General features: G+C 46.6%; 7 protein-coding genes and 1 long non-coding RNA gene across 13 annotated transcripts in view; 6 read left to right on the top strand and 2 right to left on the bottom strand.

Annotated features, from left to right (window-relative positions):
- The first annotated feature begins 4828 nt into the window (after nt 1-4828).
- Nucleotides 4829-21504, top strand: GLA (galactosidase alpha). Its single transcript, XM_063142065.1, has 7 exons — nt 4829-5034; nt 8010-8184; nt 10566-10743; nt 12210-12301; nt 13690-13851; nt 15140-15337; nt 19746-21504. Exons 1-7 carry the CDS (start codon nt 4829-4831, stop codon nt 20058-20060), a joined length of 1326 nt encoding a protein of 441 aa, XP_062998135.1. The 3' UTR covers nt 20061-21504.
- Nucleotides 21505-22364: 860 nt separating this feature from the next.
- Nucleotides 22365-27905, bottom strand: RPL36A (ribosomal protein L36a). The gene is made up of 5 exons (XM_063141807.1): nt 27791-27905; nt 26585-26690; nt 23771-23838; nt 23266-23388; nt 22365-22436 (listed from the first exon to the last, which is right to left on the bottom strand). The coding sequence occupies exons 1-5, from the start codon at nt 27791-27793 to the stop codon at nt 22416-22418; spliced, it is 321 nt and encodes a 106-aa protein (XP_062997877.1). The 5' UTR covers nt 27794-27905; the 3' UTR covers nt 22365-22415.
- Nucleotides 27906-35607: 7702 nt separating this feature from the next.
- Nucleotides 35608-56864, top strand: BTK (Bruton tyrosine kinase). 3 transcript variants are annotated; one of them, XM_063142004.1, is made up of 18 exons: nt 35608-35748; nt 37527-37628; nt 37711-37779; nt 38286-38367; nt 40138-40266; nt 41100-41164; nt 42808-42989; nt 44453-44515; nt 46260-46314; nt 46691-46773; nt 48516-48643; nt 49978-50055; nt 50256-50427; nt 51310-51526; nt 52870-52934; nt 53782-53900; nt 54256-54413; nt 56233-56864. In XM_063142004.1, exons 1-18 carry the CDS (start codon nt 35608-35610, stop codon nt 56302-56304), a joined length of 1980 nt encoding a protein of 659 aa, XP_062998074.1. In that variant the 3' UTR covers nt 56305-56864. The 3 variants fall into 3 exon arrangements, with proteins under 3 accessions (XP_062998074.1, XP_062998075.1, XP_062998076.1); XM_063142005.1 differs by having other exon boundaries at nt 49978-50052; XM_063142006.1 differs by lacking the exon at nt 49978-50055.
- A 6496-nt stretch (nt 56865-63360) lies between these two features.
- On the top strand, nt 63361-67480 carry TIMM8A (translocase of inner mitochondrial membrane 8A). The gene is made up of 2 exons (XM_063141971.1): nt 63361-63583; nt 66453-67480. The coding sequence occupies exons 1-2, from the start codon at nt 63452-63454 to the stop codon at nt 66612-66614; spliced, it is 294 nt and encodes a 97-aa protein (XP_062998041.1). The 5' UTR covers nt 63361-63451; the 3' UTR covers nt 66615-67480.
- A 548-nt stretch (nt 67481-68028) lies between these two features.
- LOC134409293 (uncharacterized) lies at nt 68029-72228 on the top strand. Its single transcript, XR_010026171.1, has 2 exons — nt 68029-68494; nt 71087-72228. It is a non-coding gene; the product is annotated as an uncharacterized LOC134409293 (long non-coding RNA).
- On the bottom strand, nt 69978-76776 carry LOC134409291 (magnesium transporter NIPA2-like). Its single transcript, XM_063141970.1, has 6 exons — nt 76722-76776; nt 74933-75088; nt 74719-74775; nt 73977-74067; nt 73683-73843; nt 69978-71672 (listed from the first exon to the last, which is right to left on the bottom strand). The coding sequence occupies exons 2-6, from the start codon at nt 75069-75071 to the stop codon at nt 71035-71037; spliced, it is 1086 nt and encodes a 361-aa protein (XP_062998040.1). The 5' UTR covers nt 75072-75088; nt 76722-76776; the 3' UTR covers nt 69978-71034.
- On the top strand, nt 76700-97893 carry TAF7L (TATA-box binding protein associated factor 7 like). Of its 4 annotated transcripts, none has more exons than XM_063141968.1 (13): nt 76700-76873; nt 84566-84634; nt 85518-85591; nt 86485-86563; nt 87645-87778; nt 89342-89468; nt 89801-89859; nt 92168-92240; nt 93704-93820; nt 94935-95126; nt 95260-95372; nt 96912-96971; nt 97353-97893. In XM_063141968.1, exons 2-13 carry the CDS (start codon nt 84622-84624, stop codon nt 97395-97397), a joined length of 1086 nt encoding a protein of 361 aa, XP_062998038.1. In that variant the 5' UTR covers nt 76700-76873; nt 84566-84621; the 3' UTR covers nt 97398-97893. The 4 variants fall into 4 exon arrangements, with proteins under 4 accessions (XP_062998038.1, XP_062998035.1, XP_062998039.1 ...); XM_063141965.1 differs by having other exon boundaries at nt 89801-89858; nt 92161-92240; XM_063141969.1 differs by having other exon boundaries at nt 76701-76873; nt 94938-95126.
- A 1320-nt stretch (nt 97894-99213) lies between these two features.
- LOC134409412 (ribosome-binding protein 1-like) overlaps nt 99214-101740 on the top strand; it is a 9683-nt gene continuing 7156 nt past the window's right edge. Inside the window, exons 1-3 of the mRNA XM_063142143.1 lie at nt 99214-99788; nt 100929-101108; nt 101355-101543. Of these exons, the coding sequence (XP_062998213.1) occupies nt 99693-99788; nt 100929-101108; nt 101355-101543 (465 nt within the window). The 5' untranslated portion in view covers nt 99214-99692. The remainder of the gene's footprint in view (nt 99789-100928; nt 101109-101354; nt 101544-101740) is intronic.

Consider the following 101740-nt stretch of genomic DNA (forward strand, 5'->3'; position numbering starts at 1 on the left):
CCCTCCTCTGAACACGCTCCAGCTTATCTGCATCCTTCTTGAATTGTGGAGCCCAGAACTGGATGCAATACTCTAGATGAGGCCTAACCAGGGCCGAATAGAGAGGAACCAGTACCTCACGTGATTTGGAAGCTATACTTCTATTAATGCAGCCCAAAATAGCATTTGCCTTTCTTGCAGCCATATCGCACTGTTGGCTCATATTCAGCTTGCGATCTACAACAGTTCCAAGATCCTTCTCGTTTGTAGTATTGCTGAGCCAAGTATCCCCCATCTTGTAACTGTGCCTTTGGGTTCTATTTCCTAAATGTAGAACTTGGCATTTAGTGATCAAGCTCTGGTGCACCTTTAGAAAATGATACATGGTGTTTTGAGGAAGTGGATGGATAGGTCGATTTATCTCCCCCTTCCTCTCTTGCAACACCAGTGTGGAATAATAATAATAATAATAATAATTCTTACCCACCTCTCCATTTTGATCGAGGCGGGGAACAACAGTAAATATAAAATACATAAAATTGAATTAAAACAGAATATGCATTGTTAAAACGTCCTAAAAACATTCTAAAAACATCCTAAAATTCCACTGGATAGGCCCGCCAGAAGAGATCAGTCTTGATAGCTTTCATGAATGCTAATATTTATTTATTTATTTATTACATTTTTATACCGCCCAATAGCTGAAGCTCTCTGGGCGGTTCACAAAAGTGAAAACCACGAAGAGTATAATAAAACAACCAACAATCTAAAAACACAAATACAAAATACAATATAAAAAGCAAAACCAGGATAAAACCAGACAGCAGGAATTGATACAGGTTAAAATATGGAATTAAAACAGCAAAGTTTAAATTTAAGTTAAATTAGGTGTTAAAATACTGAGAAAGGTCTTTAGCTGGCGATGAAAGGAGTACAGTGTAGGCGCCAGGCGGACCTCTCTGGGGAGCTCGTTCCACAGCTGGGGTGCCACAGCAGAGAACGCCCTCCTCCTAGTAGCCACCTGCCTCACTTCCTTTGGCAGGGGCTCACCACTCTAATAGTGGTTAGAGTGTTGATCTGGGGGCGATCTGGGTTCCCTAGCCTCGCTTTCTGAAACTCTTAATTACAGATACGTGGGATGAGACCTCAGAACTCCAGCATGCAAAGTACACGCTGCGCCTCTGCGCATGTGACTTACTACACCAAATGCCTCTTTCTTCCTCAGCAGTTCTCAAAGCAGCTGTCTGGTTTCCATTCATTCACCTTATAGGGCTGAGCTGCGTCATGCACTTCGAGGCCATTCTCTGAACCTGACGTGACTTGCCGGCAACGCCTGGTAAGCAGCCAGTAAATTGAGCAAGGTTTCCGTTACGATCTATGGCTTGTATCCAAAGTGAATCCAACTTAATTTATTTTATTTTTTCCATCTATATACCGCTCCATAGCCGAAGCTCTCTGGGCGGTTTACAAAGGTTAAAAGACTGAACATTAAAAATCAATATACAAAATTTTAAACCCTGAAAACAGCTAATATTGAAAACAACTTTTAAACACTCAGCCAGGCCAAAGCTAGTTCAGGAGTCAGTTAAAACTCAACATATACTGTTAAATGCCTTGGAGAAAAAGAAACGTTTTGACCTGGCGCCGAAAAGATAACAATGTTGGCATCAGGCGAGCCTCACAATCATTCCGTAACTGGGAAAGTTGTTTTTAAGCTTTTGATGGTTTTAAATTTTGTATACTTTTTACTGTTTTTAACTTTTGTAAACCACCCAGAGAGCTTCAGCTATGGGGCGGTATATAAATGTAAATAATAATAATAATAATAATAATAATAATAATAATAATAATAATAATAATATCCCACTCATTTCAATGGATCTACTCTAAATAGGGCTAATATTGGATACAATGCCTAAGAAGTTGCCCTAATTCTGGCTGGGGATGATAGGGAAGTAGTCCAAACCTTCTGGAGGCTGCTGGTTTGGGGGAGTATCACTGCAGGATATAACGAGGGGAGCTCACCTCCCAGGACTGCCCTAATTCTCAGCATCTTGTCTTGAAAGTCTGTCCCATGGATTTCTATGAAATGGACTCTTAAGCAACACACTGAGGATCAAGGTGTGCTGGGCAGAGTCTTACGTACGCAGCCAGATGGAAGAGGCTTCTGCCAAGAGAGAATCTGAAAACACCAATCGCCCACCATTTTTCCAAACAAAAATGCCCAAGGATGCTTGCACAGGATGTAAGGCTGGTGCAAGACTTCCGAAAGCAAAACAGTCTGCCTAAACCTGTGAAAGAGAGGCTGGGCTTGTATAAGGAATTAACAGGTACAAACGACCCTGCAGGGTGGGGTGGGAAGTTAAATCTGTGTATGCTGGGGTAAACAAGCTTTTTGGCTTGTGGGTACATTTGGCGATTTGCAAAACTGTCCTGGGCACCATCACAAAATGGCTGCCATAGGAGTCGTGGCAAAGGACAAGTCACCTGTCCGAAAAGCTTGAGTGTTATTAGCTTGAATCCTAAAATCTAGCTGCAGTAACAGATCTAGAGCACGTGATGTTTGCTTTTTCCAAATCATGCTCAAAAAACTGGAAGTGCAGTTTAGAGCTCAAACCACAATCTTTTTCGGGCTTGAGGGTTTGTAACAAAACAATAAATGCTGTTGCTAAAGCTGAGTTTTCTTCAAACTTGCCTGTGTTGTTTCCGTTTTAAGCAGGAAATCCACCTTGCACAAGCCACTGTAGAAAGAAGCTATATAAAAATAAATCCTAGAGGGGCAGCTGTGTTAGTCTGTTGCAGTAAAAACAAACATATGCCAGAGGGTGAACTCCTGTGAGTGAGTGTCCCTCCTCTGATGGAAAACTTTTGTCTGGAGACCGGGGAGGGGTGCAATTCCCTCTTCCCCGTGGCCTCCTGTGTACCCCAAAATCGACTCCAGAGAGTTGGGAGACGCTGCAAGGGGGAGGAGAGGAAGGAAAATGTCTGCGGTATGAGTGGCTGTCCGCTCACGCAACACTGAATGCAACCGTGTGAATTTCATGGCATTTTAAAGAGGAACACATTTATTGTGGCGCAAGCTTTTGTGGGACAGAGCCTTGGTTCGTTAGATACATAAAGGGGTCAACAAGATGTGGGGAAATATTTCAGCCAGGAAATAGGAAGGACCCCGGCTGCAAATGCTCTGTGAAATAAGCGATTTCTGGATTACGGCAGTCATGTAGCACCAGCTATGAACTCCGTTTAGGATAGAACGCAAAGAAGGTGAATCCAAAAAGTGATGGATCTAATTTACTGAGAGCTGAGCACCACTCACAGCCAGACCATGCTGTGATGACCACCGGCATCGATGCCTTTAAAAGCGGATTAGCTAAATTCGTGGAGTTTAAGCCTAGCCAAGGCAAAAGGCTGTGATAGATAACTTTTAATCCAGAGCATCTACCTCTGAATACCTGGTGCTCCGGACAATAAAACATGAAGATGTGAGTCATGCCATGCTATTGTCATCTTCCCAGAAGCAAGATCCGAGACGAGAGGGAACTTTCGCTCCCTGATCCAGCAGGGCTCTTGCACATTGTATTGATAACTTTGTAAGCAACTTTGCTTTCTTTTTAAAGCCAAGATATAAATCAGTAATGGTAATATGATGTATAATATTACACATTATGTATATTGCCTTTGTGTATACAGTCTCTTGTATGTTTTTACGGTTTTAAATTCTATACTAGAGGCATTCGAGGGGCAGCTAGACAACCATCTGTCAGGGATGCTTTAGGGTGGATTCATGCATTGAGCAGGGGGTTGGACTTGATGGCCTTCTAGGCCCCTTCCAACTCAACTATTCTGATTCTATATCGTTTTTAATGTTTTAATCTTTTGTAAATCGCCCAGAGAGCTTCAGCTATGGGGCGGTATAAAAATGTAATTAATAATAATAGTAATAATACTGGTTTGGATCCAGATTTAGTCATGACTACCTTGTCCTATTGATTTCAGTGGGTCTATTCAATGTAGGGTTAAATCTGGATCCATCTCCCTTACCAACCTGCCCGGTCACTGAGGTCATCCGAGGGCCTGCTCCTGGTGGTTCCACATAGACCCATCCTCCGATTGGAGTCCACCAGGGGCAGAGCCTTCAGCGTGGTGGCCCCCCTCCTGTGGAACTCCCTGCCTCTGGAGGTCAGGCAGGCTCCAACCTTGTACTCCTTTCGGCGCCTCCTGAAAACATCTTTATTCCAAGAAGTCTTTCTTTAATATGCATCCTTGGATTTCTTTTTCTTTTTCCCCCCTTTTTTTTTTTGCTTCTTTTAAATTTTGTTTTAACTGTTTTATTCTGTTTTTATTTTCATTTTATCTTGTCCATTTTTCAGTGGGGAGCGGTATATTCATATATTTTTTTAAAAAAATGATGTGTATTGAAGTTGGCAAAAAAAAAAAAAAAGTTTATTTACTACATTTTAAAATATGGCCCAATAGCTGGAGCGCTGCAACCAGTGGTGGTGCTGGTCCCTTGTGCCTGGGTTGCAGCAATGAAAAGGTTAACATTTCCCCCACCCCTCTTTGTTCCAGGGCGTGACGTCCTTTGGAACCTGTGTCACGTGACGCCCCGCCTATCACGGGAGAAACATCGCACCTTTTGGGGGTGTGTGTTTTTCTCTCCCACTCCCCTTTTGCCCCCGCCCGGCTTCCCAAGAAACGGATTGGTTCCCTCCCGCTGCTGAAGAGCTCAATCATTGGCCGAGCGGCGAGAGCGTGGCGCCGTGATTGGTTAAGACGCGCCGCCGTTTCTCCGGCAGGGCTTCGCGGAGCGGCCACTCCAAGTCAGAGAGAGACTCGGAGAGAGCCGGGGATGGCGGGTGGAGGAAGGCAGCGGAGCGGAGGACGGAGGGCGCCCCTGGCAGCGCTGCTGCTGCTGCTGCTGCTGCTAGCCCTGGTGGCCTGGCCGGCCGGCGGGCTGGACAACGGGCTGGCCCGGACGCCGCCCATGGGCTGGCTGCACTGGGAGCGCTTCCTCTGCCAGACCGACTGCGCCCAGGAGCCCCGCAACTGCATCAGGTAGGCGCGGCGGCTGCGCTGGAGGGTGCGGGGACAGCGAGGGGTGGCCGGGATGCGGCTCCTATTCCCACCCCTACCCCTCTTGTCTCTCGCATGAGCGCCCGCGGGGAAAATAGGGAAGGGAGTGGGCGGCGCTCTTCACACGCTCAGGGGCACGGTGGGAATGCGGGAGGGTCCTTAGCTTGGTGCGGTACAAGCTGTATTTTGAATGTAGGAGGTCCCTGGTCGGATCCCTGGCGTCTTCAGGTAGGGCTAGGAAGAGAAGCCTTCCTCACAGGGTTGTTGTGAGGATGAAATGGAGAGGAGGAAGAGGACGATGCAAGCCGCCTTGGTCGGGCTAGGGAAAGACGCCTACTTCACAGGGTTGTTGTCAGGAGGAAGACGGCGATGCAAGCCGTCTTGGTCGGGCTAGGGAAAGACGCCTACTTCACAGGGTTGTTGTGAGGAGGAAGACGGCGATGCAAGCCGTCTTGGTCGGGCTAGGAAAGACGCCTACTTCACAGGGTTGTTGTCAGGAGGAAGACGACGATGCAAGCCACCTTGGTCGGGCTAGGGAAAGACGCCTACTTCACAGGGTTGTTGTCAGGAGGAAGACGACGATGCAAGCCACCTTGGTTGGGCTAGGAAAGATGCCTACTTCACAGGGTTGTTGTCAGGAGGAAGACGATGATGCAAGCCACCTTGGTCGGGCTAGGAAAGATGCCTACTTCACAGGGTTGTTGTGAGGAGGAAGACGGCGATGCAAGCCGTCTTGGTCGGGCTAGGAAAGACGCCTACTTCACAGGGTTGTTGTCAGGAGGAAGACGATGATGCAAGCCACCTTGGTCGGGCTAGGGAAAGACGCCTACTTCACAGGCGTCTTTCCCTGGCAAAGACTGAATTGCTTGTTTTTCCTCCTAAACCTTCTCCTCATCTCCCATTCTCTCTTACTGTCAATAATGTTACGCTTACTCCAGTCAAGGAAGCTTGTAGTCTTGGCTTTATATTTGATTCCTCGCTCTCCTTTATTCCTCATATCGACACAGTAGCTAAATCCTGTCGTTTTTTCCTGTATAATATTGCCAGGATTCGATCATTTTTGTCTGTCTCTTCCGCCAAGACTCTTGTTCATGCATTGGTTATTTCTCGGTTGGACTACTGCAACCTTTTGCTCACTGGCCTTCCTTCTTCTCACATCAGTCCATTGGTTTCTGTTCACCACTCTGCTGCTAAGATCATCTTCTTGGCTCGCCGCTCTGACCATGTTACTCCACTTCTGAAATCTCTTCATTGGCTTCCAATTCACCTCAGAATCCAATACAAACTTCTCCTGTTGACCTACAAAGCTTTTCACGGTCTAGCTCCTTCCTCTCTCTCCTCTCTCATCCCACACTATTGCCCCGCTCGTGCTCTTCGCTCCTCTGATGCCATGTTTCTCGCCTGCCCAAGGGTCTCTACTTCCCTTGCTCGGCTTCGTCCATTTTCTTCTGCTGCCCCTTATGCCTGGAACGCTCTTCCAGAACATTTGAGAACTACAAGTTCAATCGCAGCTTTTAAAGCTCAGCTAAAAACTTTTCTTTTTCCTAAAGCTTTTAAAACCTGATTTTGTTCTGACTTTATACTGCTAGTTTTACCCTACCCTGTGCCTGTTTGGTGCATTCTCTTCCCCTCCTTATTGTTTTATTATGATTTTATTAGAATGTATGCCTATGCGGCAGGGTCTTGCTATTTACTGTTTTACTCTGTACAGCACCATGTACACTGATGGTGCTATATAAATAAATAATAATAATAATAAACAGGGTTGTTGTGAGGAGGAAGACGATGATGCAAGCCACCTTGGTTAGGCGAGGAAAGACGCCTACTTCACAGGGTTGTTGTGAGGAGGAAGACAACGATGCAAGCCACCTTGGTCGGGCTAGGAAAGATGCTTACTTCACAGGGTTGTTGTCAGGAGGAAGATGGCGATGCAAGCCGCCTTGGTCGGGCTAGGGAAAGACGCCTACTTCACAGGGTTGTTGTCAGGAGGAAGACGGCGATGCAAGCCGCCTTGGTCGGGCTAGGGAAAGACGCCTACTTCACAGGGTTGTTGTCAGGAGGAAGACGACGATGCAAGCCGCCTTGGTCGGGCTAGGGAAAGACGCCTACTTCACAGGGTTGTTGTCAGGAGGAGGACGGCGATGCAAGCCGCCTTGGTCGGGCTAGGGAAAGACGCCTACTTCACAGGGTTGTTGCCAGGAGGAAGACGGCGATGCAAGCTGCCTTGGTCGGGCTAGGGAAAGACGCCTACTTCACAGGGTTGTTGTCAGGAGGAAGACGGCGATGCAAGCTGCCTTGGTCGGGCTAGGGAAAGACGCCTACTTCACAGGGTTGTTGTCAGGAGGAAGACAACGATGCAAGCCGCCTTGGTCGGGCTAGGGAAAGACGCCTACTTCACAACCGGGGTGCCACAGCGGAGAAAGCCCTCCTCCTAGTAGCCACCTGCCTCACTTCCTTTGGCAGGGGCACATGGAGAAGGGCTCCTGTAGATGATCTTAAGGTCCGGGCAGGTACATATGGGAGGAGGTGTTCCTTCAGATAGCCTGGCCCCAAACCGTTTAGGGCTTTAAATGTCAATACCAGCACTTTGAATCAGGCCCAGACCTGGACTGGCAGCCAATGAAGTTGTAAAAGGACTGGCGTAATGTGATCTTGCCGGCCAGTCCCTGTTAGTAAATGGGCTGCTCTGTTTTGTACCAGCTGAAGTTGCCAGACCGTTTTCAAAGGCAGCCCCACGTATAACGCATTGCAGTAATCCAAACGAGAGGTTATCAGAGCATGGATCACAGTAGCTAGGCTATCTCTGTCCAGATAAGGGCGTAGTTGGTATATCAGCCTAAGCTGATAAAAGGTGCTCTTTGCCACTGAGTTCTGGCGTGGGGCTGCTTCCTACGTCCCGTTCGCGTTCTAGTTTCTTGCTAGTCCCCAACCTTTTGCTGCTCTCCCTTCTTCCACAGTGAGCAGCTGTTCATGCAGATGGCAGATCTGATGGCGTCCGACGGATGGAGGGATGTTGGGTACCAGTATTTGTGCATTGATGACTGCTGGATGGCTCCCACCCGCGACAAGCAGGGCAGGCTTCAGCCAGACCCGGACCGTTTCCCCAGTGGGATCAGCAAGCTAGCGGACTACGTGAGCGGGCGCTTTCTCCCTTTTTCTCCCTGCAGCTGGGAAGAGAGAGCCAGTGTGGTGTAGTGGTTAAGGGTGTTGGGCTGGGACTTGGGAGATCCGGGTTCTAGTCCCTGCTTGGACCATGAAGCTGCCTGGGGGACTTTCGGCCAGTCCCTGACTCTCAGCCAAATCTACCTCACAGGGCTGTTGTGATCCTCCCCTTCTTCCTTTTACCCTCCCAAAATCCCCCTTGGAATCCTTGCAAGCGAAAAAAAAAGGGCAGGGTAGAAATACAATAATAAAAAAATACAAAAAGCGGAGAATAAATTTAAAGCATGCTGCTGATACCATGTTTTCACTGAAGGAGGCCGGACAGCTTTCCTGATATTCAGCAATTTCATAGTTTGTGCTGTCTCTATACCAGCCTTCCCCAACCTGGTGGTCTCTGGATATGTTGGACTCAACTCCCAGCATCCCCCAGCTAGCTGGGAGTTGTAGTTCAACACATTTAGAGGGCACCAGGTTGGGGAAGTCTGCTTTATATCCATATCCAGTCTGCTGATGACCTCCCCCCTGCGAGATATCTGGTGCCATCGGTGATTAAAAACGGCGCCTTCCCTGGTTTTTCCCAACTAGTAACTAGTCTTAATGTTATTGCGCTTTTTATACTAATAATGCATTGTTTTATGATTCATTGTGAACTGCATTTTTTTTAAAGTAATTTTTATTCTTTTCAAAACTTAAACATACATCAATACAATAACAGAAAAAACAACATAATATATAAATGTTGAATAAACTTAATAACTTTTCTAATTTAATGTGCTAACATAATCATACTTAACATAAAAGTGCACCCCCCACCCCACCCCGGGATCTACTCCTGTTTCCAGAATCTCCTTGTTACTTCTGGAGGTCTTTTCCCACTCCCCTTAGATAGAGCATATTCTAGGAACTGTTTCCATATTCCCTCAAAATCTTTCGTTTTTATCATTCCTCTTCTTATTTTTATATTACATGTTAATTTATCATTAATGGCAATATCCCATATCTCTTTATACCAGTCTTCAATATGATAATCTCCTTGAACCTTCCAGTTCCTGGATATGATTAACCTTGCTGCCGTCAGCAAATTCATTATCAATTCTTTTGTCTCTTTATTACAGTTTAAAATGGGAACTGCATTTTTAAAATGGGAAGCGGTGTGTAAATATTTAGGAATGCACAACTATAGGCCTGTAGAATTCCAACTGCTATCACCATCCGCCCTCTGTAAGAGTGATCATTCATAAGTACTGTTAAGACTTGCAATGCTGGAACAGGACAAAGGTCCAGCGTCCTCTTTCCCAAGAGCAGCTGGCGCTAGAATCTCAGAAGTAGGGCATGCAGAGAACATAGGAAGCTGAATCAGAAGGTTGCAACATCAAGCCCAGTATTGCCAGCACTGACTGGCAGCAAGGGCTCCCCAGGGTTTCAAGCAGGATTTTTTCCCTACCCCTACCTGCGAGGCCGGGATCGAACCTGGGACCTCCTGCATGCAAAGCAGGGGCTTAACCTGTGAGCCACAGCCCCTCCCTTCAACAGCTCTTCTCTAGCATCTGGTATTTAGAGGTAGACTACTCACTGGACCTGGAGGTTCCATTTATGTTCACTGAAGCCATTGAGGGGCTCCACGTCCCTTTCATAGAATCATAGAATAGTAGAGTTGGAAGGGGACTATAAGGCAATCGAGTCCAACCCCCTGCTCAATGCAGGAATCCACCCTAAAGCATCCCTGACAGACAGATGGTTGTCCAGCTGCATCTTGAAGGCCTCCAGTGTGGGAGAGCCTACAACCTCCCTAAGTAACTGGTTCCATTGTCTACTGCTCTAACAGGAAGTTTTTCCTGATGTCTAGCTGGAGTCTGGCTTCCTGTAACTTGAGCCTGTTATTCCGTGTCCTGCACTCTGGGAGGATCGAGAAGAGATCCTGGCCCTCCTCTGTGTGACAACCTTTTAAGTATTTGAAGAGTGCTATCATGTCTCCCCTCCATCTTCTCTTCTCCAGGCTAAACATGCCCAGTTCTTTCAGTCTCTCTTCATAGGGCTTTTTTTCCAGACCCCTGTTCATCCTGGTTGTCCTCTTCTGAACACGCTCCAGTTTGTCTGCATCCTTCTTGAATTGTGGAACCCAGAACTGGACGCAATACTCTAGATGAGGCCTAACCAGGGCCGAATAGAGAGGAACCAGTACCTCCCTCCTGTGTGAATCGCCTTTGTAGGGTAGCATCATTCCCTTTTTTTGCAGAGAGCTACCTTACTCCCTCCTCGGCCACCACTCCCCACCACTCCTAAACTAAGCAGGCCAAATCCCTTCCTCCTGTAATCTTGCTGCGTTTCGACTCTCGATTTCGTCCACCCAGGTCCATTCCAAAGGGCTGAAGCTGGGCATTTACGCAGATGCCGGGAACGAAACGTGCGCCGGTTTCCCGGGCAGTTACGGCTACTACGAACTAGACGCTGACACCTTTGCCGGCTGGGGCGTAGACCTGGTGAAATTTGACGGCTGCAATGTCGGCACGCTGGAGCTGCTGGCGGAAGGTACGGGTGCCGGAAGGGGTCTCGCCACGGAAGCCAAAGAGAAGCATTTAACTTGGGATGGAACTTAGGATTCACTTCACATAACTTACTTGACTGAAACGTGAGCAGCACAGAGAGCTTCAATGGGCACTACACGAACCACGTTGGTCCTGTCGTTTTCCCCAAACAAAACACACGAAGGCTGCAGTTGATAACAGCCAATTATAAGGAATGCCAACAGGCACACGGCTGCATAGCAATTTTAACAATTAAATTTAACAACCCTAATTGTTAAAATTGTTATGCAGTCGTGTGCCTGTTGACATTCCTTATAACTGGTTCTCCCCAAACAGCCTGTGCTCCTACTAGATTTTCTAAAGCAGCCTTTCCCTACCCTGGATTGCAATCCCAATCATCTCTAGCTATGCTGACTAGGAATGATATAATAATATAATAATAATTATATTTGTGTGGCGTAGTGGCTAAAGTGTTGGACTGGGAGTCAGGAGATCAGGGTTCTAGTCCCCACCTGGCCATGGAAGCCCACTGGGTGATGTTGGGCCAGTCACAAACTCTCAGCCAAACCCACCTCACAGGGTTGTTGTTGATTGATTGGTTGATTGATTGATTATGTTTATATACCGCCCCATAGCCGAAGCTCTCTTGTTGTGAGGATAAAATGGAGAGGAGGAGGTTTCTGTACGCCACCTTGGGTTCCTTGAAGGAAAAAAAGGCAGGATATAAATGCGATAATAAATAAATTTATTATTTGCATTTTTATACTGCCCAATAGCCGAAGCGCTTAATAATAAATTTACTTTTTACTTGCCTCTCCCTTTGGATCGAGATGAGGAACAGCAGTAGTACAACAATACAGTATAAATCAGATACATAAAATTAATTAAAAGAGCCTATAAAATCAATACAACATCAAAATAACGATCAACACATCTTAAACATTCTTGGTTTAACATTCATCTGTGTAGGCCTGCCGGAAGAGATTAGCCTTTACGTCTTAAAGTCAGAGAGAGTGTTAAGTTGACGAATCTCTTCCGGCAGGCCGTTCCACAGTCTGGGGGTGACGGAAGAAAAGGTCCTCTGGGTAACAGTTGTTAGCCTAATTTTGGCTGACTGAAGTAATTGTGTGGTATGGATTGTATGGGAGAAGGCGATCCCACAGGTCACCTGGACCCAAACCATTTAGGGCTTTAAAGGTAATAAGCAACACTTTGTAGTTCTAATTGGCAGCCAGTGGAGTGATTTTAATGTTAGGGTAATATGCTCACCCCTAGATGTACTGGTGACCAACCTGGCTGATATGAGCTGTAGCCCAACACAACTTGAGCCCCCCAGATTGAGTAAAGCTGATTTTAAGGAAATAAGCCCTATTTCTCATTTCTTGCATGCCCTGAGAAGATTCACTTCCTCTTGGAAGGGTGGGAGCATTTTTAACCTGCAATTCTAGGCGTTCTGTCCTTTGCCACCAGGTTATAAGAACATGTCTTGGGCTCTGAATAAAACCGGCAGAAGCATCGTATACTCCTGCGAGTGGCCGCTGTACCAGAGACCTCTGCAGAAGGTAAAAAGGGCCGCTGTGCAACTGCCTTGTTCTCCTTCTCGGACGTCATGCTTCCAGGACGCTCAAGGAGCTGTACAACTTTTAGACAGGCCTAAAAAGCAGAAGCAATTTTGTACTGGGTCTCGCTAAGGGCAGGGGAGGGGAATAGCGCTGGCGAGCATTAAGTTTGTGATTCCGAATTCGTTCAGATTGCTGAATGAACTTCCTAGTTCTTCTGGTTGCATCGTGAAATCCAATTGGCCCAGTCCTTTCTGACTCTGGACCAGTTGCAGGAATCACTCCATCGGAGAAGGATTTAGGTATGGTCATTGACAGCAATCTGAACTTGAGTCAGCAGTGCGGGATAGAGACTAGAAGGTCTAATGCAGTTCTGGGCTGCGTTAGAAGAAGCATTATATCAAAGACGTGTGAAGAGTTTATTCATTCTCTACTCCGCACTAGTGAGATCACACTTGGCGTATTGTGTATGATTCTGGGCACCACATTTCCAGAAGGACATTGACAGGTTAGAAGAGGTTCAGAGGAGCGCAACAAGGATGATACAGGGACATGAGGACAGGCTGAAGGAACTTGGGATGTTCAGTCTGGAGAAAAGAAGACTGAGGGGAGACATGCTAGCAGTGTTCAGGTACATAAAAGGATGCCACAGGGAAGACGCTCAAGAACTATTTTCCACGGGCACAGAAATTAGGACCCGAAATAATGGGTATAAGTTACAGCGACCTGGATTCCGATTAAATATAAGGAAAAACCTTCCTGACAGTAAGATCTGTACAACAGTGGAACAGTCTACCTATGGAGGTTGTGGGTTCTCCAACTCTGGAGGTTTTTAAGAAGAGGCTGGACAGCCACCTCTCATGGATGGTTGAATTGGTTTTTCCTGCACATTGCAGAGGGTTGATGATCCTCGTGGTCCATTCCAACTCCACAATTCTATGCTTCTGTGATTCTTTCCGCCAAAGAGCTGAACTCAGTTTCTGAAAAGCTCTTGCAGGCTGCATTCCGGTGGTGCGTGAGGCCAAAAATACAAAATATGCTGGCATATTGTAGCTTACAGCTCTTGCTGCCAGTAGCTAAGCCTTCGGAGAGGCACTTCAACCTTATAAAACGAGGATAACATTGCATGCTGGGGAACTACCAAATGATTGATGGTCAAGGGAAACTAGATGGGACCTGGGTAAGAGGGGATGGTCATCAGAGAAGCCCTGGAGGGCTGGACACAGTCCCCAGGTTGGATGGATTTAGCTCCTAGGCCAGAAGTTTCCCCCCACTGCGCTAGATTCTTTTGAACCCAGATTTGGGAGCCAACAGGGGCAGGAAATAGATGTTTTAAACAAAAGTTAAAATAAGCAAATCTTTGCTGCTTCTCTCTCTCTCCCCTTTGTCAGCCCAACTACACAGAGATCAAACAGTACTGTAATTACTGGAGGAATTATTTTGACATCACTGACGCCTGGACCAGCGTCAAGAACATCTTGGACTGGACCTCTTCTCACCAGGACAGTATTGTGGACATAGCCGGTCCAGGGGGATGGAACGACCCAGACATGGTGAGAGGACCTGTTCTCAGATCTCCCAACTCTCCTGGCAGCCCTGCAGAGCCCACAGACCCTCACAGCCTTGCCGAGAATAATTTAAATGCTAACAAAGTCAAACCCAATCCACTCCAAACTGTCTGTACTCATCAGCACCTGCTGAAGGGGGTGGGGAGGAGAGAGTCATTGCTCAGGTGTGTACCTTGTAGTGATTCCCAGGTGCGTTGTGTGTTCTAAATGTTCCAGGTGAAGATAGGATATTTGCATCCTTCGCGTTTATATAAAAAAACCCCAGTAGGCTGGTGATTGTCCCTGAAAGAGCTTGGGAACAGCTCAGACCTGGCAGGAACAAGGAGGATGTTTTAACATATGAACGGACTGGGAATTTGAGATGACGTGAGCCATTTTCTGGTGCAACGTGGCCAAGCAGTAAAATTTCCACCTGGCCACCCGTCTGGATGCCCTTAGATTAGCCTTCCCCAACTTGGTGCCCTCCAGATCTGTTGGACTGTGTCTCCCGTAATTTCGAGCCAGCACGGCCACACATCCAAGGGCCACGCTGGGTTGGGGGAGGCTGCCTTAGATGATTTCAGCGTGTTCAGCCAGTAGCCCTGTGTGTGTCTAACTGCAGGTTGAAGCCACAAAAGTGCTGGGAAGGAGAATTTAATAGCCTCATTTCATGGCCAGCAACCTAGGCTTTAACTAGACCTAAGGTTTATCCCGGGCCCATCCCTGCCTGCTCCTGGGATATCCTGTGTGTCATTTACATGAACAGGGATGACCGCGGATGATCCCGGGATAAACCTTAGCTCTAGCTAAGGCCTCTGTTTAACAGAACAGCAGCTTTGGAGGAAGGTGGTGTGAGGCAGGGCTAGCTCAGCCCTGAAATGGCTAGCAAGCCCAGCTGCCACAGTCCCTCCTCCCTCTTGTGCCTGATTTGGCAAGTGGGGCAGAGGACACCTAGGAGGTTGCCTTATAGCAGGCCGGACGAGTTTTCCATCTAACCCAGTACGACCTACTCTGACTGGCAGTCTCTCACAGAAATCCTCCTTGTCACATGTTTCCTTGCTCTTTTTAAGCGGAGAAACCGGGGATTGAACCTGGGACCTTCTGCGTGCAAAGCAGGTGCTCTGCCGCTGATCCACGGCCCCTTTTCCTCACCATAATGGTCGTAAGGAGCTCATTGGAATCAGCCACTGGATTTGACCCCAGGGCTGTTCTGCTGCCTAGTTCTATTTCATAAGACCAAATCCCAATACGCCAAGTTGTAACCTGCTCCAATCTAATCTTCTTCCTAAACCAGCTGGTGATCGGAGACTTTGGACTGAGCTGCGACCAGCAAGTGACGCAGATGGCGCTCTGGGCCATGATGGCGGCTCCGCTCCTCATGTCCAACGACTTGCGCCGGATTAGCCCGCGGGCCAAAGCCCTGCTCCAGAACAAGGAAGTGATAGCCATCAACCAAGATCCGTTGGGCAAGCAGGGATATCGAATTACCAAGGTGAGACTGTCTGCCGGAGGTGTGTGCAGAGGAAGCATCCTTCTGAAGCTTTGGAAACCCTAGCAAGGCAGGTTTAGGTACCCACCCACCCACCTTGATGTCCTTCACCCTTGCTACTTCAGTCAAGATGAAAAAAATATCTATCTTATTTATTTATTACATTTTTATACCGCCCAATAGCCGAAGCTCTCTGGGCGGTTCACAAAAATTAAAACCATAATAAAACAACCAACAGGTTAAAAGCACAAAGCCAAAATACAGTATAAAAAGCACAACCAGGATAAAAACCACACAGCAAAATTGATCTAAAATTAAAATACAGAGTTAAAACAGTAAAATTTAAATTTAAGTTAATATTAAGTGTTAAAATACTGAGAGAATAAAAAGGTCTTCAGCTGGCGACGAAAGGAGTACTGTGTAGGTGCCAGGCCGACCTCTCTGGGGAGCTCATTCCACCACCGGGGTGCCACAGCAATGTAAACATCAATAATAATAATAATAATAATAATAATAATAATAATTCTTACACCACCTCTCTATTTGGATTGAGGCGGGAAACAACAATAAGGATAAAATACATAAAACTGAATTAAAAACATAGTATACATTATTAAAACATCCTAAAAACATCCTAAAATTCCACTGGATCAAAAGTTGCCATATTGTTGTGTACCACCTTGATGGTCTTTTAACAGATAAGGCAGCATATAAATGGTAATAATAAATACTTCATTATGTATTGATTGTCATTTATATACTAGGAAAAGTGCAGAAAAGGGCAACTAAAATGATCGTGGGGCTGGAGCATCTCCCCTGTGAGGGGTTGTTTAGCTTGGAAAAAAGGAGGCTAAGGAGAGATGTGATGGAGATGTACAAAACCATGCATGGTGTGGAGAAAGGGGGGGGGGGGTAGGGAGACATTTTTCTCCCTCTCTCAAAATACTAGAACCCAATAGGGTCATCATCCCATGAAGGTGATTAGTGGTGGTGGGGGAATTCAGATAAAAGGAAAATCTTCTTCACACAGTGCAGAGTTAAACTATGAGATTCGCTACTACAACTCCCACACTAGAGGCATTCAAGAGGCAGCTGGACAACCATCTGTCAGGGATGCTTTAGGGTGAATTCCTGCATTGAGCAGGGGGTTGGACTCGGCCTTGTAGGCCCCTTCCAACTCTGCTATTCTATGACTCTATGTAGTGATGGCCACCAATTTGGATGGCTTTAAAAGGGGATTGGATAAATTCCTGGAGGAGAAGGCTATCAATGGCTACTAGTCCTAATGGCTATGTGCTACCTCCAGTATCCGAGGCAGTAAGCCTATATACACCACTTGCTTTGCAGTTCCAGGATTCCTATAACACTGTTGCACCTGTGTCCTGCTTATGGGTTCCTGGTCAACAGTTGGTTGGCTAGTATGTGAAAAGAGTTGGGAGATCTGGGTTCTAGTCCCCACTCAACCATGGAAACCCACTGCGTGACTTTGGGCCAGTCAGACTCTCAGCCCAGCCTACCTCACAGGGTTGTTGTTGTGAGGATAACATGGAGAGGAGGAGGATTATGTACACACCGCCTTGGGTTCCTTGGAGGAAAAAAGGTGGGATATAAATGCAATAAATAAACAAACAAACAGAGTGCTCAACTAGATGGGCCCTTGGTCTGACCCAGGAGGGCTCTTCTTACATTCTTATTCTTAGCCCACTTATTGATCCATTGAGCCCCCAGAATGTCACCTCCAGTCTGAACTTAGACTGGTTGCTTTAAGCAAGCAGTCTTTCTCTCAGCGTCAATCAATGTAGGTTGTTGAAATCAAGTTTCCCATTTTGCAACACGTGCGTTTCCTGAGCAAACTGGCCTACTACCTGGCTGGGGTAACAATTAAAACATACCTGTTTGCAATTAAATATAGAGCCTTTATGTAACACAGGGCATAAACTAACATTTAGCTTTGGCTTCAAGTAGCACGACACCTACGTGAAGGCGGAGACTGCAATCACACTAATATGGAAGGAATTCCCCTTAAAGTGGGACTTACTTCCGAGTGGACTTGCATAAATTCAAGTTCCAGTAAAGGGAGGTAGGCGTTTCCTCAGCTGCACTGAAGACAAAAATGGTGTCCGTCTGATTATCCATATAGGCTGGATAATCCTGGTAAACTACCATGCTGTGCCTTCTGGATTTTATTCTATTGCCTACAATGACTTGCTCTTCCCTGGCTCCAGAAGACCAGAAGTATAATGTCTCCCATGATTCTCTTTTACTCTTAAGAAATAGCCTTTAATGTTTCATGAGATGGTAATAATTCATTTTTAAGATACTTAGAACTATAGGTTTGAACAAGTATTGGTATTTACCAGTTTTTAAAATGAAATTTTTTTGGGGGGGGGAATGCTTCCTGTGTTTCTTTTAAAACAAAAATCAAAATTCTGATATATATATATATATATTTAAAGTTGTCCATTTTATCTACCCTAGTTTTAGCCTCCCAACCTACAACTTGGAAGATAATACTGACCTGCCTTAGAGGGCTGCTGTAACCATTACTGAGAATGTACTTTGAACCCTAAATAATTACTTACTCTGTATACATTCTGTGAAATGTTTGTGGTAAGATATGGAGGACAATTTAGGAAGTAAGACCAGCTGTAAAATGAGAGGCAGCTGGTTTGGAACCAGATCTTGATGAATTCAGTTCTATAACATAATAGTTCTCTGTTATGTTGAGGGTGGTATCCCTGATTTAAAATAAAGCATGGATAGTATTGTGTAGGGGGAAAGATATAGGTAGAGCAACTTCATTCAGTTCAGACTGTAGCTGCCAGATCTTGAATGGGAGCTGTCATTCTAGCCATAGAAGACCTGCTTTAAAAGTTGTGCACTGAACATCCAGTGGCTTTTTAGATTCCATTCCAAATGCTGCTCTTTAAAACAGGGGTAACTATAGTAAGGGAGGCAGTGGTGGTGAAAATGTGAACAAAAAGAAACCCAAAGGCGACCACCATAGAAACGAAATAAACCCAATGAATTAAATCGTCATTCAAAAATTATACACACTTGTTTTTACAAGAATAACTATTTACAATCCAATACTAATACAAGTCTACATCAACTATCACATCAGTGTAGCATTTCATTACATACCAATAGCATTCAATTGTACTTAACAATCATTTCAAATCAAATTTAAACAATTATTGCAGAAAATCCGACCCATAGACATCAAACACTTTCATCTAATCACATCATATATATATATATACTGTTGATGTGATTAGATGAAAGTGTTTGATGTCTATGGGTCGGATTTTCGGCAATGGTTGTTTAAATTTGATTTGAAATTATCTTTAAAACGGGTGCAGAACGTCAGGCCCGCAAGCCATATCCGGCCCCCCGGGATTCCCCATATGGCCCCGCCCCCTTCCCCCCAACTCCCAATCGTTTGCTTCCTTGTTTTTTGTGCAGTTTCTCCCCCACCCACCCCAATTCTAATAGGTCAAAGTGCCCCTCCTAGGGCTTAGTCACCGGGAGTAAGAGCTTTAACCTAAAATATGCTGGTGGTTTTATCCCTGCCCACCCCTGGAATGGAATTCAACCTTGACCTGAAAGAGATTTATTTATTACATTTTTATACCGCCCAATAGCCGAAGCTCTCTGGGCGGTTCACAAAAATTAAAACCACAGTAAAACACCCAACAATTACGAAATTCAACATTCTTCCTTTAAAACCCTAAAGGGCTGGGCATCAGCATAGTTCAACAAACCTGCTGGAAACAAGCTCTGCATTAAAGGCCGTCCTTTAATAGAATGTAAGCCCATGTGGCAGGGTGTTGCTGTTTTATTCTTTTACTATGTACAGCTTCGGGTCGACTCAGCCTTCCATCCTCCCGAGGTCGGTAAAATGAGTACCCAGTTAGCTGGGGGAAAGGTAATCACGGCCAGGGAAGGCAACAGCAAACCACCCCGTTATAAGGCCTGCCAAGAAAACGTCAATGAAAGCTGGCGTCCCTCCAAGAGTCAGTAATGACTCAGTGCTTGCACGAGAGGTTCCTTTCCTTTCCTTCCTATGTACAGCACCGTGTACATTGATGGTGCAATAATAATAATAAGGTGCCCCTGCTAACTGGGGTTAGATAACTGGGGAAAGGAGGTTGTTCATGACATACCATTCCCGAACAGATAAGGGCGACCCAACACCTTTATTTATTGTTATTTTATTAGATTTCTATACTGCCCATTATCTGAAGCTCTCACCTTTGTCAGACTGGTTTTACTACTGAGGCTTTTAGTAGTTTTAAATGCCTTTTATACCGTTGACTGCATCAATTGAAAGTGATCTTGTAATCAATATAAGAAGTGCTAAACCACCATTACGGCTCCTGCTCATGGCTGGTCCCATATTCTTTTCCAGGACGGCAACTTTGAGTTGTGGGAGAGACCTCTCTCCGGCGGAGCCTTTGCCATAGCCGTGTTGAACCGGCAGGACTTCGGCGGGCCACAGATGTTTGCCTTCTCTACTGCCTTCCTTGGGAGCGGCTTAGCTTGTAACCCCACCTGCTCCATCCAGCAGATCCTGCCCACCAGCAGGGATTTAGGCCTCCACTCTTGGGTTTCGTTCTTGAAGGTGGCAGTAAACCCCACCGGCACCGTGCTCCTGAAGACGGTGGTGATTGAGGAGAAACTGGTTATTAACAACGGGAGCAGTCACTCTCCGGATCCCCTATAACACTCTAGGCACTTTGCCGCAAGTCTTTTCAAGTAGAAGTGGAAGTTTCCTTCCCAAACAACCAGGAAAGATTGATGCAGCATCACCTTGGCTCCATGTTACATTAATCACCAGGAAACGTTATGAAGTAACAGCCTTTACCTCGTCCTCCAGTGTCTTCTAAATCTCTAAAAGCGGGACACAACCTTGCCTTTCTGGAAGAGCTTGATGAGCCTGTGACATATTCAGGATTGCCAAACACAATATTCTCGTGTTTTCTTCTATTACTACTGCTGCCTCTTGGGGCTACTTTGCAAGAGTAGTTGTATTTTTCTGTAAAAGGCAGTGGTGGATGTTTTCCCGAGATCTCCTCTAGGCCTTCATCTGTTCTTCTGTCTTGATATACTAGAGTCGTGCCTAGATGAGGGCTGTGCATTTGACTAAACTCCAGGATGTAACAATCCTGTAAGCCAGTTGGTTAACCAAAAATCTTGTGTAGTGCCTACTGAAATTCTCAGCAGGACTACTGGTAATCCCGAAGGAAGATTCTGTGGGTTTAATTGATCCCAAGAACTAGGAGAGAACTAGGCTTTGGATTATTTTAAGCAGAGCATCTATGACCCTAGTCCAGTTAATGGCTAGAGCTAGATTATTACTTTAAACCCTCGACCCATCTAAAACAAAGATGTCAGTAGATCAGTAATCCCAGGTGCCTGATAGCTTAGGGTCAAACTAAATGACAAGCCATTAACACAATTAGCTGTTACATGTGGGGTTTTTTTTAAAGTGAAATTGCAGGCATAAGAGGCCTATTCTGGATCAAGCTCTTGACATGGGGGTCTTTTAACTTTTTCCTCCTCCATGCTGATTTTCATTGGTAGGGGAGCTTCTAGTCCCAATGCAAATACACAGGCATGATGGCCTTAGCAGGGGGACAAAAGGCTAAAGATGCATACCTTTATGGCAGCATCCCAAACAAGATTGAACCCATGCCTGCCATTTAGATGGCATCGAGTTGTTTGGTCATTAGAGGCTGGAACTCTTTCCACCTTTCCTTAGTAGACATACACACTTTACAGAGAAGGGCATTTACCGCTGAAGCCTCTACTTTTCAATAATATACTTTGATTGCCAAAAAGTTTTTTTTAAAAAAAACTCACAATGCTTTCAGTGAATCTTTAGAGTCTACTTATGCCGTAAACTACCTGTATACATTGCTGGCAATGGACACTGGAATTTATGACCCACTCTGTAGTATTCTTAGGTTGTCGTATTCCAGTTGCTGCTGTTGACTGAAGGAAAGTGAAGATGGAAGGAACTACATTGTTTTGAACCACTGGCAAAGAAGGAGGAAACCAAAGTTTTGGTAACATTTCTTGAAAGTGAAGATGTGTTTCTAGCTGTTTAGTTTGTATACATTCCATAAGTGTTTGTAATGAATACAAGGGTATGAATCCCAAATCAATGCAGTTGTCTTCAAATGAGAAATACGGTGAAAAGAGCTGTATTATTTGGCTCTTGAGAAAATGATTATCTGGACACTCAGGGGTGTGCATAACAGGTTTTGGATAGCTATGGATCTCCTTGAACTTGGGTAGGGTGGGGGAATTCATAGAAGGGATTTGAACAAGTTAGAAAGAATTTTAAGCAGGGGGTTGGACTTGATGGCCTTGTAGGCCCCTTCCAACTCTACTATTCTATGATTTAGGGTTGCTTTACCTGTTTCCTAGTGAGTGGTTGCTGGTTCAGTTATATTCAGAGGTGTTCTTGAAATTACTTCTGTATAATCACAAACAGCTGGACACTAGCAATAAAAGCAGCCCTGGAGTAGTCTGCTGTCAGAAGATTGGATCCTGCTTCTGGGGACGGCTTCTTCAAAAATGAGTGTGGCGGTGGTGGGTGCGAGGAGAAAAGGGAACTGAAAGAAAAGCTAGAGGTAGGAAACGGATTCAAAATACTGAATAGAAACAAGGAGGTAAAAAGAGTGAGGGGGTGTAAGAGAGGTTTGGTCTTATGGCGGCTTACAGAGGAAGGTGGATGTTGTGAACCACTCAGAGCTTTGTCTATCGGGCAGCATATAAATGTCATAAATACAAGAGGTGAAGGAAGCTGGAGAAGGAATGGGCTCTCTTCAGCGTTCTGTATGGCCCTTATCAGTCATCAGTGGATTTTTTAAAAAAGACCCGGTGTTTTAGTATCCCTGACAAAACCCTTGCTCTGGTTTCAATCTGTTTTGTGAAAATGGACATGTATCAGATTAAGCTCAGACTCTCCCCGCCCCCTCTCCACCGCAGCAGCAAACAAAATGAATCTGCAACAGCTAAGTGTGTTGGTAGGATTTTAATGGTTTCCATGCCAAAGAACAAGGACGAATGTCTAGAACTGGATAACTTGTCCCTGTGGAAGAGAAGCAAAACACAGACTAAGTATGTGCTACAGCAGCAGAAAATGCATAACCTGTATTTCTCCCGCCCCCCCAAGTTTGCAAGAGGAGCTTCATCAGCTGAACTGAAATCACTCCGAGAAGGCTCAAGATACATATAAACAAGTGAATTGCATGAGTATCATGGGACTGTGAGAAATACATTTCTACAGAGTCTAGAATCCTCTTACTGAACTCACGGCACCCCTACAAAAAAATTAAAAGTGCGTGGTGGGGAAGTCTTTGGCATTTAGCTCCAGCACAGGGCAGCCATGGGCAAATTCACCCATGCTTTTCTTCTTCCAATGACTTGTTCCCATTTGTCTGCACCGAACCACTTTTGCTGGTCATCTGGGGCTCCAAATAAGCGTAACAGTTCCTATAGTCACTCAACACATCCACAACAGAGATGTTCTTTAAAGTAACACTAAAGCAGGGATGCCTCCAGAGACAGGGCTTGGTCTGCAAGCACGCACACCTGGAGGAATACCTGTTGATCTCTGCGCTGAGGTGCCAGCAGGGATTTTGGGTGGTGGTGGGACTTACCCAGCACTGGGAGAAGTAGTTCCTCCCACTGCCAGCCAAGTCCATACACACACACACACACACACACACACACACACACACACACACACACCAATGCGTTGGGGCTGCTTTGTACATGCTGCGCCGTCCTGCAACAGTGAGGACGTGATCCTGGTGAAACGCTCTGGCCACTACCTCGGTCACAGTGACCTCACTGGTGCTGTTGACTAAAGGATGGCCCGACTACTGCACGCAATATAGCTGAGCTCAGGCTCGTACCTTTCTCTTCTTGTCTCCTCCCAGTTCAAAGTGCTTGCACCGCTTAATGGCCAACATCCTCTTCGATCTGCAGTTGGGCTCCACACACTCCAGCCTCAGCACAATCTTCTTTGTGGTCTTTGCCTGGGATGCAAAGGAAAGGCTGTCACATGTCCCGATCCAGGCCAACCTCCACCAATGTCTGCCTTCCGCCCTCCTCGCAACTATTGCAGGCAGAAACAGTAGCGGAGAAGTGAAAGCTGTGAACTTTTTGAGGCAAGCACACAGGTTTAGACTTGCGTGACGGAGGAAAAGCTGTGGAGTTGCTTACAGGAAGCTTTTGGAAGTCCTTTCTCAACTTAGGGGTACGGTCAACAGTTAGACTCTCTGAGCCCCACAAGGAATGAAGATCGTGTTTGTCAGATCCTGACATTTTCATTCCTCAGACCAGCCTGCAACAAAATTTCCCCAAATCGCCTCTCAGCAGCAACACTCGGCTTTACGTCGCACTGCTGGGCAGGCTTACCTTTTTGCGAAAGATAGGCTTCGTCTGACCGCCATAACCGCTCTGTTTGCGATCGTATCGCCGCTTTCCTAAAGGGAACAAATTAAATCCTTCAGATATAAGCAGTCTACTTAAAACACACACCCTAGTCACGACGGGTGAACAGATGTGACCATCATTTGCCACGCAGTAGCTTTGTTATCTGCACTTGTTATAATGTGCAAGTGCGTTTTGCCAAACATTAATCTGCGTGGTAAAGGTTTGGGTCTTCACCATTTTGTAAGACTTCTCCACATTTTCCAAGTGGGTGGAACATCTCCCCAACTTAAAAAGAATTTATTGCTTAGTGTCCTTTAAGGAACAGCTTGTCTGCCTTGCTTTCCCCCCATGGTATTCCGGTTTCACAAACCAGATATTTTTCTACTTCATTGGCCATTTTGTTATTAATTTCCCTTTTTTGTTCTAGAGTGGATTAGGGTTTTTCTCTGTACCAAAAACTAAAATATTGTACAATAACGGTGTTGAATGGCTGTGTGTTTACATATATATTTAATCTTGATATTTTACATGTGAAGTGACCCGGCAGGAGGAGGTGGGGAGTGTTCGCTTATTTTATTTTTCTCTTTATGGGCTAATGCACACAGATGCCCCACTTAAAAACGTGCAAAATCCACTTGGAAAAATGCTTTTTAAAAACATAATGCACACATTTTGAAATAAATAATAATAATAATAACCCGCCTTTCCTTCTGGATCAAGGCGGGGAACAAAACCAAACACAATATAATACATAAAATTAATTAAAAGCGCATATAAAACCAATAAAATACTAAAATAATAATCACAACAACTTAACATTCTTAGGTTTAAAATTCATCTGGGTAGGCTTGCTGGAAGAAACTAGTCTTTACTAGTTTCACGGTCTAGCTCCTTCCTATCTCTCCTCTCTTACCTCACACTATTCTCCCGCTTGTGCTCTTCGCTCCTCTGATGCCATGTTTCTCACCTGCCCAAGGGTCTCTACTTCCCTTGCTCGGCTTCGTCCATTTTCTTCTGCTGCCCCTTACGCCTGGAACGCTCTTCCAGAACATCTGAGATCCACAAGTTCAATCGCAGCTTTTAAAGCTCAGCTAAAAACTTTTCTTTTTCCTAAAGCTTTTAAAACCTGATGTTGTTTGGACTCTATACTGTTAGTTTACTCTACCCAGTGCCTGTTTGCATTCTCTTCCCCTCCTTATTGCTTTACTATGATTTTATTAGGATGTAAGCCTATGCGGCAGGGTCTTGCTATTTACTGTTTTACTCTGTACAGCACCATGTACATTGATGGTGCTATATAAATAAATAATAATAATAATTTACGGCTGTCTTAAACTCCGAGAGCTTTAAGCTGATGAATCGCCTCTGGCAGGCCATTCCACAATCTGGGGGCGGCAGAAGAAAAGGTCCTCCGCGTAACAGTTGTCAGCCTAATTGTGGCTGTCTGGAATGAACCCTTCCCAGAGGACCTGAGTGTGCAGGGCAGATTGTATGGGAGAAGGCGATCCCTCCGGTAACCTGGACCAAACCATGTAGGGCTTTAAATGTAATAACCAACACTTTATATCTTGCCCGGAAACTAATTGGCAGCCAGTGAAGTGATTTTAAAGTTGGTGTAATATGGTCACCCCAAGGTGTACTGGTGACCAGCCTGGCTGCCATATTTTGAACAAGTTGAAGTGTCTGGACTAGGCACTAAAGTAGCCCTATGTAGAGTGCATTGCAGAAGTCGAGCCTCGAAGTTACCAGCGCGTGCACTATCATCTTCAGGTCTTCCGACTCTAGGCAGGGGCGCAGCTGGCGTATCAGCCGAAGCTGATAGTAGGCACTCCTGGACGTCGCCGCATCCATCTGGGCTGTGATTTAGAGCGATGGTTCCAGAAGCACCCCCAAGCTGCGAATGCAGTCTTTCAGGGGGAGTGTAACCCCATCCAGAACTGGCTGACACACCTCCAAACCCAGGTTGCAGCCTTTGACAGTAAGCACCTCCGTCTTGTCTGGATTCAGCTTCAGTTTTTCCTCATCCAGCCCATTACCACCTCTAAGCATTCATTCAGAGGAGACACACTATCCTTAGCTGACACTGTTGTTGAAGGCATAGAGAAATACATTTGGGTGTCATCAGCATAGTGATAGCACCCCGCCCCGTGCCTCCGGATGATCTCCCCCAGCGGTTTCATGTAGATGTTGAACAGCATTGGGGATAGGATGGCGCCTTGTGGTATGCCATACAACAACAACTTCTTTGAGGAGCAGCTATGCCCAAGCATCACCATCTGGAACCTACCCGAGAGGTAGGATCAGAACCAATGGAGCACAGAGCCCCCGACTCCCAATCCCCTCAGACGTTCCAGAACGATACCATGTTCCATGGTATCGAAAGCCGCTGAGAGATCCAAAAGCACCAAATGCAAACACCATTATCAATATGAATAAGTGTTTAAAGAGTATGAATGAAAGCAGGCATTTGGTTTCACAGAGGATCAGGAAGTAGTGACAAAACAGTGCAGCACTGAAAGGAGGGTAAAGAAGAACAGAAGACCTCAGTAATTAGTGTTGGAGCAACTATAACGTTAGAACTCTAAAGGGTAACCATGTTATTCTGCATACATTTAAGAAGTGGGCTAACCTCATATTTGGAGGAAGGTTCATACTCATCCCATGTTTCTTTAAATTAATGAGTTGTGTCAAAGAAACATTTTCCACTTAACCAACCCAATTGCTTGGCTAGTTTTTCTACCATCTTGCAGGTAACCTTGCTGTGATCCACAGAGAAGCAAAAGTTCTGTAACTTACCCTGAGCGTACAAAGATTCTTTGCCTTTCTTGTACTGGGTTACTTTGTGGGGCTGGTGCTTGCCACACTTCTTGCAGAAAGTCCTGCGGGTTTTGGGGACGTTCACCTGGAAAAGAATTTTTTAAATTATTTTTACTTATTACATTTTTATACCGCCCAATAGCAGAAGCTCTCCGGTCAGTTCACAAAAATTAAAACCATAATAAAACAACCAACAGTCTAAAAATACAAAATACAGTAAAGAAAAGCACAACCAGGATAAAACCAGGCAGCAAAAATTGATATAAGATTAAAATACAGAGTTAGAACAGTAAAAGAAGTGTTTTATAGCAGTAAAGATGTCTCCTTGGCCTTGCAGGCAAAAAATGTGCGTATAGCCTAGTTCCTCGGTGACCAGCATGCAGATGGGGTGGGAAATGTATCCCTCCTATCACAGGAAAGACTGCATGAGAAACAAAGCCTGCAGAAGGGCCCAGGTTCAATCCCAGGAAAAAAGGACCTCAAACAGCTAGCTGGGATAGATCCTTTGCCTGAACCAGCTGAAGGGTGCATAACAAATTCTGTCTTATAATCTCAAATTGCACATTCCGAAAGGAAAAGGCGACACAGAGGGCAAAGGAAAACGAGAAAACCCAGCAATTCTTAGAAGTTACAAAGCTCTCATAAGGACCAGCTGCTTGGAAGCTACACTGAGAACTTGGCCTAAATGGCCCCGTTCAGAAGACACTGTAAACCATGGCTTTAACCATGATGATTAAGCCAGAAAGCCAGGCCGTGTTCAGAAGACACTGTAAACCATGGCTTTAACTATGGTGGTTAAGCCAGAAAGCCTTCTTCACTGTGGTTAAAGCCATGGTTTAAGGTGTCTTCTGAACACGGCCTGGCTTTCTGGCTTAATCATCACGGTTAAAGCCATGGGTGTCTTCTGAATTGGCCCACTGTGGACAGCACCGCGGCCAGCGTCTCATTCATCGGGGGACCGATACAAAGAGCAAAAGAGGCCTAGTCGCCCTCTTCCCACCATACCCCGTCCCGGCCTTGCGAAGCTTGCCCGGCTTCGTTCGCTTCCATTGTCGCCACGACCCGGTAAGTACCCATCCAGACCCACACCGCCGTGTCGCCCGACCCTCGCCGCTTCTCTCAGCTCCACCTCGCGCCCCTGCTTTCAGCCCCCGCGGAGGATGGCTCCGGATTCCCCTAACTCACCATCTTGCCAACGTCGGCGGCACCCAAAGAAAGAGCCTCCGGCCTGTAAGCGGAAGTGAATAACACGCAAGCGCAGAAGAAAAAGGGAAGATGGTGGGGGCTAGAGCGTCGTTTTTGTGGCCATTCTAGAGTTCTTGGAGGAGGGGGAGGAGGGGAGAAATAGAGAGCCGCGCCCGCCACCTACTGGAAAGGAAAGGAAGTTGTGGCCAGGTGTGTTTAGCAGCCCGCAATCCTTTGCACGCGTGTCACTTGGGAACGACGAAGCCCCAGTGGACACGCTTGCTCCCAAGTAGATACGGGGAAGGCGCGAGTATGGCGTAAGAGGGCGAGTTTTGGCAAGCGCAGCTTTTGTTGCTACAGCTGCTGGAATATTTCCCCTTTTAGACGACTCTCAAAAGGTTCAGAAGCCATGGGGAAGGGGATACATGCAAACAAACAGAGGTCGTCGAAAAGGACTAGAGAAGGGGGGAAATCTTACAGCCAGATGACAGTAGACAAAGTGGCAAAACAAAAAACAACCACAATGGGTTGTGATTCCCCCCCCCTCGTTTTCTTCCTCCTGCCCCCACTTTTTAATTTAGCATTTTTTATCAGAAAGCAAACAGATCTTGAGCTCCTAAGTATAGTGCAGTGTTCAAAAAGAGGAAGCCTGTAACTCTGCAACTCAGGGGACTTTTCATTTGCAGATCACATGCAACACGAGACCCACCCTCGCAAGGGCTGTCTCTCAACCCTGGTCTTTTTCCAGCTACCTGATTTCCGCACTCTGCCTAAACCAAATAGCTACATGGTCGAGAAAGAGAGAGACAACACACACACACACAGACACCCCGCCGCCCTCCGGAGAACAATGCTACTTGGAAAAGATTCTTCTATGCTGGTGTTCATCTCAGATGTGCGGAGCAGGCTGTGGTTAAACAATGCGGAATGTACAATCTGCATACGCTCAGAGGCACCCTTCTTTATATATTACAAGGCCCTCAAAAACAGCGCAGGGCTTAAGCCTCTGCTCAAGTTGTGCCTTGCTCAAAGCCTTATTCCCCCCACAGCAGGGTTCATCTTAGATTTGCCCCCTTCTTCAAGCGGTTCTGCTTTATACCGGGAGACACTTTGGGCTCTTTTTGCACCATCATTATTCCATTTTTTTAAAAAAAATATATATTGGCCCAATCGGAACTGAGCAGAAGTAGCAAGTTCTTGAGCTTCACAGGACGCTTCAGCAGGCTGACGCTGCCCGATGAAGAATTCTGTGACATGCTTATATGAACCCACCTAAATTGGCCCAAGGAAAAGATGGTTGACTCACTCTGCATCTCTTCCTGTTTGTCTATCGTTCTGCTTTTCTGTCTGCCCACGGTTTCCCTGCATCCAAATCTCACTCTCCCAGTCCCTTCTCTCTTTCCCTGTCCCTCTGTAGACAAGACCGGCTGCCTTTTGCAAGGCACGGCTGCTTGGGCCCCCCTTCTGGAGGTAGGACCCCATTCTCTTGTCCTAGGAGTGAGGGTGGCATCATGGTTGAAAGGAAACTCATCAGTCAGTTTAGCCAGAAACTCAGAAAAGGGGAACTGAAAGGGTGGGGTTAGCTCCGGATGACAGTCTTTCGCTGCAGCTCAACGCAGCTCTTCGAACGGGTCTCCTGTGGCTGCCATAACCTACCCCCGCCATTCAAACATTATAAAGCCGTCCCATCTATGTGCTGGCGGTTCCAGAGTCCGAGGGCATCCCGAGGAAGCCTGTAACAGAAGCGCAGCGCCTGGGTGTGGAAACAGTGAAACCAGGGTTAACCAGTGAGTCTCTTTTCTTGTTCGTTTTCCGTCTGGGCCAACCCTAGAATTAACAGGGCCATTAAAGAAAAGGGGAAATGGAAGCAATGAAAAACGCGATTGTTTCTGAAATGGAGTGGTCATTCTTGGCGCTGGGGCCTTGGGGATGTGACAGTGCTAACAGTAGTGAATGGGTGCAATTAAATTCGAGGCCGGGCAAGGCCTCCCATCTGCTCTGCTCAGGAATGCTTCCTGACCTACGTCCTTGCTGCTTTCGGTGGCTTTCGGTACCCAAATCCTGGACGTTTCTCTGAGATTCTCAACCAGTGCACATGTGAGCACATGTGCAGCATTCCCAGAAAAACAGGTGGGACCCACAACAAAATGTTGCAGCGTGGTGTTCCGGTCAGCCATCATGCCCACCTCTAAGATATTCCATTCCCATCTCTCTCCCCCCCTCCCCCAAATCAGGCAGCATTTTATGGCTACGGAGTGTGCTCAATCCTTACTGGGCTGTTTTTTTTGGGGGGGGGTGTCCTCAAATTAGGTTTTTCTTCCCCCAAATGTTTTTTCTACTTCTGCAAACAGCCCACCCCACACACAAACCTGCCGCTTTCTCCCTCGTGTGTTGATGGTTCCATAAGCAAAAGCACGCACACCTTAGGCATCAGAAATAAAGGTAATGATAGTATCACAAGAAGAGAGTGCATAGAGGCTAGTCTTTGCTTCCGTCCATCTTTCTTTTTTATACCATTATCTTAAAAATATTTGACTTTCATAAAAAAAAAAAAAGTCACAGAAATCTGTTAAAACATAGAATCATAGAATCATAGAATAGCAGAGTTGGAAGGGGCCTACAAGGCCATCGAGTCCAACCCCCTGCTCAATGCAGGAATCCACCCTAAAGCATCCCTGACAGATGGTTGTCCAGCTGCCTCTTGAAGGCCTCTAGTGTGGGAGAGCCCACAACCTCCCTAGGTAACTGATTCCATTGTCGCACTGCTCTAACAGTCAGGAAGTTTTTCCTGATGTCCAGCCGGAATCTGGCTCCCTTTAACTTGAGCCCGTTATTCCGTGTCCTGCACTCTGGGAGGATCGAGAAGAGATCCTGGCCCTCCTCTGTGTGACAACCTTTTAAGTATTTGAAGAGTGCTATCATGTCTCCCCTCAATCTTCTCTTCTCCAGGCTAAACATGCCCAGTTCTTTCAGTCTCTCTTCATAGGGCTTTGTTTCTAGACCTCTGATCATCCTGGTTGCCCTCTTCTGAACACGCTCCAGCTTGTCTGCGTCCTTCTTGAATTGTGGAGCCCAGAACTGGACGCAATACTCTAGATGAGGCCTAACCAGGGCCGAATAGAGAGGAACCAGTACCTCACGTGATTTGGAAGCTATACTTCTATTAATGCAGCCCAAAATAGCATTGGCCTTTCTTGCAGCCATATCGCACTGTTGGCTCATATTCAGCATATTCAGCTCATACATCTTCTCTGTATGAATTTCTTCCAAAAATATGGAACATTATGATTATGGGTAAGATCATGGCTGGCATAGAAAGCAGAGTATGGGATTTACAGGCAATTAATGGAAGTCTTGCTGATTTTTGTTGTTGTTTATTCGTTCAGTCGCTTCCGACTCCTCGTGACTTCATGGACCAGCCCACGCCACAGCTTTCTGTTGGCCGTTGCCACCCCCAGCTCCCCCAAGGTCAAGTCTGTCACCTCCAGAATATCATCCATCCATCTTGCCCTTGGTCGGCCCCTCTTCCTTTTGCCTTCCGCTTTCCCTAGCATCAGCCTCTTCTCCAGGGTGTCCTGTCTTCTCATTCTGTGGCCAAAGTACTTCAGTTTTGCCTTTAATACCATTCCCTCAAGTGAGCAGTCTGGCTTTATTTCCTGGAGTATGGACTGGTTTGATCTTCTTGCAGTCCAAGGCACTCTCAGAATTTTCCTCCAACACCACAGTTCAAAAGCATCTATCTTCCTTCGCTCAGCTTTCCTTATGGTCCATCTCTCGCAGCCATAGGTTACTACGGGGAATACCATTGCTTTAACTATGCGGACCTTTGTTGTCAGTGTGGTGTCTCTGCTCTTAACTATTTAACTGTTTTTATTCCTTGGTGGAAGAGTAAATGCAAACGTACTTAAGATTTGTACGGCCCTTTCATGTCTTCAAAGTGTTTTATTTATTTATTACATTTTTATACTGCCCAATAGCCGAAGCTCTCTGGGCGGTTCACAAAAATTAAAACCACGAAGGGCATAATAAAACAACCAACGATCTAAAAACACAAATACAAAATACACTATAAAAAGCACAACCAGGATAAAACCACACAGCAGAAATTGATATAGGTTAAAATATGGAATTAAGACAGCAAAGTTTAAGTTTAAGTTAAATTAGGTGTTAAAATACTGAGAAAATAAAAAGGTCTTCAGCTGCATCATCTATTTATAATCCTTACAATGATTCCTGTAAGGTAAGGCACTGTTATTAACCCCGTATTCCAGATGGGGAGACTGAGACTGAGAGAGATTGCCTTGCCTTCCTAAGGAGTTTATGCAGAGGTGAGATTCGAATCAAGGACTTCCTGATTCGTGGCTCCCTTTCTTAACCACAGCGCTTCCCCACCTGTCATGTTAGTGCCAAATGGGGCAGCTGTGTTAGCTTGTAGTTTGAAAATCAAAAAGTGTCCGTGGCACCTTAAAGACTACAGTGTTTTATTACTCAGGCATGAGCTAAAACCACTTCGTCAGTTGCAGGAATGGACAGAAACATGATGACTGATCAGTTACAGGCAGATAGAAAGCAAACATTCCATTTCAATTTAAAGAGACATCTGCAGTAAAGGATTTAAATTGAAATGGAATGTTTCCTTTTTGTCTGCATTTAGTCCTTAAAGTGCCACACAGCCTTTTTGTTTTCATGTTAGACCAGAGGTGCAGAGGGGGGTACAACAACCTAAAAGCTTGTTCACGACTTTGTGACATTTTGCTTGGTCCTGTAATCAAGGTCTTATTACATACACCTAAACAAACAAAAACCAAAGAGAGCCATATCGGGCAACTGTGAATTTTGCCATTTGAAAACAAACAAATCATTCTTGCGCATTCAGCCTGAGGAAGAGTCCTGTGTAACTCCGAAGTTTGCACATTACATTCTGAATGTTGATGGGACCTAATGAAGGGCTTTCTTTCCTATTCGTGTGCTAGTGAGTTCCCTAATTCTAATACAGATGCCAACTGTGCAAACCTAGGGTGACCATATGAAAAGGAGGACAGGGCTCCTGTATCTTTAACAGTTGCATAGAAAAGGGAATTTGAGCAGGTGTCGTTTGTATATATGGAGAACCTGGTGAAATTCCCTCTTCATCACAACAGTTAAAGATGCAAGAGCTACTAGAGTGACCAGATTTAAAAGAGGGCCAGGCACCTGCAGCTTTACGTGTTGTGATGAAGAGGAAATTTCAGCAGGTTCTCCATATATACAAATGACACCTGCTGAAATGCCCTTTTCAATACAACTGTTAAAGATGCAGGAGCCCTGTCCTCCTTTTCATATGGTCACCCTAGCAAACCCTCTTGCTGAGATGAGCCTCATCTTATCTAAAAGGCCCACATTTCGTGCCGATGAGGATCCTTATCAAAACCTTAGAAAGATAAGACAGATACGTTGCGCTCTCTGAGCAGCTGATGTTCTCTCTTGCACGACTTCGGAGCCGGAACTGACTGCAGCATATGCAAGTGGCATCTTAGGCCCCAGTCATGGGTGGGGCGGGAGAGGCAGGGGAGAGGAATAAATTTCCCCTATTGCTGAATCCTCACCTTCCCTTAGAAAATAGAGGGATAGACATTGCCGGCCAAGGCATTTTGTGCCTTGAGGTGAAGAACAAGATGGTGCTTCTTCCATTCCATGTACAAAAGCCAACTGGAGTGGTAGATGAACGTCTTCAAAACTGGTGCCAGGATACCATCCTCTGTGGCACCTGGAGACAGCAGCCTAACGTAGAGGACACACAGCAGCCTACATGGCACACAGGTCTTTCCTTCAACTGTTGCTGCTGCCACCCAGCATCTGCCGCCTGAGGCAACTGCCTCACTCTGCCTAATGGTAGGGCCGTCCCTGGAGACAATCTGATGCAATGTAAGGAAAGTCTATATGTCCGTCTTTTGGCTTTGTATTCTGCTTTAGTTAGCAACAGAGAGAAGGAAAGAGTTATGAAAGATGCTGAAGCCATTCCACTTCCCTCACCTGTGGAAACTTAAGGACTAGATACTTAAGGACTAGATACTTAAAAACAACAATAACAGATTTTTCAAGATCCTGAATTCTGCAAACATTATGTATCTGCATGGTACAAATGCAAGATACAGAAGCCCTGGATACTCTGTATATTTCTGGCTGTGCACAGCAGGGATGAGTCAGGTGCACAGGTAGTTATTTGAACATAGTGCTTTGAAGCATACGAAGGACACTGAGATGTTCTCCATTGCCTGTCCCATCAAAAGGAAGGGGCAGCTCAAACACATCAAGATTTTGCTGGTTTCTGTAGGGTGACCAACTGTCAGGATTTCCCCGGATTTGTCCTGGTTTTTGTTCTTTCCATAGTGTCGGGGGATTTTCTATAATTTTCAATAATGTCCTGGAATGACACACCTTCCCCTTTAAGGCTGCCATTAGCATGGCAGGAGGGAATGACATGCTTTCTTGAGGCACATCATTCCCCCACCCCGAGCTCCAATTGAGGTCTTAAAGGGGAAAGTGGGTCATTCGTGGACATTATAGAAAAGGCCCCAATTGGAGTGGATGGTGGTGGTGCCGAATGAAATCCTTTCCCCTCCTCCACTCCAATCGGGTTCTTTAAGGTGGCGGGGGAATAACGTACTTTCTGCAGGACTCAGAAAGCTGCTTCCCCCCCCCCCCCACACACACACCAGGTGTCCTCTTTTTTGGTTTCCCAAATATGGTCACCCTAGTTTCTGGAATAAAGGATTTCAGCCAGAACCCATAGTAATACAGGGCATTTATACAGCTCCAGTTCCACTGGTTACCAGTGTGTTTCTGAGCCCAATTTAAAGTGCTGGTTTTGATCTTTAAAGCCTTAATAGTTTGGGACCAAAGTATCAAATTACACCGTTTATCCAATATCAGCCTGCCCTTTCTTTAAGGACAGCAACTCTCACTTGCCCACCTGTAAGGGCAGTTCGGTGGACAAATATATGAGAGATGGCCTTTTCTGCAGTGGCCCCACACTTCTAGAATAAGTTGCGTTGTGGGGTCTGTCAGACCCCATCATTGCAGGCTTTTATGAAGGCCCTGAAGACTTACTTGTGTTCTGTGGCCTTCCCCGATTATGTTTTACTGGACTGTTCTGGTTTACAGCTGCATATGTGTTGTAGGTTTTTAGCACTGTCTAACCTAAATGTTTCTCTTGATCATGTTTACAGGTTTAATTATATTTGTGCTGTTTTGCTACTGTAGCAGTCAACAAAATAGTTGTTCTAAGCCACCCTAGGAAATCTCCTCCTTCCCTCAAAGGCAGCCTAGAAATATTTAGCATCCTGAATATCTTCTGTTTTGAAAGCAAGCAAGCTTTGGGTATTTAACCCAGCAAATCACCTTCAGATATATACTTGTAAGTAAGTCTCACTGTTCAGTAGGGCTTACTCGCTCCGTAAGTGTGTTTATGACGGCAGAGACCTTAAATGTTGGCGCCAACATCGTTACCTTTTCAGCACCAGGTCAAGACTTTTCTCTTGTTCCAGGCATTTAACAGCATTTAAAAACATGTGCTAAGTTTTCTTTTTTAATGGATCCCAGAACAGCTGTTGTTTAAATGGGTACTGTTGTTTTATACTGTTTTTATATTTTTGATGGTTTTAAATTTTGTACACTTTTTAATGTTCACTGTTTTTAACTTTTGTAAACCGCTCAGAGAGCTTCGGCTATGGGGCGGTATATCAATTTAGTAAATAAATAAATCTCATTTTTGTTGGCAGCGGCAGACCAGCAAACACGCCGCGGAACAGGAGGAGGGGGAAGAAGAAGAGACAGGCATGTCGAACGTAATCTTGGAGAGCATCTTTCTCAAGCGCTCTCAGCAGAAGAAAAAGACGTCTCCCCTCAACTTCAAAAAGCGCCTCTTTGTGCTGATGCAGAGCAAACTCTCGTACTATGAGTACGACTTTGAGCGCGGGGTGAGTCCCAGAGGGGAGAGAGCAAGTGGAAGTGTGGGCTCCACACCAGAAGAGTGTGATGCTAGCTGGCTATAACACAGGAGTGGGCAACCTTCGGCCTCAGAGCTGCATACTGCCTTCATTTCAAAAGATTTGAGAGTGTGCCTTCTCCTTTTTCACCCTGCCTGGCTATTGGGTGGTCCTGCATGGGTCTGAGGCCTGTTTAGAGCTGGAGTGAGGAACACTGGCCCTCCTCACCTGGAGAGAGCTTCTCCGAAACTGAATTGAGCTCTCAGATGGAAAGAGGTTTCCAGTGGAGGCCGGCGGCTCCGATATCAGTGGGGTGGTAAATCTGCTCCGGGGTTCAGTCACAACCAGTCAGAAGTCTAAAGGAGCTCTCCAGGATTCTTAAGGATGACACGCTAAGCCACGGTGGTCAAACATTTGGAGCTAGACATATTTATTTATTTATTTATTTATTACATTTTTATACCGCCCAATAGCCGAAGCTCTCTGGGCGGTTCACAAAAATTAAAACCATAATAAAACAACCAACAGGTTAAAAGCACAATTACAAAATACAGTATAAAAAGCACAACCAGGATAAAACCACGCAGCGGAAATTGATATAAGATTAAAATACAGAGTTAGAACAGTAAAATTTAAATTTAAGTTAAAATTAAGTGTTAAAATACTGAGAGAATAAAAAAGTCTTCAGCTGGCGACGAAAGGAGTACAGTGTAGGCGCCAGGCGGACCTCTCTGGGGAGCTCATTCCACAACCGGGGTGCCACAGCGGAGAAAGCCCTCCTTCTAGTAGCCACCTGCCTCACTTCCTTTGGCAGGGGCTCACGGCTCATTATGTCATGTGAACCATTCCGAACCAGTTAAAACACTCTCTCTAACCATTTGCTGCAAAGGGATTAGCGGCCTAACTGTGGGTTAGCCGTCTGAACAGGCCCGTTTGTGGTGTGAGGTCACTAGCAGCTATTCATCTAATGGTGGATCAAAGCCAGGGTGTAAAGAAATGGTGGGCGGCTCGCGCCCTCCTTTGGGAGGAAAACCTCATTTTAAAACCTCGTCTTGCTGTTTTAAATTTTATACCCTTTTTAGCTGTGCATATTTATTGCTTTATATTGTTTGTATTTATCTGTACACCGCCTTGAGGTCCTTGTGATATAAGGCGGGATACAAACGGTTTAATAAATAAATAAATAAATAAATAAATAAATAAATAGATAGAGGAAAACCTCAGCTTTCTTAAACATAAGAACATAAGAAGAGCCCTGCTGGATCAGACTGAGGGTCCATCTAGTCCAGCACTTTGTTCACACAGTGGCCAAGCAGCTGTCAACCAGGGACCCACAAGCAGGACATGGTGCAACAGCACCCTCCCACCCATGTTCCCCAGCAACTAGTGTATTTCTCCCAATGCAAGTATATGGAGAAAATGAGACATCCAAAACTTGATTCAGAGGTCCGAATCTTGCTTTGGATTCTGTTCCGAAGAGAATTGGGGGAGGTCCGAATCAACCCGAAGTGAATCGGGCCTGATTTGGAAGGGGTGAATTGGGATCCGAAGTGAATCGGGGGCTCCATGCACAGTCCTAATATACAGGCTTATGGCCTCTTGCTGCTGCCGCACTCCTAACTATCCTTTGCGATGTGGCGGCAGCCATTCTGGTGGCGGCAGGGAGGGGTTCTGCCCTTGGTGGGTATGTTCCGTGGGAGGAGAATTGCCCCCACACCTGCCAAACTCATCCAGCCCTGATGTAACGCATTCCCGAATTCTCCTTGCAGCGCAAAGGAAGTAAGAAGGGCTCCGTGGATGTTGAGAAAATCACCTGCGTGGAGGTTGTGACTCCTGAGAACAACCCTCCTCTGGAACGGCAGGTCTTAGTGGTGAGACATTTCCCCATCTTCGTTCCAGACAGGATGTTCAGCTGCCGCAGGTGTACTAACCTCTCATCTCTTTCACACACAGCGGAAAGGAGAGGATTTAAACGAGACCGAGCAAATCTCCGTCATCGAGCGGTTCCCCTACCCTTTCCAGGTGAGCTCTCCTCACTCCTCCTGTCACAGACTGCTGGGTCAAATGGTCCAGGAGAAGGGGGCAGGGCTGGCCCAACGGTTTCAAATGAATAGATAGCGGATTTTGACTAAACATTTGGAATTATGTCCTGGGCCAAATCTACACCGAGCAGGATGTAATACTATGAAAGCGGTTTGAAAACGGTATATGGAATATGTCCTGGGCCCTAACAGTTGTTAATACTATAACAGTTATAAATCAGTAGTGTTGATCCTGCCCTGTTTTTACAAGCTGTCAGTAGTGGCATCACTTTCATTAGAGGTTTTTAATGAGAAGCTCTTAGAGCTGCGTTTGGCTGTCAGGTCTGAGGTACTTTCGAACCCTGTGATCTCGCTTAGCAGTTATATTTTCAAAGATCCTTGCAGGTAGTTTGCATGTAAAGACGAAAGAAATCCCCCTTCGGCATAGGGGTAAACTCTGTACACCTCCCATTAGTAGTACCCTTCTCCACTTGGTGTGCCTCCTAGGTGGTGTATGATGAAGGCCCCCTTTATATCTTCTCTCCAACGGAGGAGTTACGGAGCCGTTGGATTCACCAGCTGAAGAGTGGTGAGTCTCTGTGTGGTCTGAGCGTGTAATATTTGCGTAGGAACAGGACATGAGCTGACTAACAGCCTGGGGACATTCCACACTGCAACGTTTTCTGATCGCAGAAAAAGCACTTACTGTATATTTCCTTCACCTGTCGCTGGTTGCCATGAAAGTTGCTTTATTGAATGGCAGGATATAAATGTTTTGAACACAACAAAGAAACCAGCGATAACAACAAGGGCAATCTCTAACCGTGTGCTGCCCTTTTATGACACCGCAAATTTGCTGCCTTTGGCAACTGCTTCAGTCTGTCTCATGGTAGGGCCGGCCCTGGAAAGGGATGATCACATGTTGGTTTGTATCTATGGGACATATTAAAGATGGTTGGTGCAATTTGATGCTTGTTTACTCAGAAGTCTCAGCAAGTTTAATGGGGCTTACTCCCAAGGAAGTGTTTATATAAGCTGCTTTGTGAGCTGCCATGGAGATAATTTAGACTGCAAGGGGGAGTATAATAATAATAATAATAGTAATACTGCCATGAGCGAGAAAAAGATGATGATGATAATAATAATAATAATAATAATAATAATAATAATAATAATAGATTTCTCCTTAGTAAGGCATGAAATGTGTATAGGATTGCAGCCTTGCAGAACAATCCTATACATGTTTATTTTAAGCTTGCCACTGGTACAAGGAATGGTTTCTTATTTATATGACCTTATCAATTTTTTTATTATTATTTATTTATATAGCACCATCAATGTACATGGTGCTGTACAGAGTAAAACAATAAAATAGCAAAACCCTGCCGCATAGGCTTACATTCAAATGTTATTGCGTGTAGAGAGCCTATACGCCGATTCAACAAAGTTTACAGAGTTAAGCAGAAGAGTGTCCCTGCTTCAAATATTATTGGTGAGATTCACGCACTTTAACTGCAAAAAAGCATCTTTAATTTAATATATTACTAGGATGGTATAGTCTAATAAAGTCAGTGCTCTGATGTACATAATATGTCATCACCTCACAATGGCCATCTTTGCATGTCACTTTAAGACAGGAATCGGGGCTTATTCACTCCTACTTTGTACCTCATGTTTGCACAAATGGGTAAAGCAAAGCAAACGTGTAGAGCTTAGTATTACATCCAAACCCAGGATTATGGTATATTGCACCCTAACCAGCCAGGAGTCCTAAGCCAAACATAAACCCTAATTAAAAGCTGGTTTATGATCCTGGATTGTTTGGCTGTAATGAACCATAACCCTGAGTTCCACAATACGCCTGGTCTGTTTACCCTCTTCTACAAGCAATGCTTGTGCATGCTGTGGTTTAACAAACCAGGATTCCTGGCTTAATGTGACATGCAAACACAGCCAATGTGTTCCTTATTTTTAGAGCTCTTCAGATGGCAACTCTAATTTACTTGCAAGTAAAATCCACTGAGTTCAGTGGATCAAACTCCCAGAAGAGTATTCATAGAGCTACACTCCCCCCCTCCAACCTCGTGGTTCATGTGCCACAAAATTCTTTGCTTTCAGAGCTCAAATTTAGACAGCAGAGAAGTCATGAGTGGGCTGGTCAAGTTAGCATCATTTTAATCTGTTCAATCTGATTGTGCTGAATTGTATTGAATCGCTACTGAATAAGCTGGTCTATTGCTCCCCTTTCCAAAGATGGGAGGGGGCCGTAAATGAAATCGGTGTCCTGGGATGGGTAGGTTAGTTTTTATCGCGCCTGGCGCTGTACGAAATCACAACCCTTCGTTCCATCCTGTCGTAGTGATCTGCTACAACAGCAACCTGGTGCAGAAATATCACCCCTGCTTATGGACTGACGGACAGTACCTCTGTTGCTACCAGACCGCGAAAATGGCCATGGGCTGCCAGATCGTGGGAGGCAGGAGTCGAAGTAAGTGTCATGTCTAACCCTACTGCTCCTGTTTTGGGAGAAGATGTTTCAGGTAATCAATCAGAATCCGATTCAGAACTAGAAGACGCAGCACCAGACACCAGCCAGCCTGTACCAGTGGGGAGGAAGCTCTCACAGGCGATTCCCCAGCTGGGAGTCAGCCCTCTCCAGAGCTTATCTCCTCAAGGCCAAATCCTACACACTTGGTGGGAAGTGAGGTTTCTTCCGGAGGTGAGCGTCCCAACAAGCTAGCTGATGCTAGGGTCCGCCAGAAGCTCAAATGCATGGGGCGGAAGGAAGGCGTGAGAAAGTCAGTTTGATTATGCCAGAACCTGCCTCCGCACCAGGCGTTCTGAAGTTATGGGCGTTTGAGAAGTGGCTTCCTATTCTTCTTGAACAGACACTTGTCTTGCTTAAGTTTGCATAATTTTGGCTAAGGGGACGTTTCCAAGAGGTTAGACTCTCTTCAGGTAGAAGAGACATTTATTGCTTAATAAAAGCTTTGTGGATTGCTTAGCAAGCCTCGTCATTTGCCTCCCATCGAAAGTAAGAGCGTTCTGAGAAACACAACAGCAAGCAACCTTTACCTGTCTTCTCTTTACCTATCTTCACTCGCATCTCAACCCCCTGTTCTCCCATTTTCCGTGGGTAGCTCCTCTTCCCTAAACTCTCACCACCAGCCGCCATTCCAGCACCCTTGGTCTGATCCAGCAGGGCTCTTCCGATGTTCTTAAGGCACACTGAGAGCTTTTTTGGCTGAAGAGCGGGTTAAAAAAATATACTTTAAGTAAAGCACAGCAGTTCATACATGTCTGCCCTCTTTCCCTGTGTAGGTTTCAGAAGTGGCCGTTCTCTTAAGCCTGACAAGCCTCTACCCCCGACCCCAGAGGAGAACCAGGTAAGAACGGCAACAGTGTGAGGTCTGGGTTTTGGAGGTCTCTTGGGCACCTCAGTATTCCCCACTCCCTTAGTGAGCCCCGTCTATACGACAACAGGATCGCTCCTCATTAAATATAAACCCAAATTTTCATTGATTAGAATCTAGGTAAAGAGCGTCACACTGCAGCAGCTATTTATTTCCTGGATTTTTTTTTAATAGTGCAGTTATTAAATGTGCACGTGCACATTATGGCATTGTGGCATATACGATGCTATAGAGTGGAGCTGAACGAAGCTATAAATCTTATCTGCGGAGCTTCGCAGATTCATAGAAGAGGAAATGCGAGCGGGAAAAGGAACGAGGCAGCAGAGGAGGATGAGAGCGGGGGGCTGAACACGTCTCCTGTCTCTCGCTGCCCGTTCACCCCCCCTTTGTTTTCATTTTAAACGTTGTATCTGCACGTTCCCCATATAGGACGAAAAGCAAGTGGGGAACGGAACGAGGCAGCAGAGGAGGATGCAACACGTCTCCTGTCTCTCGCTGCCCGTTCACCCCCCCCCCCTTTGTTTTCATTTTAAATGTTGTATCTGCACGTTCCACATATAGGACGAAAAGCAAGTGGGGAACGGAACGAGGCAGCAGAGGAGGATGCAACACGTCTCCTGTCTCTCGCTGCCCGTTCACCCCCCCTTTGTTTTCATTTTAAACGTTGTATCTGCACGTTCCCCATATAGGACGAAAAGCAAGTGGGGAACGAAACGAGGCAGCAGAGGAGGATGCAACACGTCTCCTGTCTCTTGCTGCCTGTTCACCCCTCTTTGTTTTCATTTTAAACGTTGTATCTGCACGTTCCCCATATAGGACGAAAAGCAAGTGGGGAACGGAACGAGGCAGCAGAGGAGGATGCAACACGTCTCCTGTCTCTTGCTGCCCGTTCACCCCTCTTTGTTTTCATTTTAAAAGCTCCATCTTAATTCAACATCAAAACGGCGAGAAGGAACGAGGCAGCCAGAAGGCACGATAGGTGGGAAGCTGGGGTATCAGCTTTGCCCTACCCTCAAAGCTCCGCCCACATGTCAAAATACGATTTAACTCCCCCAAAGACATGTCACCATAACGTGGTGCAAACTCGGATGTGATGTAAAAGTCGTGGTAAATCGCGAATGCGAAGGTGCGCTTTATCGTGTTAAAAAACCCAGCGCTACAGCGAATGGATGCCTGCGTCATGTGTCCTGAAACTCGAATATGCACATTTAGGTCGGGGTGGGGGGGAAGAAACAAGCCGTATAGACAAGCCCTGAGTTTACGTTCTCACTGCCATGGTGACCAGCTGCTCTTCCTGTTCCTCATCCTTGCTACTGCTTGCTTGCTTGGCAGGCAGTGAGCAAGGAGGCAGTGGTACCTATTGCTTCTGCCTCTCACCCAAGCATTCCCTGGGCCAGAGTCAGAGGCAGGTGAAGAAGCAGGTTGCAATGGTGAAGAGGAGGAGGGACTCCAGGGGGCTTTGTCAGTGGGCCCCTTCTGGGGTTTGGACCCTTGGCAGGTGGCCAACCATGCCTAACCATGATGCCCTGATGTGTGGACTGATGTGGGGAGTGGTGGACGGGCATTACAAATGCCTCACAGTTTTCCTCCCCCCCTTCCTCTTGAACCTTCAAAAGATGATGAACACACCGTTGCCCCCTGAGCCGGCCCCCAGCAACCCGTCTAGGACGAGGAAGGTTGTGGCTCTTTACGACTACGCCCCAATGAACGAACACGACTTGCAGTTGCAGAAAGGCGAAGAGTACATTGTCCTGGAGCAGAGCAACGAGTCTTGGTGGAGGGCCCAAGACCTGAATGGGTAAGAGGCCCAACACGACGGATGGCAGAAAGGGCAGAGCGAAGGAAAGGGAGAGGAGCGCCTTTCCTTTTGAAGGGATTATTTCGTAATGATGCCTTCTGTTAGGAAGGCAGTTAGCAGAGGAAAAACTAAAAGGCAAAACAGAATGAGCATTTACCAGTCCCACCTGCAAGCAGAACACACCTTTTTCACAAATATTCTTGCATATACAATGCAGGAACCACGAAGAGTTTCAAAAGAGTTTGTTCAGTCCACTTCGTGTTCCATTACATCGACATGAGCAAGAGAGCAAACGCATCTTCTCCCACCAATGGAGGGGGTCAGAGAGAGGGAGGAAGGGGAGGAGCAAAAGGAAGAAACCACAGGAAACCACACTGAGATCTAAGGATAGCTGTGGTCAAAATTTCCATGAATTAACTGAGTGCCGCACAATAACCCTGTTCAGATGACACGCTAAGCCGCGGTGGTTAAGCATGTTGAGCTAAACGTGATGGTGTGAACCATTCCTAACCACAGTGTCTACATAACTATGGTTTAAACACACTCACTAACCATGTGCTGCAAAAGGGTTAGCAGTCTAGCCATGGCTTAGCGTGTTGTCTGAACTGGCCCTGAGTGTCCCTGTTTCCCATTTCTTCGTCTGCTGATGGCCCTCAGCTGCTACCAGATAACACTTGTAGGAGGGGGGACTCAAATGTCAGCTGGCCCCTTGCACGAGCTGGTGGAGTGGTCCTCATTTTTCCCTTTGCTGCAGCTTCCATAGACCCTAAAGTTAAACTTATTTAATAGTCATATCCTCTGCCTAATAGTGGACTATTATTCTGTGAGAGAGGGGTTAGGAACCTGCTGTAACAGCCCATTCTTCCCCCTTAACCGGACTATTATTTATTTATTTATTTATTTATTTAGCACATGGTGCTGTACAGACTAAAACAATAAAATTGCAAAACCCTGCCGCAGAGGCTTACATTCTAACAGAATCTTAATAAAACAATAAGAAGGGGAAGAGAATGCACCAACCAGGCAAAGGGGTAGAGTAAAACAAACAGTATAAAAGTAAGATCAAAATCAAGTACTGAAAGCTTTAGAAAAAAGAAAAGCTTTTAGCTGAGCTTTAAAAACAGTGATTGAACTTGTAATTCGCAAATGTTCTGCTGCTGTGAGTTAAAGGGCATAAAATCTCATCCTTCCTTATACTGGGGCGCAGGGACTTCTGTCGTTCGGGCCCTGCCTGTCCGTTCTGACCGATGGCGGCTCTCAGAGTCTCAGGCAGAGTTTTTTTCCATCTCCTCCTACCCGAATCTTTTAACGTCCGATGGCGGGGATTGAATCTGGGACCGTCCGCATGCGAAGGATGTTGTCTGCCACTGAGCTGAGGTCTCTTCCTCTTGCGTCCCTGTCAATTTCACAGGGAAGCCCTTTTGACATTGTTGGTTTTGTCTCCTTTTTCTTCCACCCGACAGGAAACAAGGTTACATTCCCAGCAACTACGTCACCGAAACGAGAGATTCTCTGGAGATATTTGAGTGAGTTTCCTCAGGACGGTGGGCCAGGAGGCAGAGATTAAATGTATTTTGAGGGAAACGTGGGATTATCAAGCCTTGTGTATTCACCATGAGGCATAAAGTGTGTGTGTGTGTGTATGTATGTGCGTGAATGAGTGAGTGACACTTTTGTAGAGAATCAGGCTCCATCACACCTATTTTTTTTTCCTTCTGATTTGTCTCCGCGTTTTTTACCTCTGTTTCATAAGTGCTGCAAAGGCTCCATCACACACGGTCCCTTTCACGTAGGTTTTTGCTAGTTTGCTCTTCCATTCCATTCCACCCCGCCCCTTCTCCTTCCTCCTCCAGTTCATTGGTTGTCGTACTCTGATGGGTGTGGGCTCTTTCCCCACCCCCCTCACTCTGGCTTTATTATCTAGAGATTACTTAAGGTTTCATCTTGGCTCCGTTTCTGCGGGCAATGAGTGCGGGGGGTGGTTGGAGCACTAAAAAGTCCATTCAACCGAATAATAAGTCCCTATGACGACCGTGCTGGAGGACGAGAACAGCCCACCCTCCCCTTTTGTCAGCAAGACTCCATTAGCACACGGCCCCAACAATGGAAAAAGCGAGAGGGGAAAATAATCCAGACTTTCCCCGCACCAAAATAAAACGCAACAAGGGTGGTGAAGGGGCGAGATGAATGCAGGACGGGGACGACGTCATGTGAGTACCGCGCTGCAAAACCACATACCAGGCATGGCGAGTGTGCAATAAATCGCTGGTGTGATGGAGATCTCAGTGGACTGTCCCTTCTGCTAAATCTTCTCTGCTGCAGATGCCTCCTTCCCAAGCAATTTTTAATCACATTTCCCTTCCAGTTAGGCTCTGGGAACAGAAACTTGGCTAGGGGAAAGGTGGCCACGGGGGACATCCGTTCTCAGCGGGGAGGAGTAGAATCAGTCCGTGCAGGGAGTAGTTAAACATCTAACCACCCCGCTTGCCAACTCTTCTCTTACTCTTCCCCCATATTTGCATTACTTTGGCAAATGTAAGTTTTGGAATGTATACTAACCAGGATAAAGGGCAGCTCCGCTAGTGTGGTGTAGTGGTTAGAGTGTCGGACTGGGACTCAGGAGATCTGGGTTCTGGTCCCCACTCAGCCATGGAAGCTCCCTGGGTGACTTTGAGCCAATCACTGACACTCAGCCTAACCTACCTCACAGGGTTGTTGTGAGGATAAAATAGAGAGGTGGAGGACCATGCAAAAACGCCTTGGTTTCCTTACAAGAGAAGGGGGGGGAAACTGGGATATGAATGTAATAAATAAATAATAACTGACTGGAGAACATTTAGGCTTTGTTTTAACTTTGCATCGCCAAAATACGTTCCCTAGAGTGGTGACTCTTTCCTACCCGGCAACAAGAGAGAGGGCCTTTTCTGTGGTGGCCCCCCCAATTGTGGAACAATCTCCCTGACGAGGCCCCCCTGGCACCAGGTCAAGACTTTTCTCTTCTTGCAGGCATTTAGCAATATGTGATTAGCCTGGGTTTGTTTTTGTATGTTTTTGTGGTTTTAAATTGTATGTTTTTGTGATTTTAAATTTTTGTATATTGTTTTTAAGTGTTTTTATCCTATGTAAACCGCCCAGAGAGCCTTGGCTATGGGGCGATATACAAATGATAATAATAATAATAATAATAATAATAATAATAATAATAATAATTAGTAATAATAATAATAAAATACCCAAGGCCTTCTTGCTAAGCATCATGTTGTATTTCAGGTGGTATTTGAAAAACATAACCAGAAGGCAAGCAGAACAGATGCTGAAGAAAGAGGTGAGTGTACAAGTGATCATTCCTTCCTTCCATTATGAGTTAATTCCTTCCAACTTATGATTTTTTGAAACAGCGCCTTTCTAAAAATCCTCCCAACTTCACTGATGGTCGAAGTTCCCTCAAGAACTAGAGTTGGCCTATGGAAGGCAGCCTCTGACAGCTGCTCCAAAATGGAATTCGGGTTTCAGGCTGAAAGAGGTTCTGCACCACTGTCCTACAGAAACAAAGACACGATGGGAATTGATCCATCCGGAGTCATCCCTAGGCATTCTGCACTTCTTCCTGGCTCCAGGGCTTCTGTTATATTAGAAACTCTTGCCTTCTTCCTCACCACCTAAAGCACGTGTCCGTGTTGCTTTCTATTCTCACATTTCAGGGCAAAGATGGTGGCTTCATTCTCCGAGATTCCACCAGCAAGACCGGAAAATATACGGTCTCTGTGTTCGCCAAGTCATCCGGGTAAGTGTGGTCCGCCGATGCAGAAATGGATGCGACGTTGCGCTAGTCCTCAGTAAAAGCCCCACCTGCAGAGCAAGCTGAGAGGATTTACGGGCCCCAGAACATAACTGCCCCCTCCCACGGCTGAAAAGTGAACAACGTTATTCATCTGATCCAGCCTGACCAGGTGCCACCTGCATATTTTGTGTCCTCGTCAGTTTATTATTAGGGCTGTGCACTGCTTCGGTTCTGGATATGAATCCCAGGCCAAAGCGGGGCATTTCGGGGTGAATCTGTCCGAATCCAAATCGACTCCTGATCGGTCCCAAGAAGGTCGGATCGAACCAAAGCGCTTCGGATTGCTTCGGACTGATCCGGATGATGGCAAGCTGCTGACCCCATCTGCCAAGCCGCGTGAGCGGCCGGGACTTACCAGAACCGTCCGCTGGCACCTGGCAGCTGCCTGACCTCTGTGTGAGCCACCATTTTTACAGAAGACGGAGGCTCTGTATTTTCACAGATCTAATATTGTGCACCACAGTGGCTGTAAAGGGCCATTTCTGGAAATGGCCTCCAGAACCTCCACTGCAGGAGGAATAGTTGAAAGAGGTGGCTATGTTTCATCTGGAGAAAATAAGATTTAAGGGGAGGCATGGTAGTTCTCTCAAAATATCTGAAGGGCTGTCATGGAGAAGGTGATGCGGATTTGTTCTCTATGACTCCAGCGTTCAGGATTAGAATCAATGGGTGGAAACCACATGCAAGCAGATTTTAGCTAAACAGCAGGAGAAACGTCCTAGTGGGAAGAGCTGTTTGAGAGTGGAACAAGACAGCTCTCTTTCACTGGAGGTATTTAAGCAGAACATAAGAAGAGAAATGCTGGATCAGACCAAGGGTCCATCTAGTCCAGCACTCTGTTCACACAGTGGCCAACCAGCCATCGTCCAGGGATGAACAAGCAGGACATGGTGCAACAGCACCCTCCTGCCCATGTTCCCCAGCAACTGGTGCACGCAGGCTTACTGCCTCAAATACTGGAGATAGCACACAACCATCAGGGCTAGTAGCCACTGATAGCCTTCGCCTCCAGGAATTTATCCAACCACCTTTTAAAGCCATCCAGATTGGTGGCCATCACTACATCTTGTGGTAGTGAGTTCCCTATGCGCTGCCAAGGATGCTGCAGTTGCTAGATTCCTACATTGAGCAAGGGGGCTGGACTAGCTCACCTCTGAGGTCCCTTCCAACTCTAGCATTCTATGCTGGATCTTCCTTCTGCCTCCCGCTGTCCAATGGAGTACCAGCGCCTTATGAAAATATCCCCTTCCCTCCTGCCCAACCCCGTCCCTTAGAGCTTCTCTACATGACTGATTTATTGCACGCTTGTGATTGAACACTCATGGGCATTTGTGGGTCGTTTATATGCCATTGTCAACCTCCAGGAGTCTCCTGTGTTTCCCCCCAGTAATCTCGCTTTTAAAAAATAGGAGATAACACAGTATTTAAAACAATCGCTGAATGTCCCCAGTGTGTAATGTCAGCATAGTGCTAAAATTCTGCCACTAGATGGCACGGTTTCATTGAACATAATAGCATTACCAAGAGGGGAAGTTTTCAATTCAAAATCCCCTAGTCGCTGTCTAAAGAAGCCCATCCTAAAGGAGCGGAAAGACTCCAGAAGAAGAAACCCTGGTAAGGATGCAGTGTTTTTTCCTTAATGTAGAGACAACCCTAGTATCACCGATGCACGATTGCTTTCACAGGGAACCCCACGGGACAGTTCGCCATTACGTTGTGTGTTCCACGCCCCAGAACCAGTATTTCTTGGCAGAGAAACACCTCTTCAGCACCATCCCAGAGCTCATCAACTATCATCAGCACAACTCAGCGGGTGAGGAGTAGCCTTTATGATTGTGAAAATAAGCTTAGAAGTATGTGAGTAGGGCTTGCTCTGGATTTGACCTTTTACCCTGCCCCCACCCCCGCAGGCAAAGTGCCCTCCGTTGGGCTGAGCTGCCCCATAACCAGAGCTGTGTTTTGCCACAGGTCCATGGCTTTCCTGATGGCAGTGTGCCCACCATTTTAATTTCCCACAATGCCTTGGGGCGATGCTACGTTGGGCCTTCCAGGGCATTGTGGGAAACTGAAGATGGTGGGCGTCTTCCCAGACCCAGCCTTCGCTGCCGGGTAAGCCTAAGAGGAAAGGCTGGACAGGAGGAAACCTAGGGAGCTGCCTAATACTGAGTCAGACCATGGGACCATCTAGCTTGGTATTGTCAGCACTGACTGGCAGCAACGGCTCTCCATTGTTTCAGGCAGAAATTTTTCCAGCCTTACCTGGAGATGCCAGGGGTCAAACTGGAGACCATCCCCATGCAAAGCATGCGCTCTACCTCTGAGCCACGGCCCCACAGACTGCTGGTAGGCATCAGCTGTCAGCCCAGCCAGGACACCTGGAGCCCAGCAGCTACCTAAGCATACTGGCTGCTGATGCTGGCATTTAAGCAGTGTCTCTTGAAGTCCTAGGATAGCCAAATACGATTTCCAGCGTTTGGGAACGGGGCTTTGATAAACCCGACATAGCTCCCACGAGCAGCTGAACCACAAGGAATGAAACGAAATATAAACCACTGCAGCACGAACTTGGCAAAATAATTTATTTATTTCTTCATTTATTTATTGCATTTCTATACCACTCAATAGCCGAAGCTCTCTGGGCGGTTCACAGAAATTAAGACCATTCAAAGTATAAAACCACAGTATAAAACCACAGTATAAAATACAATATAAAAGCACAACCAAGATAAAATCAGCAGCAATGCAAAAAATACAAATTTAAAAGAGCAAAGTTAAAATTAATTTATAGACTGTTAAAATACTGGGAGAATAAAAAGGTCTTCACCTGGCGTCTAAAAGAATATAGTGTAGGTGCCAGGCGAACCTCCTTAGGGAGCTCGTTCCACAGCTGGGGTGCCACAGCAGAGAAGGCCCTCCTCCTGGTAGCCACCTGCCTCACTTCCTTGGGCAGGGGCTCACGGTGCCCCTTTGCTCAGCGTGCACCATCATTTGCAGAGTTTGCAGTGGGCATCTTGGAGCTTGGGTAGTTTTCGCGCAGGGCACGCACAGCGCCACAGCTATGAACAGGGTTTACATGCATTGCATCAAAGACCAAGGCGTTATTACAAATGCAACTCCCAATAATGTAATTCTTTTGATGCACTCCAGGGCTTATATCCAGATTGAAGTACCCCGTGTCATCGCATCAAAAAACGGCTCCGTCCACAGCAGGACTTGGATACGGTAGTTGCTGAATGTCCTTCAATTTGAGATCTGAGAAGCCCCCCCCCCCCATACCGATTTCCCACAATGCCCCAGAGTGACGTTATGTTGGCTGCTCCAGGGCATTGTGGGAAATGGTGGATGGCTTGCCCTCTGTTACTTTCCTTTTAAATGACCCCCTTTCGTCGCTCCCTCCGATGGCTCACATCCATCCTTGGTTCTAGGAGCCTGGGAAATTGATCCAAAGGACCTGACATTCCTGAAGGAGCTGGGGACAGGGCAGTTTGGCGTAGTGAAGCACGGGAAGTGGAAAGGCCAGCACGACGTGGCCGTGAAAATGATCAAGGAAGGCTGCATGTCGGAAGATGCATTTATCGACGAAGCCAAAGTCATGATGTGAGTGGCAGTGAATGTCCCCCCCCCCTCTCTCTCTCTCTCTCTGTTTCTCTTTTTTCCACATTCAGATTTTCCAACTCTCATGCTATTTCCGTCCCGTGTCAGAAGACATTCGCAAATTTTGGCACACTGTTCTCAAAAATGATCTGAAGCTAAATTTTCGCCCATTTGCGCTGGGCACAATTCACTAGGCACAATTCTTCCCAGGATGGAGGTCCATGTTGTATAGCCGTTAATGATGCGGACAGGAACCTGTCCAGAATTTTTTTTAAAAAAGAGGGGGCAACCCTCATTCAGCACCACAAACATGGCTGAATACACAGGGATTCAAACCCAGATTTTAAAGAGAAAAGTACTTGAAGCCCTCTGGCTGGCTGGCTGAATCTGTCAGTTCTGGTTTCTTCCTTATCAAGGGTTTGATTGGTTGGGACCCATGGAGCTTCAGCCCTGGATCTATTTCCCGGTCTCTGGGGCCCTGATCTGTGACTTTCCCTCCCAGCACCTTACACACATGGAGAAAAAATTCAAGTATGCAAGAAAACTGGAGAGTCCAAATGCTTCTAAGCTCATTGGGACAGTTTGCATGATCAAACAGCCTACCGTGGCTTAAGCCACAGTGGCCTGTGGCATGGGTAAGTGGCCATTTTGAATACGGAAGCCACAACCACAGCTTGTCATGTCATCTGAACCTGGTTTGTTTTAGGGTTGTGCGAAGGCTGTTTAACCATTGTACAACCCACCCCTGCCAGGTTTGGACCACATGACAAGCCATATTCAAAAGCATGCCAGCACCCACCGCAACCCACCGTGGGTTATTTAAGCCGTGGTGAGCCCGGGTAATCATCTGAACCTGGTCATTCTGTTTCTCACTCTGCTTGTCAGGAACCTCTCCCATGGGAAGCTCGTGCAGCTGTTTGGAGTCTGCACCAAAGAGAGACCTATTATGATAGTCACGGAGTACCTGTCCAAAGGTTGTCTCTTGAACTACCTGCGGGACAGTCGGCGGTCTGTCCAAGCCAGTGAGCTTCTAGAGATGTGCAAGGATGTCTGTGAAGCTATGGAATACCTCGAATCCAAGCAGTTCCTGCACAGAGACCTGGTAGGTGATTGCTTTTTGCCTGTGTCTTGGCTCTCGCTGGCGCAGGGCGGCCGGTGTCTTTTGCTGCTCTGCTGCATTTCAAAAAAGCAGGGTGAACACACCCAAATCAGGGTTTCTAGGGTCAATGGCACGCTGCCAAGCAAGCTTCAACCCAGCCTGCCCTTTGTAGAAATTACTGATTGTTCACATATGTCAGACTAGGCAGATTTTCTTATGGTTTGAAGCAGGGTGCAGAATTTCAAATCTGCCCCTCCTGGGTCCCAATCCGGCCCTTCGGGGTTTCCCAGGAAGACATGCCCCTTCCCCTAGCTCCGCCCTCTTTCCTCTGCCCCACTGATCATTTGGTGATTTCCCATCGTTTTGTGCAGTTCCCCCCCCTTCAAAAATGTTGAAATGCCTCTTCTAAGGCTTAGTTACTCGCTTAAAGCTGTTGTAACCTGTTCTTTTGACTCCGCCCCTTCTGCCTCTGGCCACACCCACCATTGGAATGCAGCCCCCGAGAGCTACTCCCAGATGGAATTCGGCCCTTGGGCTGAGAGTGGTTCAACACCTCTGGTCTAGGGCCACGTGGCTGCCCAACTAAGTATCCGTTTTCCCTCTTTGTGGAAGAGCAGCCACGCATCAAGGCAGGGACGTGGGATGTTATTAATAAATTTGATCCATTCTGGAAGACAGAAAGCTGGAAGAAATATGAGCCATATATCTATTTTGAGAATGTATATATCACTCTTCCAAATATATATATATATATATATATATATATATATATATATATATATATATATGTTCAGGGTGGCTTACAAATCAAACAATACGAGTCAGTCCATTACATTTTAAAAGGACTGATAAAAAAAAAGCAGCATGTGTTGAAAGACCTGAGGAAATGAAAAGGTCCTTTACCTGGTAACCAAATGACATCAGAGTGGGCAGAAGGCAAGCCTCTCTTGGGAAGAGCATTCCACAGGTAGGGAGCCACCACTGAGAAGGCCCTGCTCCCTGTCACCACTGCATCCATTAATTCCAGTATTGCCTTTGCTGCTGCTGTGGTGCCGTGGGTGACAATGGAGGGGTTGGGGTAGGTGGTGTCCCATCAGGAGGCATTCAAGCCCTCAGTGACCAGGGATCTAGGGTGTTGGCTGAGGTGGTGGCCTCTGGGGCTTTCACTTCCCATGGCACCTGCCTGAGCTGGGATGCACAGTGAGATCCTGCCCCCTTTCATATTCGCAAGGAGGCCAGGTCTATTGCACGGGCAGATCCCGCCGGCCAGAAGGCAGAGTGAAGCTGTCCTTCTAGGCTGCCATTCCGTTCCTCTGAGACCTCCTTCTCTTACCCCTCTGCCACAGGCCGCTCGCAACTGTTTGGTCAGTGAACAAGGTGCTATCAAAGTCTCCGATTTTGGTCTCTCCAGGTCAGTTTGCGTGCTTAAGGGTGTGGAGGGAACTGGATTGCTCAGTTTTTCTCTCTCTATCTCTTGTTTATTTTTGTATCATTTCGCTGGTCTTCATTCCCTCTTTCGGACCACGATTCTTCCTTCTCTCACCTACTGCTTCCTTTGCAACCCTCTCTCATCATTTCACCCCCTTTCCTGCTCTTTTAGGCCACCTCTTTTCACCACGATCTATTCTAGGGCTGTGCCCTGGCAGGGGCAGGCACACCCACTGCAGAAGCCCTGAGTACAACTTCAAAATGCAAGTTCTTTTACCCTAGCTGCATTTAGGCTTTTCCAGCTTCTGCTTCCTCATGTTCTTGTCCTTTCTTTCTCTCTCTAGCTGGCTTTCTCTCTTTTTTATACCCTCTTCCCCCAAAACAGAAAGCACTGTTTGAACCTTGAAGAAATGAAACTACTCCTCTCAGGAATACCCCTTCCCAACAGAATAACCCCAGAGCCTCTAAGGCCTGGCTTTTTTACTTTGCCTCTTTAGGCCTCAAACCTTCACCACCACCACCCAAACAGGGCATGTTGGAGGCATAATAGAGGCAGCCTTGTATCCACTGGATCCGAAGCCTCTTGGTTTTCCCAAGAGGATGCAGGATTGGCTCCATCAATTTACACCCCACCCTATTGGTTTCATCGTTTTATGATACCCCAAAGACTAACACATTTATTATGGCATAAGCTTTCCTGGGTCACTCAGAACCCGCTTTGTTAGACCCATGAAGAAATGACTTTGCTGTGATAAATTATGCTTAGTCTTTTAGCTGCCATAAGATGCTGAACATCAAGGTAAACAAACACAACCAAAATCTGTCTACAGGTACGTCTTGGACGACGACTACATTAGCTCCATGGGATCCAAATTTCCGGTCCGGTGGTCTCCTCCAGAGGTTCTTCTGTACAGCAAGTTCAGCAGCAAGTCGGACATCTGGGCTTTCGGTGAGCTGAAAGCGTGCGGAGCCGATGTGCAACCCCGAGTGGCCAGAGAGGGTGTCCCTTCCATGCCAGTAGGCTGTGAGCACCCTATACAGAACAGGAGGAGCGCGAGGCGATCTTGGCTTCGCACTCCTCCCGCTCTCCTCCCAATCAGCATGAGGCGACCATGGAACGCCAAGACACCATTGCCCTAACCACTCTCCCGACACTATGTTCAAGAGCATCCCAGGAAGAGTGTAAGAGTCTCCCACAGCTTACAACGCAGGTAGAACTCGGAGGCAACCCAGAAGAAGGGGTTGAATCCTGTTACGGTACCAATCACTTGCGAGTCCCATGACGGTGTTTTCTTGACCAACAGGTGTCCTCATGTGGGAGGTTTATACCGTGGGGAAGATGCCCTATGAGAGGTTTAGCAACAGTGAGACGACCGATCATGTGACCAAAGGGCTGCGTCTCTATCGCCCCCACCTGGCCTCTGAGAGAGTCTACGCCATCATGTACAGCTGCTGGCATGAGGTAAGGCTTTCCCTAAACAGCCCTCAACTTCTGTCCCCACCTTGCGCAGGTGCCCATGGAAATCCAGGGCAGATTTCAGTCAGGATTCCAATGGAGACACCCAAGGTGCCACCAGCCTCCAGAAGCATCCGGTGAGAGGGCGCATCTCAAGATACTGGAAAATATAACTTTATTTTCCGTGAAGCCCTATCTTGAAAATAAAATTTCTAGTGTCTTGAGACATGTTCTCTCTCCGTTCATCTGTGATGGATGCTTTTCCAGTTTGTTTGTACCCATTATCTACTTTACAATGGACAGTCCTCCTTTTGAATGACTGTCAGAGGATACTCCTGTATTTCAGAGGTCTCCAACATGATGCCTGCGGGCACTTGAAGATATATTATTATTATTATTATTATTATTATTATTATTATTATTATTATTATTATTTTAAAATGCACATACATGGATTTGTATGAAATGCATACGACTTCCTAGCAATTCTACTGCAACAAAAGCAGACCAAATATCCAAACAAATATCCATTTGAAGGTGATGTCTATATGCCACTCTTTCAAATATTGAAACCATTGTAAGGTCCTCAATCCGATGCTTTACAGGAGATGAGTGTTTATCCTTCCAATGTTGTAATGCAAGTCTTTTAGCTGTCAAAAGGGTGCAGAGAATCCATTTACGCTGACTGTTTGTTAATTTCCATGAAGCAGGGAAATAATTTAAAAGAACACGTACATTAGTGAATACTAAAGGCTGCTCCAGTACAAAATTTATCCATATGATAAGTTGTTATCCGAAAAGAAACAACTACTGGACATTGCCAAAGCATCTGTTTAGAAGAATAGCTGTATTGCGCTGCCAGCAATTAGCCAAATTAGACGCAACAGCTAGGAGCCAAAGTGGCTATCCACTGATTAGGCATTTCGTGGTGGTTCCCACAGCACGGGTTTCAAATTCCCAAATGTGCTCACAGGTTCAAAAGGTTTGGGACCCCTGTTCTGTTTCAAGAACTGTCCAATCCAGGACCAGTTTAAATTATTAATTAATTAATTAATTACATTTCTATACCGCCCAATAGCCGAAGCTCTCTGGGCGGTTCACAAAATTTTAAAACCATGAAGAGCATGGTAAAACAACCAACAATCAAAAAAACACAATACAATTTGAAAAGCACAACCAGGATAAAACCACACAGCAGAAATTGATGTAGGTTAAAATAAGGAATTTAAACAGCAAAGTTTAAATTTAAGTTAAATTAGGTGTTGAAATACTGAGAAAATGAAAAGGTCTTCAGCTGGCGACGGAAGGAGTACAGTGTAGGCGCCAGGCGAACCTCTCTGGGGAGCTCGTTCTACAGCCGGGGTGCCACAACAGAGAAGGCCCTCCTCCTGGTAGCCACCTGCCTCACTTCCTTTGGCAGGGGCTCATGGAGAAGGATCCTTGTGGATGAACTTAAGGTCCGGGCAGGTACATATGGGAGGAGGCGTTCCTTCAAATAACCTGGCTCCAACCATTTATGGCTTTGAATGTTAGTACCAGACTTTGAAGATACAAGAATGATAAGAAAGGGCAGCCCAGGGCCCTTGAAATTGGCCCAGTGATTTGCTCAGGCAAACGTCACAGGGCTCCTAGTCGCAGGTTTTGTTTTGGCCCAGTCCATAAAAACCTCATCCATTCTTTCTCCCTTTTCTTTGGCCCACTCCATTGACCGATGCCTTATCTTTAAATATTTTACAAAAGGCTTCTTTTTTTAAACACCCCACCCCCATCTGCCACAACATGAATCCATGTCAGCTTTTCCTTCTCTTCTGTTGTTTTCCTCCAGAAAGCAGACGAGCGTCCCACCTTCCAAACCCTCCTCAGACAGATCACGGATTTAGCAAACGAAGACTCCTGAACTACATCAGTAGCCGATTGCTCGGTTGACAGCCTTTTGTCTCTGGCATGTTTCTATGTTTGCCAAAAAAATTCTGAACGGACATCGGATGCATGAATCTGCAAGGAGCACACCATGGCCAAAGTAACAGGATCCATCCCCCACCCCCAAATTACCAGATTCCCTTTTTCCTGCCTCCCTTTAAAAACTGGCTTGCATTGGAAGTCACCAAAGAGCCATCCTATGACGGCAAACACTGGCTTCATATCTTCCTCCTCAACTGAGTAAAACCTTTTCACCGCAGTGTCAAAATGCACGGACCTCTCCCTATAACTCGAAACGGCATGACGGGATTTAAACAACTTTTCATGGATGTAACAATGTACAATGAATGGAATAACAATGACGAGAAATGATACGAAAATGAAAGATATCTCATAAAAAGGAAATATAGTTGATGGCTTCACCGTTTTCCTGGCCCACCATCTATGGGTGTAGAACCTTTCTGCCCTACTTCTTATTTCTCACGTTCCCTGTGCTTCCTCCTGCCCAAAGGACAGATTTGTTTTTCATTTTATTGTATTGGTGGAATTTTTGCAATTACACTCGTGGACCCATGCATCTCTGCCCCCGCCCTGAATAAATTAGATTCAGTGTGTTGAAAAATAACCGCCACCCCCAGGAAACAGGAGGGGTGAAACTTAACACAGGAATGTAGGTCAAGAGCTGAAAATTGACATAGGTGGGGGAAACCGTGATGTTTTTTCAAAGGTGTTTGTCTCTGGATTGTATTTTCACGTCATGGCCCATTCTGACTGGTTGCTTATGCTTTTTATGATGTCATCAAGATGGCCGAAGCCATGCGACCATAAGAAGAGCCCTGCTGGATCAGACCAAGGCTCCATCTAGTCCAGCACTCTGTTCACACAGTGGTCAAACAGCTGTTGACCGGGGACCCACAAGCAGGACATAGTGCAACAGAACCCTCCCACCCATGTTCCCCAGCAACTGGTGTATACAGGCTTACTGCCTCTGTACTGGAGGTAGCACAGAGCCATCATGACTAGTAGCAATTGATAGCCACCTTCTCATTGTGACTGATCTTTTTCGAACTTTTCTTATTTAACCTGTAACATGTGAACCAAGCGTCCGATAATTTTTTTTTTAAAAAAACTGCATTGGAAAGCTAATGACTTCTCTTACAAATAACTAGTTGTAATAATGACCTTTTCTGTTACCATTTTCGTGGTATAATGGCTCACTGACAACTCCTTGATTGAGGCCAAGTCCCTTTGCTCTTCCTGGTGTTTGAGTAACTTTGTTGACTGTTTCCTCTGTTGTCTGGTTTACAGGAATTTGCCCAAAGAAGTACCTAGATCCCAACTGTACTGAAAATCAGCCTTGTACGAAATGCTCTTGTATGTCTGGGTGCTCAGTGGGCGGCCTGGCCATCTGGGCGTAATAGTATGGAAGATAGCATGCACAATTCAGTATCACAGGCAAAGCACCATGGGACCATTACATGGATGCATGTCAACTGAAGCATCCATTCACTTTTGTGTGGTGCTCTAATTGAGCCCAGCAGATTTTCTGCCACGCTGAGACAGAATGCCCGAAATACTGAAAGACTTTCATTTTTACATCTGGGGTCATTGAAGTAGTCCTCAAAAAGCTCCATCATCCTTGAACAGGATTGCTGACCAAGGACTTTCTGCAGTGAAGCTGTGCATTTGTCACGGCAGAAGTTGGTTATGCTGTCATCTGACCATGGATACATGCCTTTCAACCATGTACAAAACAAGAGAGGAACCCTAACTGTGTATAAGCGAAACCCATGGGACCTTTGAAAAGTGATACATGCTACAGACAAAGCTGTGCAAGTTATAACTGTATTAGCCAAAGAGCCAGATCATATCTTACATGTAATGTGCCATTGCTAATCTGTGTTAACACATTAAACATAATACAGATTGTTATAATTGAAATCCATACAGACATATTTGTCATTTGAGACCAAGCCAATGCACAGAATAAGAAGACGCCCACTCTGGATTGTGATAAACGTTTCAGTACTTCTTCAGCCAACTCTGCAGTCTGCATATGGACCTTTTTATTCTCTCAATATTTTAACACTTAATTTTAACTTAAATTTAAATCTTACTGTTTTAACTCTGTATTTTAATCTTATATCAATTTTGCTGTGTGGTTTTATCCTGGTTGTGCTTTTTATACTGTATTTTGTAATTGTGCTTTTAACCTGTTGGTTGTTTTATTGTGGTTTTAATTTTTGTGAACCGCCCAGAGAGCTTCGGCTATTGGGCGGTATAAAAACGTAATAAATAAATAAATAAAACTGTGAACCTTTAATCTTTATCAGGAGCTTAATGACAAATATGTCTGTATGGATTTCAATTATAACAATCTGTATTATGTTTAATGTATTAGCACACATTAGCAATGGCATGTTATATGTAAGATATGATCTGGCTCTTTGGCTAATACAGTTATGATTTGCACAGCTTTGTCTGTAGCATGTATCACTTTTCAAAGGTCCCATGGGTTTCGCTTGCCTTTCAACCATGGCTGGAAACCATTCCATGCTCCCCGCATGACTGTTTCATCAATCAGCTTGTGATGTCTGACTGCACAGTTATAACTGAGATCTTGCGTTACCCCTGCTAATGAACATTCTACAATTGTGCCTGACTTAGTCCACAAATCACGCCGTCCTGCATCCTAAAATCACCGATGATGGCCAAAAATGTGCATATGGTGTGAAATACGCCTATTCTAATTATGGTGGTACATTTGAATTTCTCTGAATGCTTCTGTGTGATTTCAGCAGGAGGGCTCCTCCAACAGATCTCAAATCTTGGGCAGGCAGATATAGGGAGAGGTGCACCCTCAAATATCGTGGGCCCAAGCCATTTAAATGTCATTACCAACACCTTGAATTCCCACTGGAAGCGTATTGGCAGCCAGTGCAATTCCTTTAAGCAAATTTTGTCTTGCACTATGGTGCAAGACAACACTGACAAGTATGTTGAAGCCTGTCTACTTGCCTGTTGCTTGCCAGAAGACATATGACATTTTTCTACAAAGGAGGGCAAAACAAAATATTTGTGTTTACCTCTACAAATATTGGTAATAAGTTATTGGTGCCCCCTTCCCTCTCCCCAACATTTTATATTGGTAACATAAATGTCTGGCTAGAAATGCTTCTTTTCTTTGTTTTTAGCAGTTGAGGCATTGATTTAGGCAAATGAGACCCAATGATCTTCAGCTGGATGGAAATTCCAATGACTCTGTGTTGATGTCCCCTCTAACTGGTCAGTATTGTCCCAGGACAAGGTGGTTGGGATTCTGGGGTAAATATTAGATGGACGTGCAACATCTTCTTCTGACATTGCAAACTTTTGCATGCGGAGAGCTGTATCAATCACTAGAAGTTGGGAGTATGAGGGGAGACATGATAGAGGTGTACAAAATTATACACGGTACGGAAAATGTGGATAGGCAAACATTTTTCTCCCTCTCAAAATACTAGAACCCGGGATCATCCTATGAAGCTGATTGGTGGGAGATTCAGGGCAAATAAAAGGAAGGACTTCTTCACACAGCGCATAGTTAAATGATGGAACTCACTACCACAAGATGTAGTGATGGCCACCAATTTGGATGGCTTTAAAAGGGGGTTGGATAAATTCCTAGAGGCAAAGGCTATCAATGGCTACTAGCCCTGATGGTTGTGTGCCATCTCCAGTATTTGAGGCAGTAAGCCTGTGTGCACCAGTTGCTGGGGAACATGGGTGGGAGGGTGCTGTTGCACCATGTCCTGCTTGTTCATCCTTGGCCGATGGCTGGTTGGCCACTGTGTGAACAGAGTGCTGGACTAGATGGACCCTTGGTCTGATCCAGCATGGCGCTTCTGATGTTCTTATGATAGACAGAGATGGCAATTTTGTCATTGACTGGATGCATGAACCACCAGCAGTTATTGCAGTTTTAGAGAAGTTGTCATGTAAGTGTGTGCATTTCTGTCAACCGCCAAACTGATCATGGACTTGTTTGCATTGCTATATGCAAACTACAGATATTCAGCAACCATGAAAACCACTGTAGATTTTGCAGTTGAACTTGAGGACTCAGAAGATGACTGTAGTGGTGACGGACATTAAAACTAAATTAAATAAAAGATTAGATGTTAGTAGTTGTGAAATGATAACATTGTAACATCTGTAAATAAAAACATGCATATTGAACATTTGCTGAACTAACAAAACTACTAGATGTTTCTTTGCATAACAAACCAAACCAAAAATGTTATCCATACATTGGGGAAATTACATGAAACAATAATGCAGTCATACGTGTTTAACTATGGCTTATCAGAATTAATCTACTCAAGCTATGGCTTGTTGGAAAGGTAAAAGAGTGTCCTTAAATGATCTCATACTATTTATGTGCACCAGGTAATGTGTCATATACAGCAAACTGTATAAAAATGGGGAAAATGTAACCTTTTTTCTTGATATATGGCTTGTACTACAAAAAATGGTAACAGATAAGTCCATTATTTCAATTAGTTATTTGTAAGAGAATTCATTAGCTTTTAATGCAGTTTTTTTTTTAAAAAAATGGACAGTTGGTTCACGTGTTACAGCTTAAATTTAAAAAGTTAGAAAAAGATGGCTTCAGTTTAAGCAACCAGTCAGAACGGGCTATCATATGAAAATACAATCCAGAGACATACGCCTTTCAAAAAAAATTATCATGAAATTTTGCCACCTTACTTGGTACTGATTTTTGGTCTGGCCCACGGAGTATATAGGCTCCAGAATAATAAAAACATAAAATGAAGGAGGGGCAGAACACAATAACAGCAAAGTAACAGCAAAGGTTGCACCACTAAAAAGTAACTTCTCTATAAGAAAATCTAGATGTGGAGCAATAAACAGGAAGGAACAGCATGTCATAGTGTGTTGTGGAATGAACTTCTTCCTTGTAGGAGAGATATTACACCAGTTTTGTAAATACGTCCATGAAAGTTACATGTCTGGACATTTTTTAGCTAACCTGCTAAAGGGCTAATAGTCTGCATTTCCATGGTGGTTCTGTGACAGCTTGCACAGAAACCAAGTGGGCTGGCTGAGGAAGGGCAGAACAACCTTGCCGTGCTCCATCTGCAGGCTAACTTGCCTGCATTAATTTCCTGGTTGCCCATGGCTACCAGTTGACCTAAAGCTGAGTGGCCCTGTTATATAATATAGCTCCCGTTATTATCCCCATATTGCAAGATGGGGGCGGTGAGGGTGAGGATAGATGGAGGCTGAGACGTTGGGTTAAAACAGCTCTTTAGTGAGGCTCATACAGGGTGACCATATGGAAAGGAGGACAGGGCTCCTGTGTCTTTAACAGTTGCATTGAAAAGGGAATTTCAGCAGGTGTCATTTGTATGCATGCAGTACCTGGTGAAATTCCAGTTAAAGCTGCAAGACTCCTGCCTAGCATGACCAGATACAAAAGATGGCAGGGCTCCTGCAGCTTTAACTGTTGTGAGGAAGAGGGAATTTCACCAGGTGCTGCATGCATACAAAATTCCCATTTCAGTGCAACTGTTAAAGATACAGAAGCTCTGTCCTCCTTTTCATATGGTCATCCTAGATAGCAACCCCAGGTTGCAGAGACTAGGGTGACCATATGAAAAGGAGGACAGGGCTCCTGTATCTTTAACAGTTGTAGAGAAAAGGGAATTTCAGCAGGTGTCATTTGTATGCATGTAGCAGGTGGTGAAATCCCCTCTGCATCACAAAAGTTAAAGCTGCAGGAGCCCTCCTCTCTTTTGTATCTGGTCAAGAGGGCAGGACTCCTGCAGCTTTAACTATTGCGATGAAGGCAAAATTTCACCAGGTGCTACATGCATTCAAATGACACTTGCTGAAATTCCCTTTTCTATACAACTTTAAAGATACAGAAGCCCTGTCCTCCTTTTCATATGGTCACCCTAGCAGAGACCCATCTTGAAGTCCCAACCTGCAGTATGGGGCCCACTTTCACAATTGCCTGACATGGTGGCAGCAAGTTTGCTGTGACCCATCTGGACTGATCTTGCGACCCACTAATTGAAGCTCACTGGTCTAGCGTAATCCCACATTGCATGGAGGACAGATGAGGGGAAGAGGGAGCAGGGCCTGACACCCTGTAAGGCAGTGGGCTGTTACTGTCCCCACATTATAGAATGCTGGTTAGAGGGTGTGCTGAGGCTTCTGACAACCCTGCAAGGTAGTCCAGTGGGGAAGGAGGTTGAGGGTCAGACGGGGTTAGAGTGACAACCCTGTTCCATCAAGCTGCATGTAGACCATTTTATCAGATCAATTAGGGTGACCACATGAAAAGGAGGACAGGGCTCCTGTATCTTTAACAATTGCATAGAAAAGGGAATTTCAGCAGGTGTCATTTGTATATATGGAGAACCTGGTGAGATTCCCTCTTCATCACAGCAGTTAAAGCTGCAGGAGCTATACTAGAGTGACCAGATTTAAAAGAGGACAGGGCACCTGCAGCTTTAACTGATGTGAGGAAGAGGGAATTTCACCAGGTTCTCCATATTTACAAATAACACCTGCTGAAATTCCCTTTTCAATACAACCCTTAAAGATACAGGAGCCCTGTCCTCCTTTTCATATGGTCACCCCACAACTAATACTTCAATCATGTTTATTTATTCTCTCTCTCTTTTTTCTTCTTCTTCTTCCAGTGCAGCCTTCCTCAACCTGGGGCGCTCCAGATGTGTGGGACTACAACTCCCAGAATGCCCCAGCCAGTGGCTGGGGCATTCTGGGAGATGCAGTCCCACACATCTGGAGTGCCCCAGGTTGAGGAAGGCTGTTCCAATGGTTCTCTCTTGAGTAGAGAAGCCTCGACAGGGCGCTGCCAAAAGGTTAGAAGGTCAACTCTACCCTTTCTCAGCTTTTATCTCTATGGCGCGCCCGCAGGCCACGTCCGGGGAGAAGAGGCTTTTTCCGCTTCCGCACATGCGCAGTGGTCCCGGAAGCGGAGGCTTAGGCGCGCATGCGCGGAGGGCCGGGCCGGGGTGGCACGTGAAGGTCGCCTGGCAGCCTGCTCCATTCACTCCGTCTCGCCTCTCCCGGCTCGAGCCCAGCCCGGCATGGACCCTTCGTCCGCCGCGGGCGACTTGGGATCGGCCGTCAACGACCCGCAGCTGCAGCACTTCATCGAGGTGGAGACGCAGAAGCAGCGCTTCCAGCAGCTCGTCCACCAGATGACGGAGCTCTGCTGGGTAAGGGCGCCCCGTGGATCCAGGCCACGCTCGGAGTAGACCCCTTGAGATCGAGGGGACCCATTGAAATCCATGGCAGTCGGTATCCTCATCCAACCCCCAAATGATTTCAATGGGGGCGCAGGACTCCCTTTGAAATCCATGGGACCCATTGATGTCAATGGGACTCAGGACCCCGTTGAAATCAGTGGGGGCGATAAGCTACCCATGACAAACGTAGGCCCCATTGATTTCAATGGCTCTCCCCTTGAGTATGGCCGCACCTGCTCCATGGGATGTTTCCAGGTGGAGCCATACTCAAGGGAAGAGCCATTGGAATCAATGGGGCCTAAGTTTTGTCATGGGTAGCTTATTTATTTATTTATTTATTTCATTTCCTTACCGCCCAATAGCTGAAGCTTTCTGGGCAGTTCACAAAAATTAAACCCATCAAATACAGTATAAAACAAGCCACAATATATAAAACCAAACACAATATAAAGCACAACCAGGATAAAACCAAGCAGCAATGGAGAAATGTATACAGGTTTAAAATACAAGTTTTAAAACAGCAACGTTAAAACGCTAAGATGATAAACTATTAAAATAATGGGATAATAAAAGAGTATAACATAGGTTCCAGGTGAACATCTCTAGGGACCTCATTCCACAGCCGGGGTGCCACAGCAGAGAAGGCCCTCCTCCTGGTAGCCACCTGCCTCACTTCCTTTGGCATCTGCTCATAGAGAAGGACTCCTGTAGATGAGCTTAGGGTCTGGGCAGGCCCATATGGGAGGAGGCTTTAATAGTATTACTACTAATATATTTATTTATTTTTTACCCGCCTCTCCCTTTGGATCAAGGCGGGGAACAACATTAGTACAACAATACAAGATAAATCAAATACATAAAATTAATAAAAAGTGCATATAAAATTAATACAGTATCAAAATAACAAGACAATTTAAAATTCTTGGTTTGAAATTCATATGGGTAGGTCGGAAGAGGCTAGTCTTTATAGCTGTCTTAAAATCAGAAAGCGTTAAGTTGACAAATCTCCTCTGACTTCAACAGGGTTCTGGCTCCTGTTGAGTCCAAGTCCGGGCCCAATTGAAAGTGCTGGGCCGTCCCTATGCGTCCAAGTGATGCACAGGGGATCCCAGGGTCAACCGGGGATGACCAGAGACTTTCCCCAGGATAATTGAAGCCAAGGATTTCCCAGTTTTTCTGCAGTCCTGGGACAACCTTATTTATTTATTTAAAACATTTATTTTTGTTGTTTATTTGTTCAGTTGTTTCCGACTCTTCGTGACTTCATGGACCAGCCCACATTTATATCCTGCCCTATATCGATAAGATCTCAGGGCGGCGTACAGATAAAAGCATACAGAATAAAACAGTAAATATACACAGCTAAAAACAAATTAAACCATAAACCAAGTTAAAACAATATATAATTTAAAAGCAGTAAAACATTTAAAACAATGTGCCAACTTAGTGAATTGCTTTACTAAACTATAGCTGCCTTACAGGTACTATTATTATTATTTATTTATATAGCACCATCAATGTACATGGTGCTGTACAGATAACACAGTAAATAGCAAGACCCTGCCGCATAGGCTTACAATCTAATAAGTTGTAGTAAACAATAAAGAGGGAAGGAGAATGCAAACAGGCACAGGGAAGTGTAAACAGGCACCGGGTACAGTGAAGCTAACAGTATAGAGTCAGAACAAACTCAATATTTGAAGGCTATAGGGAAAAGGAAAGTTTTTAGCTGAGTTTTAAAAGCAGTGATTGAGTTTGTAGTTCTCAAGTGTTCTGGAAGAGCGTTCCAGGCGTAAGGGGCAGCAGAAGAAAAAGGACGAAGCCGAGTAAGGGAAGTGGAGGTCCTTGGGCAGGCGAGAAGCATGGCATCAGAGGAGCGGAGAGCACGAGCGGGGCGATAGTGTGAGATGAGAGAGGAGAGATAGGCAGGAGCTAGACCGTGAAGAGCTTGGGCACATTTGTACTATTGGGCTGTATCTGATGCTTGAGCAGACCTTTTAAAGTTAGAGAAACATTGGATACAATGTTAGTATTTAGATCAGAGGTGGGCAGAAAATAGATCTCCAGATTTTCGGGACCAACTTCCAAATTCCAAAGCTCAGGAATGGAGACTATTGAAGTCTAAATATCTGGAGATCTACTTCCTGCCCACCCCTGGTTTAGATGGTGCTATCTTGTTGAATATTGGTTGATAAAACATGCCTTGCAGTAGGTGAGGAGCTAGGTTATATCTAGGTTGATTCAGTTATGATGCCATCTCAAGTATTTTTTAGCAATCATGAGCTGCGCCGTGTGGCTCTGTGTCTGTGGGGTGAGAAGGGCAGCAATTTTGCCATTCCTGGGATGGCACGTGTGTGTGTGCGTGTGTGTGTGTTTCCTTACTTTTTTTTTGCCACGCACGCGGGGCTCCTCTTATTAATTTTAACAGTCTGTAAATTAATTTTAACTTTGCTGTTTTAAATTTGTATTTTTGCATTGCTGCTGTTTTTATCTTGGTTGTGCTTTTATATTGTATTTTATATTATGGGCCTTCCCTCTCCTTCCTGCTACACCCTTAGGTGTAGACATGACCATGGTTACCTCCATAGTTCTTCATTTCAGTAGTATAATTTTTTGTGAGGGTGGAGGGGGAAATCATTTTGTCGCTGCTACTGGGTTTCCTCCCCAAGTTTTTGTCTAATTTGGGGACAAGGGAGCCGCTTCATTATTGCTTTGGTTAGTCAGTTGGGAAATCCTTGCAAATCACCCAGAAATCTGCCAATAAGGTCTGCCAGTAGATTCATGTTTATTGCCCACCCCTGCCCTAGGTAATTCTCTCTCTCTTCTGTGTCTTGAACAGGAGAAATGTATGGACAAGCCTGGCCCCAAGTTGGACAGCCGAGCGGAGGCCTGCTTTGTGAACTGCGTTGAGCGGTTCATCGATACCAGCCAGTTTATTCTCAACCGGTTGGAGCAGACGCAGAAATCCAAGTCGGCGTTCTCTGAAAATCTGTCTGATTGAGCTGACCCCACCCCCATGACAGCTCTGATTTCTTCATTCAAAAAGGAAAAAACCAATTGTATGGGAGAGGAGGCAGCAAAGAGAGAACAGACGAAAGGATCGCTAGGGATAAGCTGTGAGGGAGGTTGGCCTCTACATTTGTGACGGACTCCAGGACTTCCCAGCTGCCTTGATCAGTTCCGGTTTTAAATTCCCATCTTGTGAACATTAACAGCCAGACAAATGAGGGCATGCAACACTGCACACCTGCTGCTTAACATAGGCTTGTGCTGCCCTGAGATTTTTGTTTAATTTTTTTGTAGTAGAAAAGTTCTGGATAAGGGGGATCTTCACACCAGAATTGTGGCTCGAACAGCTCACTTTCCCGGTGGTGCGGCCAGGGTAGCCCACCGATCAATGCTTGAGAAGTTCCTCCTCCCGCTTCTTCTTGAGATAAGGGAGCTGGGAGGCTTGAGAAACACTACTGTGGATCCTGGGAAATGCAGGGGTGCAAACGTGCCTTTAACAATGGTACTACGCTTTAGCGCTCCTCCTTTAAGTGTTGCGAATCGCTTGCCTGCTGCTCGCTTGAACATGCGACTGAGTTGACCTTTGTAAACCGCAACTGGGGGTGTTGCGGTTGGAAAGAGGGAGGCAGACTTCGCTTGCAGAAGTGTTGTGCCGGTCTTCAATGAGGTGCTTATTCAACCCCTCCTTAGCCCAGCTAGAAAGAGATCCTCCAGGGCACATGGTTATTGGGAAGGAATATCACTCATGTGGTCTTGTAAATGTTTCACTTACCGAGTACAAAAGTCTGTCTTGACTTTCTCCATAAATTCTTTTCCTTCTGATCAATGGAATAAATGTCAGTTGGATCCATTTTAAAATGCCTGTTGAGTGGCCGGTGATTCCTTCTGGGTTGCTAGGGGGGAGCGGTGCTGGGAGGATTGTGATCTAGAATAAAGAACATTTTATACCCTTACAGAGCTACGGTGCTGTGCTGTGCCGTAGCTGGCAACCCTAGTCTCACTTTTTGCCCAAGCTGCTGTCCTGAAACTACTACCCTGCAGATAAACCCATGCAAGTTCCTAGCCCTCAGTTTCAGCAACTCACTGTCTACTCATATGTATGTTAGTAACATTTAGCTCCAAAGAAACCACTTTTGTAAACCTTTCCTGCCTGCTATCCTAGAGATCTTTTTTTCATGCAGGTGACCAAATAAGTCGTTGCATAAGGAATGGCCAAACCCTTAAAACAGCCTTCCCAAACTGGTGCCCTTCAGTTGCGTTGGATTACAGTTCCCAATAAGCTGGGAGTTTTAGGCCAACACATCTGGAGGGCACCAGGTTGGGGAAGGTTGTATTAAACTATCAATCCTTGGGCAAGGACTTGGTTGGAATGCAACGGTAAGTACAAGAGTAATTAATTGGTTCTTTGTTATAAATTTGGGCTGCCTGTCTCTTTCCAAAAGACTGCCTAACAGAATGGTGAAGACCACTCTCTTGCATATGTGTAGGGTTTATTCCTCAGTGTGTTGCTTTAAGGTTCCTAATGGGCAGAACACAGTGGTAGATGACTTAACCATGAGAGGTATACACCCAGTCAGGTTTCAGATCAGGGGAGGACCCTATATGTGCCCGAGCTGTTTTATCTGTCTACTCCAGAATCTGTGTGACTATCACAGCCTGCAAAACCTCTTTTAACTCTGTTATCCTTCTGGCCCAGGAGTGAGAATGCCACACCCAGCATTTCTTTCAGAAAAACCAATGCTTCAGTTTCTGCAATGGGTGAAGGTTCATATCCGCGTGAAGATCTTATATAAGACTGTATCGTTTTGCCTGTTTTATGTGTCCATATGGCTTGATGTTCAGCAGAGGCAGGCTTGGCAGTTGCAGAAACAGGTATAGAGGGGAAAACTCTTAAACTAAGATACATTTCCTGCATGTGGCCCTTGCTGTGCAACCCCCCCCCCCCAAATAGTGGTGTGCTTGGCTGTATTCTATTTTTATAAGTGTTTTGTATAATGTTTTGTGCTTGCATCTTCTTTTCCTGTCTGTCTCTTGTTCATCCCAACAAGATCGCTTTCCTTATTTTATGTTTGGGACAACCAAGGCCAAGAGAAAATAGCTTGTTCGGGGCCAAATAAGAATATTCAGTGGACAGTATGGGGAGTGTCTTCCCCAGTGCTAGAGTCATAAAGATTAGGAGGAGTTAAGAAATCATTGCTGACAGCAACGTTCCAACTGGATGCATGTTTGCTTGGAAGTTAGTGGAACTTACTCCCTAGTGCAGGCATAGAACTACAGTCCTATGTCAATGCTTACAAGATTTATTTACTAGAGTTACAGAAAAATTGGTGTTACAAATAACCGAGGACTCCCTTCAGATCAATTCCTGGTTCTTCACCAATTGTATTTTGAACAATGAAATGGTCTGTTATTGTGTATTACATTGATATTCTGTTTTTCTTCCATCATGGAACTGAAGGCAGTGGGCATATAGTTCCCAGCCACATTCCTCCTGAGGTACTGTCCAAACCCAAACCTTCTTGGCTTCAGCAAGGTGGCAGCATCATGCGCCATCGGACCATGACGTGGTACCAAGAGTAGGGCTACCTAAAATGTAATGGTAACCGGAGTTCTTGTGAATTCTGTGTCAAAAGTGCTCAAAATTCGGCAAAACTCTAGGTATATGAAGGAAATTGGTGGCATTCTAAATGACAAAGGGGGGGTTCTAGGACTGTTGCCAGAATGCCTGGAAAGGGAGTATAGGAGAACTAAAAATCCCTTTAAAGAGAAAAAAACAATACGTAAAGAGTTGCTGACATCTGTATAAAAGCTAATTGTTTGCAAGGCAGAGAACCTCTGGTCCTCCAGATGTTGGGCTACAATTCTCAACATCCCTGATCCTTGGCCATGCTAGCTGGGGCTGATGGGAGTTGGAGTCCAACAACACTTGGAGAACTTTGTCTTCCGGTGTGGATGTCTCATGGGTCCGATAGCTATCCTCTTAGCAGTAGAAGAGGAATAAAAGTCTAGTCAGGCTAATTCTGTTGCGAGGACCATGTACCTATCCCAGAAAATGGTATGTCACCAACAAAAGGAGGTGCAGAGTGGGAAAGACGTTTCCAAAACCAATGGTTCTTGGTGGCTCAGGTCAAGCTCTGCACTGCTTTACAGGCACGGATCAAGAACCAGGGAGTGTGATCCAGAAATTCGCTTCCAATTTATCACCCAAAGAAATGCTAGATGAAAACCACTGTGGCTGAAGGTTGGCAATGGCTGTTAGGTGTCAAATCAGTAAGTGACTCTAAAAGAATGAGTGGAAGTGGTACAAAACAGCTAGCAAAAGGTACAAATGACTTTGAAATAAAGTATGACATGCTTTGGAGTTCTTTTTAAGTCATGTATTACGTCTGCAACACTGTTATGGATGTAGGTACTACATCGTCTCATAACGAAAACATTTATTTTAAATAACTTGTAAACCTTAATACTTTATAAAAATGTTACCCTTAAGGCCACCTAAAATGGACTGTCCATACATTTGGGAAGCAGTAGGACACTATTATTGCCAGGATCAGACATGGACACAAGAGTAGCAGCTCTGCTCTCGTAGGGGGAGACTTACATCTTGAGCCTAAACGGTTAGGCGAAAGCAAGTCCTATTGATTTCAACGGAACATCTGCGCATTCTGACAACTTTGAGCATACTTGTGCAGAAGTGCTGACCTCATTCCTCTGAGCTAAATTCTCTGCTTATCACCTAGTTCTATCAGTGGGTGGTCGCTCTAGGTGGTAGGGCCAAGCCTGCCATTCCTTCAAGCTGCTCCACGGTCTCCTATGTCTTCCTGTCATCTGTGTTCCTTAGAATGACCTACAGCAAGAAAAATATGCTTCTGTCTGTCCACATGTAAGTCCTCCTGCGCACACAGATTTTTCTCCACTTCAGGAACAAAAGTGAGAGGAAGAGGAACCCCTTTTCTCTTGCTTGTGCATTCTTGCCTCTGGCTGGGAAGATCCTCAGAGGTACCGTTACTTGTGCACTCCATTTCCCCCCACCCCCACTTTGAACAATAAGCTCCCCCAACCAACGCTGTGTCACCAATTGCTTCTGAAACGCCATGCCGTTTCTACATGGCAGGGCCTGTTCAATAAATACATCCAAACCCCATCCTGATTCTGACCTGTCCCATCCTCCTCCAGATCATTTCTGGATGCCTGGAAAAGAGGGAGAGGTCAGATTCAGCCCTGGAACTGCCACTTGCTGAGCTCTAACTAGGCCAAATACGGGCCTCTTATTTGGTTCAAGCACGTTACCAGAGAAAGAGTTCAGACGTGAGGAAAATGGTCTCAAAGGCTGCCCGTGTTACCTATTGGTGTCTGTTTCGGTTGTGGTTTGCGTTTTAGCCACTAGGCAATGTCTAATGATGGGTTCGCTTTCATAAGCTTTGGGTGTCCTGCTCCTCTGCTTTCTCTGTCCCCACTTTGCAGATGTCCTCTGGGTCTAGAAGGGGCTGGTGGAGACAGGACTTATGCTGGGCCCCCGTTCTCCAAGAAGCTGTGCGCGCGCTAGTTCGGTCGTGCCTCAGGAAGAGGGGCAGGAGGTCTGCAGTGAAAGGGACGTCTCTGAAAGCGTGCAGGAGGAAGATGCCCAGGACGATGGTGAGGAAGCCGCTGATGGTACCAATGATGTTCATCAGGACCAGATGCTGCCATTCCTTGAACAGGATGGCAGAGCAGGCCATGACTGCTGTGGTGAAGAGGACATAATAGATGGGCGTGACCACAGAGGTGTTGAAGATATCCAAGGCCTTGTTCAGGTAGTTGATCTGGACACTGACGCAGATCACGAGGCCAAGGGAGAGCACCCAGCCCAGTGGTTCCTTCCAGACTGGCTTCCCGGCAAACAGCTCCTTCGCGGCGATGCCCAAGCCTTTGACGCAAGCGACAGAGAGCGAACCAATGGCGGAACAGATCAGAACGTACACCAAGACGTTGCTCTGCCCATAGCGAGGTCCGGCCAAGAAGATGAGAAGAACTGAACTCACCAATACACACAAAGCAAATATAATGAAGCCTGGAAGAGAGGGGTGGGGGAAGCATTAAGGACAATCTGCATTTTGGGGCACAGCTAATTTTTTCAGCATTTAGTCACAGGGGGCTTCAGTTTTGTCTAGATCAGAGGTTCTCAAACTGGACTACTACTGGTCCATGAGCTCCATTCAAGTGGTCCGTAGAAAGGTTGCAGAACAATTGAAGCTATTCTGACCAAGGATGGATTAAAGAACAGGCTAACAAGGTCCCTGGCCCATTATTTTCATAATACAGTGCTAGTGCAATCTACTAATTTCCCCCTAAAAGGATGCCAGTTAAAGGATCCCACTAATGGCCTGGCGTGGTGGCTGTGACTTTCATCCTACAGCACTAGTTTTGATAATGGTGGTGGTGAAGACACAGTGTTATAAAAATGCGAACTATGAATGGGCTTTTTATTTTTAAAAAATATTAACTAGTTTGGCGAGACCCTCCAGCAATTTTCAAGTGGTCTGTGGAGAAAAAATAGTTTGAGAACTGCTAGTGTAGATCACTGACTGTATAAGATGGATATGGTTAATAGAATCTGGTCAGAAAAATACATTGGGAAATTTATTTATTTACATGAATGAATGAATGAATGAATGAATGAATGACATTTCTATACCACCCACTAGCCGAGGCTCTCTGGGCGGTTCAAAACAATAGACCGGAAATCCCGTCTATCTAATATCCCAAGCCTATAGAATGGCTCAGTTCACACAACACTTTTCTCTACTAAGTGGGAAAAGTGTAAGGGGTACCCCCCACACAACATGTTCCAACTCCACTGTTGTGGGGGTGTGGCCTCCTGAGGAGTGGATTAAAAGTCAATGCAGCATTTGATTGACAGTTCCTCCACCCTCCCCAGTCCCCTCAATGGTATCCCATCAACCATTGCTGCAAAAAAAAAATAAAACCAATCCTGGCGGCTCTCCTAGAGCAGCACTCCCTCCTTTCGCTGCTCTTGCCAGGGAACTCTATGGCAATTGGAAAACTCCACTCAACAGGAAACTCCTCGGAGCCCTCCAGACAACATGGAACACCACGGTTGTGCAGGAACTCTCCTCTGTACAGCGTGGGGATTCAGGGTGGATGGTTTGTGGTGTTTTTTTTTAAAAAAAAAAACTCAATGTGGGGTGGAGTTTTCCCTCCAGACAACACTTTTCTCAGTGGTGGTGTAAACTCCACAGTGGAGTTGTTATGCCACCATTGAAAAAAGTGTTGTGTGAACTGAGCCAATAGTGACTAAGACAGTGGCTGAGTTCGGATGACATGCTAATCAACTGGGGGCGGGTAATAGGGACAGAATGGGAAACAACCGTTGATTAGCATGTCGTCTGAACTCAGCCAGCGTCTAAGGGGATTAGATGTGGAGAGCCCAGCATATTAGAAATGAACTCCCGCACAAGGTTTGACCAAAAATAGTACCTTCCTCCTTCAGTTACTGCTGGCAATGTTTACTAGTAATATTTTTAAAGCATCCAGTGTGCTTTTGAATTCTTGCTTATCATTGTTATGGTTCAAGATACTAAAAAAGCATCACTGGGTGGAGAAGGATTAGGGTGGGTTGGGGCAGGGAACGAGAGCCTCGTGTGGCGCAGAGTGGTAAAGCAGCAGTTTCTGCAGCTGAAACTCTCCCCACGGCCTGAGTTCGATCCCAGCGGAAGCTGGTTTCAAGCAGCCGGCTTGGGTCGACTCAGCCTTCCATCCTCCTGAGGTCGGTAAAATGAGTACCCAGTTAGCTGGGGGAAAGGGAATAACGGCCGGGGAAGGCAACGGCAAACCACCCCGCTATAAGGCCTGCCAAGAAAACGTCAGCGAAAGCTGGTGTCCCTCCAAGAGTCAGCAATGACTCAGTGCTGGCACGAGAGGGGGCGGGCAGGGAACACATATTCCTCCCTTGCAGGTTACTGATTGTAGATTTCATTCTCTTGACATTACATTGCTGTTCAGTTCTCCTCCCCAAATGTAATATTTTTGTGTTGTGGAAAAGCAAAGGGATCGTTCGTACCTGGATCTTTCAGTTTCTCTGCCATTGACTCCAGGCTGGAGACCTCTTCCTCCTGAGGGGCATGGATCACCATCACAGTGGAGCCTAAAATGCTCAGGATACAACCAATCTTCCCGTGGATGTTTAGATGTTCATTCAGGAAGTAGGAGGCTAAAACTGCACTACAGGAAGAAATGCAGGGTTGAAAGAGGAACAGAAACTGGCTTGTTTGGGGAAATGGCTGAGGAACACGAGTACAGACCTGGTTTCCAGGGCTTGGGGAGGCTGAGGAGCCTCTGATCATGCGGTGCTTACCTGACTAAAACACTTAGTGCTCCTAGAGGAGTGACCAGTGTTGCTGGAGCAAAAGCATAGGCAGCAAAGTTCGCAGCTTCTCCAATTCCCACTGTAAGAAAGAGGCAATCCGTCACAAGTGAGAAATAGTTAACCTAAGAGCAAATAGTTCACACAACTGCTCCTCTTTGGTGAGTAAAAGACAACCACAGGTGACCTGCAAGAGATTTTTGGCAAGTTGGGAGAGTTTATCTCAACCTTCCCTAACCTGGCACCCTCTATGTGTTGGAGGGGCCATAGTTCAGGGGTAGAGCATCTGCTTTGCCTGGGAAGATCCCAGATTCAATCCCGGGAATTTCCAGGTTGGGCTTAAAAACTGCCTGAAACCTTGGAGAGCCACTGCTGACAGTACAGATCCAGATGGTCTGACTCAGTAAAAGACAGCTCCTTATATTCTGATTACCAGGGATGCAGCCCAACACATACAGAGGATGCCACATTCAGGAAAGCAGGTTTATCCTCCCCTTCCCTCCCCTCCCCCTGGTGCCACAAAGACTTAACAGAATACTAAGTGTGCCATTATTATTTTTTGTTTCTGTGGGCTTCTTTGCAAGGCTTGTTTATGAGAACAGACCCCCCTCCCTCCCCAAACAAAAAAACGTGTATGACATTATTTGAGTCCGTATCACTTTTAGGCATAGGCAATGAAAAAGGTTGTGTAAATATAGATCAGAACTGTCACAACTTGCATGGAAGTACTTACTGGATAGAAGTCCTCCCCACCACAACCATTCCCTCAGGTACGCATGTCCCCCTAGACCTGGGAAGGAAAGAGAGCAACTATCACTCAAGGTTAAGTTCAAATGAAACCAGAATCTAGCCCAGAAAAACATTTCAAACTCCTAGGAACCTTGGCATCTGGGTTTCCTCCATCCCATCCATGACCAGCCACTTGAAATCCTCTGGTTTGTCATTACCTGCTCTGACGGAGCCTCTGCCATGCAACCTGAGAAGCCCTTTCTTCTTTATGATAAAACTTCCTCCAATGAACAGGCTGGAGCTGAGAGCCAAGCTCAGTCCGATGTAGAAGTCCGAACGTTCTGCTAAAGGCTCCATCCCAGCCGCCCCAAGCTCTGAGAGGGAGAGAGATCAGAGTTCAGATGTTTGTCCTGAAGAGTAGCCATGTTAAATCTATAACAGCAGGAAGCCACACAGCAATGGTGCAATGTCGGCAGGTTATTTTCCAGTCATACATGCATCCATATGTGATATTTCTGTGAAGAGGTCCCATGACTACACATAAAATAAGCATACCTGGCCTGCCCAAGCTACACCTGGCAGGAAGAGGAAGGGATAAGCAGAGGTGTGTTTCCATTGCTAACAAATTATATGAATAAAGTATATGGAGGTGGGGTTTTTTTTTTGCCCAAGAATAATCAATACTTGTTTGTTTAAAATTCGTATTGGTTTTATTTCATGTTGTATTTAATGGTTTAAATTTTTGTGACCCACCCAGAAAGCTTTGGCTATTGGGTGCTATAGAAATATTATGAATAAATAAATTTCTGTCTGATTCCCAAAGTTCTGGGGAGTAAACTCATAGGGACTAGAGACTTCTCTTGTCCTCCTATTCAGCTTGGTAAATGGGTGATTGGTCTCCTATCTCCTTTTCAATAATAGATTCCCATCTGCATTAATGATTTTTGGATTAGGATGATGGTTACTCCTGTTTATCTAATCCAGAGTGAAAAACTAGACATGGCCTTTGGCTGTAAATCACATTGAAACCAATGAGCAGAGCTTTTGGGAGTTTGGACAGGAGAGGGGCAATAGAACCAGAAGTTCTGCTGGAGACTGCTTTAGTGGCCCTGGAAAGAGGCCAAGGACCTTTTTTTGTTAGAGAAATTACAGGTGATGTGTTCCCATGGGGACTAATAGTTAGGTAAGGAAAACTGTGGCCCTCTTAGATATTCCTGACCTTCAGCTCCTGTAAGCCCTAGCCAGCATAGCTAAAGGTTAGGACCCCATACAATCTTAGCTATTTTGTCAACTACTCTGAAGTGGAAAGGTGGCATGGAATATTTATTAAAAGGAAATCAAATAAACAGGGTTAGATCCATTTTACATTGAAGGGACTTCTTTTGAGAAAGCCTATGGTTGGAGAGAAGAATCAGGCTATATAAACTATTTTTTCACCCTCTTTCTAAGCCCACGACCCTCCCCTACTCCCCAAATTTCAGGTGATCTCCCAAACCTAAAAAGCAACCCCCCGCCCAAGAAAATATAGTCCAAAATCCAGTTGGGTACGAAGTAATCTCTTAAAAACAAACCCACCCACCCCAAATAAACAAAAGATAGCCGTGCTGGTCCATGAGGGGGAACGAAACCCAGCCTGCACAGTTGTGCAAAACCCTTTATTAGGATCAACCTCCTAAAAAGGATGGGGTTTTAGTTGGTCCTAATAAAGGCATTGCGCAACTGTGGGTTGATTGAGTCTTTTTCTCGTCATGGACCCGCACGGCCATCTTCGCTTCTTTTAAAGAGAATATAGGTGAGAGTGTGGAACCGAGGAGACGCCGGATTTACGAAGCCGGATTTAAAAAGTGCGGGTGGGAAAGGGGAGTCAACTTCGTCGCAGGGTTGCCTCTTCCAAGGCCGGGTGAGCTCGCTCCAGACACGGAGGGGCGGGGAAACTAGGCCCGAGGCCTTCCCCGAGGCGGAAGGTGGGCGGGGATGCTGAGGCCCGCCTGAGAGGGGCCTTCGTACCTGACTCTCCCGTGCTGCCCGGAGCCGCCGCCGCCGCCTCCCGGCCTCTGCCTTCCCTTTCTTTCCCTGCCGAGCCGCCGCCCGTTCCGCTTCCGCAGCGTCAGCGGTGCCGGGACGGATTGGTCTACTTCGACGGACCGGCTGGGCGGCTGGTGAGTCACGGGAAAGCGGGCGAGGGCGAGGCGGGCCCCGAGCTAGGCCTCACCTGGGCGGGCTCCGAAATCCACCCCCCCACACACACCTCCATTCACCCCACGGAGCCCCTAGGTTCACACTAGGGCGCCCCCCTCCCCAAGACCCCTGCAAGCACACCTGGGGGGGGCTCCGAAATCCACCCCCCCACACACACCTCCATTCACCCCACGGAGCCCCTAGGTTCACACTAGGGCGCCCCCCTCCCCAAGACCCCTGCAAGCACACCTGGGGGGGGCTCCGAAATCCACCCCCCCACACACACCTCCATTCACCCCACGGAGCCCCTAGGTTCACACTAGGGCGCCCCCCTCCCCAAGACCCCTGCAAGCACACCTGGGGGGGGCTCCGAAATCCACCCCCCCACACACACCTCCATTCACCCCACGGAGCCCCTAGGTTCACACTAGGGCGCCCCCCTCCCCAAGACCCCTGCAAGCACACCTGGGGGGGGCTCCGAAATCCACCCCCCCACACACACCTCCATTCACCCCACGGAGCCCCTAGGTTCACACTAGGGCGCCCCCCTCCCCAAGACCCCTGCAAGCACACCTGGGGGGGGCTCCGAAATCCACCCCCCCCACACACCTCCATTCACCCCATGGAGCCCCTAGGTTCACACTAGGGCGCCCCCCTCCCCAAGACCCCTGCAAGCACACCTGGGGGGGCTCCGAAATCCACCCCCTCCACACACCTCCATTCACCCCATGGAGCCCCTAGGTTCACACTAGGGCGCCCCCCTCCCCAAGACCCCTGCAAGCACACCTGGGCGGGCTCTGAAATCCACCCCCCCACACACCTTCATTCACCCCACGGAGCCCCTAGGTTCACACTAGGGCGCCCCCCTCCCCAAGACCCCTGCAAGCACACCTGGGGGGGCTCCGAAATCCACCCCCCCCACACCTTCATTCACCCCATGGAGCCCCTAGGTTCACACTAGGGCGCCCCCCTCCCCAAGACCCTTGTAAGCACACCTGGGTGGGCTACGAAATCCACCCCCCCCACACCTTCATTCACCCCACGGAGCCCCTAGGTTCACACTAGGGCGCCCCCCTCCCCAAGACCCCTGCAAGCACACCTGGGGGGGCTCCGAAATCCACCCCCCCCACACCTTCATTCACCCCATGGAGCCCCTAGGTTCACACTAGGGCGCCCCCCTCCCCAAGACCCTTGTAAGCACACCTGGGTGGGCTACGAAATCCACCCCCCCCACACCTTCATTCACCCCACGGAGCCCCTAGGTTCACACTAGGGCGCCCCCCTCCCCAAGACCCCTGCAAGCACACCTGGGGGGGGCTCCGAAATCCACCCCCCCACACACACCTCCATTCACCCCACGGAGCCCCTAGGTTCACACTAGGGCGCCCCCCTCCCCAAGACCCCTGCAAGCACACCTGGGGGGGGCTCCGAAATCCACCCCCCCCACACACCTCCATTCACCCCATGGAGCCCCTAGGTTCACACTAGGGCGCCCCCCTCCCCAAGACCCCTGCAAGCACACCTGGGGGGGCTCCGAAATCCACCCCCTCCACACACCTCCATTCACCCCATGGAGCCCCTAGGTTCACACTAGGGCGCCCCCCTCCCCAAGACCCCTGCAAGCACACCTGGGCGGGCTCTGAAATCCACCCCCCCCACACACCTTCATTCACCCCACGGAGCCCCTAGGTTCACACTAGGGCGCCCCCCTCCCCAAGACCCCTGCAAGCACACCTGGGGGGGCTCCGAAATCCACCCCCCCCACACCTTCATTCACCCCATGGAGCCCCTAGGTTCACACTAGGGCGCCCCCCTCCCCAAGACCCTTGTAAGCACACCTGGGTGGGCTACGAAATCCACCCCCCCACACCTTCATTCACCCCACGGAGCCCCTAGGTTCACACTAGGGCGCCCCCCTCCCCAAGACCCCTGCAAGCACACCTGGGGGGGCTCCGAAATCCACCCCCCCACACACCTTCATTCACCCCATGGAGCCCCTAGGTTCACACTAGGGCGCCCCCCCTCCCCAAGACCCTTGTAAGCACACCTGGGTGGGCTACGAAATCCACCCCCCCCACACCTTCATTCACCCCATGGAGCCCCTAGGTTCACACTAGGGCACCCCCGTCCCCAAGACCCTTGCAAGCACACCTGGGGGGGCTCCGAAATCCACCCCCCCACACCTCCATTCACCCCACGGAGCCCCTAGGTTCACACTAGGGCGCCCCCCTCCCCAAGACCCCTGCAAGCACACCTGGGGGGGCTCCGAAATCCACCCCCCCACACACCTTCATTCACCCCATGGAGCCCCTAGGTTCACACTAGGGCGCCCCCCTCCCCAAGACCCCTGCAAGCACACCTGGGCGGGCTCTGAAATCCACCCCCCCACACACCTTCATTCACCCCACGGAGCCCCTAGGTTCACACTAGGGCGCCCCCCTCCCCAAGACCCCTGCAAGCACACCTGGGGGGGCTCCGAAATCCACCCCCCCCACACCTTCATTCACCCCATGGAGCCCCTAGGTTCACACTAGGGTGCCCCCCTCCCCAAGACCCTTGTAAGCACACCTGGGTGGGCTACGAAATCCACCCCCCCCACACCTTCATTCACCCCACGGAGCCCCTAGGTTCACACTAGGGCGCCCCCCTCCCCAAGACCCCTGCAAGCACACCTGGGCGGGCTCTGAAATCCACCCCCCCCACACACACACCTCCATTCACCCCACGGAGCCCCTAGGTTCACACTAGGGCACCCCCCTCCCCAAGACCCTTGCAAGCACACCTGGGCGGGCTACGAAATCCACCCCCCCCACACCTCCATTCACCCCACGGAGCCCCTAGGTTCACACTAGGGCACCCCCCTCCCCAAGACCCTTGCAAGCACACATGGGTGGGCTCCGAAATCCACCCCCCCCACACCTCCATTCACCCCACGGAGCCCCTAGGTTCACACTAGGGCGCCCCCGTCCCCAAGACCCTTGCAAGCACACATGGGTGGGCTCCGAAATCCACCCCCCCACACACCTCCATTCACCCCACGGAGCCCCTAGGTTCACACTAGGGCGCCCCCGTCCCCAAGACCCTTGCAAGCACACCTGGGTGGGCTCCGAAATCCACCCCCCCACACCTCCATTCACCCCACGGAGCCCCTAGGTTCACACTAGGGCGCCCCCCTCCCCAAGATCCCTGCAAGCACACCTGGGGGGGCTCCGAAATCCACCCCCCCACACACCTCCATTCACCCCATGGAGCCCCTAGGTTCACACTAGGGCGCCCCCCTCCCCAAGACCCTTGCAAGCACACCTGGGCGGGCTCTGAAATCCACCCCCCCACACACCTTCATTCACCCCACGGAGCCCCTAGGTTCACACTAGGGCGCCCCCCTCCCCAAGACCCCTGCAAGCACACCTGGGGGGGCTCCGAAATCCACCCCCCCACACACCTCCATTCACCCCACGGAGCCCCTAGGTTCACACTAGGGCGCCCCCGTCCCCAAGACCCTTGCAAGCACACCTGGGTGGGCTCCGAAATCCACCCCCCCACACCTCCATTCACCCCACGGAGCCCCTAGGTTCACACTAGGGCGCCCCCCTCCCCAAGACCCCTGCAAGCACACCTGGGGGGGCTCCGAAATCCACCCCCCCACACACCTCCATTCACCCCATGGAGCCCCTAGGTTCACACTAGGGCGCCCCCCTCCCCAAGACCCTTGCAAGCACACCTGGGCGGGCTCTGAAATCCACCCCCCCACACACCTTCATTCACCCCACGGAGCCCCTAGGTTCACACTAGGGCGCCCCCCTCCCCAAGACCCCTGCAAGCACACCTGGGGGGGCTCCGAAATCCACCCCCCCACACACCTTCATTCACCCCATGGAGCCCCTAGGTTCACACTAGGGCGCCCCCCTCCCCAAGACCCTTGTAAGCACACCTGGGTGGACTACGAAATCCACCCCCCACACACCTTCATTCACCCCACGGAGCCCCTAGGTTCACACTAGGGCGCCCCCCTCCCCAAGACCCCTGCAAGCACACCTGGGCGGGCTCTGAAATCCACCCCCCCACACACACCTCCATTCACCCCACGGAGCCCCTAGGTTCACACTAGGGCACCCCCCTCCCCAAGACCCTTGCAAGCACACCTGGGCGGGCTACGAAATCCACCCCCCCCCACACCTCCATTCACCCCACGGAGCCCCTAGGTTCACACTAGGGCACCCCCCTCCCCAAGACCCTTGCAAGCACACATGGGTGGGCTCCGAAATCCACCCCCCCACACCTCCATTCACCCCACGGAGCCCCTAGGTTCACACTAGGGCACCCCCCTCCCCAAGACCCTTGCAAGCACACATGGGTGGGCTCCGAAATCCACCCCCCCACACCTCCATTCACCCCACGGAGCCCCTAGGTTCACACTAGGGCGCCCCCGTCCCCAAGACCCTTGCAAGCACACCTGGGGGGGCTCCGAAATCCACCCCCCCCACACCTCCATTCACCCCATGGAGCCCCTAGGTTCACACTAGGGCGCCCCCCTCCCCAAGACCCTTGCAAGCACACCTGGGCGGGCTCTGAAATCCACCCCCCCACACACCTTCATTCACCCCACGGAGCCCCTAGGTTCACACTAGGGCGCCCCCCTCCCCAAGACCCTTGCAAGCACACCTGGGCGGGCTCTGAAATCCACCCCCCCACACACCTTCATTCACCCCACGGAGCCCCTAGGTTCACACTAGGGCGCCCCCCTCCCCAAGACCCTTGCAAGCACACCTGGGCGGGCTCTGAAATCCACCCCCCCACACACCTTCATTCACCCCACGGAGCCCCTAGGTTCACACTAGGGCGCCCCCCTCCCCAAGACCCCTGCAAGCACACCTGGGGGGGCTCCGAAATCCACCCCCCCACACACCTTCATTCACCCCATGGAGCCCCTAGGTTCACACTAGGGCGCCCCCCTCCCCAAGACCCTTGCAAGCACACCTGGGTGGGCTACGAAATCCACCCCCCACACACCTTCATTCACCCCACGGAGCCCCTAGGTTCACACTAGGGCGCCCCCCTCCCCAAGACCCTTGCAAGCACACCTGGGCGGGCTCTGAAATCCACCCCCCCACACACACCTCCATTCACCCCACGGAGCCCCTAGGTTCACACTAGGGCACCCCCCTCCCCAAGACCCTTGCAAGCACACCTGGGCGGGCTCCGAAATCCACCCCCCCACACACCTCCATTCACCCCACGGAGCCCCTAGGTTCACACTAGGGCGCCCCCTCCCCAAGACCCTTGCAAGCACATCTGGGTTTGTTGTATGTGCAGATTGGATATATTTTAATCAGCTTTAATCAAGGGAATTCAAATCAACTTTATGGATGGCAATGGGGGCGGGGCAGCAAAGCTCAGGGATTGGGAACCTGTTTTTCAAGTTCCAAGTGAAGTCTTTGGCATCCCCAGCCAAAAATATCCCTTGTACCAGGACTAGAAACTGGCAGTCAGAGTGGCCTCGTTTTTATTGTTACCTTTTATTGATTTAACTGATATTTTACTGTCTATGCTTTTATTGTTTTAAATGTTTATATGGTTTTATGTATAGTTGTAAGCCACCTTGAGAGGACTTCTGCCCTGAAAGGCGGCTAAGAAATGTTATAAATAAATAAATGTGCTCACTGATGGCCTCTCTGTCCCCGTCCCCAATTCAAATGATGATGTTTTCCAAATATTCTGACTAAATTGGCATCTGATATAGGAATCAGCAGGCAGGTTCTCTTCTTTTAAAGGATTGTTTGGAAGGAAACAGCTGGTGTTGTGTAATGGCTGGTGGGCTGAGCTCTGAAACAGGATGTTCAGATCAAACCTGCTCCTGCAAGATGGAGATAATAATACTGACTTTGTAGACAGACTGTAAGGATTTCAGCATTATAAAAGTAATGGTAGGAATTCATTACCACAAGATGTAGTGATGGCCACCAATTTGGATGGATTTAAAAGGGGGTTGGATAAATTCCTAGAAGAAGAAGGCTGTTAATAGCTACTAGTCCTTATGGCTATGTGCTACTACCAGTATTAGGGGCAGTAAGCCTATATATACCAGTTGCTGGGGAACACGGGTGAAAGGACGCTGTTGCACCCGTGTCCTGCTTGTGGATCCCTGGTCAGGAGCTGGTTGGCCAGTATGTGAACAGAGTGCTGGACTAGATGGACCCTAAAGCATCTGTCGGGGATGCTTTAGGGTGGATTCCTGCGTTGAGCAGGGGGTTGGACTCGATGGCCTTGTAGGCCCCTTCCAACTCTGCTATTCTATGATTCTATGGTCTGATTAAGGATGGCTCTTCTTATGTTCTTATGTCACTTTCCCCCTTTGATGGTTCCTGTCTTTGTGATGAAGCTTGGAAATGCCTGTTTCATTTCATATATTAAATTTGGAAAATATATCCCCTGCCTCTCAGGTGTTGAAGTGATGCACATCATCAAAACATACCATAAAAGCAATAAACACAGCATAAAAACTGAAACTATTCAATAAAATGTGAAAGCGGCATTACAATTAAAATGGAAGAGTGTCAGAAAGCAAAATTACACAGCATTAAAAGCTTGACAGTACAGAAAGGCCTTTAGAGCTGTTCTAAAACGAAATAATGAAGGAGCCAATAATTTCACCTTTCTCACGAGAGAGTTCCACAATTAGGGTGCTGCAGCTGAAAAGGCCTTGTGTCAAGTAGTGACCAACCCATCTTCTCTAGGTAGTGGGACATATGATAGGGACTCCAACAGTAATTGTTAATTATGGGTACTTCATATTATTATTATTGTTGTTATTATTATTATTATTATTATTATTATTATTATTTATTTATTTATTTATTTATTTATATAGCACCATCAATGTACATGGTGCTGTACAGAGTAAAACAGTAAATATCAAGACCCTGCCGCATAGGCTTACATTCTAATAAAATCATAATAAAACAATAAGGAGGGGAAGAGAATGCAAACAGGCACAGGGTAGGGTAAACAGGCACTGGGTAGGGTAAAACTAACAGTATAAAGTCAGAACAAAATCAAGTTTTAAAAGCTTTAGGAAAAAGAAAAGTTTTTAGCTGAGCTTTAAAAGCTGTGGTTGAACTTGTAGTTCTCAAATGTTCTGGAAGAGCGTTCCAGGCATAAGGGGCAGCAGAAGAAAATGGACGAAGCCGAGCAATGGACAGAGACAGTCCTTAAGAGATCCTGGCTGTAACTGTTTACAACTTTGTAGTTCAAAACCAGCATCTTGAATTGGGCGCTATGGATTTTATTATGCATGGATGAGAGGTTCATATTTGCAGCCAGGAAATAGCTGGGGATCATTTAATTTGGCGGCATTTTTTCTCCTATACAGAGCGAAGTTTGAAGGGAGGGGAAGCTCATTATAGAATTAGCATCTTGTTCTTGGGAAGAGAAACAGCAGTTTGATGTGTTTAGGATGCAATCCTCTCCCTGTTTAGCCAGGAAAAAAAAGTCCTACAACTCCCAGCTTTTCCCATCCAGCCATGCTGGCTGGGGAATGCTGGGACTTGTAGGATTTCTTCCTGCCTAAACAGGGATACAATCACACCCTTAATCTACCTTGAGTAGCAGGGAATGTTTGAACTGCAGTCACTTTTCTTTTCTTAACTGTTTTTTTTTTCTGCGTTTATGTTTAGTTTTTTTGAATGGTACAAGTTTTTATAAACGTTTGCGTGAAGCAAGAAGACGAAAGATGGCATCTACAAGTAATGCATTTGTTTCTTTTATGTTTCTCTGGTTCTGGGTCTGTAGCTCTCTCTAGAAGGAGGAACATGCTGATCTCAATGCAAAGATCACTCCTGCCCTTCTGAAATTATTCAAAGAGAATGGCAAGCCTTTGGAGTGTGGCTGGGGGTGTGCAGGGCGACAAAAGCACAATAAACTGCTGTGCTTTGTGACAGTGCAGTGTGTAATCTGACACACAAGTGGCATCCCTTGTCATCCCTTGATTGGGGTATTGACACGGGTGTTCTGTCTATCACTAATTTAGTGGGAGTGGATCAATACCTTTCTTGCCACCACATCTGAGCCTGGTGCTCCTGTAGTGGCAGGATTTCTGCTCCAACGGCTGCATTCTCCTGGCGCTTCAAATTCTTTTGTAACACTCCTGTCCATGATCAATCCTGAATTTCTGCACTACTGATCGCACCTTATCTGAAAGAGCTAAGGATAGCTTTTGCAAAACGTGGCGGTTGCGGGCAGGGGAGAAGAGGAGGGCCTGTGCTGCTTTTATTTCAAAGGCCTTGAAAGTTTTGCTACAGCTAACGATGGTCCCCGCAGCTCTGAGTAAGTTGTGGAGGAAGCAGAGCGTAACGACCATGCTGGGGAAATGTTTCTGCTTTCACGTCACGCCTTTTCGTTCTTAAGCCTTCAGGTGCATCTCCGGCCTTAGATCCAGAATGCGCCTTAATGCATGGCTTTAGTTCTCTAGTTCCCTCATATAAGGTGTTTCTGAGCAGAGTGTGTTTGTGTGTGCCGCTGTTTCACAACGCCTAGCAGCAGAGCAGGTTGGCTAGCAAAGGCCGAGAGAAGCCACTGCTGGGCCATTGTGTAACCCTGCGTTGTCTTCTTGTTTTCTCAACGCACAAGAACAAAAGATGAGCAAGAACAAGGATGATGCTCCTCATGAGTTGGAGAGCCAGTGTATACTACGGCTGCCTCCGGTAAGCGACCACACCTAGAGTACTGTGTACAGTTCTGGTCACCTCACCTAAAAAAAGGATCTTATTGAGCTGGAAAAAGTGCAGAAAAGAGCAACTAAAATTATGAAGGGGCTGGAGCATCTCCCCAACGAGGGAAAGTTACATCAACTTGGAAAAAAGGAGGCTAAGGGGAGACTTGATAGGGGTGTACAAAATTATACATGGCGTGGAGAATGTGGATAGGGAGACATTTTTCTCCCTCTCTCAAAACACTAGAACCCAAGGGGGTCATCCCATGAAACTGATTGGTGGGAGATCCAGGACAAATAAAAGGAAGGACTTCTTCACACAGCGCAGAGTTAAATGATGGAACTCACTACCACAAGATGTAGTGATGGCCACCAATCTGGATGGCTTTAAAAAGGGGGTTGGATAAATTCTTAGAGGCAAAGGCTATCAATGGTGACTAGCCATTGTGTGCTCTCTCCAGTATTCGAGGCAGTAAGACTGTGTGCCCCAGTTGCTGGGGAACATGGGTGGGAGGGTGCTGTTGCACCATGTCCTGCTTGTTCATCCCTGGCCGATGGCTGGTTGGCCACTGTGCGAACAGAGTGCTGGACTAGATGGACCCTTGGTCTGATCCAGCAGGGCTCTTCTTAACCAGCCCTTACTGACCAAGTTGCTTCAGGGCACAACCCTATGCATGTTTAGACAGAAAAAACCCTACAACTCCCAGCATTCTCCAGCCATCCACAGAGACATTTTCCCATCTAAACATGCATAGGATTGTGCCCTTAAAAGTGCTTTGTGTTAGCAACCTGATCCTGTGGCTTGCTGGAGATATACATATTTGGCTGACATTGAATAACTTTGCCATTCCCTTCTCTCCCCGCCCGCCCGCCCTTCCTCTTCAGGAATATGCTTCTACTGTGCGGAGGGCAGTTCAGTCTGGAAGCGTCAACTTGAAAGACAGGCTCACCATTGAATTGCATGGTAAGAGGACATAATTCATAATTTAATTTCTTGTCGCTATACCTCACTGACCTTGATCTGTCTATTACATCCTGAAGCTCAGAATGTCCAGGCTTGTTAGGAAGATAGTTTTGGAGCCCCCCACCCCACAAGAAATTGCAGGAAGCATTGAGGGATTGTTCAACCCTTTACTTTGCTGCATTCTCTTAAGCCAGCAGCGCAGAATCTCTTTCTGCCTGAAGGCCAAATTCCATTTCGGAGAAGCTCTTGGGGGTGGGGCTGGCAAAAGGGGTGGAGTCCAAATCCCCACCAATATATCAGCATAGTTTAGTTTAAAGCTTTTACTGCCAGGAACTAAGCCTCAGGAGAGTCGTTTCAACCTTTTAGAATGGGGGGGGGACTACACAAAAGCTTGGGAACCACCAAACAATTGGTGGTTGAAGGAAAGGGAGCTAGCCATCTGGAGAACCCGAGAGGGTCGTACCGGAACTCTTGGAGGGCCGGATTTGGCTCCCAGGGCCTCAGGTTCTGCACCCCTGCTCTAAACTACAGAAAAGTTGAATAGAGTACAATTTTGTAAATGGGAACTCTACAAAACGTGTTTCCCATCCCTGTGATCCATTTTCCTGCTCTTATTGTTGGTAAGAGCAGGGAAATGCTCTCCGCATTTTAACAGTCCATAAATTTAATTTTCACTTCGCTGTTTTAAATTTGTATTGTAAATTTGTATTTCTGCACTGCTGCTGATTTTATCCTGGTTGTGCTTTGATATTGTATTTTATATCATGTTTTTATACTGTTGGTTTTATCCTTTGAATGGTTTTAATTTTTGTGAACCGCCCAGGGAGCTTCGCCTATTGGGCCGAATGGAAATGCAATAAATAAATAAATAAATAAATAAATAAAATAAACACATGTGCACACACACTCAAACGTACATGAATTGCTTTGCTTTGCTGAAAAGTATTGCATTTGAGGTTACGTGAGGATTCTATCAGTGAGGGCCCATTCACACATGCAAGTCATCGCCAGAGGGACTTAACTAACCAGCAGTTTCAGGTGTTCTGGTAAATACCTGCCCTGTTTTCCTATCATTCTGCAGCGGATGGCCGCCACGGGATTGTACGAGTGGACCGTGTCCCATTAGCTGCTAAGCTGGTGGACTTGCCCTGCACCACAGAGAGCTTAAAAACCATTGATAAGAAAACTTTCTATAAGACTGCAGATATTTGCCAGGTAGGTGCTCTCAAGCGACCTTAATGCTGATTAAGACCTTAATGCTGATCACGATTTAAATCACTACTCAGAAAGACTCAATTTAATCATGTGACTCCCCCCCCCCCCCAAAGTGCACTCTGTTCATTGAATTTTTTGAAATTTAGCACTTAAGAGGTAATTGATTCTGTGTACATAGATTTGCAAAGGAACAATGGGATTGTGATATCTGCAGACACAAATTCACAGTTTTGAGAACTGTAAAACCAAGCATCTGTGATAATATCTTCGTGAGAGAAAAATTGCCCCATAATCTTACAGAAACCTCTGGAAGAGCATGACATTGTGAATGGATTAATGGAATTCATTTACCATAAGATTTAAACATTGCATGAGTATATAGCTTCATGCTACATAATAAAAAAACTAATCCTTATTTCATGATGAATAACCTTTGGACTATATTGTATCTTAAATAGAAAACTATCTTTAGATAGATTTTTCCTCAAAAAGCATTTTATTAAAAAAAAAATCTGATTTAAATTAAAAAACCATTGATTTTTATCCACACTACTTAATGCTGACCCTCTCTGTGTCCTGTGTCTCTCTCTGCACTTTTGACACCCCTCTTGAACCTACATTCTGTCCTCCTGTCCTTTCCGTACTAGACGTGCTGAACGGGTTTTCCCTGATGTAAAATGTGCCAACCCAGACCTTGCGTGTGAGGAATCCTTTTTCCTGTACCACCCTGAGGCATGAAACCGGATGGGTCTTTGGGACACGGACAGACATGGAGAGCTTGAAAAGGGAATCAGGCAAATTCATGGAGGATAAAACTGTCGATGGCTACTATTCCTGATGGGTTATGTGGTACCTTCACTATCAGTACTATATAAAGTGTCAAAAAGGCACACAACTACTCCAAACACCAATAAAAGGTGATAATGATCAAATAACCCATTTATTTACAATTTATAAGGATATATAAAACTAACTGATGTGTCTCAAAGTGGTTAACAATCACAATGTTGGGTACTATAATAACCAATAATACATATCATACATGCAAGAATACAAATCTAATACAGTCCATTCTTGCATGTATGATATATATTATTGGTTTTTATAGTACCCAACATTGTGATTGTTAACCACTTTGAGACACATCAGTTAGTTTTATATATCCTTATAAATTGTAAATAAATGGGTTATTTGATAATTATCACCTTTTATTGGTGTTTGGAATAGTTGTGTGCCTTTTTGGCACTTATATACTACTACTTAATAACTACTGCCTTCCATTACTTGTGTACCTCCACTATCAGAGCAGGATCCATCTGAATAGCAGTTGCTGGGATACACAAAGAAGGGTGCTTTTGCGCTCGCCTCCTCTTTTAGGGATATGTTCGGCCACAGTGGGAGCAGAATGTTGCACTAGAGAGGCCTTTGGTTTTATTCCAGCAGGGCCCTTATATATTCTTCTACTATTGGTGGCAAAATTGTTAGTGTGTCCACACACACACACGCTAGCAGCAATGCTTTTGTATATAGCAGTTTCTTCTTTTTGTATGTTGTGAAATTCAGATGCTTGTGTGCACTGTGGATGGTGAACTCTACCCCGCCCTGGAAGAACCAGCTACTGGTACTGACCCCAGAGCCAACAAGAAGAAGGATAAGGATAGGGAGAAGAAATTCATCTGGAATCATGGCAGTGAGTAGAGGAGCTATCAGCCAGTTCACTGTTGAGCCTTGCCTGAGCTCCCCGCCCTGCCCAAAGTCCCTTCAACTGATGCTGAAGGGGCTGAGGGCTGGAACGTTGTCTGTCGGTGCTGTCAAGACCCACCACCTCTCCTTCCTTCCGTTAAGGATGCTATCACCCCTTCTCCCATGTCAGCGGGAGCTGATGGCTCTTCTCTTCTTTGCTGTTATTCTCACTACCAGGGGCCAGGGCGAGTGGTGGTGGAGAGAAATTGTCTTTAGTAATTCACATGCCCCTCACCTCTTCCGTTTACCTAGTGTAATTAATCTGCTGTGTTCTTCCAGTTACTCTTCCACTGAAGAACGTGAGGAAGAGGCGGTTCAGAAAGACAGCCAAGAAGAAGGTGAGTTGCATCTCCGTGTATGCCAGGGCCTTTGTAGCGTTGCTCCACAAATGCGAGGGCCAGAATTCTCATTTGCTCAGAAGGTCGGAGCAAAGGATCAGTTACATTCGCAGATATGTTTTCAGATTGTCCTGGAAATTCTGCCTTGAAGGTTCTTTGGATGTTTTAAAATGGCCACTTACCTAGAGAAGGGGGTGGGTGGGTGGGAGGGACTCAGTGCTGAGAGAAAGCTGATTTTTTACTTCTCCAATGAGTCGTGCTCGCTTGCATGGGTAGAGAGAAAATTAAGAGAGAAATCAGCTATGTCCTCTGTCTCTACTGATGCTGTTTGTGTAATAGTCTTTCCATAGCAGTTGCATTCAGGGGGTCATACATCTGATAAAGTAGGGTGTTAACTACAAAAGTGTGTGCTGCAATACATCTTTTATTTATTTATTTATTACATTTTTATACCGCCCAATAGCCAAAGCTCTCTGGGTGGTTCACAAAAATTAAAACCATGAAGAGCATAAAAAACAACCAACTATCTAAAAATACAAAATACAATATAAAAAGCACAACCAGGATAAAACTACAGCAAAAAATGATAATTAAAATACGGAATTAAAACAGCAAAGTATTGTCTAGCTTTCCCAAACCTGGACTGGGGGATGTTGGGAGTTGTAGTCCCATCACATCTAGAGGGCATCAGGTTGGGGCAAGGCTGGTTTAATTTGTAAGGCACTGCAAGTTTCTTTGTCGTTTTTATTCAGGAGAGTAGAATTTCAGGTACAGGTTTATTGCCAGAATCCTTTTGTAAGATACTTCTAGCCTTCATGTGGATTCTTCACGTAACAGAGAACCTGGGAGAGGAAAATGCTACTTGTGTATCGTGCCTGTTCTTTTCACTAAAGTTCTTTAGATTTATAAACGCTAAGCAATCTTTCTAGGCAAGCGTGATGCTCAGACTATTTTTTCCTTTAGGGAAAATTCCACATAGGTAATTCCAAACTTTTTTAAGAAATGGGGGGAAATTGCATAACCTGTACTGAGGAAATGAATTCATCCAGTTAGCGGAGTTAGTCTGACCAGTATTGTGTGACTAGTTTTTTGTGGGGTATTTTTTACACAAGGTGTGCATAATAAAACTTTTCATCACAAAAATACAAGGTTTTCACAACCATAAGATCTTGTGGAAAACGTTACATCAACACACACAAAAAAACATGAATTGTGCATATTAACGATGAAGATCGTATTGAGTTTTATGTTCCAAATGCACAACAACACAGGCTCACAATGATTACACAAATTGTACATAATAAAGAGCAGACTTGACAGGTTTCCTGGCATCTGCCTGTTTTGTATATTACTTCTTCAAACCAATCTTGACAGTAATGGAAACAACTGATCAGGTGTGCAAAAATTATCCAAAGGGGAAGTATCACAATATTTCTTCCTACAAGAACATGTCTAATTCATGTTAAATAATACAATTGTGCTATGGTTATTTCAATCCCACATGTGTAAATGGGTATTATATAGGCATTTCTTAAGCAGTTTTTCCAGCTTGATGGTTGCTGGAGTCTTCCTGTTGATTATTGAGTAACATCGGGGCCTGCTCCTGCTGGACTCTTCCCCCCCCCCCCCACAGGGCAAACTGCCATCTTGGCCCTGTGGGGAAGAAGAAGGACCGAGGGGACAGGAGCAGGCAGAAGTAACATCGGGGCCTGCTCCTGCTGGACTCTTCCCCCACCCCCACAGGGCAAACTGCCATCTTGGCCCTGTGGGGAAGAAGAAGGACCGAGGGGACAGGAGCAGGCAGAAGTAACATCGGGGCCTGCTCCTGCTGGACTCTTCCCCCCCCCCCCCACAGGGCAAACTGCCATCTTGGCTCTGTGGGGAAGAAGAAGGACCGAGGGGACAGGAGCAGGCAGAAGTAACATCGGGGCCTGCTCCTGCTGGACTCTCTCTCTCTCTCTCTCTCTCTCTCTCTCCTCCCTCCCTCCCTCCTTGACTCCTTTTCCTTGTGTGTCATGTCTTTATTAGATTATAAGCCTGAGGGCAGGGACTGTCTTTTTTGCTAAGTGTAAGCTGCTCCGAGAGCCTTTTTTGGCTGAGGAGCGGGGTATAAGTATGATAAATAAATAAATAAATAAATAAATAAATATTGGTTTGGAGTTGAGACATGAACACCATTGAAAATGGAGGTAGAAATGTTCCAGATATGTCCGAGTCAGCCAATAGGATTGACACTTTGGGCTGAGGCAGCAACCAACCCGTGGGTGTATAATATCGTCCTCTTTCTCTTTTCATCTCTCTGGCCCAGTACATTGAGTCTCCAGATGTGGAAAAGGAAGTGAAACGTCTGCTGAGCACAGATGCTGAAGCTGTCAGTGTCCGTATCCTTTCTTCATAGGATTTGCCTCCTTTCAAAGATAATTACGAAGTTTAACCTTAACCCATATCCCAAATTCTGCAAATACAGGTCCTTTTTATGCTTTTGGAGGTGTCAAATTTTTCCTAAACGTATTTGCTTTATCCAGTAAATTCTAGTTATTGATTTTAATTTTTCAAATAGTGTTGGCTAATTATGGGAAGGAGTGAGAGGGTCACAGGAAGCACAAGATGAAGGGTCAGGGGTTGCAGAAGCATCCCAAAACTCTTTAACATCTGAGCATTTTCCAAGGGGGACTGGCATGCTTTCAGGCTTCTCTCTACCATTTTGAAGACTATAACTTGCCAATGCAGAGGATTCTGCCATTCTTGTTTCTGTAGCATGGTTTTGGTTCCCCTAATACCTCCTTAGGCTTTCTGGTGGTAGGTCTGGCCTTGAAAGTTCTTCAACTTGTGCTTAGCCTAAAAGAAAGGAAACTGGGGACCAAACGGCACGTGACGTGGGAGAGCTGTGAGGGGAGAGGCCGCAGCTCAGCGGAAGAGTCCCTACTTTCCATGCCGAAGGTCCCAGATTCAATCGCCAGCATCTCCAGGAAGGGCAGGAAGAATCCCTGCCTGAAACCCTGGAGAACTGTTACTGCCAGTCAGTGTCGACAATACTGGTTTAGATGTACCAATGGACCAACTCAGTATAAGGCAGCTTCCTATGTTTCTACAGTCTCCTGACTTTTTAACTTAAAAATAGCCATGAGTCAGGACAACAGCTCTGATGGAGGGTTTTTTAAGCCTTTTCTTCTTGTGCTGTTTCCCTGATCAGAATGCCCCTCCCTCTTCAAAGCTGCTATTAGCTTACTGGGGACAGGCAAAGAAAAACTCCTTTTGACCTACTGACCAAAGCCAATTTGCTCCTCCAGGCTTCCACTGCTTTTTGTAAGCTTCTGTGCACCAGCTGCTGGAAACATGGGTGGGAGAGCGCTGTTGCACCGTATCCTGTTTTGGGTCGCTGGTCGGCATCTGATTGGCCACTGTGTGAACAGAGTGCTGGACTAATGGACCCTTGGTTTGATCCAGCAGGGCTCTTCTTACGTTCTTAAATCCTATGAGTGATCTCCTACATCATATGTAGTTTGGACCCAAGAGAGGATTTGGTTGGACCCCAGAAACTGACCAAGGAGATTAACAATGTACAGTGATCATAGATGCCCATGTTTGTTTTGGAGTTCATGGCAAAGGAGCACCTACGTGTACCTTCGTGCCAAACTTGGTTAGGAAAGCAAGAAGGGTCCTTAGGTTAGAGGAGAGGGATGTGTGCAAAAATCAATTAATTTACTTTGGAAGGCCGTAACGTGATTTCTAACTATTGGGAAATGTTGCTTAAAATGCACTTTATGTGTGGAGATTCCATTTCTCCAAAGTAAGCTTCCCCCTTAAACCGGTATTCCCTTGACTCTTCCGTTCCTGCTCTCAGGCTGGGAAGTCATCGCCGAAGATGAAACAAAAGAACCTGATAACCATGGTTCACTCACAGGCCTGGATATTTCTTCTCCTGGAATGTCTGGACACAAGCAAGGCCATGGTTCATCGGGTACGGTCAAATTGCAGGAGCCCTCAATCTTAGGGGAGGGGCCCTAGTGGCAGAGCACATGCAGACGGTCACAGGTTCGATCCCCGGCATCTCCAGGGAGGGCTGGTAAAACTCTTTCCTGAAACCCTGGAGAGCTGCTGTCAGCCAGTGTCGACGGTACTGGTCTAGATGGACCCAAAGGTCTGACTCAGTATGAAGCAGCTTCCTATATATAATCTGATGTTGGATAGGGCAGCTTACTTTGTTCATAAGTTCAGCTTTCTGATATTCACACATTGATTCTCTAGACATTTTCATGGGGTCGCTAAACACAAAATAAGTGTGCTGTAGGGTGAAATTGGCCAATGATTCATCTTCCTATTGTTTCCTCTCAAAACACATCTGTGTTTCCATTGGCAGAGGGACTTTGGGGTATAGAATACTTGTTTTGGGGCCCATGGGAGGACTGGATATATGTGTGTGTGTGAGAAATTTCTCCTGTGAAAAGAGGTGGAGGTATATCTCTAAAAAAAAAGTCAGAGCACAAGGTTTTAACCTATAAAGCCTTACACGGCTTGAGACCACAATACCTGATGGAACGCCTCTCCCGACATGAGCCTACCCGTACACTGCGCTCAACATCTAAGGTCCTCCTCTGAGTGCCTACTCCGAGGGAAGTTCGGAGGATAGCAAGAAGGGAGAGGGCCTTTTCAGTGGTGGCCCCCCAATTATGGAATGATCTCCCCGATGAGGCTTGCCTGGTGCCAACATTGTTATCTTTTCTCTTCTCTTCTCCCAGGCATTTAACAGCATTTAACAACCTATGCTAAGTTTGCTTTTTAATGGACCCCAGAACTGTTGTTGTTTAAAATGGATATCGTTTTATACTGTTGTTTTTATATTTTTGATGGTTTTAAATTTTACATATTTATTTTTAATGTCCACTGTTTTTAACTTTTGTAAACTGCCCAGAGAGCTTTGGCTGTGGGGTGGTATATAAATTAAATAAATAAATAAAGGAAGTTACTGGATGAAATTACAGAGTTAGCAGCATTCTCCAGGAAGGTGTTTCACAGGGTGCCTTAAATGTTTAATCAGGTCTACTCCCTCCCTTTTCTCTGCTGTTTCAAACCAGTAGAACGTGATGAACTCCGGGAGATATTTAATGACATCAGCAGCACCAGCAGCGATGAAGATGAGAGGGATCACCATGATGACGAAGACCTGAACATCATGGACACGGAAGAAGACCTGGAGAGGAGGCTGCAGGGCAAGCTGAGCGAATCGGACAGACAGCAGCAAGAAAATGAAGGGAGCAACCAGATAGGTTTGTGCCTGGAGCCTGCTGGGAAGGAAGTTGTGCTGCGGATGGGGTTGGCAACTCGGTTTTGTGCCAGAATGTGCAGAGGGGTCTTTGGTTTACGACTGGGGATGCCGAGTTATCTGTTCTTGTCTTCCAGCCATGGGAATCCAGAAACAGATCGACAACCTGAAAGGCAAGCTGCAGGAGACTCAGGACCGCAGGAAACGCCAAGAGGAGCTTATCATGAAAGTGGAGAATCTGGCGCTTAAGGTGAGTCCAGGATCATGGTGCCTGTTCCTTCTCTAGACAGAGGCCTGTTCAGTTTGGCTGAAGCGGGAGACGCTTTATAGCATCTTATTCAGCAAAGAAAGCAGACCCTACAGGAAGGGGACCATAGCTAAATAGTAGAACACATGCTTTGTAGCAGGTCCCAGGTTCAATCCCTGGCATCTCCAGTTAAAAAGGATCAGGTGGCAGGAATGGGAAAGACCTCTGCGTGAGACCCTGGAGAGCTCCTGCCAGTCAGAGTAGGTAATACATGGTTAGATAGACAAACTGACCTGGCCTATGCAGGGAACGCTTATCAGATTTGCAGTTGACACAAAATTGGGTGGGATCGCTAATACTGGAAGACAGAAACAAACTTCAAAGTGATCTTGATAGGCTGGAGCGCTGGGCTGAAAAGAACAGAATGAAATGTAATAGGGATAAAGGCCAAGTTCTACATCTAGGAAATAGAAATCAAATGCACAGCTACAAGATGGGGGATGCTTGGCTCGGCAACACTACAAACGAGAAGGACCTTGGAATTGTTGTAGATCACAAGCTGAATAGGAGCCAACAGTGCGATATGGCAAGAAAGGCAAATGCTATTTTGGGCTGCATTAATAGAAGTATAGCTTCCAAATTGCGTGAGGTACTGGTTCCTCTCTATTCGGCCCTGGTTAGGCCTCATCTAGAGTATTGTGCCCAGTTCTGGGCTCCACAATTCAAGAAGGACGCAGACAAGCTGGAGCGTGTTCAGAGGAGGGCAACCAGGACGATCAGGGGTCTGGAAACAAAGCCCTATGAAGAGAGACTGAAAGAACTGGGCATGTTTAGCCTGGAGAAGAGAAGATTGAGGGGAGACATGGTAGCACTCTTCAAATACTTAAAAGGTTGTCACACAGAGGAGGGCCAGGATCTCTTCTCGATCCTCCCAGAGTGCAGGACACGGAATAATGGACTCAAGTTAAAGGAAGCCAGATTCCGGCTGGACATCAGGAAAAACTTCCTGACTGTTAGAGCAGTACGACAATGGAATCAGTTACCTAGGGAGGTGGTGGGCTCTCCCACTCTAGAGGCCTTCAAGAGGCAGCTGGACAGCCCTCTGTCAGGGATGCTTTATAAGGTGGATTCCTGCATTGAGCAGGGGGTTGGACTCGATGACCTTAGAGGCCCCTTCCAACTCTAGTATTCTATGATTCTATGTCCCTAATAGCCAGAAAGTTCTAGTTAACCAAGGCAAAAATTCCTAGCCAAAAAACAGGACATGAATAAGTGATTACTCAGTTAGGAGAGCAATGCAGCACTCTGCTGTTTTTACTTGTCCTGTGGTGTTTTAGTTTATGGAAAGTCCATACCAGTGTCACAAATTTGAATATGCAGCTGCGCTTCTCCAGAAGTTTGCTTACGGACTATTTATGCAGGGGTCAACGCGGGCTGGAAAGACCCAGTTGTACACCCTACTCCCCTGAAAGCCCTATGTATGGCTCTGCCCTTTGGTGGAGAATTCCAGCAGCAATAGTCATGTTTTGTACCATTTTCCAGACCCGCCTCCAAGCCGTGCTGGATGAGTTCAAGCAGCAAGAAGAGCGAGAGAAGCAGCAGGTAAGGCAGCCGTCATTTCTGCAAGGCCGACAAAGGGAAAGAAAACTATACAGACAGACACCGGTACAGGGGGAGAGGAGTGTGGATCTGGAAGATGCCTTTCTTGCGATTCCAATCACAGGTCTCCCATGTCATGTCTACTTGGAACCTAATTCTGAAACTAGAGCAAACGTGGGGCTATGAGTTGCAGGGAAGGGCTGGTATTGCTCGGAAATAGTGGTGGAGACCTCCTCCCTCGGGGATGAAGGATAAGGGGAATCGAATCAATAACCTTGGGATAATTGTTTTGAAGGGTGAAGGTGGGATGGACTGTGGACATTAAATATTAAGAAGTAACGACAACCTCTCTCACCTCCCTACTTTCTTTCTCTCCGTCCTCAGCTGGCCTCTCTTCAAGAGCAGTTGGAAGCCCTTATGGAGAAGTGAGAAGTCTCTGAACCTCCACACACCACTGCTGTTATGTCAACTGGGAAGTTCCAAAGTGTTCCTTTTGTGCTCTGACCCTTTACATCCACCATTGTAGACTCATTGGGTTCGAGGAATGACAAGTGGGTCCCTGTCTGCGTCAGACATGATAACAGACTGGAGTTAGAAAAAACAAACAAATATTTTTGGAAAGACAAAGGTTCTCTGTATTCATTGCCAGAAGGCCAAGAGGTCTTTGCGGACATGTTGGTCCCTAAAATCACCTGCATCGGTTTTGCTTTCTGATGAACCAGCCTGCAAAAATGCCGAGTGTTTTTTTTTAGGCAGGTTCGGCTCTTAGAGCAGCGTGAAATGAGCTCTTGCCTGGAAGAGTGGAACGAGGGCTGTACCCAGAGGTACAAGTATTGCGTCTGAGTACTATTCCCATCCTGATGTACATAATTCTCTTGTTGTCTGCGAAAGGTATCCTTTAAATAAATAAAAACAAATTAAGTTATGTGTGGATATGTCAGTATATTATTTAATGGTCTTCTAATATGAATGGTCTGACTGCTGGATACCCATCAGAGAATCCCAACTTCCTTCCTCTACAGACAGTGGCTTTCTGATCCTCATGGCTACGAATTTGGGGATGGATCTGGGATCGTTGTTCCACCAGCTAAGGGAAACCCCCCCCTGCCAGAATGGGTATTCCCTGCCCTCTGCTCCCCCCTGCAGCCCCCAACACACACTCTCCAAATCTGCTTCAGAGGGTCCCCCAATCTTCTAGAGCAGGTTTAGAGAGGGCACAGAGAGAGGGGGGGTGTAGGGTGGAGAAGAGGACAGGGAGGTCCATTCCACCACCATATCCATTGGGCTGGTGGTTCAACGATCTTGGATACAACTTGTGGTTTCAACAAGCGATAGCAGTCTGAGCTCTAAGTTTGAAGGGGACAGGAAAAGTAGCTTCCTGTTTCTCTCCAGCTACTCCCATTCTTAAGTATCCTACCCTGCTCTTACCCGTATTCTGTTCCTCCATTCTCTTTGGAATGCATTATTTTGCAGTTCACAAAGGAACTTTGACGTGGAAGGAGCAGAATGGAAATAAACTGCCCCAGCATCTGCTGACATTAAAAGGCATTTGTATCCACAATCTAATCACTACTTATTCGGTTAAATAATATTTGTATAATTTATTTGAATTTCTATTGCAATTACTAGAGGTCAGGAGGGATGTAGCTTTTTCTCTTTTTAAAAGAGAGACCCACTCACCTTCCTAAAGGGACCTAGATAAAACAGAGGGCGTGGGGGGACAGCAGGCCAGCAAAATCAAAAACAACAACTAACCATCTCAATTCTGATTTTGTTTAATTCTTCTTGGGACAATTTGGCTTTCTACCACCATGGAATTTGGACTCTGGATTTACAATAAACCACCATGCTTGAGTTAGGATTTCTGGGTAACTGGAGGGGAATCTACTCCGGGCAAAGTGTTTAGCTCTGGCGTAGCGGGGAATGTAATAAACGTTCCTGTTTATGCAGCCAAGTCACGAAACGGGCTACAAATGCATCAAAAACGTATTCAAAAATAAAACAAATGACAGGGATGCACAAGTCGTTCTTCACTTGGGGCCTCCACCATTTGAAGTTGGGAGGAATTTCATTTTCATTTCTTTAAAGCATTCGTAACCGGTTTTTTTTAGCTAGATAGGCTCACGGCAGTTTAAAGATCCTACTTTTAGGTTTACAATTTAACCATCTAAAAGGTTTTCTTTTGTAGAGGGAATATATTCTGCTGCAGTCTGAAGTGGTACAGTACAGACCCAAGTTTACTACTACCATGAGGAAATTGCTGGCATGATCTAGAAGGATATTGGGGGCAGCATCTACTTACTAAGTAGCCTAGTCCAATTTTAAATGTACTAAGAAGGCAAATCCTGGATTAACCTGGCAGGCCAGGGAAAGGATCAGGAAGGGAAGACAGAGTTCCAGTCTGCAGTTTCCCCTATACAGCAGAGATGTTAAGAGTTGGAACGGGGGATCTCCTCAGCCTCTGAACTGGGGTCTCCCCAGAATAGGACTTCTGCTTAAATCTGCAGAGTCTGTTGTGATTGCGAGGACCACTGGGGGGTCCTGAATTCATTTGCAGAATGCAAATCTAAATGTGGGAAGAAATCAGGAATCGGGGAAGCTGTCCCATGGAAACAGTAGAAGGTGGGTTTAAGTGGGTCTAGAGAGAAGAACCAAATGAAATCCTAACGAGGGGAACCAAAACCATCTGGGAAAAGAGAAGAAAGATCTGCTAGCACTTCAGCCATGGAAGAAACGTACCTACTTCATGCCGAAGGAGTCAAGAAAAAGATTTTACACGGAGGCTGCGGGGAGCTGCCGAATTTCAAAGATGGGAGCAAGGTAAGGCTGCAAGTCGAGAGCCGTGGGCATGATGGCTTAAAGGAACTTCTGTGTTCGGAGACAGTGTGCCAGTGATCATAGGTTCCTGCGGATCAAACGTGGGGATGGGTGAGGAGGAATTCGCTTCATGCCTTATGGGCTTCGTTGGATGCATTTGGTGGAATAGGTGGGGCCCTTGGTCTGTTTCAGCAGGACTCTCGTGTAAATGGAACGAAAGAGGGCAACAGAGAATAATACACCAGCTACGTGGCAAACGTACCTGGAACGTCGCTCTTTCAGTCCCTTTCCCCTTCTTTCTGTCTCCGTTGACCACCAGCTCTAGAAAGATGCTTCTTAGGTTATGGAGGCTTCACCTTGTTCTCTTAAGTTAGCGACTCCAATTCAGTTGGGTCAGGGCAGCAGTGACTTATACTTTGGGCTCCTGTATTGTCTTACTTGTCCGGTGCTTTAGAAATCATGTGCATTTGCTGCTGGAGGAAGGAGAAAAAGTTGGAATACGAGGAGGAAGTTGAGCTGACTGCCATACAATGGCTTGCTACAGAGTTGCTGCTAAATGGGCTTCCTATGGTGTCAGGGTTCCTGCTATCTCCTGGACCCGCTGAGCAGTCCTTAAGGATCTCTGCCTCCTTAAGAGTGCCGCCTTCCTTCTTTTTACCCTCCCTTTCCCAGTAACATGGGGTTTAGGCTGTAAATGTGGAGCGATTGGCACACCAGGCACTTTAGGGTTAACACAACAGTTTGCTAATACATTAAAACAAGAAAATTGCAATAAAAGGTATCTAGTCAATAGAGCTGAGTGTACAAAGGAATTAAAAGAAATAAAAGTGGCAAAAATGCAAGTTCTTTTACCCTAAGCTGCACCTAGATGTCTTCAGGCTGCTTCTTTCTGCTCCTTCCTCATGCTCTGGTCTTTTCCTACTCCTTTTTAGCTGTCTCTCTCACCCCTTTATACCCTCTTCCCCCCCAAAACAGAAAGTACTGTTTCAGTCTTAACTGGAGAAATGAAACTACTCCTTTCAGGAAAACGCCAGGCCTCTCTAAGCCTGACTTTATTACCTTGCCTATGTAGGCCTCAAACCTTCCCACGTGGTTTCAATTTGGATGGGCTGGATCAGCCTTAACTTTAATCTGCCTTCGCAGGTCACGTTCCACTTCCAGACACTGAAAGACAACTTTGAGAGAACGGTGATAGACGACAGCCGGGGCGCTGGCATCCCCATGGAGATTATCGTGGGGAAGATGTTCAAAATCGAGGTCTGGGAGACCCTGCTGACTTCCATGAGGATCGGCGAGGTGGCCGAGTTCTGGTGTGACGCTGTTGTGAGTGTGCGATGATGGAGCCAGGAGAACATGGCCTTCTCCTGGCAAGGTTACACTTATCAGCCCCTATTAGACATGATGTCTGGATGCTCCCTCTAGGAATGTGTTGCACCATGTCCTGCTTGTTCATCCCTGGCCGATGGCTGGTTGGCCACTGTGTGAACAGAGTGCTGGACTGGATGGACCCTTGGTCTGATCCAGCATGGGTCTTTTTATGTTCTTATGTTCTCTCCTCTGCGCTTTCAGCACACAGGCATGTACGCCTTAATCTCCAAGGGCATGAGGAAAATCGCGGAGGGGAAGGACCCTCTGGATGGTCAGAAGCACCGCTGTGGGATGGGCAACATGTTTGACTATCACACCACAGGCTACGCAGACCTGGATGAGCTGCAAAGGACGCCTCAGCCCTTGATCTTCATTATGGAGCTGTTCAAAGTGAGTCAGGGGAGGAACCAGAGGGTGTTTTGTCCAGGGGGCACAGAACCGAAATCTGGCCCGCCTGGGGTCTCAACTAAGCTTTCCACAATGCCCCAGATAGAGTCCTCAAAGGCAGTTATGGGTAGTAAGCGCTTTAAGCTCTTTAAGTTTCTTTGGTATTTTGCCCCTCCCCCTTTTCCTGTCGGCTCCACCCC

Source organism: Elgaria multicarinata, chromosome 15, assembly GCF_023053635.1.
Source record: "Elgaria multicarinata webbii isolate HBS135686 ecotype San Diego chromosome 15, rElgMul1.1.pri, whole genome shotgun sequence".
Classification (NCBI taxonomy): domain Eukaryota; kingdom Metazoa; phylum Chordata; class Lepidosauria; order Squamata; family Anguidae; genus Elgaria; species Elgaria multicarinata.

Coding starts and splice junctions, on each gene's coding strand:
- LOC134409291 (XM_063141970.1), bottom strand. CDS start 75,071: ATGGAGCCTTTAGCAGAACGTTCGGACTTCTACATCGGACTGAGCTTG. Junction 74,776..74,932: donor CAGAGGCTCCGTCAGAGCAG/GTAATGACAAAC, acceptor TTTCCTTCCCAG/GTCTAGGGGGACATGCGTAC. Junction 74,068..74,718: donor GTGGGGAGGACTTCTATCCA/GTAAGTACTTCC, acceptor TCTTTCTTACAG/TGGGAATTGGAGAAGCTGCG.
- RPL36A (XM_063141807.1), bottom strand. Junction 23,839..26,584: donor AGAATCTTTGTACGCTCAGG/GTAAGTTACAGA, acceptor TGTTCCCTTTAG/GAAAGCGGCGATACGATCGC. Junction 22,437..23,265: donor GAGGAGACAAGAAGAGAAAG/GTACGAGCCTGA, acceptor TCTCTTCCACAG/GGACAAGTTATCCAGTTCTA.
- GLA (XM_063142065.1), top strand. CDS start 4,829: ATGGCGGGTGGAGGAAGGCAGCGGAGCGGAGGACGGAGGGCGCCCCTG. Junction 8,185..10,565: donor TCAGCAAGCTAGCGGACTAC/GTGAGCGGGCGC, acceptor TCGTCCACCCAG/GTCCATTCCAAAGGGCTGAA. Junction 12,302..13,689: donor ACCAGAGACCTCTGCAGAAG/GTAAAAAGGGCC, acceptor CCCCTTTGTCAG/CCCAACTACACAGAGATCAA.
- BTK (XM_063142004.1), top strand. CDS start 35,608: ATGTCGAACGTAATCTTGGAGAGCATCTTTCTCAAGCGCTCTCAGCAG. Junction 37,629..37,710: donor TGGAACGGCAGGTCTTAGTG/GTGAGACATTTC, acceptor TTTCACACACAG/CGGAAAGGAGAGGATTTAAA. Junction 38,368..40,137: donor GATTCACCAGCTGAAGAGTG/GTGAGTCTCTGT, acceptor ATCCTGTCGTAG/TGATCTGCTACAACAGCAAC.
- TIMM8A (XM_063141971.1), top strand. CDS start 63,452: ATGGACCCTTCGTCCGCCGCGGGCGACTTGGGATCGGCCGTCAACGAC. Junction 63,584..66,452: donor AGATGACGGAGCTCTGCTGG/GTAAGGGCGCCC, acceptor TGTCTTGAACAG/GAGAAATGTATGGACAAGCC.
- TAF7L (XM_063141965.1), top strand. Junction 89,469..89,800: donor ATTCATCTGGAATCATGGCA/GTGAGTAGAGGA, acceptor GTGTTCTTCCAG/TTACTCTTCCACTGAAGAAC. Junction 95,373..96,911: donor TGGAGAATCTGGCGCTTAAG/GTGAGTCCAGGA, acceptor ACCATTTTCCAG/ACCCGCCTCCAAGCCGTGCT.